General features: G+C 30.3%; 1 protein-coding gene across 1 annotated transcript; it reads left to right on the forward strand.

Annotated features, from left to right (window-relative positions):
• Positions 1-4413: 4413 nt before the first annotated feature.
• Positions 4414-57032, forward strand: LOC129980589 (eukaryotic translation initiation factor 5B-like). The gene is made up of 5 exons (XM_056090970.1): positions 4414-4517; positions 39516-40524; positions 43121-44607; positions 45760-45803; positions 56918-57032. The coding sequence occupies exons 2-5, from the start codon at positions 39519-39521 to the stop codon at positions 57030-57032; spliced, it is 2652 nt and encodes an 883-aa protein (XP_055946945.1). The 5' UTR covers positions 4414-4517; positions 39516-39518.
• Positions 57033-144179: the final 87147 nt, after the last annotated feature.

The following is a 144179-nucleotide window of genomic DNA, read 5'->3' on the forward strand; positions in this document are numbered from 1 at the left end:
AAAAAACTGAACTGACAGTTAATCAAATTGATTATTGCGAAAGAAAATGTGTTAAAATATTTTCAATGGAACTCTGAATGGCTAACGCTTTTGTCGAATAAGTCTAAAAATCATAAAAAAGTCATTTAAAAAGACATTTGGCAGCTTCATATATAAAATTACATTCCAGATATAGTAAGATGCTGGTGAAAAAAAATCATAAAACTTGTTTTTTTTCTCCTTTCAGATAAAATAATTTTATGTTAATATGCATCAAAGATATCATTTAGCAGTTGTTAGATATAATCACTTGAAATATTGTTATTGAAACATTTTAAATCTTAGATATTAAAAAACGTTTCAAACAAATCACGCAGAGACTATTGAGAATAAACACATTAATGAAATTAACTATCGTTCGAAAATATTTAGCAAGATGTTCATTTCAATAATGGCCGGGAAATTGGCTAAAAAATTGGAATATCATTTTCCTAAAGTGGAGAGAAAACTAATATTTTGTTTATTTATGGATATGATAAATATGTAAAGAAATTAAATAGCTTGGAATAGTTTTCCTTGTAACGGGCTGCTAATATGATATTTTCCCACAAGGTCGAAAGAGACTGAAATTTTGCAACGATATTCGGGCGGTCATCATACTTTAACAGAACGGGTATTTGGGATGTTTTAGTATTGAAAGAGATAATGGCAATAATTGCAATTACAGAAAAAGAAAATTAATTTGTTATGTTTGTGATGTCTTGTGACGTTTATCTGATATTATGTTTGCGATGTCTTCTGTTTTCTATTTCAGGGAAAAGTCACAGATTTTTAGCAATCATTCAATCTTTTTTCATTATTTTGCTCAGATTTCGGTTTTTGTCCAAATACATATTACATTACTTATAATCCTACATTTGAAGGATAATTCAAAACAATGATCTCAACGAATAATGACAATAACGTCCCTTTCAACAACGACCAGAAGAAAAATTTTAACACAATACATAAAGATCCCCAAAGTTTTGTCTACTTAGTATTTATAGTTTGATCGCTGCCTCACTCAAAACAGGAGTTAATATTGAGTTTACACCATATTCCAAAGAAGTGAAGACAACGTATCATTTTAGAAAATTATAGTTACGTATAGACAATGTTTGTGACTAGATGTAGCTGTTTGTAGCTGCAGAACATGCTATACTATGTCTAGTATGAAATGGTCTATCACAAGAATGTTGCCCGTATGATTAAGAATTGACAAAAATGAGCAATTATTCTAGTTAGAAAACAAAACATGGTTTCTTTCGATATTGCCTGCGAATGTTTTCTTCTTACCATTGTTTACAAAGAAGCTGTAAATATTCGTAATCGGTGTAATGGCCCTGTATACCTACAAAAGTACAATTATACTTGTCTTTTCGACTTCACATTTTAATCACTTTATTAGGACAATATAGATATAGAGCGAATTCTATTATTAGGAGTGATAGCTATTCTATCATAGTCTTGCTGATACTTAAAGTTTCTATAACTATCCAATATATTCCGCGACTGGGTTTTACTATTGTCAGTCTCCTTCAGAATTCCAGCTCGCTTGAAATGTTCGTTCAAAACTGTAATTGTTCGAGGTAGGAGGAATTTTCTTTCAAAGGTCAGGCTGCTTTATTAATCCATTAATATTTACTCCTTTTGCTACTTAACAATTAGAGCTCCCCATATTTTTACTTACTGTACTTATATAACACTTATCAAATGCGTCTCCAAATACAACAATAAAAGTTAAATTTGAATCCTAGCATCATTTCGGTTTGCACTGATTTGAATAACATACATTTAATTCTTTCGGTAAAACCAATGTTGTACTGTATACAGAAACAATGGTATTAAATTTAAATTGTAGGGTTTTTTTCCTTTAAAAAAATTTCCTCTTACCTTTCTTGAAACTTTATGGGATGACTCTAAATCTTGTTATTTATTGTACTTTGTGCTAAGAAACACAATACCATATTTCAAGCTCCTAAATCTAATAATTTTTGAATTTTCAGATTCTATTCATTAAGAGACATCAGCTTTCTCAATCTACTGGAACAGCTGAATTAAAAAAAATGAAATTCTGTTACAAATCAGTTGATAAAAATTTCTATGTGAAAATTCAAATGCCAAGGCCGATTCTAAAGTGCAATTTCCGTTTTATTTCTTCTGGAAGACGGCCGCACCTTTTTCATACTTCTTATTTAAGAAATTATATCAAAAGTAAAAAAAAAAAAAATCAACAAGCATACAAATCGAATTTGTTTTCCATTAAATAGCGTGAAAGTGTATCAAATTCCAACTAAATATTTGAATTTCATAGATTCTACAGAATTAGTGAATTCCTAATTCCTTTGCAAATCATCTTTATGTGTAAATTTCTCGCATACAAAGAGAAAGTATTTTAATTATCCAAAAAATTTAAAACTCAAGAGTTTGATGAATCTATGCATTTTAGACATCTCTGACTAGAAAAAAAAAATACATTTTTAGAATTAGGCCTACCTCTCTGTGAGCACAGAGAAACAGATGGGTAGAATGATATTTAAACTGTATATTAAATTTGTTGATGCGTATCAGATTTTAGACAAAATTCGTCAACGAGTTGCTTATTCGAGCATAAGTGAGAGCAGTAAATTAAAAAGTCAACTTAGATAAATAAAATTAAATTTTTTGGCCTTTTGACTAGAAGTATAGCAATATCAGATTAAAAAACATAATCTTTTGTTACAAAAATAATTTAATCCAGGCTGTTTACGTTTTATTTTAAAAACAGGTAATGGACTTAGATGATGAATTTTTAGAACTCTCTTCCTTGGTATGGAAATATTCACGTTGCCCATTTGACGAGAAAATCTGTATCTTGAAGAAACAGCATCTACTTCTTAAAATAAATGTTAAAATTCCCTCGAGCTCTAATAAAGTTCGAATATCATTCAATGTAAATAGCTTCAATTTCTTTACAGTATATATCAGTATTATATTCCGGTCTCAGTAATTGGAAAAGAAAATTTCTAAAATGCATACTTGCTTTCATTCATTATATTAAGGTGAATAAATCGCGTCACATTGCGATACTATACGAGAAGGGAAACAGATGAGGAATTGGCAACACTCTCATTTCTGTTCATCCTTTATTATGTGTCTTCTATGTCCTAGAGGTACTAATTCACTTGTGGTATTTTACTATCTTCTCTTCGAGACTACCTGTGGGGTTAGGGTGCAGACTGTTAAAAGAAATCAGTTTTCGCTCTAAAACTGTCAAGCATATTCTCTAGTTTAGCTATATTAACGTCCCGTTTTAAAGCAACACTATTACTATTTTGAGACGGACCTCGTAAATTCGAACCAGATTTTTGTCGTCCAGTCAGATAACGAGGACTACACTTGAATTGGCACTCCCCACTCCATACCACGCCACACCAGCAGGAGGACGTTTGGCCATGACGGATTTAACGTGCAACAAGTAGGTTCATCGGTGGAATCGGGTCACGAACTTGAAACCCTCAGGTTCCGAAGCCGAGACTTTACCACCAGGCCCCCTCGGCCCCCTCGCATATTCTCTAGAGAACACCTTGCATGACTTTGCCATATAAAATTTAATATTAACCTTTGACATGAATTTATGATTTTGACCAAATATATCGCGTAATCATTGTCAAGACCATTGAGTCTTTTCGCAATTAGTTTCTGCACGCAGTCAATAGTATCCTAAAATCGAATTTGTGCTTTAAAAGCGTTTTCTAAACCAATTGAAACGGAAAATGGACACGGATCTACACTTGTCCTCACAAAATCACATATCAAATTTAATATATTTAAGACATTGCTTTTTTGAGCTATCGTATTACATGTTTTTAGATTGCACACCGACAAATGGGTAACACCTGATTGTATTTGGCTCAAAATTTCGTAGGTGTGTTTCTACAATATATTAAAAACTTATATCGAATTTTATCTATTTAGCTCTCTTTATTTTGTATTTATTGTGTTAACTTAAATTCGAACAGTCGGACAGACAGTCTTCTGTCAAATTTTGAATAAAATCTGTTCAGAAATCTAAAAAATTTATGTCAAGATTAATTTCATCCATCTAGCTCAGAGCATTTTTGAGTTCTTTCTCATAGATAGACAAGCATAAAACTAATGCTGAATGTTAGTAGGCCTCAATATAATATTGGTTTCTTTCGAAACTCGGAGATGTAGTTCGAACATCAAATTCTGAAGTGACGATTATTATTTTTCTTTCATTTCATTTCTGATAAAGAACGACACTTCTCTGAAATACGGTGAGAGATTTATTATGAAGGGCGTTTCTGGCAAAAGTTTTATGTTCATTATCAATAAATCAGGAAAGTTGTGAGTTTTTAATGTAAAGGAAAAGTTAGATTTGCAGAGGAAGTAATAAAGGTTGGTTGTGTCAGCGACCATCATATTGGTTAACTGTATGATGTGCATTCCAATCATAAGTTTTAAGCCAAAAATAGTGATTAAAATATGCAGTTTCTGTGAGTATTAAATATCCTTTTATATTGGAGTCGCAAATATTTATTTTGGATAAAATTAATCACAAGCTTAAAAAAAATTAAGATGGCATAATTTACTGAAATAAAAGAGTTTGATTATTGTACAAATAAATTTATGAGATTCGGACTGTTATTAGACGGACTTTATTTTAGACGCGTTTTATAATATGAATATTCATCTTAGTCAATATTTACCTTTCATTAATAATTTTAAAAAGGCTCTTTTTAATTTTCTAGTTTAATAAATACAAGAATTATTAGCTTGTGAATGAATCTTTTCATTTTAGATTATTTATAATATGATCCGTAGTGTAGAATATATACAAATTTGTATGCATTCGAATTCTGTTAATTATTACTTTAAAAGTAATTTATTGTTTGTTATGCATTTAATTAATAAGATCAGGATGTATCACTGTCAAGTAGAGTTAAATAAAATTAGTTTTAATTAGTTAAGTTATTAGTTAAAATGTTTTCAAAAATTATTTTATTGGTATACTGTGTAATAAGGATACTCACTTAATAATAAGAGTAGAAATTTACATAACGTTTTTTCTTATATCATAGTAGTTTCTAAATAGTAGCAATTTTAAACAATTAAGGAATATTACTTCCTAATATTTTTGTAGCAATTCTCGATTACTTTTCTTCAGAAAATTAAAAAGTCTTTAGAAATGTATACGCTATCATTTTCCAAAACAAAACAAAAGTAATATACAAAAAATTTTTATTACATTTTTAAATGAAAAAATAAGGAATAAATTTAATAAAATTCCAAATATTTAATAAAATACTAAGCTGAAAACAAAATTTCAAAGAAATTCAGCTAAAAAATGAATAATATTTTCTTAATTGATTTAAGAATTTTTTATTAAAATTTGTCGTCATAAATATTAACCAACCTGAGAAAATTTGTCAGCAATTGGTCTCAACAACTCTGATAAGCTCTTCCATTTCTAATTCCACAAATAAGTAAGATGCATTTTCTTTTGTTCAGTTTATATAATATTTTATAAGTTGCTTTTTGTACACTTATCATGTTCATAATATTACTCTTTTCAATATAGGTTATATGACATATATTTTCAATCAACGTATAATGTAAATTCCAATCAAATAATGGCTGCTTCATGATTTTAAACCTTTCTGTGCTTTAAAGCTTTAAAAGTTCAGATGTGCCCACATATTACAATATATATCTATAATATATTTCTATCTTTTGACTTCCAAAATCTTTCAATATTTTTGTTATTCTTAGTAAAAGAAGTTTGAGCAAAGCAAAGGACCGATTTTGAATAACGAAGAAATATTTGCAAATAATATACAAAAATACTTCAAGTATTTATCTATTAAAAGTAGGAAGTTATCATGCTGGTAAAAAAATTCAGTATAACTGCAAAATGTAACTGCTTGTCGCAAAATTTCAAAATAATTTTCTTCGGTCTGGCAACAGTTATTAACTTATAAACAAAGTTAAGATTTTTCACTATTTACTGTTTCTCTTGGTATAAAAAAAAAGACTATGTGCGTGATTTCCGAGATTGTATTAGGGATGCATTTTCAGAAATTTCTTGTTTCTAAATAAGTTTAAATAGAAAAGAAAGTTCCGCGCACACATGACAATTAAAGGACTTACGAACTATAACTTGCATGTAGTAGACATTTGTTACTGAAGTATATGCTTCATAAATTCATAATCTAACTGGACTGGAAGAATATTCAGAACTCCCCTGTAATTAAATTAGATGGTACGGTAAAACATTTCAGATTTTTAGTGCAAGAAAATTGAACTACCAGATTTTATTTAATTATTCACCAAATTAAGAATTTCTATAATTGAATAGTTTTAAAAATTATATGGAGATTATTTATATTGTTATATTTACTATTTCATTGAATTCACTGTATATTCATTATTTAACAAATATTTTATAAGGTTTCTTAAATGAAAAATCGTATTTTACTATAGAAAATATAGCTTATTATAGAAATTATAACTTATCATAACTTTAAACTTTACTATAGAAATTATAACTTATCATATAACTTATTGGCAAAAAGAAAAAAAAAAAAAAAAAACGGCGTGTTTGTATTAAATTATACCAAGGAACGTTGATAATGCTAATCATTTCTTTGGAAGAAAAATCATCAAGCTACTGAATAATTGATGTAATTCCAATATAATTTACATAGTTATAATATAATTTTCATTCCATGAATGGTACATAGACTTAATATTAAAAAATGATTTATGGAAAATTTTATTATATCAAATGTGGAACATATGATTGAAAAAATTTAATGATTAATTTTCATAAAGTGACACACAAAGGTACACTTAATACGAACACCATTCATTGCAAAGATAACATTTCAGCATTAGTAGTTTACTATGTAATAGAGTTTACATTATAAATAAGATAAAGAAATACATTATGCACAGCAGGACTTGATTTTTTTTTTGAAATAATATCCAATAAATAGTATAAATATTTAATAATTCAATATTATTAAATTGAGAATACGTATTTCTAAACTTTTTTTATAATGAAATTCTAAGTTTGACATAAAAATGTTGAAGTAATTATATAGGGGTTCTATTAATGGATTGACAAACTTAAAAGATTGTTAGTAGAAATCCTAAAGAAAAAAATTGTAATTGAATATGGTGTCGCAAATAATGAGATGGAGGGGAGGGGTATCGCGAAAATCGCTCGCAATTCGACATCACGTTGGGATAAAAAATAGTAAAATAATAACTAGAAATTACTTGATAAATTATAACAAGAATTGTTGGAAATGGCTGACACTGATATTATTGTATAGTCTACGACGACTTAAAGATGATTTCCGGATGCACTCTGTGCTTTTCATCTCTGCCTCAGCGATAACAATCTGCACTGTGAAGTATTCCATCGTGGCAAAGAGGAGTGATTTAAGGTAACCCCGCAAGCAAAATACATATGCATTAAAGTCTGGCAAACGTGGAGAACAGGTAATGGCCCTGAGATTCCAATCCACCTAATTGCGAATTTAATATCAAGGAGATTTCACACCTCGAGTGCAAAATGTTAGAGTACAATATCATGCATAAACTCCATTCTTTACTACTCAACCGCCGAAATCTCTGAAAGGAGGTGTCGCAAAAAATTAAAATACGTAACTTCATTCAGATGTTCTCGAAGCAAATACAATTGTAAAAAATGATCACCAAAAATTCCTACTTTCTTGTTGAGATTTCAATGATATATTGGTATGCGGATTAACTATTTTGTACTAAAGAACAATTGAGAATGATATTTTAATATATTTGAAAAATAACAATTAAAAAACTAAAATTATACTGTTTATAACTCATTATTCTAATTGTTTTCTATTATTTATTTAAATCCTAACTGTTATATTTCCTTTAAATTTAAAAAAGTTTGAAACTGAAAAGAGAAACTTCGATTAATTTGAAATTATTAAAATCATTTTATATTAAATATAAGATAATTAGAAAACATTGTAGTATTTAATATGCACCACCCCTTTAAAAATATTAAAAAAATGTTTTTTGTTTAAAATTTTAAATGTTATGTTGAAGTTGGATTTTAAGTGTAAAAATGCTTTTATGGAATATAAGAAATTTTTAATTGTCTGCAATAAGGTAATAATTTTTCCATAAATAATTTTAATAATAATTTTCCATAAATTCTTATGTCTGAAGGAGTTAACAACAAGAGAGATTTTAGAGAAACAAATTCTAGCTGTATGAATTCATAAAAAGTATTTAAATAGAAACAACTTTTAACTACGAAAAGTGTAAGTCAACCAAAAAACGGAAACACATTACTACAAGTAAAAAATATTCAAATAATATTGAAGTTTTTTTTTCTGACTATAAAGGTAAAAGGCTTTAAGTGAAAAATGTTAAAGATGAAAATCAATTTATTCCAAAGTAAAATTATATAGCTTGCATGAAGAAAAATATTGTCATAATAAGAAACTGGAAATAAAGAAATTTATTGTCATAATAAAACTCCGTATTTATACTTATTATTAAGATATAAAATAAGAGAAAATAATGTAAAAGGTATAAGTGAATAAGATATATTGTTTGTTGTAACAGTCAACACTAATTAACTTCGTTACAGATATTAAAAACTACAAAAAATAAAAATATATTCTCAATCAAGAAAAGAACATATTTTACAGTCTAACATGTATTATTATTTTTAGTGATATAGACTCATATCTTCTTGCCATGAAGCAGCATCAATACTATTAAAATAGATACAGAATGTCTTTCTGTATTTTCGTTTTTTGGTAAATAATCAGGTAATCTGATTTAAAATGTGATAGCAAGAAGTGCAAACCAAAAATGAAAATAAAAGACTCCCGAAAAATACAAAAGGGATAAAAAAAAAGATACGGTCAGTTGTTTAAAAATCAATAAAAAGTTACCACAGCGAGCCTTTCGTTTGAGGTTATCAGATTGAATACTGATATCCCGCCTTTTGCTCTGGGACACTATCCCCATCGTATCATACTAAAAATTGCTTACCCGAGCTCGGCACTCGTAATTTCCGAAGTATTATAGCTGCTTTGTATCTTGTGAGTCGAAAATGTTTTCCACCTTCTCAATGTCGTTTGCGACTCCATGTTCCATTACAATTTGTGTTCCTCTTGAAGCCAATTCTCTGAGTTTGTCTATCCATTAGCAGAACATCTTGTATATGGAATCTTATCGATTCAAAGTCTACAACAAAAGCTGTTCTAATTCATAAAACAAAATAGTATAAATATCTAGAAACCTATGCCGGCTAAAAATATCAGAATTCAGTGAAAATAAATTCAAGAATAAGAAGTAAAAAAAAAGTCTTGTCAATTTTGGCTACGTTTATAACACGAATAAAGATTTAAGGAATTCTGAAAAACTTGTTTTTTCCATTTGAAAGAAATATAGACGCGAAGATGTAATTAACTAGTCAAAAATCAAACTTGACTGTTCTCTTCTCGAATTTCATACATATGTATACAACATGACGCATTTGTGTTATGCGCCATACCACAACGATAAGAATCAAATTTTGATATGTTCTATTCGATCTATTGGGTACAGAATTTGATACAGAATTTCAGTATGAAAGTTAAACCCATAACCAAATTTCTGTAACCGAGTTTGTTATTATAATTCTTAGGATTCTCTGCATTTAAGTTATAAAATATCATGAATTCTTTTCTCATTTCTTGTACTTATTACTATAAAATATGAAGCATTCCTTCCTCAGGTTTGGTTTTTATAACAATGCTTTCAGCTTGTCTCTTGACTTGACATCTATATTCACTGCTAGATAATCGGAATTGCATAACTTTTTCCAATGGATAACCGCTACTGAAATGTATATTTAATAAATGTTAACAGTATATATTTATAAGTGTTTGCCTTTAATGTGCCATTGTGATAAGAGAATAGCAGCTGTAGATTGTTTTATTGATGTAAATATGTTCTAAATTGTATTCTTCTTGATAAATGTGCTTTTAAAGTATTTTTCGTCTTTGATTATGCAATTGTAACAGTCTACCATTCATTAAAGTTGTACGAATTGATAAGGAGGTTTTACCAATCATTTAATCCAGTTTGCTTCCTATTCCCTACCACTACAAAGATGGATAGACCTATTCCCCAAATATTCATCGCTGTCAATAAACGATAATTATTTTGAATTAGTCGTCTCAGGCGACAACTGATTCGCCAGAAGTATTGGTCATATTTGATTTCAGATGAATCGCTTTTTATTACTCACTGTTCATGATTTCTCCACATTGTTTCGCCATTAAAATCACGTTATTTTAATTATTTTAGTTCAGTTCTATTTATAGTGTACATGAACCTTTCTAATGGCAACAGTTTCATAACATCTTAGCTCTTTTAAAAACATAAATATCCGGTTTCATCTATGTACTAAATTCCGTGATACCATCATTTCACTTTTTTATTTGTTTTGAAAACTCCATAGATATTAAACAGAACCATTATTTATCTTTCAACTTGACACTTAATCACGAGATTAAGTATTCAAGAAAAAAAAATGGTTTTAATTTCAGGGTAATAATGTAATCTAATGTTCAGGCAAAAGAAATATTTTTTAAAACTTGTCAAAAATTCAGCAAAAATTCTCATTACTATTAAATTGGTATGATGAAAAAGACATTTTTTAAAAAAAATTTGAAACTATGTAAAAATTTGTTTGTGTAACAATATCTTTGGAAGTTACTACTTAAAAACACCAAAAATCAGTTTAGTTTTTAATTAATTAAAATTATAATTAAATTAAAAAATATTACTTCACAATGCACATTTTCATCTTTCAAAGAACATATGTGCCTAATTTGGTAACTTTAAGTCAAACGATTTGGCCTGTGGAGCAGCAAAACACACATACACGCACAGATATAATCTTTATTATTAGTACAGATGACCGACTTGAAATATCAAAGAACGAAAATATCGACAGAAAGTCAACCATTTTAAGGATTTAATTTTCTTTAAATTTTTTTAAATTTAAGGATTTTAAATTCTAAATTTATTATACTCCTCCATAATTTAACCATAAAACTACACTGAATTTTAACCATCTAAATATTTGCTTTTAGAGATCGTATTTTCAAAAGACGAGCAGACATACTTTACGTTGGCGAATTTTTCTTCAGTTTTTCGTAAATATCTGCAATTTCGTTGTCAAAACAACATACCAAATTTTATCCTTCTAACTTGGGGAGGGGGGGGGAGTTACAATTATCAAACGAAAATTATCGTTTTCAGATAAATCCTCCTCCCCCCACTCACACACACCAAAAATAATGTTTTTTTGAACTCAAAGCATCTTTTGAATTAGGTAGATTCATTAAAATCTCAAGGTTTGAAATTTTCGATGATTACAATATTTTTTTTCTACACATTTTATACGAAAAAAGAAAGAAAGAGAAAAAGAAAGGAAAGAAAAAAAAAATGAAAGAAAGAAAAAAAGACGTGAGTAAAGATGCAGTTTAATGAATCTGCTACATTTTATTCATTCTATTTTGCATGTCAAAGGCATATAAATTTTTTTCATTAATTATTCTATCGGATTATAAGCTTTCGGCCAGTTCACTAGAAGACACGCTTGAGACAACCCCGACACGGTATTACGTCAAAAAGGTCATTTTATTTATTCACGCATGCGGCTTCGACATTAGGGATTACTAAAATCAGATTTTCTCACAAAGAATGTATCAGTGCAATGAGGAAAGAGAGGTCGACGACTGAAATTTCCAGGAAACTCAAAAATCGCCAAACAAATCTATGTGATTTCACCATTTGCCGCATTGCATCATTACTAACGATTGTTACTGTTTTTATATTTGGCATTCATTACTTTAAAAAAGCTACTACTTTTTTTAAAAAACGGAAATTTCAAAAAATTGTTAAAGGAAATGTAATTCAAAATTGAATAAAAATATTTCAATAAAATACTTTCTATAATAGGTGCAATAAAATTAACAAATATACATCAATTCGTAAAGATCTGCCTTCCTTAATATATAAAGCTAATCTCTACTAATATGAAAGAAAACTATGTGTGTTTGTGTTGGAGTTCTACAGGCCAGACTATTTGACTTAGAGTTACTAAATTTCGAAAACATATTATGAAATGTGCATATGAAGGCGAATTTTTGTGAATTTAATTAATTAAAAATTAAACAATAGTTTGCTGTTTTTTTGTATTAACTTCTGGAAATATTACAGCATTAAATAATATTCATACTGTTTTAAAGTACAAAAACATATTTTTAAGGATACCAACATTTTTATTGTAATACTTTAATACTTTAAATTAATTTTAAAAATTAATTAAAAAATTAATTTTTTCAAATTCTTTTAAATATATTTTGCAACAAAACTGTCATGAGACTGCAAAGGAAATCCGAAATGTTTTCATTGTTTCATCAAATATTTAACTGCATGATTTTTTTTCCATTAAAAGCCATTTCCATTGAAGGAAAAAAAATTTGTTTAATATCTTCATGATTTATATCTCTGTTATTAGTAGAATAAGTAGAGTTTTAGTATAAAGCATTTTTTTTAATAATTTTTCATTCTTTTTGTATTTATAAGGAAGGTTTAACTTCAAGCAATGGTGAAAAGATTTAAAAGTGCATGCATAGTTAAGAACTGTTGCTCTTTCCTGTGATATAACTGAATCTGTAAAGATACAGGTAGAAAATTAATGAAATGTATAGCATAATAAGCAGAATAACATAAGGTTTCTAAATAATATATGTTGACCAAGCATCAAAATATTAATGATGTTCAAAAATGAGATTTATAAAACAATTAAAGGATGGTTTGTTTCCTGATTTTCCATGAGGTCATAATCAATATTTACTCTTGATTATTTATTACTTTATTATTTTGACAAAATATGTAATATGAAAAACAAAATCATCATTTATGCAAGTACAGAATTTTATTTCCTCAGATACGGAATCCTACAAATATTAGTATAATATACACAAGCAAGTGCATGAACTGTAAATAAAAAATAAAAATAGTAATAATAAAAATATTTTATGCTACATAGCATTAAATGCTTAGAAATTATGTTTTTGCAGTATTCTAAAATTTATTTCACATTTTCTTCATTAAAACGTTATTTAAATAATTAAACTCAACATATATTTAATCGACAACAGACATTGTGTAAATATTATTTGACTTTTATTGCCTGTTGTAGCCATTATGCAGTATATGGAAGATAATACCAGCATCTAAAAATTCACTTATTCAAAAATTACAACAATATAAATAAAACATGGATAAAAAGAATTCAAAATTTAAACCTAAATTATATTTTGTAAAAATAATTTTGCTTCGGTTATTTTTATGAAAAATTAATATAAGAAGCAATATTTTTTCTGTCGTATTTCATTTAATTTTATATATATACGTATATTTTAACAATACACATTTATTACATAATAGCCGCCTTTGGCGACCAGCCGGTTCGCCAATCTTAATGTTCGTTAAAATTTTAAAAAATTAAATATTTTATACAATTCCTACTTTAATAGCTTCATCATCAAAATATTTTAAAACTTCAAATTTTGATAGTCATATAATTTACTCATAATATTATAAAGGCCTTCAGTCATAACGTAATATGTATCTCTCTCATTTTCTGTTAGCTTCTGTAGAATTTATACTTTAAATTAAAGTGGAAAGGATGAATTTGAAATTAATATAATAACATTTTTTACTTAAACAAAGTATTTTTTTGTAATATGATTACTGAAAACAGAGTCACTGAGCGTTTAAACTTTATGGGCACTAAAGAATATACTTTCTTAATTTATGTAATATTTCTGGAATTTGTCAACAGAATTTTCCTGATCAAACACTAAGAAAATAAAACGAATCGTTTAAAATAATCGGTTGAAACCAGGTTAAAAAACTACTTAAAAAACGACTTACTTAAAACTAAGCATATACAAAAAATATATAACTAATATAAATACAATTTAATTACAAAAGCATGCAACTAACCTAAAAATAATTTAAATCATTCCGTTGAAATGTAAACAATCAGAATACAATGCGCATGCGTGAATTTTTCAACGTAAGTTGGAGTAACGCTATGCAGATTAGAAATTTTTAATTTCCTTTATTCTGTTTTATTTTAATTCAAAAGTACTTCAGAATGAATCTGAAAGATCGATTAAATAACAATGTTTAATTTCAAATGCATCAAACATTAAGAAAATAAACAGAATCGTTTGAAATAATCGTCCGAAAAATCTTAACCCTAGCCTCATTAGCGTGGGAAAAAAATCTGAAGCCTTACTCATTTGGCGGTGGGGAAAATTGAAAGATTTTTTTGGCAGGAAAGTTAGTTTTTTTATTAATAATTAAAATTCTAATTAAAAATTCAAAAAAAGGACGCCAAGTACACATTTTCGACCTCCAAGGTATACATGTACCAAATTTGGTAGCTGTAGGTCAAACGGTCTGACATGTAGAGCGCCAACACACACGCGCACACACACACACACGCACACTCACTGAGCTTTATATAAGTATAGATGTATAATCTCTCATTTTACCAAAAATAAAATAACTCTTCTGTGAAGTCCTTCGAGGTTAAGAATCTTATTAAAAAATTAAATCAAAACAAATATTGAAAGTCACACCCGCAAACCCACACATACACGCGCAAAGAAAAAGAAAGAAAAAAAAAGTTCAAAGCCATAACGCAGCGTAACTGTAATGCAACACCGCATAATGCTTAAAAGCCTTGCATTTATTTCCGTCCCATTGAGACAAAATTAAGCAGCCATAAAAATAAATTTGTTTTATTAAGAATTATAAGAACAAACTTTTATCTGTTTATAAATTTTTTTAAAATAAATGCTGCTTTCAGTTGTTACGCTAAAAACTAGTGGAAAGAGTCTCCCCTAAACTTTATTTTAATCTTTCTAATAAATGTACTTGCGCATTATTAACGATAAGTCATTGATGAACAATTATTACGAAAGAGCCTATTTGACAATTTTTTGAAAATTAATCAAAATCAGGGAAGCAGGAATGTGATACAAAAGTAACAGAAAACCTAATAAGTATTTTGAAGGTCTTTTGTTTGACCCATTGAAACCAACATTTGATATAGAACTGATTACAAATATAGTTAGGTCATTGTGTTTTTGCGTTTATCTACTTGAAAAAATACAGACTGAAAGGCGATAAGTCCCTTGGTATATTTTATTTCAAATTTGATTATATTTATTCTTTAGATGTTGAATCTCTTCACCTAATTTTATGTATCTAGTTGTATTTATTTTGCAGTTACCAAGTTTAAATTAAGATAATGGGATGAACAGAATTCCTTCGAATCTACAAATTTGTAGTAGAGGCAATTTACCGAATTTCATTGCTCTAGCTTTTTTAATTATTGTGTTTACACAGTCCGAGACAGGGCAGAAGACAAAATTGTATTTTTTGGATTCTGAATAATTTAAAACGCGGACATTCGTTAAAATATCAAATTCAAATTTTTTTTATGATTATAATACTTTCTCTTTGTATACTTCTTGTATGAGAAAGTAAAAATGAAAAAAAAAAAAAAACAACAACAACAGTCATGCATTATAGTTTAAAAAAATATTCTAACTTAAACAACAGCAAAGAAAAAATAATGGAAATGTAAGTTTTTTTTCGAATGTCCCAGTAATGATATTTTAAACTTTAATTTTTTAAAAAATAACAATATTTTAGTTTTACCTAGCCATTTAACTCTTTATTAGAACACTGATTTTTGAGTCTTTTAAAGATTTGTAAAAATTCTTCTGATTTTGAGTAGTATCAATTGAAGTATTTTTAATTGCCTCTCAAGAAATCCATAGCTTTTCGTTATGGATCCTTACATCTATTATTTCAATTTACTTATTTGCTTCACCAATGATAGAAAGTGCAATAAACTTCTTTTAATTTATATAAAATTATCTTTAATTCAAAACATTCATATAGTATCTTTTTCAAAACATTCAGATAGAACTATATAGTATCTTTTAATCTTTATGTGCGTTTTTACAAAAGCAGTTTTAATTTTGATACAAATGAGGCAAAGCTTAATTCTACAAGTGAGATAGGCGCACATTTGACTTAGAGAAAAACCACAAATTTGATAACGATTGTAACATTAAACAAAACTAGTTACCGTTGGGCGCCAAAAACTATTCCTGCTTGGGAAAAGCAAAACTCTTAAGGAAAGAAGCTTAAATGATTTAAATCTATTTAATGAAACATTAAATGACATAACATACGAAAAACAATAATAGTTCAAACAATTAATACAAGCATTTAAGGAAAAGTACAATTCTCGTGGGTAAACATTATGCTTCCATCTATGACTCTAGAGCACAGACTCAAGTTTCATCGAGCGGCCGCTAGGTGGCAAGCTGGAAAAGTTGTCCGGTTGCAGATTGATAATCTGTAATTATGAAATATTGTGGAATTTTATTGAAAAAATGTTGCAACTATTTTATTTATCTCTCCCAAAGTTTAAAGTAAGTGCAGTCATCTTACACCATTTTGAGTATGCTGAGTTTGTGTGAGTCATTCAAGGCAAATAGAAATGAGTTCATTTTCAGCTGTAAATGCATGATGAGAAGATATCCGATTACCGCCATATTTTTACTGAATATAGATCTTACTCATATTTCATCGGTAATTTTGTCGCAAACAATAAAATTTAATTATTACCTTTGCTTTTTTCCCTTACACTTTAGGAAAGGAACAATTTTGGAGAAACTCGGTTTAGATGGTTGTTTACTAATCTTTAAATGCATGCATGTTGCTTATATTTTCAATTAGGTCAGTCAATTTTTTTTTATTTTCTAATTTATCAAAGAATTTTATTCATGCACACAAAAAGAAATAAAGCAATTAAAACTGGTTTAAATAATTAAGGACATTAACTTCAAACAATAGATAAGAATTAAGACATAAAAAGGGAAAAGGTTTCCTTCATCAAAATTTTCGACTTAGTGCCAAATGCACATCGTAACATTCATTTGTTAGGGCTGAAATGCTGGCGTCCGGTCTAGGGGTATTGCGTCTTTCCCGTGATCTGGACGTCCCAGTTGAGGCATGGTTGTTCTTCCCCCTGTGTTGTATCTGTGAGGTGTGTGAAAGAGTTCCTCCCTCCCCTCGTTGTAAAAAAGGGTTGTGCAAGGGATTGTGTGATTGTCATTTTCATATGAGCTAGAAGTTAGATTTCTACCCTTGGATGCTCAGGGTCCTTTACCCTCAGAAGCTACTGCACAAACTCAGGCTTAAATCGCTTACTTTGTCAGCAGGTTTGTCTATGCAACAACAGTGTTAAAGCGCAGTAGATAAATGAAGAAATTTGTTTTGTATATTTATATTATGAAAAAAAATACGCATTTCAAAATATATAAATAATAAAATGCTTGATTTTTATTTTCTCGTATACGAAGTATTGAGAAAATATTGTAATCGTTAAAAAAATTCAAATTCGAGATTTTGACGAATCATTACGTTTTAAACTCCTTGGGTTCAAAAAACACATTTAAAAAAAATGTGTGTTCATCTGTTTGTGTCAAAGATAACTCAAAACTACTCCGAGCTAAATGGATTAAATTCGGTATACGATCTTTACATTAAATTGATAGATTTCTATCAAATTAAAAAAAAAAAGAACTCGCCTCAGAGGAAATTCATTTTTTTCCTTCTGTTCGAATATATGCCAACGTAATAAAAACGAAATGAAGAAAGACAGAGGACAAAATTTGCTACGCATTATTAATATCTATGTTGTAAACGCAAATCAAATATTGAGCAGAATCGAACGAGGTGGTTGACTGTCTGCCGGTCTATACTTTCCGAAACCTGTAAACACGATGCAAATGTATCATATTAAATTACTGAGTGATTTTGTGATTACAAGTGTTAAATTTTTGTAGTAAATTATATAATTTTTGTAAACAATTTGTGTCTGTGTAAAACTTTTGTTTGAATCGGTTGGGCAAAATGCGTCTAAAAGACAAATTCGATTTTTGCATAATATTAACCGCATACCAAAAGCTCGCCAAGGAGCACACAGAGATTCAGTAAAAATGCTTCAATCACGCCAAAGCTTAATATTTTGTAATTATTGCACGCCAATGCCACGCAAGACCACTCTGTATATTACCTATATACAGAGACCTTCACCTATATTAGTGAGTTATGAGACAAAATTTTAAAGATACAACTCAGGCTAGTTAAAAAAAGGAAACTTAATTTTGGAAATAAAAAATGCGGGTTTAAAAGTTGAAAAGAAAAAAAATGTTGATTTGTCTTTTCCTAAAGAGTAAATTTATGAGTTTTCTTTTTCAAATTTTCAAATCTAGTAAAGGATTTATATGAAATGGATTTTGTATTTCAAAGCCATTCTAACTAACAACGGTATTTATTTCAGGCCAGGCGAGATGGACAAGGAGGGTTTGCCGATTCATCAGAAAGCGTTTCAAAAGCAGCAAGCATGGCCACAAAATTCCTGGACTTATACGTTATTTAGACGATTCGGATGAAACGGATTCATTTTTCGATACTGAAGTGAAGCGCATAGATTAGACAATGACACATCTTAGTAGTAAGAGACTGGATGCTATCAATGAAAAATGTTTTAACTGGAAGAGGCTTTTGGTACAAATCAGGCTGAACACTCCAATATTTTATATATGTTATAATAAATATTTTAGCAATATATCTGTTTTGTTGAAAAAAGAATTAATAAAATCACATTGTCTGATGTCAATTTTATACTTTTATAATTTATTTATAATTTTTTATTTATGTATCTAATTATAATTCAGTCGAGTTGTCATTAAAAGTACCAAAGTAAGGAAAAAATACATAACAACTTGAAGCAATAGAATAACAGCACTTTTATAAATTTAAATTTTTTTACATTTCCTTTTTATCCCGCTCAGGATTATAGATCCAAATAAATGGAGTGGGATATCTATATTTCCCGTTTAAATGAAAGACAATTAATCAAAAAGAGAAAACACGAATAAAAACTTTTTAAGGTATTTAAAAACCTCTCAAATGGATCTTGGAAAATTAAAATAACTGAATTAGGTTGCAATAAATTTAAATGATTAAAATTTTGAAATATATTTTAAATTTCAATAAAGTTTTTAAAAAGACATGCTACACACGAGATAATTTTGGGACAAATGTTGGAAATTTAAATTTATTGGTGCTTTTTTTGAACATTTTCAAGGACAGGGCGAAGAGGGGGGGGGGATCGTCGATAAATATCTCAAAGTACTTTTTTATTTGTCCTAATTCGCAGATCAGAATAAATAAGGGTATTGATCTATAATTTTAGATTCAATATGAACATTTTTATATACCAGAGGATAAGACGCAATATTTGAGTTTAGTTACGTTAACGTCCCGTTTCAAAGCAATACTAAATCTATTTTGCGAGAAGCCTCATAATTTTGAACCGCGATCAGATGACGAGGGCGGCACCTGATACGGCACCTCTCTCTCCAAACTTCCACAAACCACACCACACCAGCGGAAGCAATATTTGAGAGGAAAAAAAAGAAGAAAAAAAAACTATACATAAATAAAAATCTTCACAAATTAAAACTGTGATTTATGTATGTTACGGTTTTCTTATATTTATGCATATTATCTATTTTCTTATATACTTATATTACATTATACTGTAATATGTATAAAATATGAATTTTTTTCCTGTTTCAATGCAGAATACGATTGGACAATTTGTCTTCGCCTGTTTCCAAAAATTTATTCTTATGATATTATAATATTTTAGTAATTATCCAGTTATCGGGAAAATAAACGATAGAATTTTCAAAATTTTGTTTATTTAGTATTCAGTATATCTGATTCGTATGTTGTGTTAATATTTTTAGTTTGACAATGAAACCCCACAAATTATTTGTACTAATTCAAACTATTTTTAACATCGCGGTCACTACCAAGATATATCAGAAAAGCAATTTAATTTTTCTTTCTTAATTTTCTAAATAATCTGCTACAAAATGGTGCTAAAATACTAAATATTTCTTTTAACTCAAAAAAGCAACTTAATTTCTTTTCTTAGTTTTATAAATAATATGCTACAAAATGGTGCCAAAACACTACTTTTTTTTAATTCGAAACAACCATGCTCACATCTCTTGCCTTACGTCACTCATTCTTAAACCACACGACCTTTATTCATTTGCTGCTTTCAAACAAGAATCATTCATTTACAAGAATTGCTATGTCATTACTTCTATTTTGATGTTTATATTACGTATATTGTATGTCTGTTTGACGTTTCATTTAGACTTCCAAAAGTATAGATTAACATTACCTTCGATAGAAGCTTCATTCAAATAAAGAGCATTTTAATCTTTAAAAATAACTAGGTTCTGCTGTTGTGGCACTGTCATGAATATTTAAAAAAATATTTGTTGTAATTAAAAATGTTCTTTTTAATGTCATCAATAATGTAAAATGTAATTTTTAAATCAACTGCCATTTTCAGATTTAAAATTTTCCATGAGTTTCTTACAGTGACATATTATGAAATCCAAAAGCTTTATATTCTTTTTTTTGGATCTCGTAGACTTTTAAATGAATAAAAGTTTTCATTATAGAAGAAACCATTCAGTAAGCTTACAAAATTAAGAATGAATTTTTTTGATTCGAGAGATTTCAGAAGAATTTTATACAAGAAATTAAATATACATATTAAAAAGACTTTTTGAGTCAAATTAAAATCAGTACTGACGTTATATACAATTTTAAACCTTTCTTACTTAAACAAAAGAATTTAGATAGGTCGATAACCACACAAATTTCTTTTAAAAATTATACTCCATATTGTTTTTGTGGCAAACAGATAAAAAAATATATTTAGAATAATAGAAAACTTTATTTGTTTATTATTGTTTCGAGTTGAAAGCGAAAACAGTTTTGCGGATTTAGGTTGTGCCCTTTGGAGGTTATATTTTATGAGGCAACAAATAATGCACACATATTATGATAAAATAGTTGCAATCGTATTGGAATCTGAAGGATCAATAAAGTAAATACTATCTACTGCCTTTGGGATCGATTGTTTCGCGGGAATTGATTGTTGCGTTTAATTTCAATTAAATTTCTAATGGCTAATCTGCTGTTTATGATTTCCTCAAAGTAGTATTTAAGCATAAAACAGTGACACGTATTAAAATATGTTTAATGACACGGTTATGAATTATGTTAAATAACAGTGACACGTTTTATGCAAATATCCTGACATTTGATATGTTTGCTATATGCATGATCCTTCTAACTGGAGTTAAATCCTGTTGCATCAAAATTTTGAACGTACGGTTATTCAACAGGGTGGTTATAATTAAACTTACCCTATAAACAGCAACCCCTACAACGCAAACGGATGAATGGATTACAGCAAGATTTGGTATACAGACTATACACAAGATGCGCTCACGGAATTTTGAAAAAAAAAGTTTCAAAATGTCCACTAGAGGGTGCCTTTTTCAAAAAAACATTAAATTTAGTACAATAAACGACCAAAACAGAATGCAGAAACAATATTAACAATCCAGAACAAGAATTAAGAGTAATAAATGTAAAACAGGAAAAGCTGCCAATTCTAGGAAAAAAAATGTCGAGATTTGCATGCTTGCGAAGAAGAGGTTGGTTTATACAAAACAGGTTAGAGTAAGAAACGTTTGCAGTCGTTGTCATGTTTTATGTCGATGTTTCCAACTGTAATGATGACGGTATCTTGTTGCGACGTTGAAAAAAGAATTGCATAATGCTTCATGTGCGAAGCATCACAATCAGTTACAATCTGTTGTTGAACACACTATCCATTGATTTGAAATTTTGCAGGTGAATGAGGATGGTGATATAGAGCACCTTTCCTTACATCGCCCTGGACACGATTAATAACTACTCTGCTTGTGCAATTTCGTCCTGATCTGTTGAAAAATTGAACAATTTTGCAATTGAAATTTTCTTAAACAGCATATTGTTATTTTCCCCTCACCATTCCGTAATATGGTTCGAGGACAAGGTGATCAGAAACTAGTCAATAAATGTTTATATTGTTTCTATATTCCGCTTTGATCGTTTATTGTGTTAAAATAAAGGTTTTCCCGGAAAAAGTGCCCTCTGGTGGACAGTTTGGTACTAAAAAGTTTTTTTCGAGATTCCGTGAGTGCATCTCGTGTATAATCTATTTACCAAATTTCCTTGCAATCCATTCACTCGTTTGCGTTATATGATGCTGTTTATAGGGGATGTTTAATTATAACCACCCTGTACATTCCAATTACCCATTACTTTTCGGGAATATTGTAATGTCATTTTCTTCTACTTCTTCTTTACATGAAAGCGCAGATTATGAAAAGAATCTTTTTGCTTAATATTACACGATAAAACAAAACCAAGCGATTGAATATTCGAGCAGTTTGAATTCCATTGGATTAGCGCTGTACAATAAAACAAAAATTTGCTTTTGATGCGATTATTTGTCTTTGAGCTATTGTGAATATCTTCACATTAACAGTAACATAAATTTCTTTTTCAAATTTTGAGAGTTTTAAAATGTTATCAAACTTTCGTATCAGATTTTTAAAACGATTGCAATTCTTTTCTGCTCTCTCTTATACGAAGAAAAGTTTGAAATCATTAACAATTCAAAACAATCTAAAATTTGATCAACCTCAAATCTATCTCAAGAATTTGATGAACCTCAGCTTTTCAGAACTTCAATCTAATATAATAAAACAATATCTAATAAACTATTTTTTATCAGTTTTATTTTTATCTTTTTTCGAATTCTGTCTATTTATTAGTCAATGAACACAACTCAAAAACAACAAAAAACAAAATAACTAGAAACTAGAAATTTAGTTTATACAAGGGGTGATTCCAAAAAAAAAAGTTTACAAGCAGCAATATTTGGAAAGTAGAAATTGTGGATGGGAAAATTGTTGTGGAGTCAGATAGCACTGATTGTCTTAGACCTGTCGTTCGAGCAGATAGTGTTGGTACTGAGATCTGAAACAGCGACAGTAATGGCAAGACATCTAGAAAAGTGGTCTCGCATAGAGATGCAAGCCGTGATACGACTTCTATGGGTCAAGAATGTGTTCCCATCGGACATTCACAGACAAACCGTTGAAGTGTACGGGAGCGAAGTAACCGTACACTTCACCAGTAGAAAACAGGTGACGAAATGGTGTCGTTCTTTTGAAGCGGGCAAATAGATTGCTGGAAAAGTTTAGGTGGGAAGTCTGGAGTCACCCCTCATACAGCCCCGATTTGGCTCCCAGTGAATATTTCCTTTTCTCGGCATTGAAAAAACACTTTTTTTTGAACCAACATTATAAATTTCTATCAAATTTATGGCAAACTCCATCAGGAAGGTAACATAAAAAAATGAATCTCAAAGGATAAAATTTAATACCGTAATGTAATCAAAAATGTAGATTAGTTTCAAATTTTGGTCTAAGAAATTATCGGACTGACAGACTGATTGTAGGTACATTAGTAATAACTTAAAAGCGCAACAACTTAGATATGTTATTTTGTGACCAAAATTGTAGATCGCAACTATATTATTTTGGTTTCAGTTGGCTATTGAAAGAAAGACGAAAGAAATACATGTCGGGTTCCCTTCTCTATATGACGAAACCCCAGGGGAACACCGAAATGAGGATGAGATGTTTCCGGTATGGTGGTTGGATTTCGCCACCCTGGTGGCTACACAAAAAGGTGGGAGATCTGGCTCCTCCCATTGATGACGAGACGTACTTCCTTCGGGAAGGGTTGTACCGTGGCCGGTGATGGCCCTTAGGACTCAACCACAGTTCCCGCCAGTGTTGCTGTTGCGGCGGTCCGGTCATTCAGTTTTCTTTATTCTTTATCCGTGTGTTTTCGGGCGAGTCGGACAGTCAGTGATATGACTTCTCTATATGACGAAGCATAAAACGCGTCATGTTGAAAAATATATCAGAATATTTTGTATTAGTTTATGTATATATCATTTGTGAGGATATAAAAATAAGATTTTCAGATTTTGATTTTTCTGAATAGACATTGCCATTTTGTTTAAAGTATATATAAATGTTTTAATTATTCTTATTATATTGTCGTTCATTTGATTCGTAGGGAATATTGGCTATATTTGATTTCAGATCATCGTTTCGCCAAATTGTGACATTGATCTGAAATCATTAAGCATAATTATTGAAACCTCATAATTTTAATCATCTTAATTAAGTTCTGTTTATCGTGTACATGAAGTGAAGTTATCATACTTTCTAATGGAGACGTTCCATAACATCATAGAGCCGTTAAAAATATAATATCCGATTCATCTCTCTTCTAAATTGTGCGATGTTATAATTTCACTTTTTGATTTGTCTTGTAAATTACATAGATATTAAACAGAGTCCTTCTTCCTTAGCTTTCAACAATGGAAGAGAATCATGTGATTAAATATTTGATAAAAGATTGAAAACGGTTTGGATATAAATCTATTGTTGGAAACCAGGCAAAAAAATATGTTCAAAATATTCCCAAAATTCAGCAACATTTCACACGACTATAAAATAATTGGTATTATGAAAAATGTAATTTTTAAAATTAGGAAACGGTGTAAAATTTACACTTTTGCAGTAATACTTTCAGAAGTTATCGTGGATAAATGACGAAATTCAACTTAATTTTTAATTAATTAAAATTCTAATTAAAATTTCAAAAAATTCGCTCCGAGATGTATGTTTAAGACCTCAAAGGTATGTGCCAAGTTGATAGGTTAGGTCAGGCAGTCTGGCCTGTCGAGCGTCAACAAACTACTCACCTTTATTATTAATATAGATGCAATATAATAATTATACTCCCAGAAATTTCTGAAATTTTTAGCAAACAAAGTTTTTTTCAGGGACAATTTCTTTAAGTAGTAGAAATTTCAATAAATACAAATAAAATTCAAGTATTGCATTATTAACTACGGATAACTAGCATTACTATCTCAACCTTGATCAGAGAGATTTGGTTTCATTTCAGAGGTAAAATGAAAGAAAGATGATTTAGTTAATACCTTCAATACTTTGAGAAAAAGTTTTTTTTTTAATAATCTGCTTTAATCTCACAAATAAAGAGTATTAAATGATTTATCAAACAATTTATGGCTACACATTGTCCGAAAAAACGAAACTCTGTTTATTATAAATAAATAAATAAAAAAAGTTCGAAACTTTTGTCCACTTTCTCGAACACATTCGATTATTCTAGAGAGAATAAAAGAAATGAGTACACGAGCCACTGTGTTGATCGGTTCCGGTGGAAGCATTAAGGTATGACGAATTGCAAATTGACGAAAGTCACTGCAAGCCCACTGAACCGTAAGACTAATAAAAGCAATAGTGCATACGGAAATTTAGTTAGTAGCAATTTCATTAAATAAGTGTCGGTCTTGGACACGGTTGCTTCGTATCAAGAAAACAGGTAAGAAATGATTGATATTTTAATAAGTGGAATGATACATAATGGGCGGTCGAATCTTCTTTATGCTCTTTTGATGTGACCCTTCTCATGTAAATACATATTAAGCATAAAAAGGGAACTTTTTTTTTATGAAATTAAACATTTGAAAAAATTTAAAGGCAGAAAATTTTGCATAAATATTCTTTTTCAACCTGTATATGAGGCAATAATTTAAAAGCATTTTTATATTTGTGTAAAGACTGAAAAATTTGATACTCTTTATTGAACTATGTAAAATTTGATTTCTGAATTAAATTAATTAATAAATTGATGACAATATATTTTTTAATCTATCTGTTTTTTTTTCTTAGAGAATTTAGGAAAAAAATTTAACAATAAATAACATTGGATTTATCAATTAGATATAATATATTAATTATAAAAAAGGCTTCTAAATTTATTTACTATCCTAACAATTTCTTCAGTTTTTTTTGTTTGTTTGTTCTCTTGCAAATTTATGTGTAATAATTTTTATCATAATTCTCCCATGTTTTGAGAACTTTATTCCATGACGATTAAGTTTTATTGCTAATTTCATATGACATGCTTAAATGTGCATAAAATGCAGGTAGAAGCATAGGGTGTAATTATGTTTTTATCTTGAAATGTGTTGCAAATATTTTAGAAACTAGTTGGCTGTTTCTTTTTATGTTCATAAGTGTGTATTTCATTTTCCATTTTCTTGTTATATCTGGAAGCAACTGAACATGAATTTTGCATGTTTCCTGCAAACAATCTATTAGGATTGGATGAAACATAACTTTTTAATATGTACGAATAACAACAATGGAATCGATTTACTATGAAATGATGTTAATAATGAATAATAATTGTACTAAATCGTGTAAAAGTAAAATGTTTGACATGTATAGCGATAATTTTCACAGACAGAAAAAGATAAGTTCTCTTTATGAAGCTTGCCTATTCATTAATATTTTTATGAAGAATTGCAATCGAATTAAGTAAAGAGCAATATTTTGAATTTTATCCCAAACTCCAGGTTAAAAGCATTTGTAAAAATTGGACTGAAAATGATTAGCTCAAATTTCGAATATTGCGTGACAACGGGATATTTCATCGCTCTCCTTTGTTACAAAACTGATTACTATATTGTGTACATTTATCACATCTAAAAATATTACGAATCCAAGAAAATACAAAAACTCTACTACTACTACTAATAAAGATGAATGTATGAGTGCACTGCATTCATTCTGGCACAGCCCAAGCCAGACTGTTTGACTTATAGCTACCAAATTTGGGCCATATATTTTTTGGAGGATGGAAACGTACAATTTGGGCCAGTTTTATTTTGAAATTTTAATTAGAATTTCAATTAATTAAAAATTAAACTGAATTTTCGTTTTACCATAATAAAATCCGAAAGCCGCACAAAATCTTGTTCTAAAATTGTTCTAAAATTTTAAAAAAATGTCTTTTTGTTGTTCTGTTGTTCTAAAATTTTTTTTAAAAAATGTCTTTTTGTTGTTTTGTTGTTCTAAAATTTAAAAAAAAATGTCTTTTTAAATTTAAAATGTAATTTTTGTAATTTAAATTTTAAATTAGAATTTTTTAAAAATGTTAGTTTAGCGTATCCAACTACTGTTCGTAGACATTTTTTTTGAAAATATTGCTTATACATTACATTTAATGTTATTTTTTTAACTATTTATGCTTCAAAATTGCGAAAATATTGAAAAATTAAACATATAAAATATTATCTTTTGCTGAAAATTTTGAAGAAAAATAACTGAAAAATTAGCTTTATGCTAATAGCTATAGAAAAAATTATATTCTAAATATGCACAAATCCTCGTAGAAATATATTTTTTGTTTCATTTATCTGTGTTGTGCTCTAAAAGTGTTTGCAATTCAAACTAACTTTGAGATAAAGCTGAAAGAAGTTGCTAAATGATACTAATTGGTTATTAATTTTTCATAAAAAATACTTTTTATTTACTCTTAAACACTTAAAAATGTTACTAAAAATAAATGTTGACCTCACTTTTTAGAAAAAAAAACATCAAACATATTATAAAAATTAATCTAAGAAAATTTGATATCAATATTTGGATAACTTTTTGAGAAATCATTGTTATAGTTGACCATTTTCTTCAAAAAAAAAAAAAAAAGTTTCTCAAAAATCGCGTTTAGAGTTTTACTATAACACAAAATAATGCTTGTTACTCAGTAATAAAATAACTGTGACCACAATTGTAATTCATATAGCGTGAAAAGTAAAGCAGTTTTATAAAGCGTATAAAACAGACTACAGAATTAAACCATTAAAAGATTTGATACTTTTATCGAAAACGACGATTTTAAACCGAATACCTTAGAAGTCGTGCAAATTTTTCATAAATTTAGCCATTTTTTAAAAAATAAATTTTGTTTGCTTTATTTCCAACAATAAATTACATTGTTACCGGAAGTTCAAATTGTTTTCCTTATTTTACCAACTATCTAACCGCTTGTTTTTTCCTTACTGAAAATTAAAGAAGGGTTCTGTTTAATATTTGTGTAATTTACGAGGTAGAAAAGAAAATGAACTTGTAATATCCTAAAATTTATGAATTACTCATTTACAGTTTTAATAGTTCCATAATGTCATGGAATTGATCGCCATTAGGAAGTTCCATATACTCAATAATTAGTATTTGTAAGTAATTATCAATTAATTAGTAAATAATTAATTACTAATTACTTACTGATTAGTAAATAATTAGTATTAGTATTTGAAATAATATATATCTTCAGTCTATAGTAATTTCACGGTATCATGGATATCACGTTGTAAACAGACGGTTTAACTGAAATTAAAGATAACCAATAACCCCGGTGAACCAGCTGGTCGTCAAAGGAGACTAGTATTGGTACAAATGGTAGCAATCTGCGAGCTATTCATCCTTTCCAAAACAACATTATGAAGTTCTTATTCATTCTATTCCATTTGCGATGAAGTGGGATTAGTTTCTGTCTACTTGAGAAACAATTAGTAGTCGGCATGTTATCTTTGTCTTTTCTAATATATAAAATGATATATAAAAATTTGTTGCTATTTTAAGTTTGTACAGCATAGATATATTTAACGATTTTGAACAACACTACAGAATACAAGTTTTTAAATGTTTAATTATCAATTATATTACGTATATAAATATGTTTAAGGAATATGGATAATACGATTTAATAATATAATGCTATTTTTCAAAAAGAGTGCATCATTTATTTATCATTACTGAATCGTGTTGAATTAAAATCACTGCATAAAAGCGATTAGATAATAATTTTATGGTTATATAAGTCTAGTTTACTGAAATATTTTTTTCAATTACTCCATTTTTATTAAAGTGAGGATTTAATGTGTAAATTAAAATGCACTTTTCTTTCTTATTTGAATTAATTATTTTTTCGTTTGAAAGTCAACTCTTATATTATTTTCTTGAAGAATATACATTTCAATTTGTTTGTTTTTAGGTTTTTAAAATCCTGATATTATTTATATGATATTCCTTATAAAAGAAAAACGTTGCCAAACCTTTTTACATTTGCTTTTCCCAAATCAATGTGGGTAATTGCAACTTGTATATAAACTTCGAGATAATTCTGGAAATTTCTAAGAGTTGAGGAAATGTTTTCGCATTTTAAATAGAAAATGATTAAAAGTTTATAAGTAAAGGAAAAATAAGTTTTAATTCATTAAAAGTGAATTGTAATTCAATATTATAAAACATTGTTTTGCTTTTCTGAAAAATCTTTTTACGGATTATTTATATTGAAAAAAATGTGTTAATTATGGATTCGAAACCTGAAAGTATAAATTATTCTAAGTTATGCACTTCTTTGCTAGATTAAAAAAAAAAGTAAAAGAGAAAGAAAAAAAAAAGAATTACACGATTAATTGCGTTTGCTCAAGGACAAACAAGAAAGAAACTCAGAAATTCCTCACTTTCAATTTTTCAGCCTTTCTGCTCAGAAATTAAAACCTACAATAACGGAATTGCAATAACTTGGTGTAATAAATAGAATTCGATTTGCGACAAATTCGAAATTTCTTCCTTCTTATTTTCAATATTGGAAATGTTTTACATTTATACATTTTCCTATACGAATTATCGATAAAAAATTGTAATCATGAAAAAAATTCGAACTTGATATTTTGACGAATCTTTAAGTTGCAGACCTCCATAAGTTCGAAAAACACATTTTTGGGAAATGTCTCTCTTACAAAGATAACTAAAAAAACATTTTGAGATAAACGGATGAAATTTGGTCAACGGTCTTTATACCAAGTTTGTAGATTTTTTTATTAAATTTTGAGCAAAATCTATTCAGAGGAAATCTGTCTCTGCTCGGTTGTTCGAATATAATTTAACATGAAAACTACAAAGCAAAAAAAATCAGGATAAGTAAAATTGGGTACACAGATTTAAAATTTGTCGTGTATAAACGTATCAAATTTTGAACCAACTCCATCGAGGGGTTGACCGTCTGTCAGTCTGTACTTTCAGAAGCATGTAAACGCGATAACTCAAAAATGCAATGAGTTATGTATATCAAATTTGATATATGATTTTGCGACTAAATTGTAGTTTTTTTTATCAACTTTTGGTTTCAATCGAATGGGAAAAATGCGTCTAAAATATAAATTCACCTTTATTAGAGAGTAAGCGAGAAAGTTTTGTGGTGATTGCTTTTTCTTGCTGGCTCCAAACTTTGTTTTCCAGACTTTGATTACAGAACTACAACTTTCTGGAAACTCAAATCACCAATGTCAAAAAACATTTCTGCTATAGATATATGATTCATTTTAAGGACGATATTACATTTTATCCCGATTTGACTTTCATTTGTACTTCACTAATTTTATTTCAATTAAGTAACATTGCAAATTTTTTATTTCTTTTTAATCTTGCTTCAGCCTTTTAAAAGAACATCTTCCTACACAAAAAATTTCCAATATTACAAAAGAAATATTAGGGAGTATTGCATGTAGATATTCATATAACATTCAATATGAGCGATAGGTTGTTGATAGGGATTATCTCGTAAATGGGAAAGAAAAAAAATGGTTGCCTTAAGAGTGAAAAATCTTGGAAGTGGCAAAGTCCTCCATATCGAAAGTAATACCACTGGGGGTAGTGGATTAGGGGTGATCGTTCTCTGATTCAGGGCTAAATTGCAATCTGTGGATGAATGAATGAAATGCATGAACGAAGTCCGCCCCGTAAAAGGGTTGTGACGTGCGTGTAGCTAAGACGTACTCTTGGTCCTAGATGGCGCTACTGAAAAACAAGAGACTTACCCTTTGCTTAAAATCACGGACTTCGTAAGTGGGCTTGTCTATGACAAGTGTCATTAGAAACAACAACAAAACAAAACTGCGTCATCTCATAAATGAATTTCATGGACTCCAGTCTGCAATACTCAAATATATGTGAGCGTATTATGTACATTTAACAAAATTTGGACCAATAAACTCCTTTCTCCCAGACTGAACCAGTACAGTATTATTGTACTTGGCAGGTCTAAAAGAGATTATATTATATTATTAGTCAGAATGTTATTATGATTAAGTTTTAGTCATAATAACATTCTGTTTTGAAGTTCTTCAAGATTTACTTATTTCGTAGATCTCGTAATGTTGAACTATGGGCAGAAAACGAGGATGATAGCATAGCAGGCCTCCGCATCTACAGTAATACATTTTCTAATGTACTTATAGGGAGGCCTTTTTACCTTTAGTGGCAGAACTAAAGTGCAGCATTTCCAATTTCATGTATGACTTTTTGTGAAATCCATTTCCGACCTGAGTTTTCAAGTCCCGAAACCAATGCCTTAATATTGAGATACACTACGATTTCAAAATATTAGTATTGAACGACAATTGTAACTCTGTAAAATGAATGTAAGTAAAGTGATAAAATTATCAGAAAATGAAATTTTACATATCAATTTTTAGTGAAAAATTACGTAACAGGAATTTATTAAATATTTCCTATTCTTAGCTCAAAACCATATTATTCGAAATTATTTTAAAAATGATTAAATGTAAATAACAATGTAAGGAATTGTAATCATTTAAAATATTTCTAATATTCATCGCAAACGAAAAGATATTGAAAAACTTGTAAAGGGTCCCGAAATTTATTCATTAAAGAAAATTAAAAAACACTTTTAGAAGCATGTATATATTTGCTAACACATTAAAACGTTGATTTTTTATTTTAATTATTTTCTAATTTTTAGTTTATATGTATTTCAATATTAGAAATATTTTGGAAGCTCAGAATAAATTTTATTTAAAAATTCATTACCTTGTTAACATTATGAGTGAAGGCACAAAATATTTGATATAAAAATTAATATAGCTTGGGCTCCTCATTTATCTGCCTTTGTATAGGGTAAATCATGTTTTATTTCCTTTTGTTTATATATCAATAGTATTTTCCCCAGTATTATTTACACTTTATTGTTGTGTGTTTGCCTACATATATTTGCATATATACTTTTATGCTTTCGTATTTGTATTTTGAATATTTTATTTTTATTTGATCATACTTCTTCAATTGTATTTTATCATTTACTGTATGTTTCCGTTAGTATGTGAGCCATTTTGCTTTATTCTTTGTTAGTATTTGTGTATTTTCTTGTTTTCTCATTTTTCTTTGCATTTGAACCTGCTTCCTTTATTTTTGAAATTTCTTCTACTATCAACTATATACAGACTTACGTATGTAAGCCTTGTGGTATACTTGCTGGCGCACAAGGAGTTTATGCATCGAGAATCAAAAGAACAAATTAATAACACATACTGAAAATATTTAGATAGTGTAATGTTATCAATAATACGCAAGGAAAACAGATTTCAAAACTTACGATGTCAAATAGTGAGTGAAAAATCGATTCAGCTTGCAAACATGAAACACATCAAGTGCTATAAAAGTTCGTAAAAAAAACTTTGGTCATAGTGTTATATAAAATCCCTTATGTCATTTTCTTTCTTACTTGGCGTTAAAAATAAACATCTAATAAACAATGCAGCGAAAAAAAGTTCCGAAAAATTTCTATTGAATGTAGCAATTTTTCACTCTTTCCCATTTTTTTCTAGAAAGTACTAACGACTTTGTTTTACGTAATGGCCTTCAGAAAGCGCTCTTAAAACGCTCTAATAGTTTCGTTATTTTTTCATTTCACGCAACTGTTACGGAAACTGCCGAAGCTTGCAATTGTGTGTCAGAAAGTGATTAGGGCTCTCGAGCAGAAACACATTTTATTATTTTCCTGTCTTTGGTTTCTGAAATACAGTGAATAGTTGTTTTTAGTTTTATTTCGATTGTTCCTGATTAGATAGAATCAAGGCAAATCTAAATTATCTTTCAGGAAGCATCTGTAAAAACTAACCTCTTGACCTACGAATTTACTTAACTTCCTAATTAGATGACACATCGTATTTGGAACATTTATTACTATTATTTTAATTCCTTTAATAATATAAGAGCATTTGAAATATTGTAGTATTTTTAAATGATTTTCGAAATTGCTTAATACTTGCACTTAATTGCAGATTTAAAATTAAAAATTCAATGTATGTACAGAATCTTATCTACTTAAATCTCTTCGCTTTGTTAAGTTACATTCGAACAGATGGACAGGCAGACTTCTGAAAGGATTTTGTTCAAAATTTGATGGAAATCTGAAAATTTGGTGTAAAAACTGTATACCAAATTTTAGCTATCTAGTTCAAAGCGTTTCTGAATTATCATTGTCACAGACAGACGGACGAACATTTTCTAAAAATGCATTTTTCGGGGAGAGCTAAAACGTAGAGATTTTTCAAAGTCTAGAGTTCATTTTTTTTGAAGATTTCTATACTTTTTCTATACTACGTATGCGAGAAAGTAAAAATACGTCTAGAACACAAATTCAGCTTTATTTGAAAGTACGCGAGATAGCTTGTGGGAGACCACAACCACTGGCTTTATTTGTTACAACATATATGCTTTTTGAGCTTTTCCTGTCGACTTTCATGCACTGAATGCTATTTTGGATAAATAGGAATAATTGGTAAATATTAAATCGATAAAAATCTCCTGAAAGTCTATATTATATATATATATATATATATATATATATATATATATATATATATATATATATATATATATATATATGTGTGTGTGTGTGTTTCATTACATTACTCATAGAATTTTTTGTTGTGCGGAATGCATGTACACTTTAAAACCATTTACTGCGCAAAATATTTTTCAGAGCGGAACTAATTATTTACAATTTTGCATAAATTTTCCATGTACTGAAGATTTATTGAGATAACTAAGTAGATACAGCTTAACCCCTTAATGGCTAATTATTTGACACCAATTCAAAATCTTTTCAGCTACCTTTAGGTGTTTAAATTAGAATTCAGAAAGCCCTTTAATAATTCAAATAAAACTCTTAAATTAATGTAACTATAGTTATGATTAAAGGTTAAAGAAATGAAACAAGAGAACGTGCTCAAAAAAGTATTGGGACACTTCCCAATAAATAAAGAAAAACAATGAAAACTTAAAAGTTAATTTCTTTTTGGGCCATCCTTGGTTTCTTTGACCTCCCACATTCTATTTGGCATGGATTGAACCAATTTTTTGCAAAATGACCAAATTTTTTAAATCGAGTGTGACTTATTCTTCGACCATATGTTTTCTTAAATCTTGTTTGTTAGAAATTTGATGCTCATATAGTTTTTGCTGCAAATAATCCCACACATGTTCAATGGGATTAAGGTCTGGACTTTGTGCGGGAGTTTAATCAAACTAGGACAGTAGTATATGACCCATAACTTACAAATATTACCATTATCGTTGTGTAATTTAAAATTCTTGAGATTTCCAGCTTGCTCGTACTCTCCTTTAAATATCGCTTGAGAATGCCAAGATAGACATATTTATTCATTGTACCATCATTAAATTTAAATTACCAACACCAATGCTTGCCATACAATCCCACACTATTTGATTGTCTCCTCCATATTTAATAGTATGCCGTCATTTTTTGACATGCATTGCTGTATTTGGTTTTCGGCAAACTTTTTTGCTTGCCGTCCGATCCGAAAATGTTATGTTAGCTTTCATAAACAAAAATTACATTTTTCCAAAATTCTTTGGCTGCTTTACATACATTTTAGCAAATGTCAGCCTAGCTTATCAATGTGGTGTGCTGATGTAGGGCTTTCTTTCAGGTACTCTGTCATGATACCTATGTTTTCTTAAAACATTTCTAACAGTTTTAGGATTTACAGATTTTACGAACTTACTTTTAGGTACATTGCAGAGTCAATTTTACTACACTAGTTTTTGGATTAAAGTAAACTTGTTTCACAATACACCTCTTTTCACATTCATTAAATGCCCTTGGACACTCTGGTATTTGCTTATTTTCAACACTACTTGTTTTCTTGAACCTGTGAATAATGTTAAAAACAGTAAACTTACTAAATTTTAAGATATATCTTGAACAATGAACTGATTTTCCAGTTTTCCAATGAATTATTACAAGTTTTCGCACATATATCTTATTACTAATTTCGCATTGCATATGTCTTAATTTCTCACCATTTTTCTATAAATAATTTTACCTGTTGAAATTTTTATGTTTAAAATTACAGTCTAAAAAAAGTGGTAGTAAATTCAATTCTATTAATGTGCTATATATTTGTTGAATTTCTCATTTCAAAAGTGTCCCAATATTTTTTGGCTTCTTTTGCCTCTGAATTATATTTGAAAAGCTAAATGAAATTTTAATTCTAAAATTTTTCTTACAAATTGTACATCAAATGTTAAAATATTTTTTGATTCATCTTGTTTTTATTTTAATGTGATAAATAGTTTTATGAGTAGCTATATAGTTATTCAAGACAAGTATCCCAATACTTTTTTGAGTGACTGTATACAAGCCGGTACACTAGAACCACGGAGCTAATGTGGTGAGAAAGCCTGCAGATGAAGTTCCAACTAGCTGGCGAATTATTTACTTGACCACTGCTCAAAATTATATGGTTCATGTTAAAATAGCTTCTATGTATCTTCTCAAATGGGACGTTTATCTATCTAAAAATAGTACTAGACAGATTTACCAAATTTACTACCATTTTTTTTTAACTTGAATTGGATAAAAGGAGAATAACGTATAAAGTTGCCATTCATGATACTTTGCCTTCAGTATTATAAATACTCATATCTCAAGACATTGTTTTTTCACATATAACATTTTTTTTACCTCATTCTGACATTTTTTTTTTGACGCTCTTCTTAGCCGTAATGAAACCAATCGATCAGATGAAAGGTATGATCTTATAAAGCTTTCCTAACCTGATCATTATTTTGGTGATTCTATTTATTTACCATTGAAATGCTTCGGAGAAAAATATTTTACTCTCCCAAAGAATTTTCTAAGGAAGCTTAATTCTCCTAAAATTAAATTTGAAACTAACAATTTGTATAAATCATCAAGTCTAAATTCATTTTTCGAAGGCTGTTACGTCGCGAGTCCAACATTTTATTTTCCCGAGAATTAATTCCGCAAGCATACTTCTACTCTTTTCTCTTTTTAACTTTCATTTAGACGTATTATTTTTGGAAATGGATTATAGTAATATTACCTAAAATCATAGAGCCTTTAGAATAGAATTTTTTTTTTTTTCGATCCGTGAATTCTGAGAAATGTAAAGGCATTTTGACATTTCTCAGGAATCCTGTTTTTTTTTTTTTTGTTTTTTTTACAATAAAATATTACAAATATCGTTATGAAATTTTTATCTGTTTTCTTTTTTTATATTACAAGTGTTTAATGCAATTCCAAAAATTTTGCAGAAATAAAAAAATATTTTTCAAATTAGTTCTATTTTAAAATTAATTCTATCTAATTAAACTATTATTAAGTTTAATAGCCCACCGAATAAATCTTTTTTAATATTTCAACTTTTAAAAAACTTTTCCTCTACGATTAATAGCTTTATACTAAAATGCGAAAAATCGATGTTATGACTCCCATCATCCGTTATTCGTTTGCAAATTTATAGGTCTATTATAGATAGCCCTCATCAACTTAAGCCAATAAAATTGGTGTTATGTATTTTTTCGGCAGTTTATTATTTTTTATGATAATTCAACTGAACTTTATATTAAAATGAGTATTTTAAATTTATATACATAAACAATTTCAGAGGAAGAAATATGATGCCAAATAGGATACAGCATATTCTGAGATGAAAAAACATCACACGTTTTTATCAATTCATATTAAAGTAATAAATATCTCATTTGCTAATGCCACAAATTCTTCCTTAATATTAGATGAAATAATGGAGTGAAAGGATATAAAATTAATAAGAATTAATAATAGCTCGCTATACATCTCGTGAAATTTTGACAGTGCATCGAATCGTTTGAAGTATTTGAATTTTATTTATCTTCGGAGTTGTGAATTTAAAAAAATAATGTTTCTTTCTTCATAAGAAATGCAAAAAATCTGAAAGCTGAAGCTGTCGTTTCATTTGATGACTTGCAAGTTTGTATTCATTCTTTATAGTAAATTAATGTTGGAAGTCAACACTTCTTTTTTTTTAAATGTTGGTTGAAATTTACTTTAAAATGCAGCTTGAGTTTATTGCGAAATAATATATTTAAATATTATGGTTTTGTTAAATTTAGCATTTCTCTATATATTAAAATTATTATTAATTGACGATGATTTTTAATAAAAATATTATCTAGTTTCACTTTTGATCAGTAAATGGATTTCAATTATTTTGGGGTGATTACTGGCCAAATATTATCCTAACAATATTTCATTGCAATCTTAAAAGTCTTTTACTATCGTTTCTGATATCCACAAAAATGGAGTTTTGGTTAGTGTTTGAACAATTGACACAATTTTGAAGTGCTTGCGTAAAAGCCATGCCTTAATTTTATATTCTATCTCATTTTATTGTTTGTTAATTTCAGCTGAAAATGCCTCCAAACAGAGAAAGTTATTTTATGACATAATTTACTTATGAAAGTCATTTTTTATCTATATCCTAATAGATTCCAATTTGAATTATTTTCGACATTTTGAAAACATTAATCAAAATTTTGACTGTTTATTGTTTAGCTGCATAGTTTATATGGCTTGCTAATACCCAATATTTATTGTTATAAATAACGTGTAAAGATAATATGTACTATAGATTAAACAAAAACACATTAAAGGAAAAAAAACTGTATTAATTACATGCCATTGGTTAAGTCAAAGCCATTGGTAAATTGGTTCCAGTCAATTCTCAGTTATGAAAAATTCTATTAGCATGCTAAAGTTTTGCCAGAGAAAATTCAAGTTTGGCGAACATTTGAAAACGGAACTATGTTTCAAATCTAAAAGGTACTGAGATGTCGATTAAAAATATTGACTGAAATCTATTTTAGGATATCTCTTCTCTTCCCCAAAGATGCCAACAATGCCAAGTAGCAAATTAAGATGATCAACTAAATAAATGATACTGTAAACATGTGTTGTCAGTTATCTTCATTTTTAACTTTGAGGATTTGATATTGTTGGCGATTAGTGATTAGTGAAGCGACATCTTAACTAGACTTCAATCAAAAAAGGGATATTTCTTTCTAGGAAATAAGCAGATAATTTTTCTTTCGTTCAAGGAAAAAGTATAATTCACTATCTATCGTAAGCTGTCCAAGAATAAATATTTAAAAATCTTGATAAAGCTAAATCAAATTAAATAATAAGTGCGCCATCTAATCCGTCAAGAGATACCGAAGAGCGTATTAAGCTGGCTGTTAATGTTATTCTGTGGTTGATGATGACTTAGCGCGAATTCGAAAGGCTGCAGCAAATGGCTTTAAATTCCAATCCACATATTCTTCGATTGTTTTCTACATAACCTTGAGAATCTTATTTCTGTGACACTTTTACAAATAGAAAAAGTGTAGTTTGGGTTAGATTTAAGAGAAAGCACTGCAGCCAAATTTATCATTAGATTCAACTTGATCCTAACGGCTGACAATCATTTTAACGGTTAGCGAAAATGTCGCAAACTTGTGGTCAGGTAATATATTTTCTGACATGTAAACTAAATTTGTTCAAAGAACTGAAATATTTTTCTATCGATTTGGTTTTGAAAAAACCTAATGTATATAGTCTTAATTAGATTTAGGAACAAGTACTGTCTCATCGCCAAATTTACGATACTTTACCCTGCCAATAATCTTGTTACTAATGGTGAAATAACAAATTTGGGATGATATTATTTGAAATAAATCATTTTAGTAGATTACTGTGCTTTTAAAGCAATAGCTATCAAAATGAGATCCTAGAAGATGGAGGAATCGGTAGACTCAAGAACATTGCTTGTCTCAAATCATAGACTTTCCAAAATAATATCCCTTAATTAAAAAAAAATCTATTTAAATTTCCAGGAAAGTAATTGGATATCTACATATTAACTGAATGCCAAAAATCGTCAAAGATCACACATTAATAAATTCTTCAGTAGAAGAGACCAGGGCGAGTTGTAACAATAAAAAAAAGTATTTTTCCAAATAATGTATTTGCAATTCTTTATTTATTACTATTTTTTTAGTTTGATGATTTATTCATAAAATGCATAAAAGACATTCAAAATTTTTCATTGATTTTAGCATCAAAATTATTTCAATTTTTTTTTAGTGGTCGCCCTTTATAATTTCTCCAGTGTGCCAAGGCTTGTTATTTGTTATTAATTAATTGTTGTTGTTGTTGTAAATATAGTGCAATTTATATTATTATTACAATACATATCTGACTTTTTCTCTTTGCATTAACAGGATATGATAAATATGCTAACAAATATGAAAGAATTGAGTGTCTTCGTGTTATTGATGCTGGCATCTCTGAGTGAGGGAAAACCACTTCAGAGAACTAAGCGCGCCATTATGAAGGACTATTTCAATCCTCTTACATATCCGACAGATAAATTAAAATTCGAAAAAGGAGAAGACGGCAAATTTCATGCACAGGAACTTGGCGATTCAATTCATAGCAAAGTTGACTATGTCGTCGCACATGACATTGATGCGAGCAACGAAATCATTGGGGATGTTTTAAAATCTTCCGAAAAGACTATAAAAGCTGATAACTCAGCTATTGCAAATACTGAAAAGGTAGGCTTAAACCCTGAGTCTTCTGCTATTTCTAAATTTAAACTACAAAAGGAAGGTATGGACCTTTCCACCAAAGTCTTGACTGCTGACAAAGGGAAAACTGAAGTAAATGAAACGAATCAGGAAAAAGTTGTCTCTGAAACCACAGCAAAGCTAGATTCTGAAATGAAAGCTGGAAATGTAGCAAGCAAAGAGCATGAAATGAGCGCAAAATTAGATATTCCAGTAGATTCCAAATGGTCTTTGGTTCCTAAACCTGACGGGAAAGATGACAAACCTTACGAAGGTGGCGAAGAATATCTTCCAGAGCCCCCAGTTGCCCCAGAAGAGAAAGATGATGAGGGAAAAGTAGAAATAGGCCAAATTCCAAAGCATCACCCAGTTTTTGTACCTCCTAATATTCCTTTGCTGATCCCCAAAAGAATTTCATTTCGCATGCTATCTTTGCTACCTAAACCACCTGCAATAGACATTTCAGACAGGCTGCCCTTACCTGAGCCTGAAGTTGTTGAAGAAAGTTCAGAAACAGCTGTTGTTGAAAATATAAGTCCCAGAGGCCCCATGGTCATCAAAGGAGGAACGCGATTTGTTGCCAATCATCTTCTTCATCCACTGCGAATCGGACTACAGCTACCATTTTTGCCTATTGCACATATTTTAAAAGAAGCTGCTGGTAAGTTATCTTTGTTTGAATTTCTATTTAAACTTAAAAACGCTACATTTGACAGATTTTTGACTTATACAATTGAGATGTAATGGTTTGAGAACGTTTTGCTTGTTAATACCATAAAATTTTTGAAATTTAAATTTTTAAAATTTTTTTTGACATTTTTATAAAAAAATTTTATTGGAACTAAAATAGAGTGGAATTTTTTTTTTATCTCTTTCCCGTTAGCTCAATAATACTCAGAGTAATAAGACAAGAATATCGATAAGCAATTGTATCTTTTTTGCTTACAGGAAATAGTCCAGTCAATGAAAAATGAAAAAAAAAAAAATCATAACAATTTTATAGGTTTAAGTTGTTGAACAGGCTGCCTAAAACACGCAGTTATATTTGATTCCGAATATCTAACAGGATAAAAGGAGCAAGAATAAAGAAATTTCAAATATCGATTTTCGATTTTAAATAAAAGATTATCAATTTGAGAAGAAAATTTCGAATTTGAAATGTATAGGTATTGAAAAGCCCTATAAAATATGCTATCGAGCATGGGCATAGCTTAATTAGGTCATAAATAAATTTTATAAAGGCGTAAATTTGGATAATTAATATTAATTTTTTTCCATTATGTGTGCATGGAAAGGAATACATAATAAAAATTTCAAATCTATTAATGTCAATATTTTTTTTGAAATATTCAATTTAATCGGCAAACAGAAATTTGTTAAAACATACTCATGAACACTTTTTTAACTGCTCGAATTCACGGACCAAAAAATATGCCTTTTTAAATGTTTTGTTCTTCGATTTTAAAAGAAGAGGGTCGATTTTTAGAAAGAAATGATTTTCCAGAAAAAATTAAGTTCGGAAAAAATCTTACTCTGCAATGACTGGTTCTTGGAACCATTAAATAAATGTGTTAGCGAGCATAAAGATGCATAATTTGGGCAATCGGAAAATTCAATAAAATAATTGAGATAAAAACTAACTTCAAATTTAAATTTCATTGGTCAATTTCCCAAAATTGACCAATAAGATATCATTAATATAATATCAATGTAAAAGTATTTTTCGATCCGAAATTTTGAAAAGATATTAAAGCTCTTATAAGCGTTTTCCCACAAACTACTTATTTTCGTTTAAGTAGTATCTTCCAAAAATAATATGGATACCGATTCGAAATTTTTACAGGGGATTTCTTTTGTATAGCACGTACATAATTGGGATTCCATAATTGGGAAACGTTTATAAGTTTTGCTAAACAAAAATAATAATAAATGTTTTCCCAAATTTATGATTTTGTTATAATTTCTCCCATAACCTGATAAAGCAATTTCGATTTTAGGAGGCTCTTTTTAATGCTTTTTTTTAGTGCTTATAACTTTTCTTTTCAAAATTATACTCTGGGATACGTAGTCATTTATGTAAACGTGAAAAATCAATGTTTCAACTTTTTATCCTCTTCCCTTCTCTATCAACTCATTAATTATCTGTTGTGTAGTTTTACAATGTCAAAATACAATTCTAAAACCTGAGGAAATTATAAAAGGAGTTAAGTGCTGTAATTTTAGAGCGAGAAAAGGTGGTAATAATTTCACTGAAAGGTTGCTTTTACAGTTTATATGGTGTTCTACAACAAGCAAAATTTGGCTGCTGTAGATATAAAGGTGGGTTTACACATGCCAGTGAAATAACGCAAGCGCAGAGAGGGATTGGTTTAAGTTTGCCACAATTTCATAAGAAAGATTCAGGTATTTCATGCTTGGCTATAAATCGCTGATTTGGCGTCCTTGAATTTTTTCTTTTTCACTGCATATCGTTACACAAAGTAACATTGTAAAATAAAAAAAAGTCAACATACCTAAATTTGGAAAACTATAAACGAAATGGCAAATAAAATGAAAAAAAAAAAAGACTGATCGAGTGTAAACGCACCTTAACTAAAAGCAAGTTACCTTAGAAATCGACCAATATAATGGTCCATTTCTAAAATAATTCTTTCTTATATAGCTTAAATTCCATCTTTTATCCCAAATTCTCTTTACGAGTTTGAAAAGAGTACACAAGGTGCAGTTACCAATATAAAGGAGTTCTATAAATATAGTTGTATTGTATAAATATAGTAGTACTGTATAAGTATAGTAGTATTGTATTGACAAGTAATTATAAAAATTTATTTGATGTTGAGAAATTTACAAAATCATTTTTAATCACTTGTTGCTATTAATATCTACTGCTGACAGTTGATTATATCTTAATAAAGTAATTTTCATGATATTTTAAAATTAACTTAGATATACCATGACTCATTATTAATAAATATTACTGTAACTTAAAAATAGATGTTTAATTAAATTTTCTCATTCTCAAAAACTGATACTGAGAAAGTTTTTATCATCATTTATTTCGTATTTTCATATGTACTCGCACCAGTTTGGATTAAATCATTCTATCTAATCATTTGTCTAGTTTTTAATGTTTTTTCAGCATTCAAATAAAAAAAATCATTTTTCATATTAAGTTAAAATATATGTTTTTGTATAAGAATATATAATTTTTTTGCAAATCTAAGAAACAACTCATCTAACAAATTTTATCTTTTCAGCAAAGGAAAAATTAAAAGGTCAGGCCAAATCACAAATAGTAGACATTGGAGGTCGCAAAATGCTCTTACAAAAAAAGATTTTGATGTCACCTCACCACGATCCAAGTCTCATGCATGTCAGCGTGATGTCCATCCAACCTTTAGACGATGTGGATCCAGAAATCCTGAAAGATCTCGATCAGGATGAGAAAGAGCTAGAGAGTGAAGAAGCGCGCCTGGAGAAAGATCTGAAGCTTGATGGAAAGAAAGAGGCAGAAAAAAGATCTGTTAAAGATGATAAAATCGATGCAGTTGTCACAGAAGAAGAAAAGAAGGGTACAGATATGATTTCTAAGCATATACCTCAACCAGAAACTTTGGATAAAGAGAAAACTGTAGTGATTGAAGAAAAAACTGTTGATGATAAAGTACCACCACCAGAAGCTTTTGCACCAGTCATTCCTGCAATTTTCATTGCTGCGGAGGGAACCAAAAAGGAAGAGAAAGAAGGTGTAGCAACTAAAGAGTTTGAGGCGGAACCTAAGCTCAAAGAAGACGACATAAAAAAGGCTGAAGAGAGTCATACCGTAAAAGAATCTGGACTGAAGACGGAAATACAAACAGAAAGTAAATTGGATGAAAATATGGAGAAGAATAAAAATAAGGAAATTATACCCGTTTCTCCTGAAGAAAAAGAGGAAGAAAAAACTATATCTGTGGTAGAAAAAGAGAAAGATGTATTGATTGGAACTGAAGATCTCCTAAAATTTAGAGATCAAATAGAAAACCAGGAGACTCCTAGCATTGATTCCTTTAAAAAAGAAGCAGAAGAGGATCTCATGACAGGCGAATTTGTATTTGAAAAAGAAAGTCAATCAAAAGATGAAGAGGTAGCCCAATCAAAGAGAGTAGAAGTTACTCTAAAACCAGAAGAAGGTACTAAGTACATTCTTGCCATTGAAGGGAAGAAAGGAGATGAGGGTATGCTCGAAGCAGAAGACGTTGCTGCATCAAGCAGCGGCACGGAATTTGCAGTAAGTAAACATTCTGAAGCTGATATTCTAAAGGATAAGAAAATTATGACTGAGGATAAGAAAGCTACGACTGAGGATAAGAAAGCTACGACTGAGGATAAGAAAGCTACGACTGAGGATAAGAAAGCTACGACTGAGGATAAGAAAGCTATGACAGAGGATAAGAAAGCTATGACTGAGGATAAGAAAAACGAGGAAGTAAAGTTAAGTATGGAAGAAACCCTTGATTCACGCAGTGCAACTAAGATCACTACCGGTGAAGAAGCTGAAGAAAAAACTGATATGAAGTTTGAATTCAGAGAGCTTCACGAGGAATCCATGATCGAAAAAAAGAAAGGAGATGATGAAATTTTAAATTCGAAAAAAGATGCTGCTTCTCATGTCGCTACTGAAATCATCACAGACAAAGATGCGAAAGAAAAAACGGATATTATAAATGTACAGCATTCGGAAGAAAGTATCCCCAAAACTGAAGTAAATAATTTATAAATTCTTTTTCTTTAATAGTTTAAACAGATAGGATTTTTTTCGAAAATAAGAAGTTTGTTTTTTTATATGTTTGATTTTTATTCATGAAGTAGTGCTTTTTCTAGAAATTATTTTTCATAGAATGAATTAGCTGCCTTGAAATTTATTAAAATAAGGTGTTATTGAAAAATATATTAGCACAAGTTACTGCCGTAGCATAGATTTGCATAAACAAGTTTAATTAATTTTAAATAAAAAAATCAAATTCCTTTTTAATTTTTTAAATTCTTATTTAAATAAAAATTAGAAATTTATTTAAAATAATTTTTAACATAGCGAAATAAAGGATGTATTAACATGCTAGCTTGATTGAGTGTCCATATTTCTGGATTAGGATACATGGTTCGATGAAAAGTTTTACTTTGTGGAGAGGTGCAGATAGCATTTCCGAGGAAAATAAATGTCTTAAATTTAATTTTTCATTTTATTTGTTTCACTTTCTCCTATATTAAAAATAATCAAAACTTCATGATATTTTTCCCTTTACATTTTTATAAAATAGATGAAAATGTAAAAACTTTTCAATAAGAACAGCATTTGATTTACAGATTGATCATTAACTCTCAAATGTATTTGAAAAAAAATATTGTCAAAAATTTTTTGATCGTACGATTCCGAATGTATTTCAAATTTTTACTCTTTAGCAATTTATAAAATTTACTGTTTTGAATTCACTGTTTTCAAGTATCGATATTTCTCAAATTTTATAAAATCTACAAAAAGATAATTGTAATATAGTATTTAAATTTAGACCAAAAGGCAAATGTCAGTAATTATGATTATCAGGCGAATGAGATAAAAATTCACTTGTTAAAAATAATCACTCTTGTGGCATTATCTAATTCCATAATCATATAAAGATTATTTAAACAAAGCGCATCAACAACTGAATTTTAAATCGAAATTCATTTTTGCTTCAATTATGTTTGAAATTCACTTCGAGATATTGTGACATATCGTAGAATTTTAAACGAAATAAATTTTCAGGATAGAAACATTTGTAGTTTCTATTTTGAGTTATGGCAACTAGTTCATTGCTTGGTTACATATTTAAAACAACAAATTCGATATAAAATTTTAACATGCTTCATTTTCTAGGGTTTTGGTTTAACGAAAAGTGAAGGTGCTGTTTTAGAAGAAAGGTAACTTTTCTTTTATTTATTGAGGTGGAAGAAGAAATGAACATTATTTAATATATATACTTTGTAACAAAAAAACTCCTTTGCAAGATCGTGAGTAGGAATAAGAGTTCGAAAATCATACAAATTTAACCAGTTTTAATTAGTACATGCGCAAAATGAATGCAACCTATTAAACGAGACTCAGATTTCTTGATTCACATATGAAGATTAGATGCTTTACTTTCCTCCTAGATAACAGTCAATGAATATACAACTATTACACAGAATTCTGCCATTTCGCATTCTCTTCTAAGAAAGAAGAATCGTACTTAACGACCTCAATGTTTACATAAAATAATATTTTAAACAAGCAAAGTTACAAAATACTGAAAACAAGCATTAATAAAATTTGAAATTACAAAAATCTATGAAGTAATCAGATATTTTTATACATATGTTATAGTGTAGAATTATTTAATGAAATGAAATGCTTTTTAAGACAATATAAATAATGAAGTATTATTTTGAAAAACAATATGAAAAAATCATCCAGAGTAAAGGTTTTAATTAATTACTTTTATAAAACCCTTCTTCGACAAGTTTTCTTAAGTGGACTTTTTCGTGAGTGATTTAGATTCTCAAGAAAGTCTATTAAAATTAGTAAGAAACTTTTTACTCATTCAGTTGGAACGTATATTTATACTCTTATGTATTAAATGCCGGTATTTGAAATTTCAAACGATTTCCTTTCCACGATCTTGCCATTGTACTTCCTCACTTTCTTATTTGTATTTTTGCTCAAATACGTTTTTGGATTTTTATTCATGAAATCTGTAGGCGTTTCCATTACTGTTTTAAAGTTCGAATGTAACAAATAAAGAATTTTGTAAAAGGTTTGTTCGAACAAGAAACTTTTCAAAATTCGATGGCACAAAAGTTTAAGATATTTAGATTTTTGAAGTATTTAAAAAATTTAAATAAAAAGAGATTTTGAAATTCACTTTTGTCTTTTTCTTAAAATTTAATTAATTTAAAGATCATTAAGAGATATATTAACTGTAAAAATAAATCATAAATTCATGGCATATGAATCCATGTTTTTTCAGATTCCAATTGTACTTAATTCAAATTTCGATATTTAGAACTGTCTTGTCTTGTAATTTGGTTAATACTCTATATATTTAAAATAATTAAGGAAATCAAAGAATGAGTACCCAAGCTTCTATCACTGTATCGATTTCGCCATTTTTTTTATTTCAAAACTCGTGACTTCTAGATATGGTATAAATGGTTGTCCAATTATACGTTATCAATTTATCAATGCTCAATTTTTCAGGCGGTACTTGAAAACTTAACAGAACACTTAGCCTTGTACTGATTTAACTAGTTTTATTTCATTAGAAAGCTTATGACCTCTGATACATGATTAATTGCCGTTTGAGCCCCCCCCCCTTCTCAATAATTTAGCGAGATATTGCGAAATAAATCTTCAGACAGAATCCCTAGGCACTTTAATTGTACCGATTTCGCCAATTAATTTCATCCATTAATCAGACTATTTTAAGTATATTCTGCAAGTGTATTTTAAAAATTTGCGCTGACTGACAATCAGACTGTTTTTTTCTTTTGTTGCGATAAGATGTTTCTCAATAAAGTTGATTCACATGACTAAATTAATAATGATTTGGTGGATGGACCTTTCTGATGTCGCTAAAGACAACCAGTTTTAGTAAATAATGCAAAGATTACAAAAACAATTAAAGTTATGTCCTTAAACCCATTGAACTACGCGTGCGCTTCTCGTCTGCTTTGGTGACAATGGACCAGACCATTTGACTTAAAGAACAGATCCACAAAAGAATATATTTTTTGGATTCTTTGGAGGGAGGAAATACGTTCCCCAGAGTGAATTTTAAAAAAATGAATTATAACTTTATTAGAAATTGAATGAAATTTTGGAGTTTTTCTGTGATAACTTCCAAAAATATTATAGCACAAAAATGATTTAAAAAAATTTTAATGATAATCTTTTTTTAATTTAATAGTCATGCAATTTTTTTCAAGATTTTTAGCAATTTTTTAAAAAATATTTTTTTTACCTACTTTCCAACAATATTGTTGCCCTGAGATTCAAACCGTTTTCATTGTTTCATTAAATATTTAATCGCGCAATTTTCTTCTAATGTTGGAAACTAACGAAGAACTAACTAACGAAGAAGGATTCCCATTGAATATTGACATTTTAAATGAAGAATAAAAAAGTGAAGCGACACTATCGCGAAAGTTCAAAGATAGATGAGTTGGACATTTATGTTTCTAATTACGTTATGATATCATGGAACTGGTCTCCATTAGAAAGGTTTATGTACACATTGAACAGGGCAATTAAAAAGCTAATAAGATGTATTTGTGTATAACCGTTGTTATTGAAACAACCAATAACTCTACTGAACCAGTTGACTGCCATATGCATTTGGTAGCAAATATAAAAGAACAATCTATATAAATAAATCTTAAATGCCTAAATGTTTGCACCCAATAGAAATTTAAAGTTCGGCTGATTTTGTGTATAATTGCTGATTTGCTATATGATAACCGATTTTTTCCTATAAATATTTATACTAAATTTTTCAAATTTTGCTTACCTTTCATCTCTAACAACTTTGGTATACAAGTTGGTCATAAATAAAAATATTCAAATTTCACGAAAAACGTTTTTTTTTTTTTTTTTTCCAAAATTATAAATATAACACACAAAAGAATTAGATGTAAGCAAGTTGAAAATTCACATCTTTCTACAATTCAGTCAACAACAAAATACTGTCTCAGTACTTTACTTATGCAATAGAATTTGATTCGCCGTCTAAATAATTCTGTTTTTACTTTCTCTTATGCGAAATGTAGAGGAAGTATAATAATCGTCAAGAAATTCAAACGCGAGATTTTGAGAAAATCACCACGGTTTAGACCTCCCCGTGCTCGAGAAAGACAATTTTTGAAAGAGTCCGTCTGTCTGTCTTTGATAAGTGCAACTCAAAAATTCTTTGAGATAGACGGGTGTCATTTGGTATACGGTTTTCAGATCAAATTTGTAGATTTCTTTCACATTTTTAGCAAAATACGTTCAGAGAAAGTCTGTATGTACCTTATAAGAGGAAGTCTGTAAATAAAAGGTATCACAATTATTACAAAACGAAAAGAGTTGAATAAAATTTGGTACATAGATTTAACATCTTTAGTGTAGATAGCAATCAAATTTCGAGTCAAATCGAACGGCTCGATCATCTGTCGACTTATACTCTCTGAGACGCAATAATTAAGGAACGCAGTTATTTAAATATATGCGTTTTTTAATTATTGCGCTTACATGTATATATGAGAAAGTACAGTGTAACAGATGAACAACTCCTTGTTTTGTAGTTATCGTATTCATCTCTAAACTGTATTCGGATAGACAGGCTGGTAGACTTTCTCTAACTGCATTTTGCTCATCGTTTGATAGAAATCTCAGAATTTGGTGTATAGACCACAGACTAAACTTCATTTCGCTAACTCAAAATGTTTTTAAATTCTCATGTTCAAAACTAGAATGACAGATATACATATTTGCAAAAATGAATTTTCTAGATTCAAGGAAGCTTAAAAGGTTGAAAATCGTTCAAATATAACAGTACTTTGTACACCTCGTGTACGAAAAAATAAAAATATTTAGAGATTTTAATAAAATCTGGAAATTTTTTTAGAACCTACAGTTGTTGGAACGCCAAAGTGACACCAAAAATTATTGACAGATAATACGGAAAATCGCAGGTATTTTCGTTTTTCCATTGAAGTCATAAATATCAAGATTTGTAAGGTACCGCCTACATGAATATGACAATCACTAATTGATATGACATTAGGATTATCAAAGAAATAACATAACATTTTTCGATAGTAAATCAGAATCCAATTATTTTAAAGCAGCAGTTTCTTATATTTTTGAGCTTCTTACAGATGTTGGGAAATTTCAAGTGATGAAACTGTAAAAAAAATTATTCCTTATTTAGTTTCAAAATGCTACCTTGCAAATCTATTGATAGGTTATTCGAGCATTTTTTCCACAGTGGAAGTGAAGCTTCTTAATAAAAAATAAATGGAAGTAATTTATAGAAAATAAGAAGAAAAAAAAATAGTAATTCAATTTATCGTTAAATTTTGTTTTAAAGTTTAAACTCGTGAAAGGAGCTTTATCAAATTTTATTTGAATTCTGAGAATCAGTTGCAACTTAAAAAAGCTTTTGATTGATTAGAACCTACGTATACGGCTGTCATTATAGTTCATAGTTCGTTAGTATAGTTTGCGCAGAGCGAAACAGAAATGCGACTTTTGCAGTATTAGATGCAGTCTCAATTTCACTAGTTAGAAAGTAGTTCAACTTCCAGAAAATAAAATTATTGATAAATGGATAAAGTTTTGTTATAAAAGTTCTGTGAGAATTTAAATTCCAAAACTTGAAAATTAGAGCACAATTCAACATCGATATATAATTTAAGATTCGAAGATAGCATGGGAAACATCTCTCTCACTAATAATAATATCGATTTAAGTACGATAGTGATATGGATTTCGTAACTTTTTTACTCATATAAGAACATTCCGAACGTAGCTATAATGCGAAGTGAATTCGGTAAGAAGTAAAGAACGCGCACAAATACTGCTTTTTGAAGATATTTCCTTTTTACTTTATAAGATATGTCTTTTGTGAAAACTAAAACTGAAAAAATAACACTGAAATGTGAAAAAAAAAATTACATTTTATTAATCAGCTTTTACTTCCTTCAAAAAAAAAAATGCAGTGATCCATATTAGTTCATTTAACGTTCGTCAGACATAATAAAGTCTGAGTATGCATAATAGTATTACTTGTTTCAAAAATTTCCTTAAACTTCTAAATAATTCATTTCAAATCAGATTAAAAAGAAAGATCAAGCCAAGGTTTTTTTCCAGGCAACCGATTTTTTTTATTCGACATAAACAATTTATTTACAAAGCCGTTGCCATAAAATAAATAAAGAAAAATATGCAAATGCTCTAGTCCGTCCGTTCCGTACTTGGTTTCGATCCAATTAGAATATCAATTGAATTCTGATTCTGTTTAAATGAAAATAAAAGCGTTGAAATAGAAATATAGTGGCCTTCAAAATTTATTATTCTATTCGACTTTTCGGAGTATTATTTGTATTCATTTTTATATATTATTATTCGTATATCGAAGTTATAAATATGTATATTATACAATCGATAATTTAGCTAAATATGAAGTTCAACTAAGTTTGCTATTAGTGGATCCATCTAAGTTTATCTGCTCTCAGTGTATGCAAAAAGTACATATATTTTTAAAGTGTACAATTTTAGAGCTCATGCATTAAATTCCTTAAGCAATTTTAAGACCACTCAACTCTAATTATTAATAGATAATTAATTACTAATCCAAAGTTTTAGGATAAGCGAAATTTTTTATTCCAATGATTGACGTATAAGGATTTTTTGGAATTCCCACTTTAAAGTTTGATAAAATATTACAGGTTGTATAAAAACTCGGTTTTTTTATATTCCAACCTGCTTTTTTAAGAGTTAAAACTTTAAGTGATTAAAAATTTTAAAAGAAGAGAACTCAAACGCTTCTGGTTTCAGATACTATCATTATCCCTTGTTTTAATAGTTGATGTAATAACAAACTTTGAATAATTAATATTAACTGCTAGAAAAATTAAAATTGCAAAAATTATAAAATTCAATTAATACACTAGTAAATTTTCATAATACAGTAGCATGTTCCATTAAAATGTTTTTTTCCTTTTCACCCCTTTTGGACAGCGTAGCTAATTTTTAATAACATAATTAAATCTTCAAGCTGCTAATTATTTGCCAAATTTCCTTCAAATCAGTGACGGATGAGGAATTGCATAAAGTTCGAATAAGCAAATAGATATTCATTTTCATATGAAAATGATGAATATATATTTATTGCACGTTAATAATACCCATGAAATAGTCTAAGAAATTAATTCTGAAATCCTCATTAATTTTACTTATATCTAAAAAACGATTATTACATTCTTGACCTTCTAGAAGACATTGAGTATCGGCGAATTTTGTTTTCGGTTTCAACGGAAAAATGTTAATACATTTTAACCTCATCATAACAACTTAATGATTCTTGGAAGGGTTTAAAAGAGTTGACTACGGATATACAACATGCATCAAACATAATGTAGCTCTTTTTATATATACTTTTTTGGATCAGAAGTCTTTTCTGTTAATTATAATACTCCATCTGGAGCCTTCACCAAGAAATGGGACATATTTCTAAATGTGTGCATATATATTGTGAAGAATCAACAATCTTACCCTTGTGACAGTAAAGATATGACCTGCATGAGATCCAAGACTTCTAAAGAAGGAATTTTGCGCTGTAAATTGAAAATTTTGATCCGTAGGTCCTCATATTGTTTTGTCAGAATGTAACCCTTTTGCAAAACTTTTACGTAACAATGTTTCATTGACAACCTGTCTTGCATTCGCTTCTTGTCGATGCTTTTTTTAACTTGTGGAAGTTAGATGTGCTGGCCTCTTAATACTTCATAGTTTTTGCTCGTAATTATTTCTGGTTTTAGTTGATTGATTTTATGTGGCAGAAGTCATGGTCAATATCTGGTTGTTGCCAGTATCCCATTCATTGCTTCAGATTTTTTTCTCCTTTTGGCATGTGTACGATTTCTTGGCGCGGAAACCGTACACATTGCCAATAATAAATGAAGAAAAAAAACACTGAATAATAATACGCTTAAAAGTTATGACTTGACTTTTATTAAAAATAAAAAAAGCACAAGCATTAATTTCTGCATTTCTTCCAAGAATGCCGCTTTAGTATGCCTCAAAAAATTTCCAGAAATATTAAAAGAAAATTGAAACTTCAACAAATTTTTCAAAAGATAAATTATAAAACCAGGATTATCTAATAACTTGCTTAAGGCCACGGTAGTCTTGTGGTAAGATCTCGGCTCATGAGTCGTACGGTTTCAGGTTTGAGAACCGATTCCACCGAAGAACCGTCGTGTAAGGGGGTCTGTTGCACGTTAAATTTGTCAGGGCCAAACGTCCTCTCGCTTGTGCGGTGTGGTGTGGAGAGAGGGATGCCAGCTCAGGTGTCGTTCTCATCATCTGACCACGGTTCAAAATTACAAGGTCGTACCAAATAGCCCTAGTGTTGCTTTACAACGGGACGTGATATTGTTGATATCGATCACAAATTCTAAATAGTGGTACTTATATTTATCGATCCAAGCTTTGCATTGTTAAAGATGTACTAACAATAAAAATAATACAAAGTTGTTGTTGTTTTCAGTTAAAACTACCTTAAAGCAAAATATATGCACGCATTAACTGGATCATGTAATTTATATTACAAGTGCCAAAAAAAAAATAACTGATTTATTATTTCAGTATCAAGTGTCCTTCATAAAAAGATAATTCATAAAAACTAATTTTGTAATGTATCAAGATAATTATTTAAATTGCTGGCTATTATGAATTTTAATGTGGCAACATGCGTTTTTGGATGGATGAATTGCCGGAACTTTGTAAGCCTTAGTTTATCATGCGCAATTATAATATTATTAGCTAATATTTAAAAATATATGTTAAGACGCAGTTAGAGTTGATACATCGCCGTATTGATCGTTTGATAAGATTCAAAGAAAAAAATATTAATGTTGCCGACTCGAAAAAGTTTAAACAAAGATTATACATAGCCTAGATATTCGATCTTTTAGTAGAATGCATAACTGACTTTCAATGAAGAATGACAACTGGACTTTTTTATGCCTTTCCTATCATGCGTAGTACATTGCATAGAAACCAAAGTATGTTTAAAATAAAATCTGCATGAGAATCAAGATCATCTTTTGAGATTCTGGGCAATTCAACACTCTATGTTGTAATTATATGCTTTTTTTATTGAAATATATTATCTTTTCCATTTAACTTCCAAGTTAGGCATTTCCACTATTCTTCAAATTGGAATATACACTTCGTTTGCATATTTTGTGGACTATTTTCCTTGGAGCATTATTTCTTCCAAAATTATAGTAAGAGCTTTATTATAACATTTGTCATGTGATGCATGGCAAAAAGCATACTTGATTAAAGTTTTTATTTTTTATTTTAGCACCAGTGACAATGCAAATTTATGTTATTTTTACGGCTGGTTTATTCGTAATACAATTCGCGTATCTTTTTCTACTTCTGTTGAGTATCATAGATAATATAAGAGATCTTTGTAAAAATTTGCTTTGTAAATAGATGTGTTACAAATTTAATAGATGGACGTTCGCTCCTTTATCTGGAATTAGATTCTTTCTGGTTTCAAGCGTAAATAGTTTGATCGCATATTTGAAAATTGTAAATTTTCACATATAATAATTAGTTGATGAATAATCACACTGATTAAAGTCATCAATATCAAATTACAAGGATAAAATATCCTTGTAAAAGCTGATGTTTGATGCCTTCTGTCAAAAGTAGTTTTTGTGCTATTAGCACTGAGTCATAATCTTTAATTTTTTTTAAAAAAATATATGCTTGGCTCATTTTTATAATATTTGTATATCTTATACATTTTAATGTATTTTATATCAAGTTATATAGCTTAAAAATTTAGGAAATATCTGAACATGAATATGGAATAAGTTAAAAAACAAAGTAATGAATTCTTTTTAAATAAATTATGTTCTACTGCTGTGACAGATAGACGATCCTGTTCTCGTGTGCATCATGATTCCATAGTCTTCTTTGCAATTTCCAAGGCTTATTACTGCTGCTGTTTCTGTTTGACCAGCCTCACAACTTTTAATGGTTTTCTGTAGGATATTTTCTTCTTCGTATTTAAGAAGAGTTTGCTCTTTGCTTATTTTATCACTCCGAGAGTTCAATGATCAACAAAAAATGAAGGAAAAAAAACCCAAAAAGCAATAACGAGAATATAAGACATAAAAGGAATGAATGAGCAAGAGTAATAAATACCATAACCAGTTTTCCGGCATTTCAAATTCCTTTTCTCAACGTTTTTCTTTTTTCTTTCTTTTTTACTATTTAAGAATTTTTGCTAGTTACTGCGTACAAATTGATTGACTGATTTGTAGACCAAAGTCAACATTTTTTCCTCCTTTGAATTTTTAAATATCAGAGTTAAAATTCAATCGGATCCGTTTTCAAGAGTGGCCAGTTCATCATCTTTTTTTCATTCCCTTACAAAATTCACCTTCACTCACGAGGGCCCGCGGTGGCCCGGTGGTAAGGTCCCAACTTCGGAATAGGAGGGTTTCAAGTTCAAGGCCCGATTTCACCGAAGAACCGTATTATAAGCGGGTCCGATACACGCTAAGCCCATCGAGGTCAAACGTCATCCCACAGATGTGGTGCGGAAACTTGGAGAGGGGATGTTAGCACAAGCTTCGTCCTCGTCATCTGACCACGGTTGAAAATGACGAGGTTGCCCCAAAATAGCCCTAGAGTTACTTTAAAACGGGATGTTAATATAACTAATCTTCGTTCTCTTAGCTTTCTTATTTTTTTACTTCCCCTCTTTGACTATTTACGAATTTCTATTTCGCTTTTTATTGCCTCGAAGAAAGCACATTTGAATAAATGAATTTCTATTTTTATTTATTTAAAGTTACAATTAGAAAAAGAGATACATAGATAATTTTCTAAGATTTTATTCAGATGGAATTTTTTTAAAATGAAATCAATTGTTATCAATTATCACATGTAAAAAATGACGTGCGTTGCCTAAAATTTTTTAATTCCACAGCTTTTAAGGAGCGAAAAACTGAATAAAAAAAAATACGATTCGTTCTATGACGGATTTTAACATTGTTTAAAATTCCAAAGGAAGAAATCAGCATAGCAACGAAAATTTCACAATGAAATATGTTTTAACCATTTTTAGTCGCATAATTGCAAGATAAAAAAGAATTACTTTGCTTCACATAATACTTTATGATAAAGATGATGCATCAATTGTTCATAATGCGAGTAATCCATTAAATCTTACAGAAAAAATAAAAAAGCACAAAAAATGCTTTAAGAATTTTAAGGAATGTAATAGAATAGCGATGCTTGGTAAGAAAAATATTTCATATCTAGTTTTAAAATTTAAAAATCAACTTTTATTTCATTTTTAAAAATTCTTAATGAATTCTAAATCAAATTTCTTAAAAAAATATTTTTACTACACTGTTGATTTTCAAGACGATGAACTGCCATTGTTTGTATAGCGAAAAACATAAGAGTGGCTTAAAAGTGAAAAAATAACAGTGATTTACTTTGATTAACATTGATTATGAATAAATATTCATAAGCATTTCATATATATTTCAGAATCATATATATGCATATCACTGATTAAAAGAAATATTAAAGAAAGATGTTTTTTATGTGATAATGTTTATAGGTTAGATGCTATCAGTGAATATAGAAACATAAATAACAATGAACATAGAAATCATGATGCTTAAGACAGCGGATCAGTGAATCTAAAGATACCAAATTTAACACGTGTTATTCTTACTGGTTAGAGGGCGTCCATAAAGATATTAAAAATTAATCGAAATTTTAATTTTAATAAATTCAACACATATTATAGCTTAAAAACAATATTTATACTATTTTAAAATTAAAAAAAAAAGATTTTTTTTGTGGCGTCATTTTATTTCCCACAACTAACCTACCTGCAGTTAAGTAACAATATGCAATCAATAAAAATTGTTATGAATATCTAAATCTGTCTCGTGTAGCTAAGAAGAAAGATTTTTAAATTTATTACAAATAATACTTAATATATCTCAAAACACATGCATTTTCTTGCTTGATAATTCATTCAAGCTGTCATTTTTATTGTAAATAGTGTGATACAAAAATTGTTCGTTTACAGTACAATAACTAATTCACTCTTCAACAATTAGTAGAACTTTAACATATCGTAAATTTTTCATTTTATTTGACATTAGAAGAGAACATTTTTATAACATTTCTATTTTTTTTACCTCACACTGTTGATATTTAACAATCTTGTATGTTTTTTCAACAGGAAAAAGAAATTTGAAGAAGGAAAAGACAAATCGCTCTCAAAGAAGAAGAAGAGGAAGTGCAAGTGTGAAGACAGCGACGAGAGCGACTCTGAGGATGAAGATGACATCGAATAAAATTACTTTTTCAAACTAATATTTTAGAAAGTGGTTTGAGTCAATTTCATTAACTGTATAAAGCTTCTTTGTACAGGATAGAACTTGTTCCTATTAATAAAATCTATTTTCTCTCTAACTTCAAAGATTCATTTTCCATTCAAGTTAAACAATTATCTTTCTATTATTAAATGCATTTATTTAATTTGTCTTGCTTTATTCTTCGAAGACTGAAATGATTCAAAGAATAAGTGTGTTCGATTGCTGACAAATTTGAGTATCATGTGCAAAATTCAACATTTAATAATTAAAATAATTAATGCACTGAATACAATGCTCTTTCACAGTATAAGTATACTAGCGACATTTCAAGAACTTCTATCTGAAATATTTCTTCCACTGGTTTACAGAAATAACAAAATTAATTTCAATAATCACAGCAGTCAACGTAACGGAATTATTATGCTAAAATACGTTTCTGTATGCTTTATGAGTTCAAATTGAGTAACAGTTAAAAATACACAATGCAAACAAAGCAAATTCGAACTCATAATGCAATCCAAACAAAAACTCTTTGTCTTCCATTTTGTGTGTGTGTGTGTGACTAAAATATCATTTGCTGTGTACACACACACTGTTTGCTGTGTTCAAAGGATTTCATTATTGTGCATGGAATTCAATAAAGAATTTTTCGAAAATGAAAAGTATTAGATGTAAAATGTATTACTTGCTTTAAGTTTTTCTTTTTAAATGTGGTATTCAAAGGACTGTTTAATAGCACTTAAAATTACTTATTTTTTTAAAATTATTAAAAAATCAGAATTCTATATTAATTATTTCAAATAGTGCATAATATATTAAACTAACATATTAAAATTAAATCCCAACTACAATTTCTTTAGTTTTAATTTTTTTTCCTCTTGTAATTATTTTAGCCTCAATTTTGTTTAGTAAGGCAAATAAAGTTTTAATTATGATTTCGTCAGCTTCGAATCAACCGTATTTTTTCAAATACGAAACTGCATTTTAAAGGGAATCTCTATTGCAAAGTAATAGAGCATAATTCTTCTTTGAGAACTATAACATTTTAAGTTCTTTTTTATCGATAAAAATTACGCATAAAGATTTAAAAATGATAAATAATTCAACACTAATTGCAATTTCGATGGATTGCAATTAAGTCAACAATTACTATTTTAATTTATGAACTTACCGCCTTTGGCGACCAGCCGGTTCGCCAATCTTAATCTTCCTTTATAATTTTAATAATTAAATATTTTACGCAATTCCTACTTTAATAGATTCTTCATTAAAATATTTTAAAGCTTCAAATTTTGATAGTCATATAATTCACTCATAATATTATAAAGGTCTTCAGTTATAACGCAATATGTAACTCTCTAATTTTCTGTTAGCTCCCGTAGAATTTATGCTTTAAATTAAAGTGGAAAGAATTAATCTGCAATTAATATAATAATATTTTTTACTGAAACAAAGCCTTTTTTTATAATATGATTACTGATAACAGAGTCACTGAGCGTTTAAACTTTATGGGCACTAAAGAATATCTTTCTTAATTTATGTAATATCTCAAGAATTTATCAATAAAATTTTCTCAGATTCATCATGAACAGATCGATTCATTAACAATGTTTAATTTTAAATGCATCAAACACTAAGAAAATAAAATGAATCGTTTAAAATATTCGGTCGAAAACAGGTTTAAAAAACTACTTAAAAAACGATGTACTTAAAATTATAAGCATATGCAAAAAATATATAACCAACATAAATACAATTTAATTACAAAAGCATGAAACTAACCTACAAATAATTTAAATCAAGAATCTCCGTTGATAATATTGTCAACAGTCAGAACACAATGCGCATGCTTGAATTTTCAACGCCAGTTACGGTAACACAAATGAGTGAATTTTTCTACGCCAATTGCGGTAACGCTATACAGATTAGAAATTTTTAATTTCCTTTATTCTGTATTTAGAAATTATTCTGTACTTTATTCTGTATTTAAAGTATTTGGAATGACCACAAAAACTAACATTTTTTACTTTAGATCATTGAATTAAAACACTAAATACGAGTTTTATTCTTCAAATAGTTTATTAACTCTTAAAATAGAATTTCAACGAAATCATTTCAGGTATTCAGATAATACTTAAATCCCACTTCCAAAAAGACGGAGTTTGATTTTACGTCATGAATTTAAAATATTTCTACAGATTCAAATGATACTGATGAGTCGTAACCAGAAATATTTATAACCACGTGATATTTCCAAGAACTTTTTATTCCAAGTAGAATGTTTTGAAATTTTTATAAAAACATTGTAATTTTTTTCCTATTAGACTTCTAGATCACGGTTAAATATTGAAAGTATAGTAAAATTCTCAGATGAAACATTAATTATGAGAAAAATGAATTCTGTACAAATTTCTGTAGCATTTCCATAATTACGATACAAAAGAAATTTACATGAATATTTCAGTAGAATGCCTTTTGGGACCCTTCAATAAAGGCGACTCTTGCAGTTCAAATGACATTCCAACAGAAAAAAAGATGCATTTAAATCTCAGAATTAAAACCCCCTGGAATATCCTTAAAAGCAGATGGATTACAATTTTTCAACATTTTTTGAATTAAATTCATACATCCAAAAGCAGAATTCCATTTCCAAATATTAAGGAATGAACTCTCCAATCAAAGCAATTCAATTTTTTGGAAATATTGTGTGGCTTAGTATTAATTACATCTATTTTGTATGATTTGATACAAAATGTTTGTTTAGGGACTTAGAATTTGACCTTCTTGCTTAGTTTTAAGTCCTTTTTTATAATAAATATTCAATTTATAATCCTTTGAACTTTAAAATCGTATTCATACCTGTGTATCCATTCGGGAAACGGAAGAAAGAAGACGAGTAACAAAATCGAGCTAGGACGAAGACTACATAACCAGATCTTTGAAGTATTTAAAGAAGTTTTTCAGGAACATGTCAGAAAATATTAGTTAGGATTCGGAGCCAAACAGTATCATGGTGTACCTTCATTGACGCCTATGCTACTGAGCCATCACTTTTTGATGTTCCTTAAGTGAAAATCCGCTTATAGCACATGAAATGATCACCTATGATTGCTAACCATTTGACAGGCCACCTTTGTTTCACTTTGCCCTCATTTTCTACAAAATCCGAAAGATTTCTTTTCAAATATATCGAAATTATTGTTGCCTATTTAAAAATATTTATACTTACTGCCTCTTTCGGATTCAAATTTGGATAACTATTTTTGTAGCCCTTTTTTAATATCGGCTTGTTGAGTAGCCACCTTGCATTTATCTTTGGAAGAAGAGAAGGATTGATGAGACATTTCAAGACTCTCAAAAAGCGATAAATATTCTGAAGACTTGCTAGTTCTCATTTTGTTGTTCCTTGTATAAGGTTGAAGACTGATTTTGTAAATTATAGAAAATATCTGTATATATTCGAACTCGAAAGATAATGCAATTTATTAATGTCTGTATGGTACTGCTGAATGTTTTAAATATCCCGAAGTCTTCAGTACTAGCAGGTATCATTTTTAAAACCTGTTCACTGTAGATGATGGACTAAATGATAATGGGTAAGCTGTGTTTTTTTTCCGAGTTCCCATGAATATAATAAAGAAATACGAGTATTTTATTTACTGAAGATTCGAACACTTTTTCGACTGAAATATCCATTCTCAATAAATTTCTTTTTTCTGAAAAGGTTCATTGCTGTTAATACTTTGAACCGGGATTTTAAATGTGTAGCACAATTTATATAATTATTGAGTATACCATAACTACGGACATTTACTAAATTGAAATGAATCAATTTAAAATGTGAAAGTTGTTCATTAACTTTATGGAATTGAATTACTATGAAGTGTAATAATATTACATAGTTTAAATGTTTGTTGAATTAGTTTCTGGAATCGGGAAACTCAACTAAAAATTCGACAATACTATACTACTATGAGAAAATCAAGCGTTTCAGTTTTTCTTGGGAATATTTAATTCAAAATTCTATCGAAAACGAAGAATCTTCGAGATTCATTTTATAAATAAATGTACAAAAATTCATATAATAGAAAATTTTAGAACTTTCTTTTTATAAAAAATATCAGATTTGAAAAGCACAGAACTTGACAGAATTCTTAGTTTTCATGAAATGGAAGAAATCTGAATGGAAAGTAAATAAAAAAATCATTCAAACTAGTTTTGTGTATAACTGTTATTGCAGTTCACGAATCCTTTCAAATGCCTATTTTCTATTAAAGAAATAATTTATTTTCATGACTTAGAATATGATTTAGATACAAAAAATGAGAATAATCCAGTTCATCATTTCACCATTGTCCCAGTAATTTTACCTGTTTATTTAACTTTTTAGAGAATAATTCGTATTCTTTTCAAAGTTGAAAAAAATCTATAATGTTGTAGTTTCACTTCTATTCGAAATTACTTTGCTTTGGCACATTATTGCCTCTCGTTCAATATAAGTGTAAAAAAAGTGGACTGTAAAATTCCCCTGAATTTAGATAAAGCGCATTTCAAGTCTTTTGAATTTCATATACATCTGTTTTTGAGCAAAATAAACACTTGTGCATGTCTTTCGCAAGATAAAATTAGCAATAATTATAGGTTCTTGTATCAAGAAATTTGATATCCACCAGCATCCAAATGAATTTGTTTGTGGCAGCTTAGTATCAAGCTGATATGAAATCAGCAAGGCAATGTTTTCCTTAATTCAAAATTATTTAGATGACAATTATCTGTATTTATACTACTAATAAAGATGAAAATCATTAGTAAGCTGAATTAGTATACAGAAAAGAAGCGTTGTTACTATTTCTTAAAACTAAATTTGAAAAAATGAAATACGCTGAAAGAATTTAGTATCACTGAAAATTTTCTTTGATTTCGTATAAAAATAGGTTTGTCATTTGTTCCAGAATAGCTGAAGAAACATTTTTTTATTAGTAGAAATAAATTTGGGAATAAATTTAAATTTTAGTTAAAAATCTAAAATTTTGGAGGGAAATGAATCTTTTTGTGAATGCCACTCCGCGGTAAGTTACTATTAGCCAAATTTAATAGTTTCAGGTCCAAATGTCTGCACGAAGAGCATTACATTCAATGCATAATGAGCGTCATCAGTCCTCACAATTTATGGAAAGCTTACTGGAAAATTTCTAATGAGCAGCATAATGTAGGATGCAAATTTTAAGTCTGTGCTTCTAATAACACTAAATTATTAATACGTTGTATGCCATGGGATTAGAGGTGACGTATACTCGACTTGGCTGCGATGCTATGATTGGCTCGAAGAGGTTTTCTGAAATACAAGATTTCAAAGAATATGAATATTTATAAATTTTTACCGTTTACCTTCGTAAATACAAAGCTGTGAAAAAAAGTAATGCTGCATAAAACATATCAAAAAGTTTTGTTTATGTTTAAAATATAAACCCTTAATTTTTTGCATTTGCATTCTATAGTTGCTTTATTTTTTTGATATCGCATTATGCAAAACCGTCGCAAAGCTCTAGTTTCGCGTCGTAATTTTCTTAAAAAGAATTGAAGAAATGGAAATCTCAATTTCATTACTATAACATTTTGTAAACGCATTCAAAGCCGTGGGCGTTATCGATGACTCTTGTGCAATAAAATTATATTACCACAGCTTACTTGTTGTAAATAATATTTCAAAGCAACATTTATGGCATAAAACAGCTCACTGTGGTGCCGCAGAAAAACCCTGTAAAACTGGTAACGCTTTCAAAGGTGCCAAGAAGAAATCCTTTAAATGTACATATGCGAAAATATTTGTAGTAATGCCAATGAAAGTTATATTTCCTTCATCTTACGTAAAATGTTATTAAACGCACAGGACTGTAACATCGTTATGTTAGGGCAAGATCATGTTTTCTGCCATGCAGTGGGATGGTCATATATTTTAATATCATTCTATTGTGTTTTTAACAAACACGTTGCATTCTCATTTGGTGCAGCTTGGTCAGCTCTAGTCCTTGTGCAATGAAAAATTATTCATTCATTCTGTCACATTTCCTATGTTATTGTAAAGCTAAATAAAGCAACTCGAGGATGAATTTTTACTATTATAAATAGTGGTTTGGTGGCCTAGATAAGAGACAGTGAAATTCCACTTTGTAAAGTTTTGTTCATTCCAAAATTTTATTCGTAATGCGAAATGATCGTAAAGCGAAAAAGAATTTTCGATATGAATCAATATAAAATATGTTCCAATTCGAAAAAAAATAGAAGAGAATTTTTTTCTGCAGTTTGTTTATAATTTGCGTAAATATTATAAATTGCACTTTCTCTTACAGCTCATCATTCCGCAAAGAAATAAAAGTGAAGTAGAAGCGACACCTTCATCTTTATACCCAACTCTCCTTATGTGATGGATTGCATATAATCAAGTTATCGTCGCTGCCAAGTGTCGGCCTTTCGATTTCTTTTTGAAATTACAAGACTGGATCCAAGCTGGTTTCGCAAAAAATCCCCATCTGAATCGCACCACACTGAACCAAGCCATTTTTAGATGGAAGAGGAAGATATTTTCTCTTGGATTCTATCGCATTAGACTAACCAGGTATGTCTATATAATTGTGGCATCTTACCCGCTTAGAGATTACATGCATCGAATATTCAGAAAGTATCAATGTTTCTTCCCTGTTCTTTCAAAATACTAGATTTTGATTTTGTTGCCTTCCAAGAATTTACAAATCGAGCAAATTTAATTCCAATCGAGATAATTTTAAAAGAACACGAAAAGCAGTTTGAATACGGAGCAATCGAATTCTTTCAAAAATGAATGAACCGCAAAGCAAGAGTAACCTGGCAATAATTACAATTCCCTGAATTTAAAAACGAAAATTAAATTTTCTGATATAATAATTATTATTAAAATCATTAAAGGAAATTTTCCAAAATCACACAAAATGTTGTTCATTTTTATTCCAGTAATTTTCGCTATTTTTTTCTTATTTGGATATCAAATGCTCTCTAAATATGGATTCTTCATAAAAGGCTTTCATTTAAATCCCGGTTTAGTTTCATTTCGGTATATTTCTAATTAATCCTGAATTTGCTCGAGCTTTTTTCCCAATTCCTGTAGTTTCTACCTAATATTCAAACGCGATCTAGTTTTGCTGATTATATGCTGTTATTCCAACTTTTGCTTAAGCATTGTGATATGGTAAATCGCGGATTGAGCAGTAAAAATTAAATTTTTCATCTGGATAAATTTGCTGTCAAAGTAAGTTTAAATATTTAATCGAAAGGTGAATTTTGATGGTGTTGCGCTTAAAATTTAATTTCATAGTTGATACTTGATGTTAGGGCCAAAGCAGAATTTTATTGAATCCAAGATTAATTGTTTTGTAAGAAAAGGAATAAAATGTTGGTACATATTTTAAAACTCCAAGCATTAAAACAATTTCCTGCGCTATAGAACTGAAGAATTTCAAATTTCCTCTGTTTAGAGAAATGATTTAGTGTTAAATGCTTAAGAACATTTCGAAAATTCAAGGTAAAAATATGTGTGTAAATGAAACTTTTCTTCTGAATGGTAAAAATGCAAAAGCAAGTTTGAAAAAATACTTTTACCAATTTTTTTTTGAAATGATAAATTTCTATGAGTGATAAGGCAATTTTTCCAATTCTGTTCTATTGAAATTCTAACTGATTTCCCTAACATTTCATAGGATGTCAAATAGCATTATTTTGTAGTAGGTGTTATTGAGGATGAATGAAGTGCTTTTCGTTAATTTCGAATCCGTAGTGCCTGAAATTGCCTATCGTTACCTTCGACATTCTCTTGCTGTTCGAACTAATTCTTTCTCTTTAAATTTTCTTCAATGGCACACTATTGTTTCACATTAAAATGAAATAATTCCTTTTTATTAGTAGTGTAGGTTTCCCCTTTTCATTTTGATATCATTCATGTAAGTTTATATTAATGGAAAAAATCTAAATTGCATCAACATATTTGATATTTTTGAATATTTATATACTAAGAGCTATTTGGTTAATATTATCCGCTTTCATTTCGTTGGGTTTGTCTTTATTCAATCAAATCATGAATTCTCGGACATGCTATTACTTGAAATTAGATGTTTTAACATTTCAGAGGGTGTATTTTTATCGTTTTCCGCCTGAAAATTACTTCGTTAAATAAACGTTAAAATTCAAAATGTTATTAGCTGAAATTTTAAATACTTTCAGTCTTGTATCCATCTAAGTGCCACAAATATTTGCAATAATTTCAGTTTGTATGATTTAAAGTGTAATTTTAAAGAAATTCAAATGAAATTGTTAATGGTGCTCCATGCTTTACTTCAGATTCGTGCATCCAAATATGTGCTTTTAAATTTAAGTGTCGAACCATTCGTGTATTATCCAAAGCAAACAGCATTTTAATTAATTAAAATTTGATTTATTCATAATGTAATTTGATTGCAATGAACCGAATTTTTCCGTGTTCAGAGACATAATCGGGAATTGGTAGAGATCAGATTTGGACAAGCTGGTATTGTACTTTTGAGAGCAATCTAATAATAAAATTCATAAATTGTCAGGGAAAGCAGTATAGAGTATAGGAAATATTTTTATGGAATTTCGAAAGTTAATACTCATTCGCAAATGACGAATCCTGTTTTATTTACTACTAGCCGCCTTTGCCGACCAGCCGGTTCGCCAATCTTAATGTTCGTTAAAATTTAATAATTAAATATTTTATGCAATTCCTACTTTAATAGCTTCTTCATCAAAATAATCTAAAGCTTCAAATTTTGATAGTCATATAATTCACTCATAATATTATAAAGGTCTTCAGTTATAACGCAATATGTAACTCTCTCATTTTTTGTTAGCTCCCGTAGAATTTATGCTTTAAATTAAAGTGGAAAGAATTAATCTGCAATTAATATAATATTTTTTACTGAAACGAAGCATTTTCTTATGATTACTAAAAACAGTCATTGAGCGTTTAAATTTTATGGGCACTAAAACAATATCTTAATTTATGTAATATCTCAAGAATTTGTCAACAAAATTCTCAGATTCATCATGAGCAGATCGATTAATTAACAATGCTTAATTCTAAATGCATCAAGCACTAAGAAAATAAAACGAATCGTTTAAATCAATCGGTTGAAAATGTATTAAAAAAACTACTTAAAAACCGATGTACTTCAAACTATAAGCATATACATAAAATATATAACATAAATACAATTTTATTACAAAAGCATGCAACTAACCTAAAAATAATTTAAATCCTTCCGTTGAAATGTAAACAATCAGAATACAATGCGCATGCGTGAATTTTTCAACGTAAGTTGGAGTAACGCTATGCAGATTAGAAATTTTTAATTTCCTTTATTCTGTTTTATTTTAATTCAAAAGTACTTCAGAATGAATCTGAAAGATCGATTCAATAACAATGTTTAATTTCAAATGCATCAAACATTAAGAAAATAAACAGAATCGTTTGAAATTATCGGCCGAAAAATCTTAAGCCTAGCCTCATTAGCGTGGGAAAACTTAAGCCTTACTCATTTGGCGGTAGGGAAAATGGAAAATTTTTTCGCGGGAAAGTTAGTTTTTAATTAAAATTCTAATTAAAAATTCAAAAAAGGGACACCAGGTGCATATACCAAGGTATACATGTACCAAATTTGGCAGCTGTGGGTCAAACGGTCTGGCATGTAGAGCGCACACACACACACACTCACACACATTGAGCTTTATATAAGTATAGATTTCCCTGCTTTAGTAAATATGTAGCTCATCAAAACCATCATAAAGAAACCCTGGGTATTTTGTAAATTCTGTTTTCGTGTTCATTTCAATGCAAAATATTTGATCTCCTTGACGCAATGAGGAGTATTGTCGTTCGTTTTGTTCTCATTTTGAAATGCATAATGCGAATGAGAAAATTGCCTAGTGATGCACATTTTTCACATCTCGTGTTACGCACAGATATATTGTGAGGAAGAGAATTAATTTACTTTATTGGGGTATATTGTTTCTGAAGCCTAATCTTTGCAATGGCGCATTATGCAGTGAATGGAGAAAGCAATGAATATAACATAGTCGAATCTGGAAAGGGTCAATGGGAAATATGAAAGCGTGGTAACTCATTTTGCCATCGATTGTGTTGTAAAACAGAAATGATTCCCTCGTCCGGATGATGTATGTAAAATTGAGAAGCGGAAATTTATGGAGTTATCGGCATGAGTAATGACGTGTGTGAGAATATGGGAATTGTGGCCTGAGGCTGGTGTTAGCAGTACGTGTTGTTATGAGAGAATCATGGAGCGGGGGAGTAGCTGGCGGCTAAAGTAGTGTACGAATTCTGGTTTCAGAGTACGGGGGGTGACGGCGTAGGTGTGTATGGGGGTTTGCATTCTATTTCGAGGGTGGTGCTAGAAGCGGGCTGTATAAGCGGCGTGGGTAATGAGTACGAGTGTGGATTGTAATTTCCAGGGTAGTGTTGGAAGCGGCACGGGTAATGCGTGTGAGTGTGGATTGTAATTTCCAGGGTAGTGTTGGAAGCGGCACGGGTAATGCGTGTGAGTGTGGATTGTGATGTCGTGGGTGGTGTTGGAAGCGGCACGGGTAATGCGTGTGAGTGTGGATTGTAATTTCCAGGGTAGTGTTGGAAGCGGCACGGGTAATGCGTGTGAGTGTGGATTGTGATGTCGTGGGTGGTGTTGGAAGCGGCACGGGTAATGCGTGTGAGTGTGGATTGTAATTTCCAGGGTAGTGTTGGAAGCGGCACGGGTAATGCGTGTGAGTGTGGATTGTGATGTCGTGGGTGGTGTTGGAAGCGGCACGGGTAATGCGTGTGAGTGTGGATTGTAATTTCCAGGGTAGTGTTGGAAGCGGCACGGGTAATGCGTGTGAGTGTGGATTGTAATTTCCAGGGTAGTGTTGGAAGCGGCACGGGTAATGCGTGTGAGTGTGGATTGTAATTTCCAGGGTAGTGTTGGAAGCGGCACGGGTAATGCGTGTGAGTGTGGATTGTGATGTCGTGGGTGGTGTTGGAAGCGGCACGGGTAATGCGTGTGAGTGTGGATTGTAATTTCCAGGGTAGTGTTGGAAGCGGCACGGGTAATGCGTGTGAGTGTGGATTGTAATTTCCAGGGTAGTGTTGGAAGCGGCACGGGTAATGCGTGTGAGTGTGGATTGTAATTTCCAGGGTAGTGTTGGAAGCGGCACGGGTAATGCGTGTGAGTGTGGATTGTAATTTCCAGGGTAGTGTTGGAAGCGGCACGGGTAATGCGTGTGAGTGTGGATTGTGATGTCGTGGGTGGTGTTGGAAGCGGCACGGGTAATGCATGTGAGTGTGGATTGTAATTTCCAGGGTAGTGTTGGAAGCGGCACGGGTAATGCGTGTGAGTGTGGATTGTGATGTCGTGGGTGGTGTTGGAAGCGGCGTGGGTAATGTGTGTGACTGTGGATTGTGATGTCGTGGGTGGTGTTGGAAGCGGCGTGGGTAATGTGTGTGACTGTGGATTGTAATGTCGAGGGTGGTGTTGGAAGCGGCGTGGGTAATGTGTGTGAGTGTGGATTGTAATGTCGAGGTTGGTGTTGGAAGGGGCGTGGGTAATGTGTGTGAGTGTGGACTGTAATGTCGAGGGTGGTGTTGGAAGCGGCGTGGGTAATGTGTGTGAGTGTGGATTGTAATGTCGAGTGTGGTGTTGGAAGCGGCGTGGGGAATGCGTGTATGAATTGTGATTTTGAAATTTTGGCGCAGTGTATGAAATGTGTGTGTGTGTGTATGTGTGTCAGAATTGTGAAAATGGAAAATGTTAAATAGAAAAATGGTGCCGCAATTGTGTACTTTATAAGAATAAGCTACTTCGTCTATTTCAGCGTAGCGTAGTTTGACATTACGAACAATATTTCGATAGAACGCAAGACAAATCGAAGTAGAAAAGTAATGCGAAATGAAGCTTAACAGAATGCTTAGCCAATTCTTAAATGTTAAATCCAATTCATTTCTGAAGGCCTTTGTTGATAATTAACACAAAAACCTTTTGAGTTTGAATTCCACCAATCTAGCAGTTATGGATTTTTTTATGGATACATGACTGATTAATTATGCCGAGTTCCCACTCTGCCTTGGAATATTCTCCAGTCAGAAGAAAGATTGAACAATCAATTAACAGATAAATCGGTTGAACTAATGAAATTTGCTTCATGACATTATTTCCGAAAATCTCTCATAATGAGAACTCACAGCTCAAGACCACAAATGCAATTCATAAAGATTGTAACCAATAAATGTAGTAAATTTCTGATGGTTGAATAGTATCGACACATAGCATTTTAATGCTTACATTCTGGGGAGCAGAAATAAATTCATATTTCGTTAAATTTGAAATTTGATAGGAGTCCTAAAAAATCACTTTTTTCCCCCATAAAATTTCAAATACTATTAAAATTAAAATATTTATTTCATGGACGCTTTTAGAAAATCTGTAAATTTCTTCGAATAATACTTATTCTCATTTGGAAGGGCTTAAGAGGACTTTTAACTGGGATTAAGCCTATGTTAATTTCAAAATTTCTATACTTTCAAGTAAAAGTTTATTTTAATTGTATTTTAAATTGAAACTCGCAGTTCTTGCAATATAGAACAATAATTGCTCCTTTTCCATAATGTTCAATTATGAAACATGTCGCACTTTTAAACACCCTTTTTTTCTCTGTCTTGGAATTAAAATCCCTATCTAATATGAAAAGTAATCTTGTGGGCCTCGGCTATTTGGTATTCTATATATTCCTTATTCTTCTAACTGATATAACAATTTCACATCCCATAAAAAAATTAGTTTTGATTGAGACTTGCAGCATCGATCAACCCTAAACTGATAATTTCATATGTTAAAGGCATGCCATTTCTTCTGAATAGGCTCGGCTTATTTGAACTTCTCTTCTCCCAGAATTTAGAAACAATTCAGTTCGCTCCATATCACAACAAAAAGGCAGTTTGAATAAACTCATATATCGAATGCGGGGAGAATTTCACTAACTTTCAATGAAAATAAGTAATTGGCTAGAGCATCGATAGGAAAATTTGGGTAATCGAGCTTTAGAGATAAAAAAAATAAAAACATTTTTAAATGTAGCTATTCTAATTTTATTTAAACAAATTTGGCATTGAACCTCTTTGTACTTAAACTTTTAAAAATATGAAATAATGTTTTAAGACAAAGTAGTTTGAAAGCAACTTTGCTTATTGTAAACAAAAAAAAAAAAAAAAAAAAAAAGGAAGATTTGATCACTTTCCTGCAATTCACCTTCAAAAATTTAAAAACGGTAATCTTTACTTTCTGAATTGAATTACAGTTATGTTTTGAACATTGAGCTTCAGCGCAGATTATCCTACAAAAGGATCTTGTACCAGAATAATATCTCTATAAAAACGGTAATCGCTAACAATGAGTTGCCGCTGAACTATTTTTAACTATTTGAAACTTTCTGAGATGAATTAAAATATACACGCTTGATGGACGCTTAGATAGAATGAGGAAGAAACATTAATAGTCTCCGGATATTCCGTGCATGTGGCTTCTAAACGACGTGAGTGCCAGAATTATATGGATTTTACATGGTAAAGGCTAATGACAGAGGCAAGAACCATGGTGATTGTTTTCTTGTGCCTTTTCCTACAAATGTGCCGATTGAATGAATGTTAAGTTGGCCTCTTCAATGTGTAAAAATGATTGGAACATTAGATCTTGAATTTAAACTGTTTCACTAAACAACATAGTTTCTGTTGGATTCATTACATTTTTTAATCATTTGAGTGAAATGGAAAGTCATAGAAATCATTAAAGAAGCAGATTAGCCGTTTAATGGGAACAATTGCACAACGTCATTCATCACAAGAAGAGGGACTGTCTTTACAGCTGTTGGCAAAGAGTACGGATAGTAGCTGTCCAGATGGCCAGACAACATTTTATTGTTTCGCCCACAGTAATATCGGTAAGTTATGCTATTTATGATTGTTATATCGAAATGAAGATTAAATAAAATCGTTTGATTTTATGAAATGGTAAATGGAACTATAAAAATGCATTAATTTTATTACATCATTTATTCATAGGCTGGATAACTTTTGACGCTTAATAGATACCAATTTGCGTGATAAAGATATGATGCCAAACACCGTATTTTCTCAGTTCCATACACATGTCATCTATATCGATTTTGCTGGATGCGAGGAAGTATTTGCTTAAGATACGTCTATGTATCCAAAGGCACAGTAAGTACTCGAATTTTATTAATGAAACTGACAAAACGATATGGCATTTGGAAGTTATTTTAATTTGTTCATCAAGAAAGCAAGTTTCTGGTGAGAAAAAAAGATGCGAAATATAATTATTTGGAAGCATTTATCAAAACTGATTCCTCCTAGTATAAGAACTACAAGAATTTGAATATTAAATGCGTGTCGTACCATGAGACAAATTTCGATAGTTGTTTCCAAGTAATTACTCGCCGGAGAGGGGAGTCTGCTTGGAATGGTCATCTGCATGTCATCGTCGCTAGAAAAATACTGCTTGGCCAGGATTCATTTCAAATAATCGGTTCCAGCACCTATGAAAAGGTAAAAATATTTGTAGGTAATTTTGTATTGTTTCTGTATGGGCCAAAGTGAAACTTTCTTTCTAGAATGACCAAACGTATTGCTATTAAGAAAATTATATTAATTTTCTTTCAGATTCTTCATTTGTTGTAACAGTAACAGTTTAAGATCATTAAATTCTTGTTTAAGCATCTATTTAAGAAATTTTATAAAATTAAAATTGCAGCCTTACAAAATTAAAATTGATTTGTTTTTAAATGAAATTTCATATTTTATCTCAATACATAATATGGCTTTTTATTAGAAGAGCATTCTAAAGAAAATTCGTTTTCATATAAACCTTATGATAAAAAGTATAATCAATAATTCTGCTTAAAGAATAATTAATAAACTGGATGCTCCATTTATTTGCTCTAAATGAATAGCCCTATCGCTAGAAAAAAAATAATTAGAATCGCCTTTTTTAAAAGAATAAATGAAATGGGTGTGTGAAATGTTTTACTGATGTATTTCAAATATGAAAAGATTTAAAAATTTTCAAGTCATTTTTCCTTTAACTAAAATTTTCTTAGTTAAAAAACAGTTAATTTTTTTTCCATAAATAAACTCGCAAGCAAATTCTTTTCGAGAGTTTGAATTACCGGTGCAGATTAAAAGTGCAAAATTGTAATTGCATATACTCGTGCATTTCGTGGTATTCTTGATGGATGGTTTCATATCTGTTGATTTAAATTATTTAATTTTTTCAGATTGACATGTTTTGACCGAAATGACCATGGCTCAACAGGAAATATCTGGAACCTACAAGTGGATTTTGGAATTTGGACCCTTTTCAAATTAAATTATGGTCAGAGATCCAACAGATATAATTGATAGTTTCAAAAGCTAGGAATATTAAACCAAGTTCAAAATGCATCGTCTTTAATACTCGCAAATTATCAAGACTTAAATTCAGTCTGCACAGTGGATTGAAAGTGAAAGGTTTATAATCTCTCCATATACCAGACAAGTGGTTTCAAAGAAACGGTCAAAATCATGTGGATTTAACATGTGTAATCCGTGATAGAAGAAAATAACCATGAAGATTTCTTCTTATTAAACTATGGAATCAATGTTAATTTGGACGATTTCTTTGTGTGTAATGCCAGCGAGAACTTGTGAGATAATATCCGTTTGCTCCAGTTTACTTGTACTTAAATACTTGGGTGAAATAGAACGTCATATAAATCAAACAAAGATCAACTAATCTGCATTTGATTCTACAGCAGCGCACTGTGCAAAGAATACATCGGATGTCATTTATTTGAATAACGAAACTCCATCTATGGAATGAATGGCCTTTTCAGTTCCAACTACAAACTCTATATACAAAGGATGTCTGGATGCCCAGGAAAGAACGGTACTGAAGTGATTTCGGTAAGTTTTGCAAATTAAGATAACTGTCGTATCAAAATGAAGATTGTATCCAATCATTTGAATCGACTGTCAAATAACTAAAAATGTACTTTTTCATTTTGTTAGTTATTTTAATAGGTTAGACAATTTACCGATGCCACTTTTCTGGGAAAAAACGCATCAGCACGTGGTATGTTACGACTTTTTCGATTCCATACTCACGCCTTCAATACACATTAATTGTGCTTATTTCATGGAAAATATTCTCTCAAGATGACATGCTAAATTCCTGAATTATAATAGAAATATCAGATTTGACTATTGATAATCATTTTATTTGAGATTTTCAAGAGATATGTTGCATGGCCAGAAATCTCTTCAAACCTACGGATGTGATAAATAAGTAAAATATGTTTCAGTGTAATTTTGTTTCGTGTCTTATTTCATCCTCCAATTAACTTATTTTTTAGAACGTATCAAACATATTGCAGTTGATATTTAAAATATTATCTTAGTTAATCGTAGTAAGTAATCGGTACATACTTGTATCAGTAAGGTTATTTTCAAGTATTTAAATAAACCAGAGAATTTCATCTAGAAACCTACGAAAGAAATACTTTTCAAGCGAAACTTTGGACTATGTTTTGTCTTATGCACGAAAGCGTCTGCTTTGAGAGCCTAAGTGGGTTTTGAGAACATTTTGAGGACTTTGCAAAATAACCTACTATATTCAGAAGTATAACCAGTGACTGCAGTTATTGGACGGTTGTTTCAGCATCCATTATTAGCGCCACTTCTAATCCTCGGAGAATAAACGTTTTCGGAAAATTCAGGAACGAAATATTTTTTATTTAGCTAATGATTTAAGTGCAATTTTAATATAAATGTAAATTTCAAAAAGCGAAAAGGCAAGTAAGGCGAAGTGTTAATTAATCTACATTTTAAAATTTTTATTTTCACTTCTATGTATAACGAAATTGTAAGCAAATTCTTTTATCGAACAACTGAATAATTGATTTAAAGTGCAAAATTAAGTCACTTCTACTCCAGAATTTAAAGATATTCTAGATATTTTCAGATATATATTAATTCAAATATTTAATATTTTCAGATATTAACAAGAGTTGGCCGAAATGATAGCGGTAAAACGGATGGCATTCAGAATCTTCATCAAGCGAATATTAGAACTCGGAGCCTTTAAAAGGAAATATTGGATGGCGATCCAACAGATGCAGCTTGTGTCTTTGGTCTGATATTAGAGGAAACCCAAAATGCACATTTTGTGCCAATATATTATCAGTGATCTGCATAGTGTAAATGTATATGTAGTTAACATTACTTGAGGATATCAATACATCTCTGAAATGCTTTATTCTTCTATTTTAAGGTGTTGAATATTTATATATTTTTGGAGAATTCTTTCAATCAATGCGTAATTCTTTTTGAACTTGGAAAGTGGAATTCTTGGAACTTGGAAAAGGTTGAAGTGCATCGAATGTACATCGTTCAAAGCCTGTGTTTGGCATATGAATCAATATTTCTTAACTGTTCTGGAAATTGTTATGCATATGTCCACTAAATAGCTTCTGGTACATTATATTTCCTTCAAAGTGGATATTTGTATTCTGCTCTTTTAGACACAAGTATTTTTTTTTAAATATTATAGACATATGAAATATTTTTATGGATAAATTAAAATTTGATAGTGTATTTGATTTTTTGCTGAATATCTAAAACCAATTTCCAACAAGGCCGAAATAATTTTTCTTTCAACGTGTATAAAATTGACTTTAAAATTTCATTTGTAACCATACTCTTATTAAAAGTTAACAAGTAGAACTTTTGTTACTTTCCCAGCAATATAGTCAGTGATCTCAACCACAGTCACAGAATTGTAATTACTTGAAATAAAAAATATATAACGACTTAATTTGCATTTGACATTTCTCCATTGTCAACGGAGAATACACTTTCATGATATTGGATGATTTGTCAACATTCTTTTTCATCATCGATTGCCTTATTAAAATTCTAAAAATTTAATTTTTTATTGTCAACCGATTAGGTGTTATTCCTTCTCATCAACATAATTGTTCGTAGACAGTTTCCAATTTACTGACAGATTTTACAAAGTAGTCTTTCTTTATTTTCATTTATTACTGAATGTCAAAGATCGCGAAAGCAATTTCATTCATTTTTCCTGAATAGAAATTTAACATGGTGTCAAAGATCATTATTTGAAATTTAATTTCAACACTTTGAGAAATTTTATCACGATTTTTGTAGCTATATTAATCAAATATCTGTACATTGCATCCATTTTCAATTATTTTTTTAAATCAAGATTCTATTCTTATTAAATCTATTAAAAATTGGTGATAATAAATGATTAATAGAACTTCCCTTTGTGACTATGAAATAAGTTACCACAAACTCGGTATATTTAGTGTAATGGCTATGTGCGTATAATTCTGATTTAGCAAATATTTATTTTCTATAAGGGTCTTAACATTAGCCTTTGAAATATTGTTTTATAATTTTATTAAAATTTTGATCTGAAAGCAAAATTTGTGAAAATGAAATTTGCTTTAATATGTATTTGCATGTTTATCTAGTTTAAAATATATCAAAAATCACTGCTGTCAATGGCTGGAGAAACGCGTCTGTATCCTGTATGAAAGAAATGGCAAAAAAAAAAAAAAAAAAAAAATGCGTTGTCCACATGTCTACTTTGTTTTCTTAAAGATTATTTGAAATTTAAATATTTTCCCATAAATATGGCTGAAATTTATGTTTGCCTACGTGAAACAGTATTGTGCATTGCAAAGATATTTTATGTTTATATATTGAATTTGGTAATATTAATTATTGGAACTGTAATTATTCTTAAATAATGCGATATGATAGTGCTTTCTTCTCTATTCATTAACTTTCACATTTGAATAATCGTAAAATGCACAGCATTCATTTTTCCTGAACAGAAATTTAAAAACATGATATCAATGATCGTTAATTTGTAACCTAATTTCAATACTTTCAGAAAAATTTTAACATAGTATTTGTAGTTATATTAAATAAGCATCTGTTCATTGCATCCATTTGCAGTTAGGCTTTTAAAAAATATTTTATTCTTGTTAAATTTATTTTAAGTAAATTAATGATAAATTTATTAAAAAAATAGTTAGCATTTCAAGTTCACCATTAATCTTATAATAAGTAATGATTTCTAAATCTCGCCATTTTGGCCTTCAATTTTACTTCCATCCGCGGATAGAGGATACTTTGATTGACTCGGCCGGCCAGCCAATCAAAATGTCCTTCGATTCTTCGAAGGCATTTGATCATTGTGCCTGATCATCACAATGATCTATGTACCTTAGAAGAAAATGATTCTCGCGCTTGATTAGCAAGAATCAAAATTTCTAAAAATCTACTCGAGTATAATAAAATATTAGTTGAGGGGAAAAAAGTGAATGGATGCGATGAATGTTGAATAATGTAGGTTAGATTGCTTTCTTTTATTAATAATAAGAGTAAATTAAGTTTTATGAGCTTTTCAGAAGATTTTAATTTCAATTTTTATTCCAAGTTATTTAATAAAATATTAAATTCTCACTTATTCTAAATTGAATTATGCATTGGAAAAATCTTAGAATGAATGTTCAATTTATATACTATCCTTAAATAATAATTTATATAAATGCGTTTCTTTAATTCCATTTTAATAATCAATGCTTGTATTAAATTTTCCATTTCAAGTATGTCAATTTTATGTTAACTAAGTACTTTTATTTTCAAAATTGTTTGAATTCCTTTTAAGCTTTTTGTATAAGACAGCAGTTTGATACCTGTTTAATTTGATATCTGTACTGAATTCTTAATTCAATGCGTTTATGTCCTACTTTTTATGTTGTAGTAATTTTGTAAACGATCAATTGTTGTATATTAAACTTGCAAATAAAGTTTGTGTATTTAGAATTCATTTTGTATTTAATTACCAAATATTCTTGTCTCCTTTCGAATAATTGTTTCGACAAAAGTATTAAATTGCTTGAAAGCCACTTCTCTAACAAATCCGTGCACTGAATATAAGACGTACATACATCCAAGTCCTTTGAAGAATATTGAGTTAATTTAAATTAAAAGTAGAAAAGCACAAGATGAATGAATAGATTTGTTTCTATCCTTTACCTTAAATGATTTCATTATTTTCAAACGTAAATTAGTTGCATGTAAATCATTGGGATTTAATTCGCTAGTTTAATGAAAGAGTATAGATAAAAAGTTAGAAATAGGCCATGCTCTAGAAATGCATTAGTAGAATTTGAAAAATTGGAACTTTTGTCTGCTTTTTAACAATGTGTTCATAGAAATTTCATTATGTTTGTCGTATTCATCTGCTTTCAAATTTCAAACTAAAAACTAATAGTATGTTCGTTCCTGATAGTGAAAGGGTAAATTTAAGATCTTTATCTTGCTGAAGAATGCATTTTTAGGTACTTTGAACTGGTTAGATGTGAATTTTAAAGTTTGCTTTGAAGTTTCGTTGTTATTTTTCATATTAATTTATCTGAAAATAAATTAAAATGTTCTTTTATTACTTTCTTAAAGACGGTTATTAAATATTACATATAGTATATATCATTTAAATATTATTTTTAATTTGATATCCTGATTACTACACTTTTCCGCTTTGTAAATTGTGACAGATAGCGAATTTTTATTGTAGTGAAAAAAATTTTTTGTCAGTTACAGAATTGTAATATTTTATATTATGAATATCTTCTGGTCTTCGTTCTAGATTAAATGACTAACTATTAAAAGAAGATCCTAAGAGTGCGAAATTTCACATAAATAAAAATTGCATTATTATAAACTTAAATATTTTACCAAATAACAGAAAAATAATTTTATTAAATCTGGAAGTCAAAACAAAAATGGTAAATGTGCGAGGTATAGGTAGAAAATCTTTCAATGAATTGAAATCGTATTTCTATTTATAATTCATCTAAATTTTATTTTAAAAAATATTTGCAATTTTGGAGGAAAAAACGACCATTAAAGCTCTCACCGGGAACAGCTTTCTCCGAGTGTACTATTCTAAACAGCCATAAAATATCATAGGGGGAAAATAATTCGGCTTTAAATTTATACGAATGGAAGGGAGATTTCTGAAGGATTATTTCAAAGCATTTATTATGTACAAAAAATACACGGAGACATTATAGTAAATTAATTAAAAAGAACACCGAAGAAGGTTAGGAACGGTATCGGAATGATTCTCAATAAAGAAGCATCCATGACGTAAAGGTCCAATATCTGACGCATATGCGACTTGGACAGCTTACATAATGGCAGATTTTATTTTAGGAGAAAAGGAAAATAAGAGGTTTATTTCTAATACTAGGAAAATTCTATTTTGTATGCAGAATATAGATATAATATACTACTACAAGAGCAAATATTTTAATTCACGAAACAAAATGATTCCATTCTAAAAATAAATGTTTCAATACTACTTTAAGATAATTTCTTGTTTTGTCTTAACATTATGGAAAAAAATTAATACCATAAAAATGTGAGATACCGAAGGGGATATTTTAGATAATTTGGAATTTAAACTGCATTCATAATTTTTATTGACATATTGACAATGCGTTCTGCAAGTCTTCAGTTCGAATACCAAAATCAAGGAATTTTTTATATATATATTTTTCTTTTTTTTTAAATTTATTTTCGGTATTTTTATTCCCACACTTACTATGAACTTTTCCAAATCTTATACTTATAAAATAAAATTTAATCTCAAAATATTTCTATGTTCAAGAGAAATTTTAGGATTCACGTCCCCGCACATGCGCAGAATTAATCCTATTCAAAACATTGGGCTTTTAGACCAGAATCACACCTTCTTAAAACTTTTAGTGCATAATCGTAATTAGAGACTTAGACAATTCAGACACTCTGCGTGTACGGAGCTTCGTGGCCAGATCCACAGAGCGAGACGCTTAGTTTTGCTGGTCTTCAGTTTGAGTCTTGAATATGAGAATATTTTAAATATATATGTACATTTTTTAAAATTTATTTTGGGTATTTATATCCAATATTTCCATAATTACTATGAACTATTCCAAACCTTATACTACTAAAATAAAATTTAATGTCAAATTATTTCTATATTCAAGAGAAATTTTAGGATTCAAGTTCACGCACATGCGTAAAATTCATTCCCATTCAAAACATTGTGCTTTTAGAACCGATTGACACCGTGTTAAAACTTTTAGTGAATAATCATAATGAGAGTCTTAGACCATTCAGACGCTCTGCGGGTATGAAGCGTCGTGGACAGATCGGCAGAACGAGCCACTTAGTTTTGCAGCGTCTTCAGTTCGAATCTCGAAACTAAGAACTTTTATAATATATTTTTCTTTTTTAAAAAAAATATATTTTAGGTATTTTTATTTATTAATCATACACTTGCTATGAACTATTTCAAATGTTAAACTTATAAAATAAAATTTATTGCCAAAATATTTCTATATTCAAGAGAAATTTTAGGAGTGCAGTTCACGCACATGCGCAGAATTCATTGCTATTCAAAACATTGTGCTTTTAGACCAGATTGACACCATGTTAAAATTTTTAGTGGATAATTATAATGAGAGTCTTAGACCATTCAGACGCTCTGCGAGTACGAAGCTTCATGGCCAGATCGGCAACGCGAGCCACCTAGTTTTGCTGGTCTTCAGTTCGAGTCTCGAAAATGAGAACTTTTTAAATCTATTTTTATTTTTTTTTGTTAAATTTATTTTATATATTTTTATCCATTATTCCCACACTTACTACGAACTTTTCCAAATCTTATACTACTGAAATAAAATTTATTTTCAAAATATCTCTATATTCAAGAGAAATTTTAGGAGTCAAAATCACGCACATGCGCAGAATTCATTCCTACTCAAGTCATTGCACTTTTAGATCAATTTGACACCATGTTAAAACTTTTATTGTATAATCATAATGAGTGTCTTAGACCATTCAGACGCGCTGCGAGTACGAAGCTTCGTGGCCAGATCGGCAACGCGACCCGCCAGTATTTGCTGGTCTTCAGTTCGAGTCTGGAAAATGAGAACTTTTAAAATATATTTTTCTTTTCTTTTTTTTAAAATTTATTTTAGATATTTTTATCCATTATTCCCACACTTACTACGAACTTTTCCAAATCTTATACTACTAAAATAAATTTTATTGTCAAAATATTTCTATTATCAAGAGAAATTTTAGGAGTCAAGTTCACGCACATGCGCAGAATTCATTCCTATACAAAACATTGCACTTTTGGATCAATTTGACACCATGTTAAAACTTTTATTGTATAATCATAATGAGAGTCTTAGACCATTCAGACGCGCTGCGAGTACGAAGCTTCGTGGCCAGATCGGCAACGCGACCCGCCAGGTTTTGCTGGTCTTCAGTTCGAGTCTGGAAAATGAGAACTTTTTAAATATATTTTTCTTTTCTTTTTTTTACATTTATTTGAGATATTTTTATCCTTTATTCCCACACTTACTACGAACTTTTCCAAATCTTTTACTACTAAAATAAAATTTATAGTCAAAATATTTCTATTATCAAGAGAAATTTTAGGAGTGAAGTTCACGCACATGCGCAGAATTCATTCCTATTCAAAACATTGTGCTTTTAGACCAGATTGACACCACGTTAAAACTTTTAGTGGATAATCATAATAAGAGTCTTTCACCATTCAGACGCTGTGGTTGTACGAAGCTTCGTGGCAAGATCGGCAGCACAAGCCACCTAGATTTTCTGGTCTTCAGTTCGAGTCTCGAAACTGAGTACTTTTTAAATATATTTTTCTTTTCTTTTTTTTACATTTATTTTAGATATTTTTAACCTTTATTCCGACACTTACTACGAACTTTTCTAAATCTTATACTACGAAATAAAATTTTATGTCAAAATAATTCTATATTCAAGAGAAATTTTAGGAGTCAAGTTCACGCACGTGCGCAGAATTCATTCCTATTCAAAACATTGTACTTTTAGACCAGATTGATACCATGTTAAACATTTAGTGAATAATCATAACGAGAGTCTTAGACCATTCAGACGCTATGCGTGTACGAAGCTTCGTGGCAAGATCGGCAGCACGAGCCACCTAGTTTTGCTGGTCTTCAGTTCGAGTCTCGAAACTGAGAACCTTCTAAATAGATTTTTCTTTTTTTTTTATAAATTTATTTTAGATATTTTTATCCCTTATTCCCACACTCTTACGAACTTACCCAAATCTTATACAAATAAAATAAAATTTATTTTCAAAATATTTCTATATTCAAGAGAAATTTTAGGAGTCAATTTCACGCACATGCGCAGAATTCATTCCTATTCAAAACTTTTTGCTTTTAGACCAGATTGACACCATGTTAAAACTTTTAGTGGATAATCATAATGAGAGTCTTAGACCATTCAGACGCTCTGCGGGTACGAAGCTTCGAGGCCAGATCGGCAACACGAGCCACCTAGATTTGCTGGTCTTCAGTTCGAGTATCGAAACTGAGAACTTTTTAAATAGATTTTTCTTTTCTTTTTTATAAATTTATTTGAGATATTTTTATCCCTTATTCCCAAACTTACTACGAACTTTTCCAAATCTTTTACAAATAAAATAAAATTTATAGTCAATTTATTTCTATATGCAAGAGAAATTTTAGGAGTCAAGTTCACGTACATGCGCAGAATTCATTCCCATTCAAAACATTGTGCTATTAGACCAGATTGACACCATGTTAAAACTTTTAGTGGATAATCATAATGAGAGTCTTAGACCATTCAGACGTTCTGCGTGTAGGAAGCTTCGCGGCCAGATCGGCAGCACGAGCCACCTAGTTTTGCTGGTCTTCAGTTTGAGTCTCGAAACTGAGAACTTTTTTAAATATATATATATTTTTTTTTATAAATTTATTTTAGATATTTTTATTAATTATTCCCACACTTACTACGAACTTTTCTAAATCTTATACTACTAAAATAAAATTTATTTTCCAAATATTTCTATATTCAAGAGAAATATTATTAGTGAAGTTCATAGACATGCGCAGAATTCATTCCTATTCAAAACATTGTGTTTTTAGACCAGATTGTCACAATGTTAAAACTTTTAGTGGATGATCATAATGAGAGTCTTAGACCATTCAAACGCTCTGCGTGTAGGAAGCTTCGTGGCCAGATCGGTAGCACGAGCCACCTAGTTTTGCTGGTCTTCAGTTCGAGTCTCGAAACTGAGAACTTTTTTAAATATATTTTTCTTTTTTTATATAAATTTAATTTAGATATTTTTATTAATTATTCCCACACTTACTACGAACTTTTCTAAATCTTATACTACTAAAATAAAATTTATTTTCAAAATATTTCTATATTCAAGAGAAATTTTAGGAGTCAATTTCACGCACATGCGCAGAATTCATTCCTATTCAAAACTTTTTGCTTTTAGACCAGATTGACACCATGTTAAAACTTTTAGTGGATAATCATAATGAGAGTCTTAGACCATTCAGACGCTCTGCGGGTACGAAGCTTCGAGGCCAGATCGGCAACACGAGCCACCTAGATTTGCTGGTCTTCAGTTCGAGTATCGAAACTGAGAACTTTTTAAATAGATTTTTCTTTTCTTTTTTATAAATTTATTTGAGATATTTTTATCCCTTATTCCCAAACTTACTACGAACTTTTCCAAATCTTTTACAAATAAAATAAAATTTATAGTCAAATTATTTCTATATGCAAGAGAAATTTTAGGAGTCAAGTTCACGTACATGCGCAGAATTCATTCCCATTCAAAACATTGTGCTATTAGACCAGATTGACACCATGTTAAAACTTTTAGTGGATAATCATAATGAGAGTCTTAGACCATTCAGACGTTCTGCGTGTAGGAAGCTTCGTGGCCAGATCGGCAGCACGAGCCACCTAGTTTTGCTGGTCTTCAGTTTGAGTCTCGAAACTGAGAACTTTTTTAAATATATATATATTTTTTTTTATAAATTTATTTTAGATATTTTTATTAATTATTCCCACACTTACTACGAACTTTTCTAAATCTTATACTACTAAAATAAAATTTATTTTCCAAATATTTCTATATTCAAGAGAAATTTTATTAGTGAAGTTCATAGACATGCGCAGAATTCATTCCTATTCAAAACATTGTGTTTTTAGACCAGATTGTCACAATGTTAAAACTTTTAGTGGATGATCATAATGAGAGTCTTAGACCATTCAAACGCTCTGCGTGTAGGAAGCTTCGTGGCCAGATCGGTAGCACGAGCCACCTAGTTTTGCTGGTATTCAGTTCGAGTCTCGAAACTGAGAACTTTTTTAAATATATTTTTCTTTTTTTATATAAATTTAATTTAGATATTTTTATTAATTATTCCCACACTTACTACGAACTTTTCTAAATCTTATACTACTAAAATAAAATTTATTTTCCAAATATTTCTATATTCAAGAGAAATTTTATTAGTGAAGTTCATAGACATCGCAGAATTCATTCCTATTCAAAACATTGTGTTTTTAGACCAGATTGTCACAATGTTAAAACTTTTAGTGGATGATCATAATGAGAGTCTTAGACCATTCAAACGCTCTGCGTGTAGGAAGCTTCGTGGCCAGATCGGTAGCACGAGCCACCTAGTTTTGCTGGTCTTCAGTTCGAGTCTCGAAACTGAGAACTTTTTTAAATATATTTTTCTTTTTTTATATAAATTTAATTTAGATATTTTTATTAATTATTCCCACACTTACTACGAACTTTTCTAAATCTTATACTACTAAAATAAAATTTATTTTCCAAATATTTCTATATTCAAGAGAAATTTTATTAGTGAAGTTCATAGACATGCGCAGAATTCATTCCTATTCAAAACATTGTGTTTTTAGACCAGACTGTCACAATGTTAAAACTTTTAGTGGATGATCATAATGAGAGTCTTAGACCATTCAGACGCACTGCGTGTAGGACGCTTCGTGGCCAGATCGGTAGCACGAGCCACCTAGTTTTGCTGGTCTTCAGTTCGAGTCTCGAAACTGAGAACTTTTTTAAATATATTTTTCTTTTTTTTTATAAATTTAATTTAGATATTTTTATCAATTATTCCCACACTTACTACGAACTTTTCTAAATCTTATACTACTAAAATAAAATTTATTTTCCAAATATTTCTATATTCAAGAGAAATTTTATTAGTGAAGTTCATAGACATGCGCAGAATTCATTCCTATTCAAAACATTGTGTTTTTAGACCAGATTGTCACAATGTTAAAACTTTTAGTGGATGATCATAATGAGAGTCTTAGACCCTTCAGACGCTCTGCGTGTAGGAAGCTTCGTGGCCAGATCGGTAGCACGAGCCACCTAGTTTTGCTGGTCTTCAGTTCGAGTCTCGAAACTGATAACTTTTTAAAATATATTTTTCTTTTTTTTATAAATTTAATTTAGATATTTTTATTAATTATTCACACACTTACTACGAACTTTTCTAAATGTTATACTACTAAAATAAAATTTATTTTCCAAATATTTCTATATTCAAGAGAAATTTTATTAGTGAAGTTCATAGACATCGCAGAATTCATTCCTATTCAAAACATTGTGTTTTTAGGCCAGATTGTCACAATGTTAAAACTTTTAGTGGATGATCATAATGAGAGTCTTAGACCATTCAAACGCTCTGCGTGTAGGAAGCTTCGTGGCCAGATCGGTAGCACGAGCCACCTAGTTTTGCTGGTCTTCAGTTCGAGTATCGAAACTGAGAACTTTTTAAATAGATTTTTCTTTTCTTTTTTATAAATTTATTTGAGATATTTTTATCCCTTATTCCCAAACTTACTACGAACTTTTCCAAATCTTTTACAAATAAAATAAAATTTATAGTCAAATTATTTCTATATGCAAGAGAAATTTTAGGAGTCAAGTTCACGTACATGCGCAGAATTCATTCCCATTCAAAACATTGTGCTATTAGACCAGATTGACACCATGTTAAAACTTTTAGTGGATAATCATAATGAGAGTCTTAGACCATTCAGACGTTCTGCGTGTAGGAAGCTTCGTGGCCAGGTCGGCAGCACGAGCCACCTAGTTTTGCTGGTCTTCAGTTTGAGTCTCGAAACTGAGAACTTTTTTAAATATATATATATTTTTTTTTATAAATTTATTTTACATATTTTTATTAATTATTCCCACACTTACTACGAACTTTTCTAAATCTTATACTACTAAAATAAAATTTATTTTCCAAATATTTCTATATTCAAGAGAAATTTTATTAGTGAAGTTCATAGACATGCGCAGAATTCATTCCTATTCAAAACATTGTGTTTTTAGACCAGATTGTCACAATGTTAAAACTTTTAGTGGATGATCATAATGAGAGTCTTAGACCATTCAAACGATCTGCGTGTAGGAAGCTTCGTGGCCAGATCGGTAGCACGAGCCACCTAGTTTTGCTGGTCTTCAGTTCGAGTCTCGAAACTGAGAACTTTTTTAAATATATTTTTCTTTTTTTATATAAATTTAATTTAGATATTTTTATTAATTATTCCCACACTTACTACGAACTTTTCTAAATCTTATACTACTAAAATAAAATTTATTTTCCAAATATTTCTATATTCAAGAGAAATTTTATTAGTGAAGTTCATAGACATGCGCAGAATTCATTCCTATTCAAAACATTGTGTTTTTAGACCAGACTGTCACAATGTTAAAACTTTTAGTGGATAATCATAATAAGAGTCTTTCACCATTCAGACGCTGTGGTTGTACGAAGCTTCGTGGCAAGATCGGCAGCACAAGCCACCTAGATTTTCTGGTCTTCAGTTCAAGTCTCGAAACTGAGAACTTTTTTAAATATATTTTTCTTTTTTTTTATAAATTTAATTTAGATATTTTTATCAATTATTCCCACACTTACTACGAACTTTTCTAAATCTTATACTACTAAAATAAAATTTATTTTCCAAATATTTCTATATTCAAGAGAAATTTTATTAGTGAAGTTCATAGACATGCGCAGAATTCATTCCTATTCAAAACATTGTGTTTTTAGACCAGATTGTCACAATGTTAAAACTTTTAGTGGATGATCATAATGAGAGTCTTAGACCTTTCAGACGCTCTGCGTGTAGGAAGCTTCGTGGCCAGATCGGTAGCACGAGCCACCTAGTTTTGCTGGTCTTCAGTTCGAGTCTCAAACTGATAACTTTTTTAAATATATTTTTCTTTTTTTTATAAATTTAATTTAGATATTTTTATTAATTATTCACACACTTACTACGAACTTTTCTAAATGTTATACTACTAAAATAAAATTTATTTTCCAAATATTTCTATATTCAAGAGAAATTTTATTAGTGAAGTTCATAGACATCGCAGAATTCATTCCTATTCAAAACATTGTGTTTTTAGACCAGATTGTCACAATGTTAAAACTTTTAGTGGATGATCATAATGAGAGTCTTAGACCATTCAAACGCTCTGCGTGTAGGAAGCTTCGTGGCCAGATCGGTAGCACGAGCCACCTAGTTTTGCTGGTCTTCAGTTCGAGTCTCGAAACTGAGAACTTTTTTAAATATATTTTTCTTTTTTTATATAAATTTAATTTAGATATTTTTATTAATTATTCCCACACTTACTACGAACTTTTCTAAATCTTATACTACTAAAATAAAATTTATTTTCCAAATATTTCTATATTCAAGAGAAATTTTATTAGTAAAGTTCATAGACATGCGCAGAATTCATTCCTATTCAAAACATTGTGTTTTTAGACCAGACTGTCACAATGTTAAAACTTTTAGTGGATGATCATAATGAGAGTCTTAGACCATTCAGACGCACTGCGTGTAGGAAGCTTCGTGGCCAGATCGGTAGCACGAGCCACCTAGTTTTGCTGGTCTTCAGTTCGAGTCTCGAAACTGAGAACTTTTTTAAATATATTTTTCTTTTTTTTTATAAATTTAATTTAGATATTTTTATCAATTATTCCCACACTTACTACGAACTTTTCTAAATCTTATACTACTAAAATAAAATTTATTTTCCAAATATTTCTATATTCAAGAGAAATTTTATTAGTGAAGTTCATAGACATGCGCAGAATTCATTCCTATTCAAAACATTGTGTTTTTAGACCAGATTGTCACAATGTAAAAACTTTTAGTGGATAATCATAATAAGAGTCTTTCACCATTCAGACGTTGTGGTTGTACGAAGCTTCGTGGCAAGATCGGCAGCACAAGCCACCTAGATTTTCTGGTCTTCAGTTCAAGTCTCGAAACTGAGAACTTTTTTAAATATATTTTTCTTTTTTTTATAAATTTAATTTAGATATTTTTATCAATTATTCCCACACTTACTACGAACTTTTCTAAATCTTATACTACTAAAATAAAATTTATTTTCCAAATATTTCTATATTCAAGAGAAATTTTATTAGTGAAGTTCATAGACATGCGCAGAATTCATTCCTATTCAAAACATTGTGTTTTTAGACCAGATTGTCACAATGTTAAAACTTTTAGTGGATGATCATAATGAGAGTCTTAGACCCTTCAGACGCTCTGCGTGTAGGAAGCTTCGTGGCCAGATCGGTAGCACGAGCCACCTAGTTTTGCTGGTCTTCAGTTCGAGTCTCGAAACTGATAACTTTTTTAAATATATTTTTCTTTTTTTTATAAATTTAATTTAGATATTTTTATTAATTATTCACACACTTACTACGAACTTTTCTAAATCTTATACTACTAAAATAAAATTTATTTTCCAAATATTTCTATATTCAAGAGAAATTTTATTAGTGAAGTTCATAGACATGCGCAGAATTCATTCCTATTCAAAACATTGGGTTTTTAGACCAGATTGTCACAATGTTAAAACTTTTAGTGGATGATCATAATGAGAGTCTTAGACCATTCAGACGCGCTGCGTGTAGGAAGCTTCGTGGCCAGATCGGTAGCACGAGCCACCTAGTTTTGCTGGTCTTCATTTCGAGTCTCGAAACTGAGAACTTTTTTAAATATTTTTCTTTTTTTTATAAATTTAATTTAGATATTTTTATTAATTATTCCCACACTTACTACGAACTTTTCTAAATGTTATACTACTAAAATAAAATTTATTTTCCAAATATTTCTATATTCAAGAGAAATTTTATTAGTGAAGTTCATAGACATCGCAGAATTCATTCCTATTCAAAACATTGTGTTTTTAGACCAGATTGTCACAATGTTAAAACTTTTAGTGGATGATCATAATGAGAGTCTTAGACCCTTCAGTCGCTCTGTCTGTAGGAAGCTTCGTGGCCAGATCGGCAGCACGAGCTACCTAGTTTTGCTGGTCTTCAGTTCGAGTCTCGAAACTGAGAACTTTTCTAAATATATTTTTCTTTTTTTTTATAAATTTAATTTAGATATTTTTATTAATTATTCCCACGCTTACTACGAACTTTTCTAAATCTTATACTACAAAAATAAAATTTATTTTCCAAATATTTCTATATTCAAGAGAAATTTTATTAGTGAAGTTCATAGACATGTGCAGAATTCATTCCTATTCAAAACATTGTGTTTTTAGACCAGATTGTCACAATGTTAAAACTTTTAGTGGATGATCATAATGAGAGTCTTAGACCATTCAGACGCACTGCGTGTAGGAAGCTTCGTGGCCAGATCGGTAGCACGAGGCACCTAGTTTTGCTGGTCTTCAGTTCGAGTCTCGAAACTGAGAACTTTTTTAAATATATTTTTCTTTTTTTTATAAATTTAATTTAGATATTTTTATTAATTATTCCCACACTTACTACGAACTTTTCTAAATCTTATACTACTAAAATAAAATTTATTTTCCAAATATTTCTATATTCAAGAGAAATGTTATTAGTGAAGTTCATAGACATGCGCAGAATTCATTCCCATTCAAAACATTGTGTTTTTAGACCAGATTGTCACAATGTTAAAACTTTTAGTGGATGATAATAATGAGAGTCTTAGACCTTTCAGACGCTCTGCCTGTAGGAAGCTTCGTGGCCAGATCGGCAGCACGAGCTACCTAGTTTTGCTGGTCTTCAGTTCGAGTCTCGAAACTGAGAACTTTTTTAAATATATTTTTCTTTTTTTTTATAAATTTAATTTAGATATTTTTATTAATTATTCCCACACTTACTACGAACTTTTCTAAATCTTATACTACTAAAATAAAATTTATTTTCCAAATATTTCTACATTCAAGAGAAATTTTATTAGTGAAGTTCATAGACATGCGCAGAATTCATTCCTATTCAAAACATTGAGTTTTTAGACCAGATTGTCACAATGTTAAAACTTTTAGTGGATGATCATAATGAGAGTCTTAGACCATTCAGACGCTCTGCGTGTAGGAAGCTTCGTGGCCAGATCGGTAGCACGAGCCACCTAGTTTTGCTGGTCTTCAGTTCGAGTCTCGAAACTGAGAACTTTTTTAAATATATTTTTCTTTTTTTCATAAATTTAATTTAGATATTTTTATTAATTATTCCCACACTTACTACGAACTTTTCTAAATCTTATACTACTAAAATAAAATTTATTTTCCTAATATTTCTATATTCAAGAGAAATTTTATTAGTGAAGTTCATAGACATGCGCAGAATTCATTCCCATTCAAAACATTGTGTTTTTAGACCAGATTGTCACAATGTTAAAACTTTTAGTGGATGATAATAATGAGAGTCTTAGACCTTTCAGACGCTCTGCCTGTAGGAAGCTTCGTGGCCAGATCGGCAGCACGAGCTACCTAGTTTTGCTGGTTTTCAGTTCGAGTCTCGAAACTGAGAACTTTTTTAAATATATTTTTCTTTTTTTTTATAAATTTAATTTAGATATTTTTATTAATTATTCCCACACTTACTACGAACTTTTCTAAATCTTATACTACTAAAATAAAATTTATTTTCCAAATATTTCTATATTCAAGAGAAATTTTATTAGTGAAGTTCAGAGACATGCGCAGAATTCATTCCCATTCAAAACATTGTGTTTTTAGACCAGATTGTCACAATGTTAAAACTTTTAGTGGATGATCGTAATGAGAGACTTAGACCCTTCAGACGCTCTGCCGGTAGGAAGCTTCGTGGCCAGATCGGCAGCACGAGCTACCTAGTTTTTCTGGTCTTCAGTTCGAGTCTCGAAACTGAGAACTTTTTTAAATATATTTTTTTTATATAAATTTAATTTAGATATTTTTATTAATTATTCCCACACTTACTACGAACTTTTCTAAATCTTATACTACTAAAATAAAATTTATTTTCCAAATATTTCTATATTCAAGAGAAATTTTATTAGTGAAGTTCATAGACATGAGCAGAATTCATTCCTATTCAAAACATTGTGTTTTTAGACCAGATTGTCACAATGTTAAAACTTTTAGTGGATGATCATAATGAGAGACTTAGACCCTTCAGACACTCTGCCTGTAGGAAGCTTCGTGGCCAGATCGGCAGCACGATCTACCTAGTTTTGCTGGTCTTCAGTTCGAGTCTCGAAACTGAGAACTTTTTTAAATATATTTTTCTTTTTTTTATAAATTTAATTTAGATATTTTTATTAATTATTCCCACACTTACTACGAACTTTTCTAAATCTTATACTACTAAAATAAAATTTATTTTCCAAATATTTCTATATTCAAGAGAAATTTTATTAGTGAAGTTCATAGACATGAGCAGAATTCATTCCCATTCAAAACATTGTGTTTTTAGACCAGATTGTCACAATGTTAAAACTTTTAGTGGATGATAATAATGAGAGTCTTAGACCTTTCAGACGCTCTGCCTGTAGGAAGCTTCGTGGCCAGATCGGCAGCACGAGCTACCTAGTTATGCTGGTCTTCAGTTCGAGTCTCGAAACTGAGAACTTTTTTAAATATATTTTTCTTTTTTTTCATAAATTTAATTTAGATATTTTTATTAATTATTCCCACACTTACTACGAACTTTTCTAAATCTTATACTACTAAAATAAAATTTATTTTCCAAATATTTCTATATTCAAGAGAAATTTTATTAGTGAAGTTCAGAGACATGCGCAGAATTCATTCCCATTCAAAACATTGTGTTTTTAGACCAGATTGTCACAATGTTAAAACTTTTAGTGGATGATCGTAATGAGAGACTTAGACCCTTCAGACGCTCTGCCGGTAGGAAGCTTCGTGGCCAGATCGGCAGCACGAGCTACCTAGTTTTGCTGGTCTTCAGTTCGAGTCTCGAAACTGAGAACTTTTTTAAATATATTTTTTTTATATAAATTTAATTTAGATATTTTTATTAATTATTCCCACACTTACTACGAACTTTTCTAAATCTTATACTACTAAAATAAAATTTATTTTCCAAATATTTCTATATTCAAGAGAAATTTTATTAGTGAAGTTCATAGACATGAGCAGAATTCATTCCTATTCAAAACATTGTGTTTTTAGACCAGATTGTCACAATGTTAAAACTTTTAGTGGATGATCATAATGAGAGACTTAGACCCTTCAGACACTCTGCCTGTAGGAAGCTTCGTGGCCAGATCGGCAGCACGCGCTACCTAGTTTTGCTGGTCTTCAGTTCGAGTCTCGAAACTGAGAACTTTTTTAAATATATTTTTCTTTTTTTTTATAAATTTAATTTAGATATTTTTATTAATTATTCCCACACTTACTACGAACTTTTCTAAATCTTATACTACTAAAATAAAATTTATTTTCCAAATATTTCTATATTCAAGAGAAATTTTATTAGTGAAGTTCATAGACATGCGCAGAATTCATTCCTATTCAAAACATTGTGTTTTTAGACCAGATTGTCACAATGTTAAAACTTTTAGTGGATGATCATAATGAGAGTCTTAGACCCTTCAGACGCTCTGCCTGTAGGACGCTTCGTGGCCAGATCGGCAGCACGAGCTACCTAGTTTTGCTGGTCTTCAGTTCGAGTCTCGAAACTGAGAACTTTTTAAAATATATTTTTCTTTTTTTTTATAAATTTAATTTAGATATTTTTATTAATTATTCCCACGCTTACTACGAACTTTTCTAAATCTTATACTACTAAAATAAAATTTATTTTCCAAATATTTCTATATTCAAGAGAAATTTTATTAGTGAAGTTCATAGACATGCGCAGAATTCATTCCTATTCAAAACATTGTGTTTTTAGACCAGATTGTCACAATGTTAAAACTTTTAGTGGATGATCATAATGAGAGTCTTAGACCATTCAGACGCACTGCGTGTAGGAAGCTTCGTGGCCAGATCGGTAGCACGAGCCACCTAGCTTTGCTGGTCTTCAGTTCGAGTCTCGAAACTGAGAACTTTTTTAAATATATTTTTCTTTTTTTCATAAATTTAATTTAGATATTTTTATTAATTATTCCCACACTTACTACGAACTTTTCTAAATCTTATACTACTAAAATAAAATTTATTTTCCAAATATTTCTATATTCAAGAGAAATTTTATTAGTGAAGTTCATAGACATGCGCAGAATTCATTCCCATTCAAAACATTGTGTTTTTAGACCAGATTGTCACTATGTTAAAACTTTTAGTGGATGATCATAATGAGAGTCTTAGACCCTTCAGACGCTCTGCCTGTAGGACGCTTCGTGGCCAGATCGGCAGCATGAGCTACCTAGTTTTGCTGGTCTTCAGTTCGAGTCTCGAAACTGAGAACTTTTTAAAATATATTTTTCTTTTTTTTATAAATTTAATTTAGATATTTTTATTAATTATTCCCACGCTTACTACGAACTTTTCTAAATCTTATACTACTAAAATAAAATTTATTTTCCAAATATTTCTATATTCAAGAGAAATTTTATTAGTGAAGTTCATAGACATGCGCAGAATTCATTCCTATTCAAAACATTGTGTTTTTAGACCAGATTGTCACAATGTTAAAACTTTTAGTGGATGATCATAATGAGAGTCTTAGACCATTCAGACGCACTGCGTGTAGGACGCTTCGTGAACAGATCGGCAGCACGAGCTACCTAGTTTTGCTGGTCTTCAGTTCGAGTCTCGAAACTGAGAACTTTTTTAAATATATTTTTCTTTTATTTTATAAATTTAATTTAGATATTTTTATTAATTATTCCCACGCTTACTACGAACTTTTCTAAATCTTATACTACTAAAATAAAATTTATTTTCCAAATATTTCTATATTCAAGAGAAATTTTATTAGTGAAGTTCATAGACATGAGCAGAATTCATTCCTATTCAAAACATTGTGTTTTTAGACCAGATTGTCACAATGTTAAAACTTTTAGTGGATGATCATAATGAGAGACTTAGACCCTTCAGACACTCTGATTGTAGGAAGCTTCGTGGCCAGATCGGCAGCACGAGCTACCTAGTTTTGCTGGTCTTCAGTTCGAGTCTCGAAACTGAGAACTTTTTAAAATATATTTTTCTTTTTTTTTATAAATTTAATTTAGATATTTTTATTAATTATTCCCACACTTACTACGAACTTTTCTAAATCTTATACTACTAAAATAAAATTTATTTTCCAAATATTTCTATATTCAAGAGAAATTTTATTAGTGAAGTTCATAGACATGCGCAGAATTCATTCCTATTCAAAACATTGTGTTTTTAGACCAGATTGTCACAATGTTAACACTTTTAGTGGATGATCATAATAAGAGTCTTAGACCATTCAGACGCACTGCGTGTAGGAAGCTTCGTGGCCAGATCGGTAGCACGAGCCACCTAGTTTTGCTGGTCTTCAGTTCGAGTCTCGAAACTGAGAACTTTTTTAAATATATTTTTCTTTTTTTTATAAATTTAATTTAGATATTTTTATTAATTATTCCCACACTTACTACGAACTTTTCTAAATCTTATACTACTAAAATAAAATTTATTTTCCAAATATTCCTATATTCAAGAGAAATTTTATTAGTGAAGTTCATAGACATGCGCAGAATTCATTCCCATTCAAAACATTGTGTTTTTAGACCAGATTGTCACAATGTTAAAACTTTTAGTGGATGATCATAATGAGAGTCTTAGACCCTTCAGACGCTCTGCCTGTAGGACGCTTCGTGGCCAGATCGGCAGCACGAGCTACATAGTTTTGCTGGTCTTCAGTTCGAGTCTCGAAACTGAGAACTTTTTTAAATATATTTTTCTTTTTTTTTATAAATTTAATTTAGATATTTTTATTAATTATTCCCACGCTTACTACGAACTTTTCTAAATCTTATACTACTAAAATAAAATTTATTTTCCAAATATTTCTATATTCAAGAGAAATTTTATTAGTGAAGTTCATAGACATGAGCAGAATTCATTCCTATTCAAAACATTGTGTTTTTAGACCAGATTGTCACAATGTTAAAACTTTTAGTGGATGATCATAATGAGAGTCTTAGACCATTCAGACGCTCTGCGTGTAGGAAGCTTCGTGGCCAGATCGGTAGCACGAGCCACCTAGTTTTGCTGGTCTTCAGTTCGAGTCTCGAAACTGAGAACTTTTTTAAATATATTTTTCTTTTTTTCATAAATTTAATTTAGATATTTTTATTAATTATTCCCACACTTACTACGAACTTTTCTAAATCTTATACTACTAAAATAAAATTTATTTTCCAAATATTTCTATATTCAAGAGAAATTTTATTAGTGAAGTTCATAGACATGCGCAGAATTCATTCCCATTCAAAACATTGTGTTTTTAGACCAGATTGTCACAATGTTAAAACTTTTAGTGGATGATCATAATGAGAGTCTTAGACCCTTCAGACGCTCTGCCTGTAGGACGCTTCGTGGCCAGATCGGCAGCATGAGCTACCTAGTTTTGCTGGTCTTCAGTTCGAGTCTCGAAACTGAGAACTTTTTAAAATATATTTTTCTTTTTTTTATAAATTTAATTTAGATATTTTTATTAATTATTCCCACGCTTACTACGAACTTTTCTAAATCTTATACTACTAAAATAAAATTTATTTTTAAAATATTTCTATATTCAAGAGAAATTTTATTAGTGAAGTTCATAGACATGCGCAGAATTCATTCCTATTCAAAACATTGTGTTTTTAGACCAGATTGTCACAATGTTAAAACTTTTAGTGGATGATCATAATGAGAGTCTTAGACCATTCAGACGCACTGCGTGTAGGACGCTTCGTGAACAGATCGGCAGCACGAGCTACCTAGTTTTGCTGGTCTTCAGTTCGAGTCTCGAAACTGAGAACTTTTTTAAATATATTTTTCTTTTATTTTATAAATTTAATTTAGATATTTTTATTAATTATTCCCACGCTTACTACGAACTTTTCTAAATCTTATACTACTAAAATAAAATTTATTTTCCAAATATTTCTATATTCAAGAGAAATTTTATTAGTGAAGTTCATAGACATGAGCAGAATTCATTCCTATTCAAAACATTGTGTTTTTAGACCAGATTGTCACAATGTTAAAACTTTTAGTGGATGATCATAATGAGAGACTTAGACCCTTCAGACACTCTGATTGTAGGAAGCTTCGTGGCCAGATCGGCAGCACGAGCTACCTAGTTTTGCTGGTCTTCAGTTCGAGTCTCGAAACTGAGAACTTTTTAAAATATATTTTTCTTTTTTTTTATAAATTTAATTTAGATATTTTTATTAATTATTCCCACACTTACTACGAACTTTTCTAAATCTTATACTACTAAAATAAAATTTATTTTCCAAATATTTCTATATTCAAGAGAAATTTTATTAGTGAAGTTCATAGACATGCGCAGAATTCATTCCTATTCAAAACATTGTGTTTTTAGACCAGATTGTCACAATGTTAACACTTTTAGTGGATGATCATAATAAGAGTCTTAGACCATTCAGACACACTGCGTGTAGGAAGCTTCGTGGCCAGATCGGTAGCACGAGCCACCTAGTTTTGCTGGTCTTCAGTTCGAGTCTCGAAACTGAGAACTTTTTTAAATATATTTTTCTTTTTTTTATAAATTTAATTTAGATATTTTTATTAATTATTCCCACACTTACTACGAACTTTTCTAAATCTTATACTACTAAAATAAAATTTATTTTCCAAATATTCCTATATTCAAGAGAAATTTTATTAGTGAAGTTCATAGACATGCGCAGAATTCATTCCCATTCAAAACATTGTGTTTTTAGACCAGATTGTCACAATGTTAAAACTTTTAGTGGATGATCATAATGAGAGTCTTAGACCCTTCAGACGCTCTGCCTGTAGGACGCTTCGTGGCCAGATCGGCAGCACGAGCTACATAGTTTTGCTGGTCTTCAGTTCGAGTCTCGAAACTGAGAACTTTTTTAAATATATTTTTCTTTTTTTTTATAAATTTAATTTAGATATTTTTATTAATTATTCCCACGCTTACTACGAACTTTTCTAAATCTTATACTACTAAAATAAAATTTATTTTCCAAATATTTCTATATTCAAGAGAAATTTTATTAGTGAAGTTCATAGACATGAGCAGAATTCATTCCTATTCAAAACATTGTGTTTTTAGACCAGATTGTCACAATGTTAAAACTTTTAGTGGATGATCATAATGAGAGTCTTAGACCATTCAGACGCTCTGCGTGTAGGAAGCTTCGTGGCCAGATCGGTAGCACGAGCCACCTAGTTTTGCTGGTCTTCAGTTCGAGTCTCGAAACTGAGAACTTTTTTAAATATATTTTTCTTTTTTTCATAAATTTAATTTAGATATTTTTATTAATTATTCCCACACTTACTACGAACTTTTCTAAATCTTATACTACTAAAATAAAATTTATTTTCCAAATATTTCTATATTCAAGAGAAATTTTATTAGTGAAGTTCATAGACATGCGCAGAATTCATTCCTATTCAAAACATTGTGTTTTTAGACCAGATTGTCACAATGTTAAAACTTTTAGTGGATGATCATAATGAGAGTCTTAGACCATTCAGACGCACTGCGTGTAGGAAGCTTCGTGGCCAGATCGGTAGCACGAGCCACCTAGTTTTGCTGGTCTTCAGTTCGAGTCTCGAAACTGAGAACTTTTTTAAATATATTTTTCTTTTTTTTTATAAATTTAATTTAGATATTTTTATTAATTATTCCCACACTTACTACGAACTTTTCTAAATCTTATACTACTAAAATAAGATTTATTTTCCAAATATTTCTATATTCAAGAGAAATTTTATTAGTGAAGTTCAGAGACATGCGCAGAATTCATTCCCATTCAAAACATTGTGTTTTTAGACCAGATTGTCACAATGTTAAAACTTTTAGTGGATGATCGTAATGAGAGACTTAGACCCTTCAGACGCTCTGCCGGTAGGAAGCTTCGTGGCCAGATCGGCAGCACGAGCTACCTAGTTTTGCTGGTCTTCAGTTCGAGTCTCGAAACTGAGAACTTTTTTAAATATATTTTTCTTTTTTTTTATAAATTTAATTTAGATATTTTTATTAATTATTCCCACACTTACTACGAACTTTTCTAAATCTTATACTACTAAAATAAATTTTTTTCCCAAATATTTCTATATTCAAGAGAAATTTTATTAGTGAAGTTCATAGACATGCGCAGAATTCATTCCCATTCAAAACATTGTGTTTTTAGACCAGATTGTCACAATGTTAAAACTTTTAGTGGATGATAATAATGAGAGTCTTAGACCTTTCAGACGCTCTGCCTGTAGGAAGCTTCGTGGCCAGATCGGCAGCACGAGCTACCTAGTTTTGCTGGTCTTCAGTTCGAGTCTCGAAACTGAGAACTTTTTTAAATATATTTTTCTTTTTTTTATAAATTTAATTTAGATATTTTTATTAATTATTCCCACACTTACTACGAAATATTCTAAATCTTATACTACTAAAATAAAATTTATTTTCCAAATATTTCTATATTCAAGAGAAATTTTATTAGTGAAGTTCATAGACATGCGCAGAATTCATTCCCATTCAAAACATTGTGTTTTTAGACCAGATTGTCACAATGTTAAAACTTTTAGTGGATGATCGTAATGAGAGACTTAGACCCTTCAGACGCTCTGCCGGTAGGAAGCGTCGTGGCCAGATCGGCAGCACGAGCTACCTAGTTTTGCTGGTCTTCAGTTCGAGTCTCGAAACTGAGAACTTTTTTAAATGTATTTTTTTATATAAATTTAATTTAGATATTTTTATTAATTATTCCCACACTTACTACGTACTTTTCTAAATCTTATACTACTAAAATAAAATTTATTTTCCAAATATTTCTATATTCAAGAGAAATTTTATTAGTGAAGTTCATAGACATGCGCAGAATTCATTCCTATTCAAAACATTGTGTTTTTAGACCAGATTGTCACAATGTTAAAACTTTTAGTGGATGATCATAATGAGAGTCTTAGACCCTTCAGACGCTCTGCGTGTAGGAAGCTTCGTGGCCAGATCGGTAGCACGAGCCACCTAGTTTTGCTGGTCTTTAGTTCGTGTCTCGAAACTGAGAACTTTTTTAAATATATTTTTCTTTTTTTTCATAAATTTAATTTAGATATTTTTATTAATTATTCCCACACTTACTACGAACTTTTCTAAATCTTATACTACTAAAATAAAATTTATTTTCCAAATATTTCTATATTCAAGAGAAATTTTATTAGTGAAGTTCATAGACATGCGCAGAATTCATTCCCATTCAAAACATTGTGTTTTTAGACCAGATTGTCACAATGTTAAAACTTTTAGTGGATGATCATAATGAGAGTCTTAGACCCTTCAGACGCTCTGCCTGTAGGACGCTTCGTGGCCAGATCGGCAGCACGAGCTACCTAGTTTTGCTGGTCTTCAGTTCGAGTCTCGAAACTGAGAACTTTTTTAAATATATTTTTCTTTTTTTTTATAAATTTAATTTAGATATTTTTATTAATTATTCCCGCGCTTACTACGAACTTTTCTAAATCTTATACTACTAAAATAAAATTTATTTTCCAAATATTTCTATATTCAAGAGAAATTTTATTAGTGAAGTTCATAGACATGCGCAGAATTCATTCCTATTCAAAACATTGTGTTTTTAGACCAGATTGTCACAATGTTAAAACTTTTAGTGGATGATCATAATGAGAGTCTTAGACCATTCAGACGCACTGCGTGTAGGAAGCTTCGTGGCCAGATCGGTAGCACGAGCCACCTAGTTTTGCTGGTCTTCAGTTCGAGTCTCGAAACTGAGAACTTTTTTAAATATATTTTTCTTTTTTTTTATAAATTTAATTTAGATATTTTTATTAATTATTCCCACACTCACTACGAACTTTTCTAAATCTTATACTACTAAAATAAAATTTATTTTCCAAATATTCCTATATTCAAGAGAAATTTTATTAGTGAAGTTCATAGACATGCGCAGAATTCATTCCCATTCAAAACATTGTGTTTTTAGACCAGATTGTCACAATTTTAAAACTTTTAGTGGATGATTATAATGAGAGCCTTAGACCCTTCAGAAGCTCTGCCGGTAGGAAGCTTCATGGCCAGATCGGCAGCACGAGCTACCTAGTTTTGCTGGTCTTCAGTTCGAGTCTCGAAACTGAGAACTTTTTTAAATATATTTTTTTTATATAAATTTAATTTAGATATTTTTATTAATTATTCCCACACTTACTACGAACTTTTCTAAATCTTATACTACTAAAATAAAATTTATTTTCCAAATATTTCTATATTCAAGAGAAATTTTATTAGTGAAGTTCATAGACATGAGCAGAATTCATTCCTATTCAAAACATTGTGTTTTTAGACCAGATTGTCACAATGTTAAAACTTTTAGTGGATGATCATAATGAGAGACTTAGACCCTTCAGACACTCTGCCTGTAGGAAGCTTCGTGGCAAGATCGGCAGCACGAGCTACCTAGTTTTGCTGGTCTTCAGTTCGAGTCTCGAAACTGAGAACTTTTTTAAATATATTTTTCTTTTTTTTTATAAATTTAATTTAGATATTTTTATTAATTATTCCCACACTTACTACGAACTTTTCTAAATCTTATACTACTAAAATAAAATTTATTTTCCAAATATTTCTATATTCAAGAGAAATTTTATTAGTGAAGTTCATAGACATGCGCAGAATTCATTCCCATTCAAAACATTGTGTTTTTAGACCATATTGTCACAATGTTAAAACTTTTAGTGGATGATCATAATGAGAGTCTTAGACCCTTCAGACGCTCTGCCTGTAGGATGCTTCGTGGCCAGATCGGCAGCACGAGCTACCTAGTTTTGCTGGTCTTCAGTTCGAGTCTCGAAACTGAGAACTTTTTTAAATATATTTTTCTTTTTTTTTATAAATTTAATTTAGATATTTTTATTAATTATTCCCACGCTTACTACGAACTTTTCTAAATCTTATACTACTAAAATAAAATTTATTTTCTAAATATTTCTATATTCAAGAGAAATTTTATTAGTGAAGTTCAGAGACATGCGCAGAATTCATTCCTATTCAAAACATTGTGTTTTTAGACCAGATTGTCACAATGTTAAAACTTTTAGTGGATGATCATAATGAGAGACTTAGACCCTTCAGACACTCTGCCTGTAGGAAGCTTCGTGGCCAGATCGGCAGCACGAGCTACCTAGTTTTGCTGGTCTTCAGTTCGAGTCTCGAAACTGAGAACTTTTTTAAATTTATTTTTTTTTGTTTTTATAAATTTAATTTAGATATTTTTATTAATTATTCCCACACTTACTACGAACTTTTCTAAATCTTATACTACTAAAATAAAATTTATTTTCCAAATATTTCTATATTCAAGAGAAATTTTATTAGTGAAGTTCATAGACATGCGCAGAATTCATTCCCATTCAAAACATTGTGTTTTTAGACCAGATTGTCACAATGTTAAAACTTTTAGTGGATGATCATAATGAGAGTCTTAGACCCTTCAGACGCTCTGCCTGTAGGACGCTTCGTGGCCAGATCGGCAGCACCAGCTACCTAGTTTTGCTGGTCTTCAGTTCGAGTCTCGAAACTGAGAACTTTTTTAAATATATTTTTCTTTTTTTTTATAAATTTAGTTTAGATATTTTTATTAATTATTCCCACGCTTACTACGAACTTTTCTAAATCTTATACTACTAAAATAAAATTTATTTTCCAAATATTTCTATATTCAAGAGAAATTTTATTAGTGAAGTTCATACACATGCGCAGAATTCATTCCTATTCAAAACATTGTGTTTTTAGACCAGATTGTCACAATGTTAAAACTTTTAGTGGATGATCATAATGAGAGTCTTAGACCATTCAGACGCACTGCGTGTAGGAAGCTTCGTGGCCAGATCGGTAGCACGAGCCACCTAGTTTTGCTGGTCTTCAGTTCGAGTCTCGAAACTGAGAACTTTTTTAAATATATTTTTCTTTTTTTTTATAAATTTAAATTTAGATATGTTTATTAATTATTCCCACACTTACTACGAACTTTTCTAAATCTTATACTACTAAAATAAAATTTAATTTCCAAATATTCCTATATTCAAGAGAAATTTTATTAGTGAATTTCATAGACATGCGCAGAATTCATTCCCATTCCAAATATTGTGTTTTTAGACCAGATTGTCACAATGTTAAAACTTTTAGTGGATGATCATAATGAGAGTCTTAGACCATTCAGACGCTCTGCGTGTAGGAAGCTTCGTGGCCAGATCGGTAGCAGGAGCCACCTAGTTTTGCTGGTCTTCAGTTCGAGTCTCGAAACTGAGAACTTTTTTAAATATATTTTTCTTTTTTTTTATAAATTTAATTTAGATATTTTTATTAATTATTCCCACACTTACTACGAACTTTTCTAAATCTTATACTACTAAAATAAAATTTATTTTCCAAATATTTCTATATTCAAGAGAAATTTCATTAGTGAAGTTCATAGACATGCGCAGAATTCATTCCCATTCAAAGCATTGTGATTTTAGACCAGATTGTCACAATGTTAAAACTTTTAGTGGATGATCATAATGAGAGTCTTAGACCCTTCAGACGCTCTGCCTGTAGGAAGCTTCGTGGCCAGATCGGCAGCACGTGTACCTAGTTTTGCTGGTCTTCAGTTCGAGTCTCGAAACTGAGAACTTTTTTAAATATATTTTTCTTTTTTTTTATAAATTTAATTTAGATATTTTTATTAATTATTCCCACACTTATTACGAACTTTTCTAAATCTTATACTACTAAAATAAAATTTATTTTCCAAATATTTCTATATTCAAGAGAAATTTTATTAGTGAAGTTCAGAGACATGCGCAGAATTCATTCCCATTCAAAACATTGTGTTTTTAGACCAGATTGTCACAATGTTAAAACTTTTAGTGGATGATCGTAATGAGAGACTTAGACCCTTCAGACGCTCTGCCGGTAGGAAGCTTCGTGGCCAGATCGGCAGCACGAGCTACCGAGTTTTGCTGGTCTTCAGTTCGAGTCTCGAAACTGAGAACTTTTTTAAATATATTTTTCTTTTTTTTTTATAAATTTAATTTAGATATTTTTATTAATTATTCTCACACTTACTACGAACTTTTCTAAATCTTACACTACTAAAATAAAATTTTTTTTCCAAATATTTCTATATTCAAGAGAAATTTTGTTAGTGAAGTTCAGAGACATGCGAAGAATTCATTCCCATTCAAAACATTGTGTTTTTAGACCAGGTTGTCACAATGTTAAAACTTTTAGTGGATGATCATAATGAGAGTCTTAGACCATTCAGACGCTCTCCGTGTAGGAAGCTTCGTGGCTGGATCGGTAGCACGAGCTACCTAGTTTTGCTGGTCTTCAGTTCGAGTCTCGAAACTGAGAACTTTTTTAAATATATTTTTCTTTTTTTTTATAAATTTAATTTAGATATTTTTATTAATTATTCCCACACTTACTACGAACTTTTCTAAATCTTATACTACTAAAATAAAATTTTTTTTCCAAATATTTCTATATTCAAGAGAAATTTTGTTAGTGAAGTTCAGAGACATGCGCAGAATTCATTCCCATTCAAAACATTGTGTTTTTAGACCAGGTTGTCACAATGTTAAAACTTTTAGTGGATGATCATAATGAGAGTCTTAGACCATTCAGACGATCTGCGTGTAGGAAGCTTCGTGGCCAGATCGGTAGCAGGAGCCACCTAGTTTTGCTGGTCTTCAGTTCGAGTCTCGAAACTGAGAACTTTTTTAAATATATTTTTCTTTTTTTTTATAAATTTAATTTAGATATTTTTATTAATTATTCCCACACTTACTACGAACTTTTCTAAATCTTATACTACTAAAATAAAATTTATTTTCCAAATATTTCTATATTCAAGAGAAATTTCATTAGTGAAGTTCATAGACATGCGCAGAATTCATTCCCATTCAAAGCATTGTGATTTTAGACCAGATTGTCACAATGTTAAAACTTTTAGTGGATGATCATAATAAGAGTCTTAGACCCTTCAGACGCTCTGCCTGTAGGAAGCTTCGTGGCCAGATCGGCAGCACGTGTACCTAGTTTTGCTGGTCTTCAGTTCGAGTCTCGAAACTGAGAACGTTTTTAAATATATTTTTCTTTTTTTTTATAAATTTAATTTAGATATTTTTATTAATTATTCCCACACTTATTACGAACTTTTCTAAATCTTATACTACTAAAATAAAATTTATTTTCCAAATATTTCTATATTCAAGAGAAATTTTATTAGTGAAGTTCAGAGACATGCGCAGAATTCATTCCCATTCAAAACATTGTGTTTTTAGACCAGATTGTCACAATGTTAAAACTTTTAGTGGATGATCGTAATGAGAGACTTAGACCCTTCAGACGCTCTGCCGGTAGGAAGCTTCGTGGCCAGATCGGCAGCACGAGCTACCGAGTTTTGCTGGTCTTCAGTTCGAGTCTCGAAACTGAGAACTTTTTTAAATATATTTTTCTTTTTTTTTATAAATTTAATTTAGATATTTTTATTAATTATTCTCACACTTACTACGAACTTTTCTAAATCTTACACTACTCAAATAAAATTTTTTTTCCAAATATTTCTATATTCAAGAGAAATTTTGTTAGTGAAGTTCAGAGACATGCGAAGAATTCATTCCCATTCAAAACATTGTGTTTTTAGACCAGGTTGTCACAATGTTAAAACTTTTAGTGGATGATCATAATGAGAGTCTTAGACCATTCAGACGCTCTGCGTGTAGGAAGCTTCGTGGCTGGATCGGTAGCACGAGCTACCTAGTTTTGCTGGTCTTCAGTTCGAGTCTCGAAACTGAGAACTTTTTTAAATATATTTTTCTTTTTTTTTATAAATTTAATTTAGATATTTTTATTAATTATTCCCACACTTACTACGAACTTTTCTAAATCTTATACTACTAAAATAAAATTTTTTTTCCAAATATTTCTATATTCAAGAGAAATTTTGTTAGTGAAGTTCAGAGACATGCGCAGAATTCATTCCCATTCAAAACATTGTGTTTTTAGACCAGGTTGTCACAATGTTAAAACTTTTAGTGGATGATCATAATGAGAGTCTTAGACCATTCAGACGATCTGCGTGTAGGAAGCTTCGTGGCCAGATCGGTAGCAGGAGCCGCCTAGTTTTGCTGGTCTTCAGTTCGAGTCTCGAAACTGAGAACTTTTTTAAATATATTTTTCTTTTTTTTTATAAATTTAATTTAGATATTTTTATTAATTATTCCCACACTTACTACGAACTTTTCTAAATCTTATACTACTAAAATAAAATTTATTTTCCAAATATTTCTATATTCAAGAGAAATTTCATTAGTGAAGTTCATAGACATGCGCAGAATTCATTCCCATTCAAAACATTGTGATTTTAGACCAGATTGTCACAATGTTAAAACTTTTAGTGGATGATCATAATGAGAGTCGTAGACCCTTCAGACGCTCTGCCGGTAGGAAGCTTCGTGGCCAGATCGGCAGCACGAGCTACCGAGTTTTGCTGGTCTTCAGTTCGAGTCTCGAAACTGAGAACTTTTTTAAATATATTTTTCTTTTTTTTTATAAATTTAATTTAGATATTTTTATTAATTATTCCCACACTTACTACGAACTTTTCTAAATCTTATACTACTAAAATAAAATTTATTTTCCAAATATTTCTATATTCAAGAGAAATTTTGTTAGTGAAGTTCAGAGACATGCGCAGAATTCATTCCCATTCAAAACATTGTGTTTTTAGACCAGGTTGTCACAATGTTAAAACTTTTAGTGGATGATCATAATGAGAGTCTTAGACCATTCAGACGCTCTGCGTGTAGGAAGCGTCGTGGCTAGATCGGTAGCAGGAGCCACCTAGTTTTGCTGGTCTTCAGTTCGAGTCTCGAAACTGAGAACTTTTTTAAATATATTTTTCTTTTTTTTTATAAATTTAATTTAGATATTTTTATTAATTATTCCCACACTTACTACGAACTTTTCTAAATCTTATACTACTAAAATAAAATTTATTTTCCAAATATTTCTATATTCAAGAGAAATTTCATTAGTGAAGTTCATAGACATGCGCAGAATTCATTCCCATTCAAAACATTGTGATTTTAGACCAGATTGTCACAATGTTAAAACTTTTAGTGGATGATCATAATGAGAGTCTTAGACCCTTCAGACGCTCTGCGTGTAGGAAGCTTCGTGGCCAGATCGGTAGCACGAGCCACCTAGTTTTGCTGGTCTTCAGTTCGAGTCTCGAAACTGAGAACTTTTTTAAATATTTTTCTTTTTTTTTATAAATTTAATTTAGATATTTTTATTAATTATTCCCACACTTACTACGAACTTTTCTAAATCTTATACTACTAAAATAAAATTTATTTTCCAAATATTCCTATATTCAAGAGAAATTTTATTAGTGAAGTTCATAGACATGCGCAGAATTCATTCCCATTCAAAACATTGTGTTTTTAGACCAGATTGACACCCTGTTAAAACTTTTAGTGGATAATCATAATGAGAGTCTTAGACCATTCAGACCCTCTGTGGGTACGAAGCGTCGTGGCCACATCGTTAGAACTAGTCACTTAGTTTTGCTGGTGTTCAGTTCGAGTCTCGAATATAAAAACTTTTTAAATATATTTTTCTTTTTTTTTATAAATTTAATTTAGATATTTTTATTAATTATTCCCACACTTACTACGAACTTTTCTAAAACTTATACTACTAAAATAAAATTTATTTTCCAAATATTTCTATATTCAAGAGAAATTTTATTAGTGAAGTTCATAGACATGCGCAGAATTCATTCCTATTCAAAGCATTGTGATTTTAGACCAGATTGTCACAATGTTAAAACTTTTAGTGGATGATCATAATAAGAGTCTTAGACCCTTCAGACGCTCTGCCTGTAGGAAGCTTCGTGGCCAGATCGGCAGCACGTGTACCTAGTTTTGCTGGTCTTCAGTTCGAGTCTCGAAACTGAGAACGTTTTTAAATATATTTTTCTTTTTTTTTATAAATTTAATTTAGATATTTTTATTAATTATTCCCACACTTATTACGAACTTTTCTAAATCTTATACTACTAAAATAAAATTTATTTTCCAAATATTTCTATATTCAAGAGAAATTTTATTAGTGAAGTTCAGAGACATGCGCAGAATTCATTCCCATTCAAAACATTGTGTTTTTAGACCAGATTGTCACAATGTTAAAACTTTTAGTGGATGATCGTAATGAGAGACTTAGACCCTTCAGACGCTCTGCCGGTAGGAAGCTTCGTGGCCAGATCGGCAGCACGAGCTACCGAGTTTTGCTGGTCTTCAGTTCGAGTCTCGAAACTGAGAACTTTTTTAAATATATTTTTCTTTTTTTTTATAAATTTAATTTAGATATTTTTATTAATTATTCTCACACTTACTACGAACTTTTCTAAATCTTACACTACTCAAATAAAATTTTTTTTCCAAATATTTCTATATTCAAGAGAAATTTTGTTAGTGAAGTTCAGAGACATGCGAAGAATTCATTCCCATTCAAAACATTGTGTTTTTAGACCAGGTTGTCACAATGTTAAAACTTTTAGTGGATGATCATAATGAGAGTCTTAGACCATTCAGACGCTCTGCGTGTAGGAAGCTTCGTGGCTGGATCGGTAGCACGAGCTACCTAGTTTTGCTGGTCTTCAGTTCGAGTCTCGAAACTGAGAACTTTTTTAAATATATTTTTCTTTTTTTTTATAAATTTAATTTAGATATTTTTATTAATTATTCCCACACTTACTACGAACTTTTCTAAATCTTATACTACTAAAATAAAATTTTTTTTCCAAATATTTCTATATTCAAGAGAAATTTTGTTAGTGAAGTTCAGAGACATGCGCAGAATTCATTCCCATTCAAAACATTGTGTTTTTAGACCAGGTTGTCACAATGTTAAAACTTTTAGTGGATGATCATAATGAGAGTCTTAGACCATTCAGACGATCTGCGTGTAGGAAGCTTCGTGGCCAGATCGGTAGCAGGAGCCGCCTAGTTTTGCTGGTCTTCAGTTCGAGTCTCGAAACTGAGAACTTTTTTAAATATATTTTTCTTTTTTTTTATAAATTTAATTTAGATATTTTTATTAATTATTCCCACACTTACTACGAACTTTTCTAAATCTTATACTACTAAAATAAAATTTATTTTCCAAATATTTCTATATTCAAGAGAAATTTCATTAGTGAAGTTCATAGACATGCGCAGAATTCATTCCCATTCAAAACATTGTGATTTTAGACCAGATTGTCACAATGTTAAAACTTTTAGTGGATGATCATAATGAGAGTCGTAGACCCTTCAGACGCTCTGCCGGTAGGAAGCTTCGTGGCCAGATCGGCAGCACGAGCTACCGAGTTTTGCTGGTCTTCAGTTCGAGTCTCGAAACTGAGAACTTTTTTAAATATATTTTTCTTTTTTTTTATAAATTTAATTTAGATATTTTTATTAATTATTCCCACACTTACTACGAACTTTTCTAAATCTTATACTACTAAAATAAAATTTATTTTCCAAATATTTCTATATTCAAGAGAAATTTTGTTAGTGAAGTTCAGAGACATGCGCAGAATTCATTCCCATTCAAAACATTGTGTTTTTAGACCAGGTTGTCACAATGTTAAAACTTTTAGTGGATGATCATAATGAGAGTCTTAGACCATTCAGACGCTCTGCGTGTAGGAAGCGTCGTGGCTAGATCGGTAGCAGGAGCCACCTAGTTTTGCTGGTCTTCAGTTCGAGTCTCGAAACTGAGAACTTTTTTAAATATATTTTTCTTTTTTTTTATAAATTTAATTTAGATATTTTTATTAATTATTCCCACACTTACTACGAACTTTTCTAAATCTTATACTACTAAAATAAAATTTATTTTCCAAATATTTCTATATTCAAGAGAAATTTCATTAGTGAAGTTCATAGACATGCGCAGAATTCATTCCCATTCAAAACATTGTGATTTTAGACCAGATTGTCACAATGTTAAAACTTTTAGTGGATGATCATAATGAGAGTCTTAGACCCTTCAGACGCTCTGCGTGTAGGAAGCTTCGTGGCCAGATCGGTAGCACGAGCCACCTAGTTTTGCTGGTCTTCAGTTCGAGTCTCGAAACTGAGAACTTTTTTAAATATTTTTCTTTTTTTTTATAAATTTAATTTAGATATTTTTATTAATTATTCCCACACTTACTACGAACTTTTCTAAATCTTATACTACTAAAATAAAATTTATTTTCCAAATATTCCTATATTCAAGAGAAATTTTATTAGTGAAGTTCATAGACATGCGCAGAATTCATTCCCATTCAAAACATTGTGTTTTTAGACCAGATTGACACCCTGTTAAAACTTTTAGTGGATAATCATAATGAGAGTCTTAGACCATTCAGACCCTCTGTGGGTACGAAGCGTCGTGGCCACATCGTTAGAACTAGTCACTTAGTTTTGCTGGTGTTCAGTTCGAGTCTCGAATATAAAAACTTTTTAAATATATTTTTCTTTTTTTTTATAAATTTAATTTAGATATTTTTATTAATTATTCCCACACTTACTACGAACTTTTCTAAAACTTATACTACTAAAATAAAATTTATTTTCCAAATATTTCTATATTCAAGAGAAATTTTATTAGTGAAGTTCATAGACATGCGCAGAATTCATTCCTATTCAAAACATTGTGTTTTTAGACCAGATTGTCACAATGTTAAAACTTTTAGTTGATGATCATAATGAGAGTCTTAGACCATTCAGACGCTCTGCGTGTAGGAAGCTTCGTGGCCAGATCAGTAGCACGAGCCACCTAGTTTTGCTGGTCTTCAGTTCGAGTCTGGAAACTGAGAACTTTTTAAAATATATTTTTCTTTTTTTTTATAAATTTAATTTAGATATTTTTATCAATTATTCCCACACTTACTACGAACTTTTCTAAATCTTATACTACTAAAATAAAATTTATTTTCCAAATATTTCTATATTCAAGAGAATTTTTATTAGTGAAGTTCATAGACATGCGCAGAATTCATTCCCATTCAAAACATTGTGTTTTTAGACCAGATTGTCACAATGTTAAAACTTTTAGTGGATGATCATAATGAGAGTCTTAGACCCTTCAGACGCTCTGCCTGTAGGAAGCTTCGTGGCCAGATCGGCAGCACGAGCTACCTAGTTTTGCTGGTCTTCAGTTCGAGTCTCGAAACTGAGTACTTTTTTAAATATATTTTTCTTTTTTTTATAAATTTAATTTAGATATTTTTATTAATTATTCCCACACTTACTACGAACTTTTCTAAATCTTATACTACTAAAATAAGATTTATTTTCCAAATATTTCTATATTCAAGAGAAATTTTATTAGTGAAGTTCAGAGACATGCGCAGAATTCATTCCCATTCAAAACATTGTGTTTTTAGAGCAGATTGTCACAATGTTAAAACTTTTAGTGGATGATCATAATGAGAGTCTTAGACCATTCAGACGCTCTGCCGGTAGGAAGCTTCGTGGCCAGATCAGCAGCACGAGCTACCTAGTTTTGCTGGTCTTCAGTTCGAGTCTCGAAACTGAGAACTTTTTTAAATATATTTTTCTTTTTTTTTATAAATTTAATTTAGATATTTTTATTAATTATTCCCACACTTACTACGAACTTTTCTAAATCTTATACTACTAAAATAAAATTTATTTTCCAAATATTTCTATATTCAAGAGAAATTTTATTAGTGAAGTTCATAGACATGCGCAGAATTCATTCCTATTCAAAACATTGTGTTTTTAGACCAGATTGTCCCAATGTTAAAACTTTTAGTGGATGATCATAATGAGAGTCTTAGACCATTCAGACGCTCTGCGTGTAGGAAGCTTCGTGGCCAGATCAGTAGCACGAGCCACCTACTTTTGCTGGTCTTCAGTTCGAGTCTGGAAACTGAGAACTTTTTTAAATATATTTTCTTTTTTTTTATAAATTTAATTTAGATATTTTTATCAATTATTCCCACACTTACTACGAACTTTTCTAAATCTTATACTACTAAAATAAAATTTATTTTCCAAATATTTCTATATTCAAGAGAAATTTTATTAGTGAAGTTCATAGACATGCGCAGAATTCATTCCCATTCAAAACATTGTGTTTTTAGACCAGATTGTCACAATGTTAAAACTTTTAGTGGATGATCATAATGAGAGTCTTAGACCATTCAGACGCTCTGCGTGTAGGAAGCTTCGTGGCCAGATCAGTAGCACGAGCCACCTACTTTTGCTGGTCTTCAGTTCGAGTCTGGAAACTGAGAACTTTTTTAAATATATTTTTCTTTTTTTTTATAAATTTAATTTAGATATTTTTATCAATTATTCCCACACTTACTACGAACTTTTCTAAATCTTATACTACTAAAATAAAATTTATTTTCCAAATATTTCTATATTCAAGAGAAATTTTATTAGTGAAGTTCATAGACATGCGCAGAATTCATTCCTATTCAAAACATTGTGTTTTTAGACCAGATTGTCCCAATGTTAAAACTTTTAGTGGATGATCATAATGAGAGTCTTAGACCATTCAGACGCTCTGCGTGTAGGAAGCTTCGTGGCCAGATCAGTAGCACGAGCCAGCTACTTTTGCTGGTCTTCAGTTCGAGTCTGGAAACTGAGAACTTTTTTAAATATATTTTTCTTTTTTTTTATAAATTTAATTTAGATATTTTTATCAATTATTCCCACACTTACTACGAACTTTTCTAAATCTTATACTACTAAAATAAAATTTATTTTCCAAATATTTCTATATTCAAGAGAAATTTTATTAGTGAAGTTCATAGACATGCGCAGAATTCATTCCCATTCAAAACATTGTGTTTTTAGACCAGATTGTCACAATGTTAAAACTTTTAGTGGATGATCATAATGAGAGTCTTAGACCCTTCAGACGCTCTGCCTGTAGGAAGCTTCGTGGCCAGATCGGCAGCACGAGCTACCTAGTTTTGCTGGTCTTCAGTTCGAGTCTCGAAACTGAGAACTTTTTTAAATATATTTTTCTTTTTTTTTATAAATTTAATTTAGATATTTTTATTAATTATTCCCACACTTACTACGAACTTTTCTAAATCTTATACTACTAAAATAAGATTTATTTTCCAAATATTTCTATATTCAAGAGAAATTTTATTAGTGAAGTTCAGAGACATGCGCAGAATTCATTCCCATTCAAAACATTGTGTTTTTAGACCAGATTGTCACAATGTTAAAACTTTTAGTGGATGATCGTAATGAGAGACTTAGACCCTTCAGACACTCTGCCTGTAGGAAGCTTCGTGGCCAGATCGGCAGCACGAGCTACCTAGTTTTGCTGGTCTTCAGTTCGAGTCTCGAAACTGAGAACTTTTTTAAGTATATTTTTCTTTTTTTTTATAAATTTAATTTAGATATTTTTATTAATTATTCCCACACTTACTACGAACTTTTCTAAATCTTATACTACTAAAATAAAATTTATTTTCCAAATATTTCTATATTCAAGAGAAATTTTATTAGTGAAGTTCATAGACATGCGCAGAATTCATTCCTATTCAAAACATTGTGTTTTTAGACCAGATTGTCCCAATGTTAAAACTTTTAGTGGATGATCATAATGAGAGTCTTAGACCATTCAGACGTTCTGCGTGTAGTAAGCTTCGTGGCCAGATCGGTAGCACGAGCCACCTAGTTTTGCTGGTCTTCAGTTCGAGTCTCGAAACTGAGAACTTTTTTAAATATATTTTTCTTTTTTTTCATAAATTTAATTTAGATATTTTTATTAATTATTCCCACACTTACTACGAACTTTTCTAAATCTTATACTACTAAAATAAAATTTATTTTCCAAATATTTCTATATTCAAGAGAAATTTTATTAGTGAAGTTCATAGACATGCGCAGAATTCATTCCCATTCAAAACATTGTGTTTTTAGACCAGATTGTCCCAATGTTAAAACTTTTAGTGGATGATCATAATGAGAGTCTTAGACCCTTCAGACGCTCTGCCTGTAGGACGCTTCGTGGCCAGATCGGCAGCACGAGCTACCTAGTTTTGCTGGTCTTCAGTTCGAGTCTCGAAACTGAGAACTTTTTTAAATATATTTTTCTTTTTTTTTATAAATTTAATTTAGATATTTTTATTAATTATTCCCACACTTACTACGAACTTTTCTAAATCTTATACTACTAAAATAAGATTTATTTTCCAAATATTTCTATATTCAAGAGAAATTTTATTAGTGAAGTTCAGAGACATGCGCAGAATTCATTCCCATTCAAAACATTGTGTTTTTAGACCAGATTGTCACAATGTTAAAACTTTTAGTGGATGATCGTAATGAGAGACTTAGACCCTTCAGACACTCTGCCTGTAGGAAGCTTCGTGGCCAGATCGGCAGCACGAGCTACCTAGTTTTGCTGGTCTTCAGTTCGAGTCTCGAAACTGAGAACTTTTTTAAATATATTTTTCTTTTTTTTTATAAATTTAATTTAGATATTTTTATTAATTATTCCCACACTTACTACGAACTTTTCTAAATCTTATACTACTAAAATAAAATTTATTTTCCAAATATTTCTATATTCAAGAGAAATTTTATTAGTGAAGTTCATAGACATGCGCAGAATTCATTCCTATTCAAAACATTGTGTTTTTAGACCAGATTGTCCCAATGTTAAAACTTTTAGTGGATGATCATAATGAGAGTCTTAGACCATTCAGACGCTCTGCGTGTAGGAAGCTTCGTGGCCAGATCAGTAGCACGAGCCACCTAGTTTTGCTGGTCTTCAGTTCGAGTCTGGAAACTGAGAACTTTTTTAAATATATTTTTCTTTTTTTTTATAAATTTAATTTAGATATTTTTATCAATTATTCCCACACTTACTACGAACTTTTCTAAATCTTATACTACTAAAATAAAATTTATTTTCCAAATATTTCTATATTCAAGAGAAATTTTATTAGTGAAGTTCATAGACATGCGCAGAATTCATTCCCATTCAAAACATTGTGTTTTTAGACCAGATTGTCACAATGTTAAAACTTTTAGTGGATGATCATAATGAGAGTCTTAGACCCTTCAGACGCTCTGCCTGTAGGAAGCTTCGTGGCCAGATCGGCAGCACGAGCTACCTAGTTTTGCTGGTCTTCAGTTCGAGTCTCGAAACTGAGAACTTTTTTAAATATATTTTTCTTTTTTTTTATAAATTTAATTTAGATATTTTTATTAATTATTCCCACACTTACTACGAACTTTTCTAAATCTTATACTACTAAAATAAGATTTATTTTCCAAATATTTCTATATTCAAGAGAAATTTTATTAGTGAAGTTCAGAGACATGCGCAGAATTCATTCCCATTCAAAACATTGTGTTTTTAGACCAGATTGTCACAATGTTAAAACTTTTAGTGGATGATCGTAATGAGAGACTTAGACCCTTCAGACACTCTGCCTGTAGGAAGCTTCGTGGCCAGATAGGCAGCACGAGCTACCTAGTTTTGCTGGTCTTCAGTTCGAGTCTCGAAACTGAGAACTTTTTTAAATATATTTTTCTTTTTTTTTATAAATTTAATTTAGATATTTTTATTAATTATTCCCACACTTACTACGAACTTTTCTAAATCTTATACTACTAAAATAAAATTTATTTTCCAAATATTTCTATATTCAAGAGAAATATTATTAGTGAAGTTCAGAGACATGCGCAGAATTCATTCCCATTCAAAACATTGTGTTTTTAGACCAGATTGTCACAATGTTAAAACTTTTAGTGGATGATCGTAATGAGAGACTTAGACCCTTCAGACGCTCTGCCTGTAGGAAGCTTCGTGGCCAGATCGGCAGCACGAGCTACCTAGTTTTGCTGGTCTTCAGTTCGAGTCTCGAAACTGAGAACTTTTTTAAATATATTTTTCTTTTTTTTTATAAATTTAATTTAGATATTTTTATTAATTATTCCCACACTTACTACGAACTTTTCTAAATCTTATACTACTAAAATAAGATTTATTTTCCAAATATTTCTATATTCAAGAGAAATTTTATTAGTGAAGTTCAGAGACATGCGCAGAATTCATTCCCATTCAAAACATTGTGTTTTTAGACCAGATTGTCACAATGTTAAAACTTTTAGTGGATGATCGTAATGAGAGACTTAGACCCTTCAGACACTCTGCCTGTAGGAAGCTTCGTGGCCAGATCGGCAGCACGAGCTACCTAGTTTTGCTGGTCTTCAGTTCGAGTCTCGAAACTGAGAACTTTTTTAAATATATTTTTCTTTTTTTTCATAAATTTAATTTAGATATTTTTATTAATTATTCCCACACTTACTACGAACTTTTCTAAATCTTATACTACTAAAATAAAATTTATTTTCCAAATATTTCTATATTCAAGAGAAATTTTATTAGTGAAGTTCATAGACATGCGCAGAATTCATTCCCATTCAAAACATTGTGTTTTTAGACCAGATTGTCCCAATGTTAAAACTTTTAGTGGATGATCATAATGAGAGTCTTAGACCCTTCAGACGCTCTGCCTGTAGGACGCTTCGTGGCCAGATCGGCAGCACGAGCTACCTAGTTTTGCTGGTCTTCAGTTCGAGTCTCGAAACTGAGAACTTTTTTAAATATATTTTTCTTTTTTTTTATAAATTTAATTTAGATATTTTAATTAATTATTCCCACACTTACTACGAACTTTTCTAAATCTTATACTACTAAAATAAGATTTATTTTCCAAATATTTCTATATTCAAGAGAAATTTTATTAGTGAAGTTCAGAGACATGCGCAGAATTCATTCCCATTCAAAACATTGTGTTTTTAGACCAGATTGTCACAATGTTAAAACTTTTAGTGGATGATCGTAATGAGAGACTTAGACCCTTCAGACACTCTGCCTGTAGGAAGCTTCGTGTCCAGATCGGCAGCACGATCTACCTAGTTTTGCTGGTCTTCAGTTCGAGTCTCGAAACTGAGAACTTTTTTAAATATATTTTTCTTTTTTTTTATAAATTTAATTTAGATATTTTTATTAATTATTCCCACACTTACTACGAACTTTTCTAAATGTTATACTACTAAAATAAAATTTATTTTCCAAATATTTCTATATTCAAGAGAAATTTTATTAGTGAAGTTCATAGACATGCGCAGAATTCATTCCTATTCAAAACATTGTGTTTTTAGACCAGATTGTCCCAATGTTAAAACTTTTAGTGGATGATCATAATGAGAGTCTTAGACCATTCAGACGCTCTGCGTGTAGGAAGCTTCGTGGCCAGATCAGTAGCACGAGCCACCTAGTTTTGCTGGTCTTCAGTTCGAGTCTGGAAACTGAGAACTTTTTTAAATATATTTTTCTTTTTTTTTATAAATTTAATTTAGATATTTTTATCAATTATTCCCACACTTACTACGAACTTTTCTAAATCTTATACTACTAAAATAAAATTTATTTTCCAAATATTTCTATATTCAAGAGAAATTTTATTAGTGAAGTTCATAGACATGCGCAGAATTCATTCCCATTCAAAACATTGTGTTTTTAGACCAGATTGTCACAATGTTAAAACTTTTAGTGGATGATCATAATGAGAGTCTTAGACCCTTCAGACGCTCTGCCTGTAGGAAGCTTCGTGGCCAGATCGGCAGCACGAGCTACCTAGTTTTGCTGGTCTTCAGTTCGAGTCTCGAAACTGAGAACTTTTTTAAATATATTTTTCTTTTTTTTTATAAATTTAATTTAGATATTTTTATTAATTATTCCCACACTTACTACGAACTTTTCTAAATCTTATACTACTAAAATAAGATTTATTTTCCAAATATTTCTATATTCAAGAGAAATTTTATTAGTGAAGTTCAGAGACATGCGCAGAATTCATTCCCATTCAAAACATTGTGTTTTTAGACCAGATTGTCACAATGTTAAAACTTTTAGTGGATGATCGTAATGAGAGACTTAGACCCTTCAGACACTCTGCCTGTAGGAAGCTTCGTGGCCAGATCGGCAGCACGAGCTACCTAGTTTTGCTGGTCTTCAGTTCGAGTCTCGAAACTGAGAACTTTTTTAAATATATTTTTCTTTTTTTTCATAAATTTAATTTAGATATTTTTATTAATTATTCCCACACTTACTACGAACTTTTCTAAATCTTATACTACTAAAATAAAATTTATTTTCCAAATATTTCTATATTCAAGAGAAATTTTATTAGTGAAGTTCATAGACATGCGCAGAATTCATTCCCATTCAAAACATTGTGTTTTTAGACCAGATTGTCCCAATGTTAAAACTTTTAGTGGATGATCATAATGAGAGTCTTAGACCCTTCAGACGCTCTGCCTGTAGGACGCTTCGTGGCCAGATCGGCAGCACGAGCTACCTAGTTTTGCTGGTCTTCAGTTCGAGTCTCGAAACTGAGAACTTTTTTAAATATATTTTTCTTTTTTTTTATAAATTTAATTTAGATATTTTTATTAATTATTCCCACACTTACTACGAACTTTTCTAAATCTTATACTACTAAAATAAGATTTATTTTCCAAATATTTCTATATTCAAGAGAAATTTTATTAGTGAAGTTCAGAGACATGCGCAGAATTCATTCCCATTCAAAACATTGTGTTTTTAGACCAGATTGTCACAATGTTAAAACTTTTAGTGGATGATCGTAATGAGAGACTTAGACCCTTCAGACACTCTGCCTGTAGGAAGCTTCGTGGCCAGATCGGCAGCACGAGCTACCTAGTTTTGCTGGTCTTCAGTTCGAGTCTCGAAACTGAGAACTTTTTTAAATATATTTTTCTTTTTTTTTATAAATTTAATTTAGATATTTTTATTAATTATTCCCACACTTACTACGAACTTTTCTAAATCTTATACTACTAAAATAAAATTTATTTTCCAAATATTTCTATATTCAAGAGAAATTTTATTAGTGAAGTTCATAGACATGCGCAGAATTCATTCCTATTCAAAACATTGTGTTTTTAGACCAGATTGTCCCAATGTTAAAACTTTTAGTGGATGATCATAATGAGAGTCTTAGACCATTCAGACGCTCTGCGTGTAGGAAGCTTCGTGGCCAGATCAGTAGCACGAGCCACCTAGTTTTGCTGGTCTTCAGTTCGAGTCTGGAAACTGAGAACTTTTTTAAATATATTTTTCTTTTTTTTTATAAATTTAATTTAGATATTTTTATCAATTATTCCCACACTTACTACGAACTTTTCTAAATCTTATACTACTAAAATAAAATTTATTTTCCAAATATTTCTATATTCAAGAGAAATTTTATTAGTGAAGTTCATAGACATGCGCAGAATTCATTCCCATTCAAAACATTGTGTTTTTAGACCAGATTGTCACAATGTTAAAACTTTTAGTGGATGATCATAATGAGAGTCTTAGACCCTTCAGACGCTCTGCCTGTAGGAAGCTTCGTGGCCAGATCGGCAGCACGAGCTACCTAGTTTTGCTGGTCTTCAGTTCGAGTCTCGAAACTGAGAACTTTTTTAAATATATTTTTCTTTTTTTTTATAAATTTAATTTAGATATTTTTATTAATTATTCCCACACTTACTACGAACTTTTCTAAATCTTATACTACTAAAATAAGATTTATTTTCCAAATATTTCTATATTCAAGAGAAATTTTATTAGTGAAGTTCAGAGACATGCGCAGAATTCATTCCCATTCAAAACATTGTGTTTTTAGACCAGATTGTCACAATGTTAAAACTTTTAGTGGATGATCGTAATGAGAGACTTAGACCCTTCAGACACTCTGCCTGTAGGAAGCTTCGTGGCCAGATCGGCAGCACGAGCTACCTAGTTTTGCTGGTCTTCAGTTCGAGTCTCGAAACTGAGAACTTTTTTAAATATATTTTTCTTTTTTTTTATAAATTTAATTTAGATATTTTTATTAATTATTCCCACACTTACTACGAACTTTTCTAAATCTTATACTACTAAAATAAAATTTATTTTCCAAATATTTCTATATTCAAGAGAAATTTTATTAGTGAAGTTCAGAGACATGCGCAGAATTCATTCCCATTCAAAACATTGTGTTTTTAGACCAGATTGTCACAATGTTAAAACTTTTAGTGGATGATCGTAATGAGAGACTTAGACCCTTCAGACGCTCTGCCTGTAGGAAGCTTCGTGGCCAGATCGGCAGCACGAGCTACCTAGTTTTGCTGGTCTTCAGTTCGAGTCTCGAAACTGAGAACTTTTTTAAATATATTTTTCTTTTTTTTTATAAATTTAATTTAGATATTTTTATTAATTATTCCCACACTTACTACGAACTTTTCTAAATCTTATACTACTAAAATAAGATTTATTTTCCAAATATTTCTATATTCAAGAGAAATTTTATTAGTGAAGTTCAGAGACATGCGCAGAATTCATTCCCATTCAAAACATTGTGTTTTTAGACCAGATTGTCACAATGTTAAAACTTTTAGTGGATGATCGTAATGAGAGACTTAGACCCTTCAGACACTCTGCCTGTAGGAAGCTTCGTGGCCAGATCGGCAGCACGAGCTACCTAGTTTTGCTGGTCTTCAGTTCGAGTCTCGAAACTGAGAACTTTTTTAAATATATTTTTCTTTTTTTTTATAAATTTAATTTAGATATTTTTATTAATTATTCCCACACTTACTACGAACTTTTCTAAATCTTATACTACTAAAATAAAATTTATTTTCCAAATATTTCTATATTCAAGAGAAATTTTATTAGTGAAGTTCATAGACATGCGCAGAATTCATTCCTATTCAAAACATTGTGTTTTTAGACCAGATTGTCCCAATGTTAAAACTTTTAGTGGATGATCATAATGAGAGTCTTAGACCATTCAGACGCTCTGCGTGTAGGAAGCTTCGTGGCCAGATCAGTAGCACGAGCCACCTAGTTTTGCTGGTCTTCAGTTCGAGTCTGGAAACTGAGAACTTTTTTAAATATATTTTTCTTTTTTTTTATAAATTTAATTTAGATATTTTTATCAATTATTCCCACACTTACTACGAACTTTTCTAAATCTTATACTACTAAAATAAAATTTATTTTCCAAATATTTCTATATTCAAGAGAAATTTTATTAGTGAAGTTCAGAGACATGCGCAGAATTCATTCCCATTCAAAACATTGTGTTTTTAGACCAGATTGTCACAATGTTAAAACTTTTAGTAGATGATCGTAATGAGAGACTTAGACCCTTCAGACACTCTGCCTGTAGGAAGCTTCGTGGCCAGATCGGTAGCACGAGCCACCTAGTTTTGCTGGTCTTCAGTTCGAGTCTCGAAACTGAGAACTTTTTTAAATATATTTTTCTTTTTTTTTATAAATTTAATTTAGATATTTTTATTAATTATTCCCACACTTACTACGAACTTTTCTAAATCTTATACTACTAAAATAAAATTTATTTTCCAAATATTTCTATATTCAAGAGAAATTTTATTAGTGAAGTTCAGAGACATGCGCAGAATTCATTCCCATTCAAAACATTGTGTTTTTAGACCAGATTGTCACAATGTTAAAACTTTTAGTGGATGATCGTAATGAGAGACTTAGACCCTTCAGACGCTCTGCCTGTAGGAAGCTTCGTGGCCAGATCGGCAGCACGAGCTGCCTAGTTTTGCTGGTCTTCAGTTCGAGTCTCGAAACTGAGAACTTTTTTAAATATATTTTTCTTTTTTTTTATAAATTTAATTTAGATATTTTTATTAATTATTCCCACACTTACTACGAACTTTTCTAAATCTTATACTACTAAAATAAAATTTATTTTCCAAATATTTCTATATTCAAGAGAAATTTTATTAGTGAAGTTCATAGACATGCGCAGAATTCATTCCTATTCAAAACATTGTGTTTTTAGACCAGATTGTCCCAATGTTAAAACTTTTAGTGGATGATCATAATGAGAGTCTTAGACCATTCAGACGCTCTGCGTGTAGTAAGCTTCGTGGCCAGATCGGTAGCACGAGCCACCTAGTTTTGCTGGTCTTCAGTTCGAGTCTCGAAACTGAGAACTTTTTTAAATATATTTTTCTTTTTTTTTATAAATTTAATTTAGATATTTTTATTAATTATTCCCACACTTACTACGAACTTTTCTAAATCTTATACTACTAAAATAAGATTTATTTTCCAAATATTTCTATATTCAAGAGAAATTTTATTAGTGAAGTTCAGAGACATGCGCAGAATTCATTCCCATTCAAAACATTGTGTTTTTAGACCAGATTGTCACAATGTTAAAACTTTTAGTGGATGATCGTAATGAGAGACTTAGACCCTTCAGACACTCTGCCTGTAGGAAGCTTCGTGGCCAGATCGGCAGCACGAGCTACCTAGTTTTGCTGGTCTTCAGTTCGAGTCTCGAAACTGAGAACTTTTTTAAATATATTTTTCTTTTTTTTTATAAATTTAATTTAGATATTTTTATTAATTATTCCCACACTTACTACGAACTTTTCTAAATCTTATACTACTAAAATAAAATTTATTTTCCAAATATTTCTATATTCAAGAGAAATTTTATTAGTGAAGTTCATAGACATGCGCAGAATTCATTCCTATTCAAAACATTGTGTTTTTAGACCAGATTGTCCCAATGTTAAAACTTTTAGTGGATGATCATAATGAGAGTCTTAGACCATTCAGACGCTCTGCGTGTAGGAAGCTTCGTGGCCAGATCAGTAGCACGAGCCACCTAGTTTTGCTGGTCTTCAGTTCGAGTCTGGAAACTGAGAACTTTTTTAAATATATTTTTCTTTTTTTTTATAAATTTAATTTAGATATTTTTATCAATTATTCCCACACTTACTACGAACTTTTCTAAATCTTATACTACTAAAATAAAATTTATTTTCCAAATATTTCTATATTCAAGAGAAATTTTATTAGTGAAGTTCATAGACATGCGCAGAATTCATTCCCATTCAAAACATTGTGTTTTTAGACCAGATTGTCACAATGTTAAAACTTTTAGTGGATGATCATAATGAGAGTCTTAGACCCTTCAGACGCTCTGCCTGTAGGAAGCTTCGTGGCCAGATCGGCAGCACGAGCTACCTAGTTTTGCTGGTCTTCAGTTCGAGTCTCGAAACTGAGAACTTTTTTAAATATATTTTTCTTTTTTTTATAAATTTAATTTAGATATTTTTATTAATTATTCCCACACTTACTACGAACTTTTCTAAATCTTATACTACTAAAATAAGATTTATTTTCCAAATATTTCTATATTCAAGAGAAATTTTATTAGTGAAGTTCAGAGACATGCGCAGAATTCATTCCCATTCAAAACATTGTGTTTTTAGACCAGATTGTCACAATGTTAAAACTTTTAGTGGATGATCGTAATGAGAGACTTAGACCCTTCAGACACTCTGCCTGTAGGAAGCTTCGTGGCCAGATCGGCAGCACGAGCTACCTAGTTTTGCTGGTCTTCAGTTCGAGTCTCGAAACTGAGAACTTTTTTAAATATATTTTTCTTTTTTTTTATAAATTTAATTTAGATATTTTTATTAATTATTCCCACACTTACTACGAACTTTTCTAAATCTTATACTACTAAAATAAAATTTATTTTCCAAATATTTCTATATTCAAGAGAAATTTTATTAGTGAAGTTCATAGACATGCGCAGAATTCATTCCTATTCAAAACATTGTGTTTTTAGACCAGATTGTCCCAATGTTAAAACTTTTAGTGGATGATCATAATGAGAGTCTTAGACCATTCAGACGCTCTGCGTGTAGGACGCTTCGTGGCCAGATCAGTAGCACGAGCCACCTAGTTTTGCTGGTCTTCAGTTCGAGTCTGGAAACTGAGAACTTTTTTAAATATATTTTTCTTTTTTTTATAAATTTAATTTAGATATTTTTATCAATTATTCCCACACTTACTACGAACTTTTCTAAATCTTATACTACTAAAATAAAATTTATTTTCCAAATATTTCTATATTCAAGAGAAATTTTATTAGTGAAGTTCATAGACATGCGCAGAATTCATTCCCATTCAAAACATTGTGTTTTTAGACCAGATTGTCACAATGTTAAAACTTTTAGTGGATGATCATAATGAGAGTCTTAGACCCTTCAGACGCTCTGCCTGTAGGAAGCTTCGTGGCCAGATCGGCAGCACGAGCTACCTAGTTTTGCTGGTCTTCAGTTCGAGTCTCGAAACTGAGAACTTTTTTAAATATATTTTTCTTTTTTTTTATAAATTTAATTTAGATATTTTTATTAATTATTCCCACACTTACTACGAACTTTTCTAAATCTTATACTACTAAAATAAGATTTATTTTCCAAATATTTCTATATTCAAGAGAAATTTTATTAGTGAAGTTCAGAGACATGCGCAGAATTCATTCCCATTCAAAACATTGTGTTTTTAGACCAGATTGTCACAATGTTAAAACTTTTAGTGGATGATCGTAATGAGAGACTTAGACCCTTCAGACACTCTGCCTGTAGGAAGCTTCGTGGCCAGATCGGCAGCACGAGCTACCTAGTTTTGCTGGTCTTCAGTTCGAGTCTCGAAACTGAGAACTTTTTTAAATATATTTTTCTTTTTTTTTATAAATTTAATTTAGATATTTTTATTAATTATTCCCACACTTACTACGAACTTTTCTAAATTTTATACTACTAAAATAAAATTTATTTTCCAAATATTTCTATATTCAAGAGAAATTTTATTAGTGAAGTTCATAGACATGCGCAGAATTCATTCCTATTCAAAACATTGTGTTTTTAGACCAGATTGTCCCAATGTTAAAACTTTTAGTGGATGATCATAATGAGAGTCTTAGACCATTCAGACGCGCTGCGTGTAGGAAGCTTCGTGGCCAGATCAGTAGCACGAGCCACCTAGTTTTGCTGGTCTTCAGTTCGAGTCTGGAAACTGAGAACTTTTTTAAATATATTTTCTTTTTTTTTATAAATTTAATTTAGATATTTTTATCAATTATTCCCACACTTACTACGAACTTTTCTAAATCTTATACTACTAAAATAAAATTTATTTTCCAAATATTTCTATATTCAAGAGAAATTTTATTAGTGAAGTTCATAGACATGCGCAGAATTCATTCCCATTCAAAACATTGTGTTTTTAGACCAAATTGTCACAATGTTAAAACTTTTAGTGGATGATCATAATGAGAGTCTTAGACCCTTCAGACGCTCTGCCTGTAGGAAGCTTCGTGGCCAGATCGGCAGCACGAGCTACCTAGTTTTGCTGGTCTTCAGTTCGAGTCTCGAAACTGAGAACTTTTTTAAATATATTTTTCTTTTTTTTTATAAATTTAATTTAGATATTTTTATTAATTATTCCCACACTTACTACGAACTTTTCTAAATCTTATACTACTAAAATAAGATTTATTTTCCAAATATTTCTATATTAAAGAGAAATTTTATTAGTGAAGTTCAGAGACATGCGCAGAATTCATTCCCATTCAAAACATTGTGTTTTTAGACCAGATTGTCACAATGTTAAAACTTTTAGTGGATGATCGTAATGAGAGACTTAGACCCTTCAGACGCTCTGCCGGTAGGAAGCTTCGTGGCCAGATCAGTAGCACGAGCCACCTAGTTTTGCTGGTCTTCAGTTCGAGTCTGGAAACTGAGAACTTTTTTAAATATATTTTTCTTTTTTTTTATAAATTTAATTTAGATATTTTTATTAATTATTCCCACACTTACTACGAACTTTTCTAAATCTTATACTACTAAAATAAGATTTATTTTCCAAATATTTCTATATTCAAGAGAAATTTTATTAGTGAAGTTCAGAGACATGCGCAGAATTCATTCCCATTCAAAACATTGTGTTTTTAGACCAGATTGTCACAATGTAAATCTTTTAGTGGATGATCGTAATGAGAGACTTAGACCCTTCAGACACTCTGCCTGTAGGAAGCTTCGTGGCCAGATCGGCAGCACGAGCTACCTAGTTTTGCTGGTCTTCAGTTCGAGTCTCGAAACTGAGAACTTTTTTAAATATATTTTTCTTTTTTTTTATAAATTTAATTTAGATATTTTTATTAATTATTCCCACACTTACTACGAACTTTTCTAAATCTTATACTACTAAAATAAAATTTATTTTCCAAATATTTCTATATTCAAGAGAAATTTTATTAGTGAAGTTCATAGACATGCGCAGAATTCATTCCCATTCAAAACATTGTGTTTTTAGACCAGATTGTCCCAATGTTAAAACTTTTAGTGGATGATCATAATGAGAGTCTTAGACCCTTCAGACGCTCTGCCTGTAGGACGCTTCGTGGCCAGATCGGCAGCACGAGCTACCTAGTTTTGCTGGTCTTCAGTTCGAGTCTCGAAACTGAGAACTTTTTTAAATATATTTTTCTTTTTTTTTATAAATTTAATTTAGATATTTTTATTAATTATTCCCACACTTACTACGAACTTTTCTAAATCTTATACTACTAAAATAAAATTTATTTTCCAAATATTCCTATATTCAAGAGAAATTTTATTAGTGAAGTTCATAGACATGCGCAGAATTCATTCCCATTCAAAACATTGTGTTTTTAGACCAAATTGTCACAATGTTAAAACTTTTAGTGGATGATCATAATGAGAGTCTTAGACCCTTCAGACGCTCTGCCTGTAGGAAGCTTCGTGGCCAGATCGGCAGCACGAGCTACCTAGTTTTGCTGGTCTTCAGTTCGAGTCTCGAAACTGAGAACTTTTTTAAATATATTTTTCTTTTTTTTTATAAATTTAATTTAGATATTTTTATTAATTATTCCCACACTTACTACGAACTTTTCTAAATCTTATACTACTAAAATAAGATTTATTTTCCAAATATTTCTATATTCAAGAGAAATTTTATTAGTGAAGTTCAGAGACATGCGCAGAATTCATTCCCATTCAAAACATTGTGTTTTTAGACCAGATTGTCACAATGTTAAAACTTTTAGTGGATGATCGTAATGAGAGACTTAGACCCTTCAGACGCTCTGCCGGTAGGAAGCTTCGTGGCCAGATCAGTAGCACGAGCCACCTAGTTTTGCTGGTCTTCAGTTCGAGTCTGGAAACTGAGAACTTTTTTAAATATATTTTTCTTTTTTTTTATAAATTTAATTTAGATATTTTTATCAATTATTCCCACACTTACTACGAACTTTTCTAAATCTTATACTACTAAAATAAAATTTATTTTCCAAATATTTCTATATTCAAGAGAAATTTTATTAGTGAAGTTCATAGACATGCGCAGAATTCATTCCCATTCAAAACATTGTGTTTTTAGACCAGATTGTCACAATGTTAAAACTTTTAGTGGATGATCATAATGAGAGTCTTAGACCCTTCAGACGCTCTGCCTGTAGGAAGCTTCGTGGCCAGATCGGCAGCACGAGCTACCTAGTTTTGCTGGTCTTCAGTTCGAGTCTCGAAACTGAGAACTTTTTTAAATATATTTTTCTTTTTTTTTATAAATTTAATTTAGATATTTTTATTAATTATTCCCACACTTACTACGAACTTTTCTAAATCTTATACTACTAAAATAAGATTTATTTTCCAAATATTTCTATATTCAAGAGAAATTTTATTAGTGAAGTTCAGAGACATGCGCAGAATTCATTCCCATTCAAAACATTGTGTTTTTAGACCAGATTGTCACAATGTTAAAACTTTTAGTGGATGATCGTAATGAGAGACTTAGACCCTTCAGACACTCTGCCTGTAGGAAGCTTCGTGGCCAGATCGGCAGCACGAGCTACCTAGTTTTGCTGGTCTTCAGTTCGAGTCTCGAAACTGAGAACTTTTTTAAATATATTTTTCTTTTTTTTTATAAATTTAATTTAGATATTTTTATTAATTATTCCCACACTTACTACGAACTTTTCTAAATCTTATACTACTAAAATAAAATTTATTTTCCAAATATTTCTATATTCAAGAGAAATTTTATTAGTGAAGTTCATAGACATGCGCAGAATTCATTCCTATTCAAAACATTGTGTTTTTAGACCAGATTGTCCCAATGTTAAAACTTTTAGTGGATGATCATAATGAGAGTCTTAGACCATTCAGACGCTCTGCGTGTAGGAAGCTTCGTGGCCAGATCAGTAGCACGAGCCACCTAGTTTTGCTGGTCTTCAGTTCGAGTCTGGAAACTGAGAACTTTTTTAAATATATTTTTCTTTTTTTTATAAATTTAATTTAGATATTTTTATCAATTATTCCCACACTTACTACGAACTTTTCTAAATCTTATACTACTAAAATAAAATTTATTTTCCAAATATTTCTATATTCAAGAGAAATTTTATTAGTGAAGTTCATAGACATGCGCAGAATTCATTCCCATTCAAAACATTGTGTTTTTAGACCAGATTGTCACAATGTTAAAACTTTTAGTGGATGATCATAATGAGAGTCTTAGACCCTTCAGACGCTCTGCCTGTAGGAAGCTTCGTGGCCAGATCGGCAGCACGAGCTACCTAGTTTTGCTGGTCTTCAGTTCGAGTCTCGAAACTGAGAACTTTTTTAAATATATTTTTCTTTTTTTTTATAAATTTAATTTAGATATTTTTATTAATTATTCCCACACTTACTACGAACTTTTCTAAATCTTATACTACTAAAATAAGATTTATTTTCCAAATATTTCTATATTCAAGAGAAATTTTATTAGTGAAGTTCAGAGACATGCGCAGAATTCATTCCCATTCAAAACATTGTGTTTTTAGACCAGATTGTCACAATGTTAAAACTTTTAGTGGATGATCATAATGAGAGTCTTAGACCATTCAGACGCTCTGCGTGTAGGAAGCTTCGTGGCCAGATCAGTAGCACGAGCCACCTAGTTTTGCTGGTCTTCAGTTCGAGTCTGGAAACTGAGAACTTTTTTAAATATATTTTTCTTTTTTTATAAATTTAATTTAGATATTTTTATCAATTATTCCCACACTTACTACGAACTTTTCTAAATCTTATACTACTAAAATAAAATTTATTTTCCAAATATTTCTATATTCAAGAGAAATTTTATTAGTGAAGTTCATAGACATGCGCAGAATTCATTCCCATTCAAAACATTGTGTTTTTAGACCAGATTGTCACAATGTTAAAACTTTTAGTGGATGATCATAATGAGAGTCTTAGACCCTTCAGACGCTCTGCATGTAGGAAGCTTCGTGGCCAGATCGGCAGCACGAGCTAACTAGTTTTGCTGGTCTTCAGTTCGAGTCTCGAAACTGAGAACTTTTTTAAATATATTTTTCTTTTTTTTTATAAATTTAATTTAGATATTTTTATCAATTATTCCCACACTTACTACGAACTTTTCTAAATCTTATACTACTAAAATAAAATTTATTTTCCAAATATTTCAATATTCAAGAGAAATTTTATTAGTGAAGTTCATAGACATGCGCAGAATTCATTCCCATTCAAAACATTGTGTTTTTAGACCAGATTGTCACAATGTTAAAACTTTTAGTGGATGATCATAATGAGAGTCTTAGACCCTTCAGACGCTCTGCCTGTAGGAAGCTTCGTGGCCAGATCGGCAGCACGAGCTACCTAGTTTTGCTGGTCTTCAGTTCGAGTCTCGAAACTGAGAACTTTTTTAAATATATTTTTCTTTTTTTTTATAAATTTAATTTAGATATTTTTATTAATTATTCCCACACTTACTACGAACTTTTCTAAATCTTATACTACTAAAATAAGATTTATTTTCCAAATATTTCTATATTCAAGAGAAATTTTATTAGTGAAGTTCAGAGACATGCGCAGAATTCATTCCCATTCAAAACATTGTGTTTTTAGACCAGATTGTCACAATGTTAAAACTTTTAGTGGATGATCGTAATGAGAGACTTAGACCCTTCAGACACTCTGCCTGTAGGAAGCTTCGTGGCCAGATCGGCAGCACGAGCTACCTAGTTTTGCTGGTCTTCAGTTCGAGTCTCGAAACTGAGAACTTTTTTAAATATATTTTTCTTTTTTTTTATAAATTTAATTTAGATATTTTTATTAATTATTCCCACACTTACTACGAACTTTTCTAAATCTTATACTACTAAAATAAAATTTATTTTCCAAATATTTCTATATTCAAGAGAAATTTTATTAGTGAAGTTCATAGACATGCGCAGAATTCATTCCTATTCAAAACATTGTGTTTTTAGACCAGATTGTCCCAATGTTAAAACTTTTAGTGGATGATCATAATGAGAGTCTTAGACCATTCAGACGCTCTGCGTGTAGGAAGCTTCGTGGCCAGATCAGTAGCACGAGCCACCTAGTTTTGCTGGTCTTCAGTTCGAGTCTGGAAACTGAGAACTTTTTTAAATATATTTTTCTTTTTTTTATAAATTTAATTTAGATATTTTTATCAATTATTCCCACACTTACTACGAACTTTTCTAAATCTTATACTACTAAAATAAAATTTATTTTCCAAATATTTCTATATTCAAGAGAAATTTTATTAGTGAAGTTCATAGACATGCGCAGAATTCATTCCCATTCAAAACATTGTGTTTTTAGACCAGATTGTCACAATGTTAAAACTTTTAGTGGATGATCATAATGAGAGTCTTAGACCCTTCAGACGCTCTGCCTGTAGGAAGCTTCGTGGCCAGATCGGCAGCACGAGCTACCTAGTTTTGCTGGTCTTCAGTTCGAGTCTCGAAACTGAGAACTTTTTTAAATATATTTTTCTTTTTTTTTATAAATTTAATTTAGATATTTTTATTAATTATTCCCACACTTACTACGAACTTTTCTAAATCTTATACTACTAAAATAAGATTTATTTTCCAAATATTTCTATATTCAAGAGAAATTTTATTAGTGAAGTTCAGAGACATGCGCAGAATTCATTCCCATTCAAAACATTGTGTTTTTAGACCAGATTGTCACAATGTTAAAACTTTTAGTGGATGATCATAATGAGAGTCTTAGACCCTTCAGACGCTCTGCCTGTAGGAAGCTTCGTGGCCAGATCGGCAGCACGAGCTACCTAGTTTTGCTGGTCTTCAGTTCGAGTCTCGAAACTGAGAACTTTTTTAAATATATTTTTCTTTTTTTTTATAAATTTAATTTAGATATTTTTATCAATTATTCCCACACTTACTACGAACTTTTCTAAATCTTATACTACTAAAATAAAATTTATTTTCCAAATATTTCTATATTCAAGAGAAATTTTATTAGTGAAGTTCATAGACATGCGCAGAATTCATTCCCATTCAAAACATTGTGTTTTTAGACCAGATTGTCACAATGTTAAAACTTTTAGTGGATGATCATAATGAGAGTCTTAGACCCTTCAGACGCTCTGCCTGTAGGAAGCTTCGTGGCCAGATCGGCAGCACGAGCTAACTAGTTTTGCTGGTCTTCAGTTCGAGTCTCGAAACTGAGAACTTTTTTAAATATATTTTTCTTTTTTTTTATAAATTTAATTTAGATATTTTTATTAATTATTCCCACACTTACTACGAACTTTTCTAAATCTTATACTACTAAAATAAGATTTATTTTCCAAATATTTCTATATTCAAGAGAAATTTTATTAGTGAAGTTCAGAGACATGCGCAGAATTCATTCCCATTCAAAACATTGTGTTTTTAGACCAGATTGTCACAATGTTAAAACTTTTAGTGGATGATCGTAATGAGAGACTTAGACCCTTCAGACACTCTGCCTGTAGGAAGCTTCGTGGCCAGATCGGCAGCACGAGCTACCTAGTTTTGCTGGTCTTCAGTTCGAGTCTCGAAACTGAGAACTTTTTTAAATATATTTTTCTTTTTTTTTATAAATTTAATTTAGATATTTTTATTAATTATTCCCACACTTACTACGAACTTTTCTAAATCTTATACTACTAAAATAAAATTTATTTTCCAAATATTTCTATATTCAAGAGAAATTTTATTAGTGAAGTTCATAGACATGCGCAGAATTCATTCCTATTCAAAACATTGTGTTTTTAGACCAGATTGTCCCAATGTTAAAACTTTTAGTGGATGATCATAATGAGAGTCTTAGACCATTCAGACGCTCTGCGTGTAGGACGCTTCGTGGCCAGATCAGTAGCACGAGCCACCTAGTTTTGCTGGTCTTCAGTTCGAGTCTGGAAACTGAGAACTTTTTTAAATATATTTTTCTTTTTTTTATAAATTTAATTTAGATATTTTTATCAATTATTCCCACACTTACTACGAACTTTTCTAAATCTTATACTACTAAAATAAAATTTATTTTCCAAATATTTCTATATTCAAGAGAAATTTTATTAGTGAAGTTCATAGACATGCGCAGAATTCATTCCCATTCAAAACATTGTGTTTTTAGACCAGATTGTCACAATGTTAAAACTTTTAGTGGATGATCATAATGAGAGTCTTAGACCCTTCAGACGCTCTGCCTGTAGGAAGCTTCGTGGCCAGATCGGCAGCACGAGCTACCTAGTTTTGCTGGTCTTCAGTTCGAGTCTCGAAACTGAGAACTTTTTTAAATATATTTTTCTTTTTTTTTTATAAATTTAATTTAGATATTTTTATTAATTATTCCCACACTTACTACGAACTTTTCTAAATCTTATACTACTAAAATAAGATTTATTTTCCAAATATTTCTATATTCAAGAGAAATTTTATTAGTGAAGTTCAGAGACATGCGCAGAATTCATTCCCATTCAAAACATTGTGTTTTTAGACCAGATTGTCACAATGTTAAAACTTTTAGTGGATGATCGTAATGAGAGACTTAGACCCTTCAGACACTCTGCCTGTAGGAAGCTTCGTGGCCAGATCGGCAGCACGAGCTACCTAGTTTTGCTGGTCTTCAGTTCGAGTCTCGAAACTGAGAAATTTTTTAAATATATTTTTCTTTTTTTTTATAAATTTAATTTAGATATTTTTATTAATTATTCCCACACTTACTACGAACTTTTCTAAATCTTATACTACTAAAATAAAATTTATTTTCCAAATATTTCTATATTCAAGAGAAATTTTATTAGTGAAGTTCATAGACATGCGCAGAATTCATTCCCATTCAAAACATTGTGTTTTTAGACCAGATTGTCCCAATGTTAAAACTTTTAGTGGATGATCATAATGAGAGTCTTAGACCCTTCAGACGCTCTGCCTGTAGGACGCTTCGTGGCCAGATCGGTAGCAGGAGCTACCTAGTTTTGCTGGTCTTCAGTTCGAGTCTCGAAACTGAGAACTTTTTTAAATATATTTTTCTTTTTTTTTATAAATTTAATTTAGATATTTTTATTAATTATTCCCACACTTACTACGAACTTTTCTAAATCTTATACTACTAAAATAAGATTTATTTTCCAAATATTTCTATATTCAAGAGAAATTTTATTAGTGAAGTTCAGAGACATGCGCAGAATTCATTCCCATTCAAAACATTGTGTTTTTAGACCAGATTGTCCCAATGTTAAAACTTTTAGTGGATGATCATAATGAGAGTCTTAGACCCTTCAGACGCTCTGCATGTAGGACGCTTCGTGGCCAGATCGGGCCACGAGCTACCTAGTTTTGCTGGTCTTCAGTTCGAGTCTCGAAACTGAGAACTTTTTTAAATATATTTTTCTTTTTTTTTATAAATTTAATTTAGATATTTTTATTAATTATTCCCACACTTACTACGAACTTTTCTAAATCTTATACTACTAAAATAAGATTTATTTTCCAAATATTTCTATATTCAAGAGAAATTTTATTAGTGAAGTTCAGAGACATGCGCAGAATTCATTCCCATTCAAAACATTGTGTTTTTAGACCAGATTGTCACAATGTTAAAACTTTTAGTGGATGATCGTAATGAGAGACTTAGACCCTTCAGACGCTCTGCCGGTAGGAAGCTTCGTGGCCAGATCGGCAGCACGAGCTACCTAGTTTTGCTGGTCTTCAGTTCGAGTCTCGAAACTGAGAACTTTTTTAAATATATTTTTCTTTTTTTTATAAATTTAATTTAGATATTTTTATTAATTATTCCCACACTTACTACGAACTTTTCTAAATCTTATACTACTAAAATAAAATTTTTTTTCCAAATATTTCTATATTCAAGAGAAATTTTGTTAGTTAAGTTCAGAGACATGCGCAGAATTCATTCCCATTCAAAACATTGTGTTTTTAGACCAGGTTGTCACAATGTTAAAACTTTTAGTGGATGATCATAATGAGAGTCTTAGACCATTCAGACGCTCTGCGTGTAGGAAGCTTCGTGGCCAGATCGGTAGCAGGAGCCACCTAGTTTTGCTGGTCTTCAGTTCGAGTCTCGAAACTGAGAACTTTTTTAAATATATTTTTCTTTTTTTTTATAAATTTAATTTAGATATTTTTATTAATTATTCCCACACTTACTACGAACTTTTCTAAATCTTATACTACTAAAATAAAATTTATTTTCCAAATATTTCTATATTCAAGAGAAATTTCATTAGTGAAGTTCATAGACATGCGCAGAATTCATTCCCATTCAAAGCATTGTGATTTTAGACCAGATTGTCACAATGTTAAAACTTTTAGTGGATGATCATAATGAGAGTCTTAGACCCTTCAGACGCTCTGCCTGTAGGAAGCTTCGTGGCCAGATCGGCAGCACGTGTACCTAGTTTTGCTGGTCTTCAGTTCGAGTCTCGAAACTGAGAACTTTTTTAAATATATTTTTCTTTTTTTTTTATAAATTTAATTTAGATATTTTTATTAATTATTCCCACACTTACTACGAACTTTTCTAAATCTTATACTACTAAAATAAAATTTATTTTCCAAATATTTCTATATTCAAGAGAAATTTCATTAGTGAAGTTCATAGACATGCGCAGAATTCATTCCCATTCAAAACATTGTGATTTTAGACCAGATTGTCACAATGTTAAAACTTTTAGTGGATGATCATAATGAGAGACTTAGACCCTTCAGACGCTCTGCCTGTAGGAAGCTTCGTGGCCAGATCCGCAGCACGAGCTACCTAGTTTTGCTGGTCTACAGTTCGACTCTCGAAACTGAGAACTTTTTTAAATATATTTTTCTTTTTTTTATAAATTTAATTTAGATATTTTTATTAATTATTCCCTCACTTACTACGAACTTTTCTAAATCTTATACTACTAAAATAAGATTTATTTTCCAAATATTTCTATATTCAAGAGAAATTTTATTAGTGAAGTTCAGAGACATGCGCAGAATTCATTCCCATTCAAAACATTGTGTTTTTAGACCAGATTGTCACAATGTTAAAACTTTTAGTGGATGATCGTAATGAGAGACTTAGACCCTTCAGACACTCTGCCTGTAGGAAGCTTCGTGGCCAGATCGGCAGCACGAGCTACCTAGTTTTGCTGGTCTTCAGTTCGAGTCTCGAAACTGAAAACTTTTTTAAATATATTTTTCTTTTTTTTTATAAATTTAATTTAGATATTTTTATTAATTATTCCCACACTTACTACGAACTTTTCTAAATCTTATACTACTAAAATAAAATTTATTTTCCAAATATTTCTATATTCAAGAGAAATTTTATTAGTGAAGTTCATAGACATGCGCAGAATTCATTCCTATTCAAAACATTGTGTTTTTAGACCAGATTGTCCCAATGTTAAAACTTTTAGTGGATGATCATAATGAGAGTCTTAGACCATTCAGACGCTCTGCGTGTAGGAAGCTTCGTGGCCAGATCAGTAGCACGAGCCCCCTAGTTTTGCTGGTCTTCAGTTCGAGTCTGGAAACTGAGAACTTTTTTAAATATATTTTTCTTTTTTTTATAAATTTAATTTAGATATTTTTATCAATTATTCCCACACTTACTACGAACTTTTCTAAATCTTATACTACTAAAATAAAATTTATTTTCCAAATATTTCTATATTCAAGAGAAATTTTATTAGTGAAGTTCAGAGACATGCGCAGAATTCATTCCCATTCAAAACATTGTGTTTTTAGACCAGATTGTCACAATGTTAAACCTTTTAGTGGATGATCGTAATGAGAGACTTAGACCCTTCAGACACTCTGCCTGTAGGAAGCTTCGTGGCCAGATCGGCAGCACGAGCTACCTAGTTTTGCTGGTCTTCAGTTCGAGTCTCGAAACTGAGAACTTTTTTAAATATATTTTTCTTTTTTTTTATAAATTTAATTTAGATATTTTTATTAATTATTCCCACACTTACTACGAACTTTTCTAAATCTTATACTACTAAAATAAAATTTATTTTCCAAATATTTCTATATTCAAGAGAAATTTTATTAGTGAAGTTCATAGACATGCGCAGAATTCATTCCCATTCAAAACATTGTGTTTTTAGACCAGATTGTCCCAATGTTAAAACTTTTAGTGGATGATCATAATGAGAGTCTTAGGCCCTTCAGACGCTCTGCCTGTAGGACGCTTCGTGGCCAGATCGGCAGCACGAGCTACCTAGTTTTGCTGGTCTTCAGTTCGAGTCTCGAAACTGAGAACTTTTTTAAATATATTTTTCTTTTTTTTTATAAATTTAATTTAGATATTTTTATTAATTATTCCCACACTTACTACGAACTTTTCTAAATCTTATACTACTAAAATAAAATTTATTTTCCAAATATTCCTATATTCAAGAGAAATTTTATTAGTGAAGTTCATAGACATGCGCAGAATTCATTCCCATTCAAAACATTGTGTTTTTAGACCAAATTGTCACAATGTTAAAACTTTTAGTGGATGATCATAATGAGAGTCTTAGAACCTTCAGACGCTCTGCCTGTAGGAAGCTTCGTGGCCAGATCGGCAGCACGAGCTACCTAGTTTTGCTGGTCTTCAGTTCGAGTCTCGAAACTGAGAACTTTTTTAAATATATTTTTCTTTTTTTTTATAAATTTAATTTAGATATTTTTATTAATTATTCCCACACTTACTACGAACTTTTCTAAATCTTATACTACTAAAATAAGATTTATTTTCCAAATATTTCTATATTCAAGAGAAATTTTATTAGTGAAGTTCAGAGACATGCGCAGAATTCATTCCCATTCAAAACATTGTGTTTTTAGACCAGATTGTCACAATGTTAAAACTTTTAGTGGATGATCGTAATGAGAGACTTAGACCCTTCAGACGCTCTGCCGGTAGGAAGCTTCGTGGCCAGATCGGCAGCACGAGCTACCTAGTTTTGCTGGTCTTCAGTTCGAGTCTCGAAACTGAGAACTTTTTTAAATATATTTTTCTTTTTTTTTATAAATTTAATTTAGATATTTTTATTAATTATTCCCACACTTACTACGAACTTTTCTAAATCTTATACTACTAAAATAAAAAATTTTTTCCAAATATTTCTATATTCAAGAGAAATTTTGTTAGTTAAGTTCAGAGACATGCGCAGAATTCATTCCCATTCAAAACATTGTGTTTTTAGACCAGGTTGTCACAATGTTAAAACTTTTAGTGGATGATCATAATGAGAGTCTTAGACCATTCAGACGCTCTGCGTGTAGGAAGCTTCGTGGCCAGATCGGTAGCAGGAGCCACCTAGTTTTGCTGGTCTTCAGTTCGAGTCTCGAAACTGAGAACTTTTTTAAATATATTTTTCTTTTTTTTTATAAATTTAATTTAGATATTTTTATTAATTATTCCCACACTTACTACGAACTTTTCTAAATCTTATACTACTAAAATAAAATTTATTTTCCAAATATTTCTATATTCAAGAGAAATTTCATTAGTGAAGTTCATAGACATGCGCAGAATTCATTCCCATTCAAAGCATTGTGATTTTAGACCAGATTGTCACAATGTTAAAACTTTTAGTGGATGATCATAATGAGAGTCTTAGACCCTTCAGACGCTCTGCCTGTAGGAAGCTTCGTGGCCAGATCGGCAGCACGTGTACCTAGTTTTGCTGGTCTTCAGTTCGAGTCTCGAAACTGAGAACTTTTTTAAATATATTTTTCTTTTTTTTTATAAATTTAATTTAGATATTTTTATTAATTATTCCCACACTTACTACGAACTTTTCTAAATCTTATACTACTAAAATAAAATTTATTTTCCAAATATTTCTATATTCAAGAGAAATTTCATTAGTGAAGTTCATAGACATGCGCAGAATTCATTCCCATTCAAAACATTGTGATTTTAGACCAGATTGTCACAATGTTAAAACTTTTAGTGGATGATCATAATGAGAGACTTAGACCCTTCAGACGCTCTGCCTGCAGGAAGCTTCGTGGCCAGATCGGCAGCACGAGCTACCTAGTTTTGCTGGTCTACAGTTCGACTCTCGAAACTGAGAACTTTTTTAAATATATTTTTCTTTTTTTATAAATTTAATTTAGATATTTTTATTAATTATTCCCTCACTTACTACGAACTTTTCTAAATCTTATACTACTAAAATAAGATTTATTTTCCAAATATTTCTATATTCAAGAGAAATTTTATTAGTGAAGTTCATAGACATGCGCAGAATTCATTCCTATTCAAAACATTGTGTTTTTAGACCAGATTGTCACAATGTTAAAACTTTTAGTGGATAATCATAATGAGAGTCTTAGACCATTCAGACGCTCTGCGTGTAGGATGCTTCGTGGCCAGATCGGTAGCACGAGCCACCTAGTTTTGCTGGTCTTCAGTTCGAGTCTCGAAACTGAGAACTTTTTTAAATATATTTTTCTTTTTTTTATAAATTTAATTTAGATATTTTTATTAATTATTCCCACACTTACTACGAACTTTTCTAAATCTTATACTACTAAAATAAAATTTATTTTCCAAATATTTCTATATTCAAGAGAAATTTCATTAGTGAAGTTCATAGACATGCGCAGAATTCATTCCCATTCAAAACATTGTGATTTTAGACCAGATTGTCACAATGTTAAAACTTTTAGTGGATGATCATAATGAGAGTCTTAGACCCTTCAGACGCTCTGCTTTTCGGAAGCTTCGTGGCCAGATCGGCAGCACGAGCTACCTAGTTTTGCTGGTCTTCAGTTCGAGTCTCGAAACTGAGAACTTTTTTAAATATATTTTTCTTTTTTTTTATAAATTTAATTTAGATATTTTTATTAATTATTCCCACACTTACTACGAACTTTTCTAAATCTTATACTACTAAAATATAATTTATTTTCCAAATATTTCTATATTCAAGAGAAATTTTATTAGTGAAGTTCAGAGACATGCGCAGAATTCATTCCCATTCAAAACATTGTGTTTTTAGACCAGATTGTCACAATGTTAAAACTTTTAGTGGATGATCGTAATGAGAGACTTAGACCCTTCAGCCGCTCTGCCGGTAGGAGGCTTCGTGGCCAGATCGGCAGCACGAGGTACCGAGTTTTGCTGGTCTTCAGTTCGAGTCTCGAAACTGAGAACTTTTTTAAATATATTTTTCTTTTTTTTTATAAATTTAATTTAGATATTTTTATTAATTATTCCCACACTTACTACGAACTTTTCTAAATCTTATACTACTAAAATAAAATTTATTTTCCAAATATTTCTATATTCAAGAGAAATTTTATTAGTGAAGTTCAGAGACATGCGCAGAATTCATTCCCATTCAAAACATTGTGTTTTTAGACCAGATTGTCACAATGTTAAAACTTTTAGTGAATGATCGTAATGAGAGACTTAGACCCTTCAGACGCTCTACCGGTAGGAAGCTTCATGGCCAGATCGGCAGCACGAGCTACCTAGTTTTGCTGGTCTTCAGTTCGAGTCTCGAAACTGAGAACTTTTTTAAATATATTTTTCTTTTTTTTTTATAAATTTAATTTAGATATTTTTATTAATTATTCCCACACTTACTACGAACTTTTCTAAATCTTATACTACTAAAATAAAATTTTTTTCCAAATATTTCTATATTCAAGAGAAATTTTGTTAGTGAAGTTCAGAGACATGCGCAGAATTCATTCCCATTCAAAACATTGTGTTTTTAGACCAGGTTGTCACAATGTTAAAACTTTTAGTGGATGATCATAATGAGAGTCTTAGACCATTCAGACGCTCTGCGTGTAGGAAGCTTCGTGGCCAGATCGGTAGCAGGAGCCACCTAGTTTTGCTGGTCTTCAGTTCGAGTCTCGAAACTGAGAACTTTTTTAAATATATTTTTCTTTTTTTTTATAAATTTAATTTAGATATTTTTATTAATTATTCCCACACTTACTACGAACTTTTCTAAATCTTATACTACTAAAATAAAATTTATTTTCCAAATATTTCTATATTCAAGAGAAATTTCATTAGTGAAGTTCATAGACATGCGCAGAATTCATTCCCATTCAAAACATTGTGATTTTAGACCAGATTGTCACAATGTTAAAACTTTTAGTGGATGATCATAATGAGAGTCTTAGACCCTTCAGACGCTCTGCTTTTCGGAAGCTTCGTGGCCAGATCGGCAGCACGAGCTACCTAGTTTTGCTGGTCTTCAGTTCGAGTCTCGAAACTGAGAACTTTTTTAAATATATTTTTCTTTTTTTTTATAAATTTAATTTAGATATTTTTATTAATTATTCCCACACTTACTACGAACTTTTCTAAATCTTATACTACTAAAATAAGATTTATTTTCCAAATATTTCTATATTCAAGAGAAATTTTATTAGTGAAGTTCAGAGACATGCGCAGAATTCATTCCCATTCAAAACATTGTGTTTTTAGACCAGATTGTCACAATGTTAAAACTTTTAGTGGATGATCGTAATGAGAGACTTAGACCCTTCAGACACTCTGCCTGTAGGAAGCTTCGTGGCCAGATCGGCAGCACGAGCTACCTAGTTTTGCTGGTCTTCAGTTCGAGTCTCGAAACTGAAAACTTTTTTAAATATATTTTTCTTTTTTTTTATAAATTTAATTTAGATATTTTTATTAATTATTCCCACACTTACTACGAACTTTTCTAAATCTTATACTACTAAAATAAAATTTATTTTCCAAATATTTCTATATTCAAGAGAAATTTTATTAGTGAAGTTCATAGACATGCGCAGAATTCATTCCTATTCAAAACATTGTGTTTTTAGACCAGATTGTCCCAATGTTAAAACTTTTAGTGGATGATCATAATGAGAGTCTTAGACCATTCAGACGCTCTGCGTGTAGGAAGCTTCGTGGCCAGATCAGTAGCACGAGCCACCTAGTTTTGCTGGTCTTCAGTTCGAGTCTGGAAACTGAGAACTTTTTTAAATATATTTTTCTTTTTTTTATAAATTTAATTTAGATATTTTTATCAATTATTCCCACACTTACTACGAACTTTTCTAAATCTTATACTACTAAAATAAAATTTATTTTCCAAATATTTCTATATTCAAGAGAAATTTTATTAGTGAAGTTCAGAGACATGCGCAGAATTCATTCCCATTCAAAACATTGTGTTTTTAGACCAGATTGTCACAATGTTAAACCTTTTAGTGGATGATCGTAATGAGAGACTTAGACCCTTCAGACACTCTGCCTGTAGGAAGCTTCGTGGCCAGATCGGCAGCACGAGCTACCTAGTTTTGCTGGTCTTCAGTTCGAGTCTCGAAACTGAGAACTTTTTTAAATATATTTTTCTTTTTTTTTATAAATTTAATTTAGATATTTTTATTAATTATTCCCACACTTACTACGAACTTTTCTAAATCTTATACTACTAAAATAAAATTTATTTTCCAAATATTTCTATATTCAAGAGAAATTTTATTAGTGAAGTTCATAGACATGCGCAGAATTCATTCCCATTCAAAACATTGTGTTTTTAGACCAGATTGTCCCAATGTTAAAACTTTTAGTGGATGATCATAATGAGAGTCTTAGGCCCTTCAGACGCTCTGCCTGTAGGACGCTTCGTGGCCAGATCGGCAGCACGAGCTACCTAGTTTTGCTGGTCTTCAGTTCGAGTCTCGAAACTGAGAACTTTTTTAAATATATTTTTCTTTTTTTTTATAAATTTAATTTAGATATTTTTATTAATTATTCCCACACTTACTACGAACTTTTCTAAATCTTATACTACTAAAATAAAATTTATTTTCCAAATATTCCTATATTCAAGAGAAATTTTATTAGTGAAGTTCATAGACATGCGCAGAATTCATTCCCATTCAAAACATTGTGTTTTTAGACCAAATTGTCACAATGTTAAAACTTTTAGTGGATGATCATAATGAGAGTCTTAGAACCTTCAGACGCTCTGCCTGTAGGAAGCTTCGTGGCCAGATCGGCAGCACGAGCTACCTAGTTTTGCTGGTCTTCAGTTCGAGTCTCGAAACTGAGAACTTTTTTAAATATATTTTTCTTTTTTTTAATAAATTTAATTTAGATATTTTTATTAATTATTCCCACACTTACTACGAACTTTTCTAAATCTTATACTACTAAAATAAGATTTATTTTCCAAATATTTCTATATTCAAGAGAAATTTTATTAGTGAAGTTCAGAGACATGCGCAGAATTCATTCCCATTCAAAACATTGTGTTTTTAGACCAGATTGTCACAATGTTAAAACTTTTAGTGGATGATCGTAATGAGAGACTTAGACCCTTCAGACGCTCTGCCGGTAGGAAGCTTCGTGGCCAGATCGGCAGCACGAGCTACCTAGTTTTGCTGGTCTTCAGTTCGAGTCTCGAAACTGAGAACTTTTTTAAATATATTTTTCTTTTTTTTTATAAATTTAATTTAGATATTTTTATTAATTATTCCCACACTTACTACGAACTTTTCTAAATCTTATACTACTAAAATAAAAATTTTTTTCCAAATATTTCTATATTCAAGAGAAATTTTGTTAGTTAAGTTCAGAGACATGCGCAGAATTCATTCCCATTCAAAACATTGTGTTTTTAGACCAGGTTGTCACAATGTTAAAACTTTTAGTGGATGATCATAATGAGAGTCTTAGACCATTCAGACGCTCTGCGTGTAGGAAGCTTCGTGGCCAGATCGGTAGCAGGAGCCACCTAGTTTTGCTGGTCTTCAGTTCGAGTCTCGAAACTGAGAACTTTTTTAAATATATTTTTCTTTTTTTTTATAAATTTAATTTAGATATTTTTATTAATTATTCCCACACTTACTACGAACTTTTCTAAATCTTATACTACTAAAATAAAATTTATTTTCCAAATATTTCTATATTCAAGAGAAATTTCATTAGTGAAGTTCATAGACATGCGCAGAATTCATTCCCATTCAAAGCATTGTGATTTTAGACCAGATTGTCACAATGTTAAAACTTTTAGTGGATGATCATAATGAGAGTCTTAGACCCTTCAGACGCTCTGCCTGTAGGAAGCTTCGTGGCCAGATCGGCAGCACGTGTACCTAGTTTTGCTGGTCTTCAGTTCGAGTCTCGAAACTGAGAACTTTTTTAAATATATTTTTCTTTTTTTTTATAAATTTAATTTAGATATTTTTATTAATTATTCCCACACTTACTACGAACTTTTCTAAATCTTATACTACTAAAATAAAATTTATTTTCCAAATATTTCTATATTCAAGAGAAATTTCATTAGTGAAGTTCATAGACATGCGCAGAATTCATTCCCATTCAAAACATTGTGATTTTAGACCAGATTGTCACAATGTTAAAACTTTTAGTGGATGATCATAATGAGAGACTTAGACCCTTCAGACGCTCTGCCTGTAGGAAGCTTCGTGGCCAGATCGGCAGCACGAGCTACCTAGTTTTGCTGGTCTACAGTTCGACTCTCGAAACTGAGAACTTTTTTAAATATATTTTTCTTTTTTTATAAATTTAATTTAGATATTTTTATTAATTATTCCCTCACTTACTACGAACTTTTCTAAATCTTATACTACTAAAATAAGATTTATTTTCCAAATATTTCTATATTCAAGAGAAATTTTATTAGTGAAGTTCATAGACATGCGCAGAATTCATTCCTATTCAAAACATTGTGTTTTTAGACCAGATTGTCACAATGTTAAAACTTTTAGTGGATAATCATAATGAGAGTCTTAGACCATTCAGACGCTCTGCGTGTAGGATGCTTCGTGGCCAGATCGGTAGCACGAGCCACCTAGTTTTGCTGGTCTTCAGTTCGAGTCTCGAAACTGAGAACTTTTTTAAATATATTTTTCTTTTTTTTTATAAATTTAATTTAGATATTTTTATTAATTATTCCCACACATACTACGAACTTTTCTAAATCTTATACTACTAAAATAAAATTTATTTTCCAAATATTTCTATATTCAAGAGAAATTTCATTAGTGAAGTTCATAGACATGCGCAGAATTCATTCCCATTCAAAACATTGTGATTTTAGACCAGATTGTCACAATGTTAAAACTTTTAGTGGATGATCATAATGAGAGTCTTAGACCCTTCAGACGCTCTGCTTTTCGGAAGCTTCGTGGCCAGATCGGCAGCACGAGCTACCTAGTTTTGCTGGTCTTCAGTTCGAGTCTCGAAACTGAGAACTTTTTTAAATATATTTTTCTTTTTTTTTATAAATTTAATTTAGATATTTTTATTAATTATTCCCACACTTACTACGAACTTTTCTAAATCTTATACTACTAAAATATAATTTATTTTCCAAATATTTCTATATTCAAGAGAAATTTTATTAGTGAAGTTCAGAGACATGCGCAGAATTCATTCCCATTCAAAACATTGTGTTTTTAGACCAGATTGTCACAATGTTAAAACTTTTAGTGGATGATCGTAATGAGAGACTTAGACCCTTCAGACGCTCTGCCGGTAGGAAGCTTCGTGGCCAGATCGGCAGCACGAGGTACCGAGTTTTGCTGGTCTTCAGTTCGAGTCTCGAAACTGAGAACTTTTTTAAATATATTTTTCTTTTTTTTTATAAATTTAATTTAGATATTTTTATTAATTATTCCCACACTTACTACGAACTTTTCTAAATCTTATACTACTAAAATAAAATTTATTTTCCAAATATTTCTATATTCAAGAGAAATTTTATTAGTGAAGTTCAGAGACATGCTCAGAATTCATTCCCATTCAAAACATTGTGTTTTTAGACCAGATTGTCACAATGTTAAAACTTTTAGTGAATGATCGTAATGAGAGACTTAGACCCTTCAGACGCTCTACCGGTAGGAAGCTTCATGGCCAGATCGGCAGCACGAGCTACCTAGTTTTGCTGGTCTTCAGTTCGAGTCTCGAAACTGAGAACTTTTTTAAATATATTTTTCTTTTTTTTTATAAATTTAATTTAGATATTTTTATTAATTATTCCCACACTTACTACGAACTTTTCTAAATCTTATACTACTAAAATAAAATTTTTTTCCAAATATTTCTATATTCAAGAGAAATTTTGTTAGTGAAGTTCAGAGACATGCGCAGAATTCATTCCCATTCAAAACATTGTGTTTTTAGACCAGGTTGTCACAATGTTAAAACTTTTAGTGGATGATCATAATGAGAGTCTTAGACCATTCAGACGCTCTGCGTGTAGGAAGCTTCGTGGCCAGATCGGTAGCAGGAGCCACCTAGTTTT

This window comes from Argiope bruennichi, chromosome 8 (genome assembly GCF_947563725.1).
Source record: "Argiope bruennichi chromosome 8, qqArgBrue1.1, whole genome shotgun sequence".
In the NCBI taxonomy this organism is placed as follows: domain Eukaryota; kingdom Metazoa; phylum Arthropoda; class Arachnida; order Araneae; family Araneidae; genus Argiope; species Argiope bruennichi.

Coding starts and splice junctions, on each gene's coding strand:
- LOC129980589 (XM_056090970.1), top strand. CDS start 39,519: ATGATAAATATGCTAACAAATATGAAAGAATTGAGTGTCTTCGTGTTA. Junction 40,525..43,120: donor TATTTTAAAAGAAGCTGCTG/GTAAGTTATCTT, acceptor TTATCTTTTCAG/CAAAGGAAAAATTAAAAGGT. Junction 45,804..56,917: donor GGTGCTGTTTTAGAAGAAAG/GTAACTTTTCTT, acceptor TTTTTTCAACAG/GAAAAAGAAATTTGAAGAAG.